At 40.6% G+C, this 136,498-nt stretch overlaps 2 protein-coding genes across 5 annotated transcripts; both read left to right on the top strand.

The window, feature by feature from the left end:
- Positions 1-17,331: 17,331 nt before the first annotated feature.
- On the top strand, positions 17,332-107,221 carry ppp1r16b (protein phosphatase 1, regulatory subunit 16B). Of its 4 annotated transcripts, none has more exons than XM_019359348.2 (12): positions 44,958-45,117; positions 45,230-45,297; positions 46,243-46,657; positions 72,195-72,265; positions 85,531-85,676; positions 87,687-87,790; positions 94,443-94,567; positions 102,016-102,141; positions 102,248-102,323; positions 102,479-102,608; positions 102,901-103,048; positions 103,663-107,221. In XM_019359348.2, exons 3-12 carry the CDS (start codon positions 46,390-46,392, stop codon positions 104,134-104,136), a joined length of 1,668 nt encoding a protein of 555 aa, XP_019214893.1. In that variant the 5' UTR covers positions 44,958-45,117; positions 45,230-45,297; positions 46,243-46,389; the 3' UTR covers positions 104,137-107,221. The 4 variants fall into 4 exon arrangements, with proteins under 4 accessions (XP_019214892.1, XP_019214893.1, XP_019214894.1 ...); XM_019359349.2 differs by having other exon boundaries at positions 45,230-45,311; XM_019359347.2 differs by lacking the exons at positions 44,958-45,117; positions 45,230-45,297 and adding an exon at positions 17,332-17,491.
- Positions 107,222-119,003: 11,782 nt separating this feature from the next.
- fam210b (family with sequence similarity 210 member B) lies at positions 119,004-132,404 on the top strand. The gene is made up of 3 exons (XM_003451821.5): positions 119,004-119,722; positions 128,398-128,591; positions 131,527-132,404. Exons 1-3 carry the CDS (start codon positions 119,525-119,527, stop codon positions 131,741-131,743), a joined length of 609 nt encoding a protein of 202 aa, XP_003451869.3. The 5' UTR covers positions 119,004-119,524; the 3' UTR covers positions 131,744-132,404.
- Positions 132,405-136,498: the final 4,094 nt, after the last annotated feature.

The raw sequence follows: 136,498 nt of genomic DNA, 5'->3' as shown, positions 1-136,498 counted from the left end.
TTCTTTACTGATTGCTCACACGTGAGGAAACTTCAAGATTTTATATTGCTTAATAGACACATAATTTGGTAAGAGCCAAAATGGTCAGTAACACTGGCAACCGTGATAATAAAACAATGGTTATTTTTGCTATTTGTTGTAATTTACAACAATGAATGTTAGATTTCAGAGCTTTTCCCATCTTTTTATTTAACTCTCTCCAAATAATGAAGCTTATCAGATAAAGAACATATATGTTTTTATCTAAAGAGAAGTTAACCTTTTGCTCTTTCATCCCCTTTATTCATGTGGATTTTTACAATAGTGTAGTGTTTCTTTGTAAAACTGTATCATATTATAAAATAAATATATTGTTTCTGTCACCTTGATTCAACTTTTAATAAGCTCTGGAGGAGAGATTCTGCTGGTATCCGCCCAAATGACCTTAGCTATTAAAAGGAATATAGGGCTTTTATAGCTAAGGCACCATTTGTCTAACCTTTTATGATGCAGAAGTACATTTGGAGAGCAGCCTAACCTCTAATAGCTTATTAGTCTCTGGGGTAAAAAGCAACCCATAAAGATGACTATACTGGCCCCGCTGACTATGAAAAGTTGTGTGACTATATGCAAACTCTGATCAGATAAAGTATATCATATTTTCAGATTTACAAGAAATCCTTTTTACTTGTCAGTGTACTATACCCACGTGGTTATAGTACTCACAAAAAATAAGTCTCATAAGGTTGTAAACAGCTGAACTTCTGCAGCTGTCACAGTGAATAGCAGCATTGAATATAAAGAGCATGAGTCTGAATGAGTAAGCAACAAAGCAATGTTGAAATAAATCTCGCAAGCATCAGCTTACTGGAATTTTCAGCCCTCTTTCCCTGTTGAAGGCCATAAGATGCAGCTAAAAATATAAGCATTTCCGGTAAGTGATACTTATGCCACTAGTTTTTTGTCAGACTGCCATTTGCGAGGTCAATAACCAACCTTCATGCTCACATTAAACAATGAATCAGCTGTGTAAAACAGCACATTCACATCCAAAGTCCCATCTGTCTAAAACTTAGACCACTTCTTCCTGAGATACATTCACAGTTGTGTGAAATATGGGTTATTTTCAGCTTCAGCTGGTCAAGACTGTAATGTCTGAACACCTGCTGCGTGAACTGAGATGAAAATTTGTACAGGCATCCATGCTGCCCACAGGATGACTGGTTTATGAGCAAGCACCCATTGGACTAATGACATTTCCATCTTTCTCACCTGGGTTTTGGGTGCTAACTGATCCACTTTTGTTTATCTCAAAGCACCACTGTGACTAAGTCTATCCTTCATTCTGCCCTCTCACCGCAATGTTATGTGAAATAAATCACGCTTCATGCACACACTAAGGCACAAGGAATGACTTACTTGCAGATATCTCATTTCAAACATACTGTAAAGCCTGGTATGACTCATTCATTCCAACCCTGCAGCAGTCTGCTCACAGCCTTTAGGTGGAAAAGATCCATCCTCCTGGACAGATAAATTCCTTGTGACATCCTGTTATTGTTTTTTCTGACCTCTCTGCTTTCCTACAGACAGTCTGGATCATTGCAAGTCTCCCTCTCTTTGTTTTTCTGCTTGTGTGTGCGTGTATTTCAGATATACCGAGGAAAAAAAGCTGGCAGAGAGCGCCCCACAGCAATAGAGGGCACGGAGGGCCAGTAGAGCTGTCCGCTCTCTTCCTGCTATTGTTTCAAGGACCCAGATGAGACTATGCAAGGTTACGCCTCCTGGACATCAGCTTGCTAACCCTCCTGTTGGCACGCTCCCCCTACGGCTGCAGTGCGTTTCCATGGAGATTGAGAATATGCCTGCAGATGACTGCATCACCTGCTGAAAGGCAAATTGCAGACAGAAATAAATAATAATCTAATCTGAAATTTAAAATCTGCCCATTAAAAACACAGGAGAAAATATCAGTGGTAACTCAAAAAAAGAAATGTAGTTCCAAGATGGTGTGTTTCATTTATGTGATTTATTTGATAATACTGAGGGTTTTTGTTTGTTTCTGTGTTTGTTTTTAGCCCTGATAATCACATGGCTCTGGTAATTGTAGTTTCTTTCCATCTCCTCCTCCTTCTCCTCCTCTGTGTCCAAACTGAAATATCTCAGCATACAAATTGCATATAACTGCATATGGATTTCCTAAAAATGCATATAGGCATCCATGGTGCCCAGAGAATGGATCCTAAATATGTTACATTTTCTCATATCCATAACATTAAATATGTTTCAGGCCAATATGTCATGTATGAACTAAGATTAAATTAGCATTTGATCCATAGCAACACTTTGGTTTTTTGACTTTTCACTATCATTAATTAAAAATATGACATTTGTCAAAAATCTTTGCTCATAAATTACACAATCTCACCAGGTTCAGTGGTGCAACACATCAGGGAGCAAGTGTTGTCAGCATGGACTCAAAAAACATTATGGCCTATTATATATTTCAATTTAATTTAATTTGTATAGAGCCAAATCACAACAACAGTCCCCTCAAGGTGTTTTGGACTGTAAGGTAAAGCCCCTACAATAATATAGAGAAACCCCAACAATAAGACAACCCCTATGAGCAAACACTTGGCCATAGGGGGAAGGAAAAACTCTCTTTTAACAGGAAGAAACCTCTGGCAGAAGCAGGCTTAGGAAGGGGCAGCCATGCACATTTATGGGTTACACCAGGGAGTCAAGCACTTTTGATTTAGATGTTTTTCTTTTCCATTTGAGATGCAAACAAATTTTCCTTCCATTTGGAAAGTGAGCTGTAAAAGTCACAGATAAAACTGTAAAACAAACCCTTTGACTTTACTGTTTCACTGACAATTGGTAAACATATATGCATTATTAATACATTAAAAAATCATACAGAAATAAAATAAGTTTTGGGCTAATTCTTTAAGCATGCTATGCTTCCATTTGCTTGAGCTGCCTAAGTAAAGCCCTGCAGATCTGCTAATACACTGCATCAGGGTTTTTGTGTGCGTTAATGTGTCCGTGTGTGAGGGAGTGAAAACTCATTTACAAGTTAGAACTCCAGAATCCCTTTCTTGCTGGGTGCATGCACCCATGACCTCATAACAAGCGAGGCCAACGAGTGAAACTCGATCTGGAGTGAGGAACTCTACCTGTGCTGACGATCAGGTTTGCATTCTTTAGCAGCCAAATTTCCTTCACTGAGCCATGCGCCATGTTCGATGTTGTTACTTGGTTTATGCTAACAAAAAAGGCTTATTGATGGGGAAATTGCTGATGCACGGGATTTTCATTAGCTTACACTGACATGTGTGCATTAAGCTGGATCGCTAAATCCCTCGGGCCTTCAGCTTTACAGTAGTAAACCTGGGAAAAGGGCCAGACATCTGCTGCCCAGCTCACGTCAAAACAGCACGTGAAGCCTGCCCTTCTTATGTGGTATACTGTATAATGGATTCTTGTGTGAATGACCTGCAAAGGCTCCTGATTCTTGGTGTGAAGGGACAATTTGTGGATTTTTATCAAGTCTATGAACTTGGTTTTCATATTGAATATTAATATGGACGTAATGAAATGATCTTTAATAACAAATTTCTCTTTGCCAAATCTAATGCAGTGTGCTTTTTTAGGAAGAAGAATAACGTTATGCCAAAACAATTTAAAGTTATTCATCAATTTCTCACTTTATTTATCACAGTCATGCTTTAATGTCATGAATGTGCTTTAATGTGCTCAGACTTTCATTTGCATAAAATTATGGACTTTTTCTGTTGTTACTTTACAAGTGAGAGATTTAGCAGGAGTGTGGAGATTACATAAATTTTCAGACAATAGAAACTATTCAAGCTGGGCTGTGCTTGCTATATTTAACCAACTCGCCTTTCATTCACATTAATATCCTGCTTTGGGATTAACCCTCACTTGAACACTTTGAACAAAGTAGCCTTGGTAAAATGTGAGCTCAGCAGCGAGTTGCAGCGTAATTTGACAGGGGAATTAAATATGTCAAAGGGGATGGGGAGAGGAAATAACAAGCAAATAAAAGTGTGTTTTTTTCTTCTGAAGTTACAGCTCAGAATGAACTCAGTGGAAAAACTCAGTGGGATGGGAAAAGTGATGACCAGTCTGTCTGTTGCTCTCCTTTTCGCACACTGACCTCATGAATAGACACATTCAAAAACATTTAGTAAAAAGCGTATATTCTCTCTTATCACTTTATTATTTTCACCGTATTAGTGTTCAGCTGGACCTTCTTTTACCTTTAGACCCATGTTATTCTTTGTGGCATGGGTTCAACAAAGTGCTGGAAACATTCCTCAGAGATGTTGTCGATACTGACATGATAGCATCATTCACTTACTGTAAATTTGTTGGCTGTAGATCTGTGATGTGATTCCAAAGATGTTTTATTAGACTTAAATCTAGTGATTATGGAGTGAACCCATTTTCATGTTCAAGACAACTTTGAAATGATTTGAGCTTCGTGACATTGGAAGGACACGGTGAGCAAGAATACTCAGACAGGCTGTGGTGTTTAACAGTGCTCAACTTGGGCGACAAAGTGTGCTGAGAAAACATCCCCCACACCATTACACCACCACCATCAGCCTGAACTGATGCTACACGGCACTCTGGCTTCATTCTTCCATGTTGTTCATGCCAAAATCCGACTCTACCGATGATGTAGCAGAAATAGATTTCAGACCAATCTTCTATTGCGACACTTTGATAAGTTGCATCATCAATAAAGGGCTGTTCTATTCTAATCTATTCTGGCTCAGCTGGAACTTCAGCAGGTCAGTTTGACAATGTCTACGTGCCTGAATGCACTGGGGCGTGTAGCATCACATGGCAGCGTTTCAGTTGCTGTCACGTGATTTACTGATTAAATAGCAGTTGCTAATAATAATGATAATGATAATAATCATAAATAACTAATAAAATTCTTTTGTAGGTTTATGCTATTCAGTCACGAGACCACAAGATCAATATTAAGTCGTCTGCTTATAACTTTAGCATCTTTTTCTCCATTTTCTTCACAAATGGAATGAGAAAGTGTTATTTATGTTCAGTTTTCAACCTTCAGTTAGTATACACGCAAATTTGAATGCATTACTGCAGCGCCATCTCATTCCTACACCAACTACTTATTCAGCAGCTTGTAAAACTATTGCTCAGTTGCTGAGATAAGTAGAAAGTGTAGGGAGGCATTGCTTCCATCAGCACCACTTTGCTGTTCGGGAAATGCAGTGCAACACCACACCAGCACCCCACTGTGTCACAATGTGGGTACTACAGTTGAATCATAAATAAAATTATCCTTCTCCGCTTAGAAGGTTCTCCGAGTGCATACAGATACACAGCGAGTGAAAGTTATATTCCATTTCTCACATATTGGTAACATAAGTATTTTTGTCCTTCTTTTAGCAGAATGACGATAATTATTGAATTAATTCTACATGTAATTTCTTGAATAAGCCACTAGAAGGAGTCCTTGCCTTTCTGTATCTCTACATAAAGCCGCAGGCAGCAGTCAAAGAGCAATTGAGGGTGAAAGGAACGCTTTCATCATTCCTTTTTACTAATTGGTGGCAGTTCCCTGAAGATTTTTAACTTGTATAGGCATGAACTGTCACTATTGAGCTGTGAATAGCAGTAACATCTGTAAAGCAAAGGAGCAGAGTATCTGTCTTGGTTGAAGAGTCAGTTGTTCAGGGAATAAGCAGGGATTCTTTCTTTTACTGCACACTCTTACTTTGTAACCTTGGTATATGATCCGGTTAACTGTGTTCACAGGTGTTCCTTCTTCAAATTTCAGTCAGAATCTCCAAAGGAAGCTTTACTACAGGGCAGACAGCAGCACGGCTCCAGCTGAGAGAAAATTACCCCTCTGCTGTTATTGCTGTTATGTGTTTTAAGATTTGGAAAGGTGCTATGTCATTTTTGTGCCTATTCAAACAGGAAGAGCAGCTTTCGTACAGTCATTGCCAGAAATGAAAGGACGTCTCTGCCAAATTCTAAACATAGATTTACATTTAAAGCTTTAACAGTTACTGGCATAGCATACAAGGAACAGCAATACAAAGCCGAGAAGAAAAAGAAGCCAGGGGAGAAATTATTTTAATTGTTGCCAATGCAGACGAGAGAATGACACAATGTTGAATCACAACATAATCTGGTTAAGTGTCAAATCTGCCAAAAGAATGCTTAGACCTTCAGATCTTTCTTCAGAGACGGGATATTGTTCCTCTCAGCATGTGCGTGATGATCACTGATTGCATTGGCAGGGTGGAGAGGAGCTCAATATTCAGTTCAAGTGCCAGAATCTGACACAGAGTGAAGATGAAGCCTGCAGCCAGTGGTGGGCAGCAAGTACTTCACTTATCTTAATTTTATGCCGCCACCTCTACTTCACTATATTAAAGGGTGAAATATCATACATTTCACCCTTACTACATTTATCTAACAATCATGGCTACTAGACATGGTTAACATCATGGTTCCACATTAAAAAGCCCCATCTTGAGCCAATAAAGTGTAAAATGTTGTTAAAGAACAATCCTGGGCCTCTCAGTCTGCAATTCCTTATAAAACACTTTTTCATTGAGGTCTGTTGTCATATTTCACTTGTCTGTGTGTTCTTAGCAGTACTACCAAAGAGACCCTTCAAAGTAACTCTTCAGGCATTAACGATCTCAATTTTTTTTTTCTCTTTTCATACATCATTAATCAGCTCACAACCCGTCTAATTTTTCACTTGCAATTCCCAGTAGATCAGCCGCTCTCAGCACTGGTCCTGCTAAGCGTCCTTTCCATACTATTCCATTCTATTGTTTTTTTTCCTTTTCTTAAGTTTTACTGCTCTTAACGTGTACTTTCTGCTGTGACCAAAAAATTTCCAACGTGTGGGACTAATAAAGGTTTGTCTTATCTCATCTTATCATACATCGCACATAGGGCACTGTTACGTTCCCCTAAAAGGGTCCAGGCGATAAGGGGAAGTAACAAAAAGTGTCTGGGTCGGAAAAAGGAGACAAGGAGGCAAAAGGGTTAAATTAAAGAGTTTTATTAAAGTTTCTATCAAATACTCAACTAAAAGAGACGGACAAGCCGCTATCACCATTTAAAGAAACAAAACAAAACTCAAGCGTTGGTCAATGAACTGAAAAGTGAGTCAAAAAAGAGCAGCTCACTAGCTGCAACCACACAAACACACAGCTCACTATCTGCAAATGCCAAACACACAGCTAACTAGCAGCAACCACTCACATGGCACTCTGGCCCAGAGCTCACCTTTCCCTGGGCTTAAATACTTTTAATTGCCAATGGGAGTCAGCTGCACAAAAGAAAAAGGTGGCACCTAAGGCAGGAGAGATGGTAGGACCCACTCAGGCAACTTCAGGAGGAGGCCCTGCTAGGGCTATAACAGGCACATTAGATACATATATCTGCAAGCCACTTTGGAACTCAACCTCAACCTCACCTCCACCTTTCATATTGTGTCTGATTAAATTAGTGTGAGGTCTGTTATCACTGATTTCACTGATACAGGGGTCTTGCTGCTCACCTCCTGAACTCATGCTTTCCACATTTGTGCATGGAAGCGTGGGGAGGTCCAGGAATGAACTATGTCTCCGAATGCAAATTACTGCAGTTTGATATGACTGTCGTCTTTTAACTATAGTGGAACTAAATGAACAAATTTTAAGCCATTCTAAATCTGTAGATGACAATAAGGTCTTACAGTAAATTACAACAACAAAACCAGACAATCTGTCCAAAACCAATGCACCACTTTCCTTGTGCTTGGAAGTCTTTGTTTTGTTTGCTTAAGTCGATGTTACACATCAGCAATATGCAAATAGCCATAGTATAAGTGCACTCAGGAAATACAGTCTTGTGTGAATTCTCTTTCCTGGGGCCATAATAATGACACTGTGTTTTCTGTACTCAGAAGAATCGCTGGTACAGCATAATTTCTGCAGAAAAAAAGTCCTGCTATTTCTAACAAAAAAAGAAAAAAGTCATGGGTGTAAGGGTTGTAATTTTTCTAGAACAAAATGTGTGTGGTGAAATGTCTGTCCAAAAATTAAAAGTCTGGATAAAGTGGTCATTTGTTTTCACACAGAGATCATTTTTGTATTTTGTTTAAGTCGTTCTAACCAGATGAGTCTGCACTTGAGAGGTAATAAAAAAGTTTGTGAAAGTAACCATAAATATAAGGTCAATTGTGTGCAGTCATTTCTCTGTTCATTAATCTCCATCCATAACTTAATTTGGTGCATTCACAGTTCATTTCACCTTTAAAAGTCTCTGCCTGCAGGAGATGTTCCCCTCCTTTGGCGCTAAGGGACAACATGTGTCATTTGCAGCTGTCACTCACACACTCTTGCTTTTGCTTTGAGACTCTATGCAGGCTGTAGAAGTCCCCTCTTAGTTTTTTTTAAGTGCTTTGCATACTGTTACTTCATCTCGATGTTTTAGCTTCAATGTGCAGAATGATGCATGTGCAGAGTTTGACACCAGACGCTGAATCTGAATTTCAAAATGTGTAAATGAGCATAATTTTGTGACATAATGACTAGTTTGGAAATCTAACTTGTCAGTGAAGAAGAAGATGTCTTGTATAAAGTATTGTTGCATATTTAAACTGTAAAAAACTATAGTATGATTTTAAAGCCTGTGACTAATAGCTTTAACAAAACACTTTATATGCTGAAGTTATTGATCAGGTAGCAGACAGAGATTAGATGACATACTTCAGCGCACCTATCATGACAGAGATGAGGGGTGGATGTTGGTTGAATCTGGGTGAGCGGTGGTTTGGGGTGATTCAATCATACTCACACAGCTCAGACACACACTACATTACAGCTGGCAGCACTCAGACACCGATTCTGGATTTGTAATTTTACTCAAGACAATACAGAAACAAGAGAACGACAAGTGCTTTTTGCACTCCACCTCTGCAGTCATGCTTTATGATGGCATATTTAGCCCTCAGCATGGGATAATTTTTACTGTCTGAAATGTTGTTTAAAAATTGTTTTAAAACCCACCTTGGCTTCACATGTCTTTCTTAATGTGTTTCCCCTCATTATTTATCAGTTTAAGATCACAAAATAAGCAAGAATCAAATGTTGATGAAAACTCTCTTTCAGCTACAAATGTATTTACAAAGAGATTACATTAGTTTGAGTTGCAAAAATAATTATCACGGTTGATACTTGGATATGGATCAAACAAAGTAACTGGGTCAAAACAAATGAAGTCTTTATGGACCTTCCTAGGTTATGTTCTTCCAAAGGTGCTTTCAAAAGTTATCTTAGTTTTATAAAGGATAATCAGGTCAATTATGACAATTATAGTTAAAAAATTACCTTCTTCCAAAGATGTAAGAAGCATAGAGATGTTCATGTGTGCAATCAAAATCTTACTTAAACAGAAGAATACAAGCATAGGGCACCAGGGTGGGGCAGTGGTGCACACTGTTACCTCACAGCAAGAAAGTCCAGGGTTCAAATCCAAACTGGGGCTTTTCTGTGTGGAGTCAGTGCGCGTTCTCTCTGAGTACTTCAGCTTCCTCTCGCAGACCAAGAGATGTACATTGGGGTAGGTTAATTGAAGATTCTGAGTTGGCTGTAGGAGTAAATGTGAGCTTGAAAGGTTGCCTGTCTCTGTGTGTTCTCCCAGAGACAGACTGACAACCTGTCCAGGGTGTAGCCTGCCTTTCACCAGCTGTGACAGCTGCGATAGGCTCCAGCACACTCTCCAACCCTGAATTGGACAAGTGAAAGAAAATGGATGGATGTCCATGGAAGAATTCGATATGCAGTACAGCAGAATGATCACCCTATGTTGTGCCAATATGTGTAATAATATTTTGTGTGGCACAGTTGTTAGCACCTTCGCCAGACAGCAGAAAGGTTCTGGATTCCTGGTCTGAGAACTTGTATGTTCTCTCCACTACTCCAGCGTCCTCCCACAGTCGAGAAACGTGCATGTTGTTAGGTTTAGTCATTCTAAATTGGCTGTAGGTGTGAGTGTAAATGGTTGGCTATCAGCCTATCCATGGTTTTCCCTGCCTCTCAGCCTATGATAGCTGGGACAGGCTCCGGTGGAGAAAAGCAGTACCTTGAGAACACTTTGAGAAATATTACATTCACTTCAATACTCATTGTAAAGCCCATTATGACACTGACAGTCCTGTTTGTTCACTCTGTTGTAAACCACACGAAGCAGCTCGATAATATATGCTGCAGCGCCCTGCAAGAAAGGACAGTATGTGACTGTATACGTTACATTATGATTAATAACGGTCTGATTCATATACAATTGATCGAAAAAAATTAAGTGTTTGATAATAAGAGCACACTCCATCCTCACTGATGTATTAATATCTTAATGGGGGAGTTAACAATATGGACTCATTGCTCGTGGCAGCTTCTTGGCGCCGATCCAGTCTTCACAACAGAGCGAGAAGACAAAGATATGGAGATGCATAAAAGAGAGGGTGGATCACTGCGGGGCAGAAAGACGTGCTGTGTACTGATTTATAATACAGTTTTAATAGCATCACACAAAGAAAAATGATCTTCCCCGAGTTGCTCTTCCAAGAAGAGTTCAGCCATAGCATTGGGTATTATCTGTCTGTCTTCTGGTTTCATTAGTCAAGCACTTTGTCTTTTTGTCCTCTGCCTGCTTTTTTAAACTATGAAACCAATGATGATGGACAGCTTCTGACTTCAAACTTACTTTCAAATCCATTGCTTAATGATCAGATTAATCATTTTTGAACACGTCACAATAAGCAGCTCCATGCTCTCCTCAACAAGGTTAAAGAAATCAGCTCCACATGACTTTCATGTCTGTCCGCTGAACTTAAAGCTGGAGCCAGAAGATGGTGAGCCTAGCTTAGCACGGACACTTAAAACAGGGGGGAACCAAACCTCTTTCTCTGCTGATACTTGTGGGCTTTGTTTTGTGGGCTATCAACAAAACAACTACCCCTTTCTGTTCCTTGGGAGAAGTGGGCCAAGTGCAAATCCATTAAATATGTAGAGTAAAGTCTTAAGCCTGCACACCATTTACAGCCACCATGGGACCTGGAAGATTGGGGTTAAGAGGCAAAAGGGGGGCACATAGGTATGAACAAATACTTAACTCCATCAGCCATTGCTGACCCAGATTCTCAGCTAACAGGGTGTGTGGTGTTAACACTTTTACAGTTTACATCTTGAAGCACAGACGCAGCAATTAAGTCTTTTGATTATCATGTTTGCTAAGATGCAGATTAATTTCATATTAAATATGTAACTGCCTGTTAGCTGTTCTTACCTTAATACTGAGATCATTTCATTTTTCATCAGATGAAACATCTGGCTGAAATAATACAACCTTTTTGACAGTACTGTCCATAGAAGCCAGTAGCAATAGTAATGGAATTATTGGATAATTAATAATTTAAAGACAGCTCAAGAGATCCAGTTTGCCTGTGGATGCTGAAGACCATTTGGTAATGGGACTGATCAGGCAGGGGGTTAAAAGCCTTCCAGTGACCATCAGATCTACACTTCTCTTTGTGTGCAATTTATGTCATCAGCTCAGGTTATCACCAGTCTATTAAAAAAGTCAGTGTATCTTCATCCGGCACGTCATTCTGTTAAAAGTATTTGAGGACTCTGTGTTTCAGCAAAATCATACTTGCTGTTGCTAATCAAATATAATTTCTTTCACCAACCTTCGTGTGTACAACACTTTATCGTGTTAATTCTACTACTCTAATTTGATAGCAAGTATTTAGATATTTAAAATGATCACCATTTTTTGAATTTTCCCTTTCAGATTGCACGGAGAAGCATGGATGAAGAATGGCTTCAAATATTTGTGGAAGGCCTCGTTTTGTGCAATGACACTCATAAAAAAAGAAACCATTTAGACTTTGCCTGGAAAAGAGTGATCGCTGCAGTTGCCCCCCTGCCACTGAGAATGAAAAAGGAGCCTCAGCAAAGCACAGGCCATGTTTCTCAGTAAATTTTAAGTACAGCTTATCCGAGTGATGCAGTTCGATGGAACTGCAATCAATTTAATGTGGCTGCATAATGATAAAAAAAATGGTTTGCCATGAATTTAGTGATGGATACTGAGCATTTCAAATGTGACATTTAAGTGTTTTCTAATTACAAGTGTGCTGGTAAGTAAATCATACAGTGTATCGTCCTGTTTGGTTTTTTCTGCGCTTTTATATACACATTTTTCCATGAAATACGTTAAAAGTTTGAAAACCCACTTCAGTCTGCGAGAGATTGTTTGAGGTGTATAACCAGAGATAGATATGAGACAGAGGAGAGAGAAAAGATATGTGCAAGAATCGAAGATACAGAAATAAAAAGAGTGACACAGGAATCACAGTGGCTCGTTTCCTTTTTCATATGCATCACATCTCTTCCAAGGTCGACATTTTGAGTAGAGAGACGAGGTGGTGAAGACAAAGTCAATTTCCTATTCAGTTTCAGACTGTTACCGACAACTCCTGAACCTTAAGAATACTGGCAATTAGTAAATGTAATGTAAAGCTTACAATAAATATTCTCTCATTGGGATAAAAGGTTTAAATCTAAGTTAAACGTAACTGGAAAAGAAACATTACTGTTATTAGAGCTACAAGGCTGATGTGTAGGGGAAAAAAGCTAGAATTAGAAACAGCTTTATTGGTCAATTATTTTGACTGCAATAAAGATAAAGACCAGTAGTGGTTTACACATTCACCTAATAAATGAAACATCCTCAGTTTAATCCCAGGAGGAAATACAAATCTCTCTGGGGTTACATGAGGAAGGGTAACGCGGCGCTGAAAAGGCTTACCTCTCTGCTGTGTTACCCCTACACTCTTATTGGGTAAAGCCGCTTCAGGCGACTGTTGTTGTGATTCGGTTTTATATAAATAGAATTGCATTCAACTGAATTGAACTGTCTGAGCTCTCAAGGCATCTGACCAGTTGCTCCTACATATACAAAAACCACAGAACGTTCTCCGTGGTTGTCCCTAAGTTGTGGAATAAATTTCGTTTAAATGTTAGACATCTGTCTAAAATGCCCATTTTTAAAACTCATCTTAAAATGCATTTATACTCTTAGGCTTTTGATCCAGAATCAGGCACTGATCTTACTTGTTTTTTTATATTGTAGTCCTTTCTATCAGTGTTGTCTTTATTTATTTTTATCATTTTCAATGTATTTATTCCCTTTCTTTGTACAGAAAAAAGGGTATTCCTGTGGCTGTTTTAAAGTGCTTTATAATTAAAGTTGTATGGTATGATACTCGCTGTAGTGACTCCTGTGAATAAGGGAGCAAAGCCACCAAAAGTAGCTTTAATGTAGTTATTTCAGGTTTACAGGCTGCAAAAGTAGTGCAAATGAGTGAACCAAAGAATATAGATAATGTAAATGGAGTGATTTAATGTCATGGAAAAGTAAATAGCCTATAAAATATATTTGCACCCAAGACCATTCTGAAATCTCTGAGGGTTTTCTCTAATCATATTTGAAAAAGCAGATGTGCAGACATCACACAGAGAAGAAATTGCAGCCATAGTGCAAAAAGATGGTGCACAGTTCTTAATGTGGGACAGCTCAGGCTGAAATCTGGGACACTCATTAGAAGCCTTTTCTAAAGGCCTAAATCAATGCATGAAATCGTGTGGTAAAAAACATCTCTGGTCTCATTAAAAAAATTAAAAGAAAAAACAAAAATCTGTTAGGCCTATGTGTGAGACGTTTGAACCAACAGGCAACCAGAGGGTGTGTCAAACAGCAGAGTGTTACATTGTTTTATGTCACATCAAATCATGAAATAATTTACAGTATGATGGACTGGCATTTGTAAAGCACTCCTATTAACCGCATCAACAAATCACATTTAACCTTTGTATTATTCACATTCATAAACACATTAATACAACACTTTATTCTTCATCTAGGTCAAAGCTACTAGCACTTTAGAATCACCGGATAAGCTAATGTGTCCAACTTTGAGCTCTGCGGGGACCATCGTGCCACCTACTATTGTGAACAGGAAGCAATATAGTTCAATTTAGTTCAGTTGGTCTGTCTGTCTGTCAGCCACCCACCAAATAAATATTCAGTATATGAAGATGAATACTATTGATTATCTGTATGTAGATATGTGTTTTGTGTCCATTTATGTGATTAAACACGTCTCCAATCTGAGAATGGCCCTTAAAGAAAGAAGTAAAAAAATAAAAGCATATTTTACATGAATTATCATAGCAGCTTGGCTTGTGAAAGATTTAGTTCCTCTGAATCCACCTTTCAACACACTTGTGTTGTGATTAAATTGTTGCCTGTCAGCATTTACATAAACGGAACTCACAACAGTCTACAGTTTCCAGCTGTTACTAACACATCCATGACGTCACGCCTGCAACTTCCTGTATGAAGACTGTCCCATTTTTATAGAACCACAAGTGTAAAGTCGAATAGTTTCATGACTAATCTTGACACCCAACAACACAGACTGTTACAAGACTCTAATTCAGTGATCTCACTTGAAAACTGTAGTCAACTGTTTTAGTGTGCGGTGGGTTTATTGAGTCTAATAATAATAATAATAATAATAATAACAATAACAACAATAATAATAATGATGATGATGATGCTTCACATGACAAGATCAGAAACAAACAATAAATGAAATGTTTAAGAGATCAAAGTGAAACAATAAATAAGGTATAGAAATCCTGGCATAACAAAAAGATAAAAGGGAGAAATGAAGATAATTAAAAATGAAAAACAGGTAATTAAAGAAAATATAAATCGTCAATAGGAGAGGACGATCAAACAAATCTGAAACATGACATAATTCAACATAGTGTCAGGACTCGGGCTCCCCAGTGGATTCTCTGTTTCTGTGTGTGTGTGTCTCTCTCTCTGTGCTGTGTGTTCAAGATTGTGTTCTTGAGTCTCCACCCAACTCACCTGTGGCTGGTTCCCCACATGTGGAAGATGAGCAATTAGGGGCTCCTACTTAAGGCGTGGGTAGACGGCCAGTCATCACTGGAACATTGATCTGGATTGTGTGGAATGGCTGCTGGCTTGGTTTGGAAGTTGGACCCTTCCCCTTCCTAGATGTCCCCCTCACCAGTCTGTGTATTTTCACTATACTGATCTACCTGTAAATAAAAACTTCAGTCTGCCTTTGTGAGCTCTGCCTTTGAGTCCACTCCCCTAGTGCCTGACATGACACGTGGAGCTTTTTTAGTGGAGGCTGAAAAAGGCTGTCCATAAAACACATTTCTTTAAGAAACAGATGATAATGAGCTCACCAGTCTATCCTCAGGGGGTCAGTGCCCTGGCAGAAAAAGCCTGATCACCCTTGGTTATTAAGGTAAGACTGTGGGACAGCCAGCAGAGCTTTAGCTCAGGACCTCAGGTTATGAACAGGGTGGCAGATGACCTGAGATATACTTTGGTGTGAGTCAAGCGGTACACTCTGTTAGTACTGGGTTGGTCCCCCTTTTACATCCAAAGCTGCCTTCATTCTTTGTGGCATAGATTCAACAAGCTCCTGGAAACATTCCTCGGAGACTTTGCTCCATATTGATATGACAGGTTTGTCAGCTCCTTATCCAAATTTCCCTCTACACCTCATCCCAAAGGTTCTGCTAGACTGAGATCTGACAACTGTGCAGGCCATTGGAGTACAGGTTTCAGTTTCCTGTTCTTAGCTGACAGGAGTGACCACTAGTGTGGTCTTCTGCTGCTGTAGCCCATCTACTTCAAGGTCTGATGATCTTCTGCATCAAACCTTGTGTGTAGCTAGGATTATTTGTTTTACGGTTCCCTTCCTTAAACTAGTCTAGCCATTCTCCTCTGACCTCTCACATCAGCGAGCCATTTTCACTCAGAGAACCACTTACTGGATATTTTGACTGCTTCGGACCATTCTCTGTAAACCATAGAGATGATTCTGTGGGAAAATCCCACTAGATGAGCAGTTTCTGAAATACTCAGACCAGCCTATCTGGCATCAACAATCACGCCAAGCTCAGTCATTTAAATCACCTTCCCCATTCTGATGCTAAGTTTGAATTTCAGCAGGTCATCTTGACCATGTCTACATGCCTAGATGCATTGAGTTCCTGAAATTTTATTGGCTGGTTAGATATTTGCCTTAATGTGCAGTTGAACAGCTGTACCTAATAAAGTGGCTGCTGAATACATGTACTATACATACAGTTGCCTGGAAAAGAGTGATATATATAGTCTCTTTTTCTCTTTTTTTGATGTATATATTTTCCCAATGATCATTCTGCTTTTCTCACTTTCAGGAGTTTTAAAAAAATCCTTCACATTTCAATTTTGCATCTGAACACTTTTATTCTACAAATTTACAAATACTTAAGGTCATGGACATTACAAACATATATATATCAGTAATTCATTAATTATAAGTTACTAATATCATGTATAGCAGCGGTCCCCAACCTCCGAGTCGTTTGGTACCAGGCTGTGAGAGTTGAGGCTCGGGTGTGAAATTTATGGTTTTCAGGGTTTTTATCAGTTTTTAGTGTTATTTTTTAATCATTTTTATCATTAACTTGATTTCCCTGTGTCTTTTCCCGTGCCTTATGAATAAATCTTCTTTTTTTGGTACCGGTACTGGTCTTATTTTGTTATATTTATCCGTGACACCTTAAAGGCCTGTCCGTAAAATATTGTTAGACATAAAACGGTCCGTGGCACAAAAAAGGTCGGGGACCGCTGATGTATAGGATCCTAAAGTTTACTTTCACGTGTATACATTTACTTTATGTACTTTAAATATATTTGAATATACAACCTGTGAACTATTAAGCTATTTAAATAGGATTATATCCTTTAAAGAAGTAAACAAATCTATTATTTATAAAACTGTTCATCACAAGGTTATGTTTAAATTCTTTTACAACTCCACTTTTCACATAATAAATCTGCTATAAGACGCTGGGCTGTGGAAGATCTTGAGAATTTGTGGTTTGTACACCAGTTATCTACACTTATCAAATATTGACTGCCCTTGCATAGTTGCACGCATGTGAAAACCCTTTAACTGTTCCTGCAGTGACATTTGGACCAAAGCGATGGAGAAAACCTGTAATGTATGTGAAAGGGTGCCTCTGCGGGCCACCACTCCGTGCACCACTGCCATCCACCGTGGCTCCATCCGTGCTTCAGTCTCCGCCTCCTTCTTAGCGCCGCCCTCAAGGAGTGACTTGGTGTTGAAGCACAGAGAGAGAGAGAGAGAGAGAGAGAGAGGGGGACTCTGCAGACTCTCACACACACACACACAAACAGAGACACACACACTGAGCTCCTCACACCAGCTGCTGTGTCTTTACTAACGGGACAACTTTAAACCTCCTGGATACCATAGTGGACCCTCTGCTTTCCCCTCTGCCCAGTGTGAACACCCCGAACTGAGGTGAGTGCAAACATCCACACATGTTGCCAGCTCTATTGTAATTTCGGGTGTGTTTGCCGTGGACCGCTTGAAACTAAACCAGAAGATGGAAGAAGGGAATTTTTTCCCCCGTGGAGGAAAAGGGGGCAGTAGACAGGCAGGAGGAGAGGCATGTCCGGCTTCTGTTGGAGCACTCCGAGCTAGCGCACTTTACCGCCTTTAGTGGGTCACCAGACGCTTTTGTGAGCTGTAATTAAACCGGTGAAAAGCGTCGTTTCCGCTGCTGGCGCCAGTAAACACAACAACACTGGTTGAGCGGCTTTAACATCTCCTCATGGATGTTGGTGTAACAGCGCTGCGGTGACACACATGGCTCTCCCCCCCTCCTTTAGTCCGGGAGTGCTGGCTGGCTGCTGCTGGGACACCGGGACTGTTTGCAGCGGGCGAAGCTGCAGATGTTTATTTTTGCATTTACTTTGTGAGTTTGTGACTCCCACAATCCAGGCTGAACGGACTGATGTTCAGGCTTTACGTGCCGACGAGCAGAGTCTTCGTCTTAACTTTTATATAGGAAATTTACGTATGTGCACTCATACAGTTTCGGCTTTATTGTGACTGTAGCATGCTCACTTATTCCTCCCCTTTATGTGATTTGAAGTGATTAATCTTATATGTAACCCATATATGTATGAGCGTAATAAAAATGTATTTAAAAAATGACCCTAAATGTTATATTATTATTATTATTATGACACCAGTAGTGTCCTAATGTGCTGCTTGCAGAGATGTGCACCAAACATCATCAGCAGTGTTCATCTCACTTTGTGCCAGGTGTACAAATTGCTAAGACAGGTGGGCTTCTTGCCTGGCTGTGTTACCTTTAAATCTTTGATGTGTGGAGACATCCTGAACGCTTTCCGCCTGCTGTTCCTCTCAGCATCTGCACCGGCTGTTGGCTCATGTTGGGGAGTGACGGTTCACTCTGCTATACTGCGTGCATGTCTGCTGTACATGCATGCGACAGCACAAGAGCGACGAAGCGTGTCTGTACACGCGAAACATCAACACCCAAATCTTGGACTCCTGCAGGTGTGCATCGCAAACAGGAGTCCGGATTGTGCTGCTGCTAAATGTACTGTGCAAGTTAGTGCTTAACTAGATAACCACTGACTACCAGAGGTCAACTGTACCAGCTGAGCTCACTCTGCGATGGGATGCAGATAGAAATATAATAAACTTCAGGGTGCAACCCTTGTGTGACAGGTAGCAGGAAGGCCCCAGGAGGGATCAGAAATAAAGAGCAGTTAGACGGCATTCCTCTGCACAGTTTCGTTGCTGGATCCGAAAGAATATCTGGATCTGGATTAGCTTGCAATATTTTCTTGAAGAATAAAGTTTGTATTTGTGAATATATGAGGCGACTCCAAAAGTTAATCACTTCTAAATTGGGGGCAAGCCGTGCCTTTAATGCAAATTTGGCCATACTGTTTTGAGTAATAATGACGACAATCAATCGAACAGATAAACTCAACCACCAGCTGTTGTTATTTCAGGTAACAGCGACTGTCATCCCATCAGCTGCTGATTAAAAGGTCACACATTAACAAGGTCAAAGGTTAAACTGGTTGAACTTTAAGCGAAGTGCTAAGATGTAAAGTCTATACTGGCGAAACATGTAACATGTGGCTGTGAACTGATTTTAGTGTAAAAGTTAAATTTAAGCTGCGAAAAACAAGCAACTGACAAATATTAGGGATAAAATAAACTGAAAAATGTATAAATCCATTTACAGTGAAACCCCCAGAAAATATTGTGGCCTTGTAAATGTACTGTAACTGCAAACTGCCTTTACGTTGGATTAGATCGAAATTGAAAACTGTGCTGATAATGAATTTCTCTCTCTGAAGTTATGCGCGGTAACTGATGCCACATTTGAGCGTAATATTGCGATGTCTTCTTGCCATTATTGTTTAGCTCACACACAAACCCACACAGGCACATTAACGTGGCACTCGTCCACATTACCAACAGCAGTTATACAGAGTAATGGCAAAATTATATTCCTGTGAGTGTCTGAGTGAGTCGTCTCTGATCTCTAAGGAGCCCCATTGCTATGCTTCACTACTCCCTCCTCACTGAAGAGCTGCCTCCATATATTCTCTGCAGCTTTGTGCCCTAACTGATGTTTAATTATTCCAACACGGTGATTTGACTGTTGCTCATAAAATATTGAAACAGAATCAGCCCTGGAGGCACGCTGAAACACTGGCCTCGCTTGATACTTAAACAGGACCTGCAGTGGAACGGGGCATCAAAGCGGGTCAGCAGAAGCGTGAAATAAAACGTGTGTTTCTTTGTATGAATTGGAAATCTGTTTCTCAGCCGCTAAACAGGTCTTATCTTTCTTACTATGGATAAGCGATTTAGTAGATCAGCGCTCTGATTACAGCTAGGAGCAGGCACTGACTGCTAATCTGTGGTCTTAATACGAAGACAGGCAAATCACAGGGCAGCTATCGAGCCTGCTTAGAGGCCCTAAAAGTCCACAGCCTTCTCCTGAGGTGTAGATTTGTTCATTTTTGTTGCTATCTTCAGGTTGACTTGAAAGTGGGCTTGAGTGTGAAGCTTTTATTTTGTGGTCAGGTCTAAATCACCAGGGAAGGAATGCTGGTCAGATAAATTTGGTTTAAGTGCACTTTCAGACCTCTAATTTATTTGTTCTGCTCTAAATGTGTAGGTGATTTTGTAAACTTGGAACTTTTCACTTTGCTACGATTTCTTTTAAGGCAGGGAAAATCAAACAAGCCGAAATATACCAATGCAAACACTATGCTCACTGGTCAGAAGAGCAGAGTAAGATGTGAAGTCCTGTGTTCACAGTGAGACCTTGGTTTATTATCTGCTTTGAGCTTACACATGACCTTTTTTGATTGATCATGCAAGAATAAAAAATGCCCGTCACAATTTTCCAAATTCTGACATAATGTAGTAAAATGTTTGGTTTCGTCCAACCAACAGGCCAGAATTCAGATTCTTAGTTTCCAATCTAAGAAAACAGGCAATCATTCAAACAGGTTGGCCTTAAAAAAAAACTGCATGATTGCTAATTAGGTTCAGTATGATTTAATAATCCTTCATCTGTCTTTCATCATCGCACATTTTCACTCGTGTGGCGTTTCTGCATGTATTCATCTAATTTATACTCTCCTCTGGACCATCTGTGAAGTGGTGGGCTTCAGCTGAGTAAATACTTAAGTGATCAGTGGGAGTAATGGCGGATCCCCTGCTGACTGATGCTAGGATATCTTAACCCCCCCCCCCCGCATGCGACCGCTCACTGAGAGGATAAAACCACAAACATCGGTGCTTTGCAGAGAAGCGCGTTAGCTTCTTTAGCACCACGCAGCCCTAATCAGTCTGCTCGGTGGGTGGAGGTTTGGCTGCAGAGCATTTAATCTACAAATGGTCACTGTCCACTTAAAAACCAGCAACTCCAAATGTGATTGGTTTTTTGGTTTTTTTTTTAAGATGCCACCTGAATTGAACCGGCTTTTTCATTCAATTTTGGTAACGGTAAAGTCGACACAGTTCGGGTCCAGAGAGCTGCGATGTGCCTCTAAGTTGCACACCGCTTAATGTCCCAGCGTGGGGACAGCGGTGTAAATGTTAAATGGATTGGTATTTATACATCACTTTTCCATCCTTACTGAGAACTCAAATGGGGACTTTACCACCACCTTCTCGCTGCATTTAGCAACTCTTTTTTTTTTTTTTTGTTCTCTCTCCCTCTCAGAAAAAGCTTCAGAGAAACATGTACTCCTTTGTACTGACATTACCTTTTTTTTTCTCAACGAGGTCTTGCTCTCCCGGCGCAGGTACAGCTCTCCCTCTGACTCTGCTCTTTCCAGCAAGTGAGCGAACAGCGAGGTTTTACCTCTGACAGAGTGCACAACTGAATGGAAGAGAAAGTATGACACATTCTTTGGTGTCTAAGTTTCTCTCTCAGTTATCATTGTACATCTGCAGCCACAGTCGTTAACTCGTTTTGTTGTGTAAGGTGATTTTGAGTCCCCGGCACTCACACGAAGCTTCAAATATCCACTACTGAAAGTCCAAAGGCCGGCAAAATGGCTTTCGGGACAGTGCTGCTCCCGCATAGTGAGCTTTTGAAAGGGCCATAATTGTGTTTCTAGTGACTGTCAAAGCTCAACCAGAGTCCCCTCACAGCGAGTCTGACAGCTTCTCATGGCTGGTTAGCTCTGACTAGCAGCTCTACGTCTCTGCCCAGGCTACATTGTATCCCCTGACCCTCCCTCTGTCACACACTAACCACAGGGCCTCATCTCCTACACTCGTTGGTCTCGCTCCTCTGCTGTATTTTCTGAATATCATGGAGGGCGACACTGCATGACTTTGAAGAGGTAGATGCCCTTAACACTCGTCATTGATGTTCTTATAGCAGAGCTAAAGGTTCTTTTTTGACTTTTCTGCTGTTGCCGTTAAAGCACAAACAACGCATCTTTATAGGTTTTCATGCTTATAGAGTGTCTGTAAGGATTTAGGGTTTTGGCTTTTTTTTTAGGACCCCGTGCTATAAATGTACACCTTTCAGCCTATTTCTCTATGCGCTTTTTTTTTTCTGCAGAGACAGACCCGCCAGAGTAGTCAGTGAAGCAAGCTAGTGAACAGGAAGTGAGCTCATAGAGTTTGAGGCTTACACTGTGCTCAGGAAGGCATTTGACTGAGGGGGGATTGTAAAGGTTTTTTCCTCACATTGTTGTGTGAAGCACACTGAGCCTCTCTGGTCTTCTTTGAGTTTAACATATGCCTCTTTGTATACACGTGACATTCTTGGATTGTTTTGTACTCTATTGACGGTATTGTATCTATAACCTATAGATACCAGGCAGTAGTAAATAGACTTTCAGGTGAAGGCTGTAAAATAGTCGCTGTTCAGAGTGTCGTGCTTTTATTCTGCTCTCCTGATGAGCAAAATGGCTCTTAGATTAGACGACCACAGCTGTTGCACTTCAAAGGGAAAATTCAGCCAACATTGAAAGTGTTGTTGAAACCGTCCTTGGGTCTGTGTGTGTGTGTGTGTGTGTGTGTGTGCATCCCTGCTTTTTGATGGCTTGTTTTTATGAATTCTCCCTGCACTGTTGGAGATGGTCCCTTTAATGTCTGCTTTGCTCTGTCTTGCTTCTCTGTCTGTGCCCTGCACCCATTGGTCTAAAATTGACCGCATGCTCTGGTGCTTGGTCGTGCCTGGTCGTGCCAAGGCTGCAGTTGCACAGTAACTGTGTGTGTGTGAGTTGTGGTTTAAACTCTTGCGTGGTTTCTTCTGCATTGAGCTTGCATGACCATAGATGCATCTCCAAGTTTGTCCTCTTTTTCTTTCTTCTTTTTTTTTTTTTTTGAGCAACTGTGCTCAAATCACACACATATATATTTTGCTTGTTAGTGTTCTTCGAGCTTAAAAATAGTGATATCTGATTCTCTGCAGCTTTGATTCCTTAACTGTAGGATCTCTTCAAAATGTTTGCGTCTGTATCTCTTTAAAAATTGATGAGTGAGCACAAGTTTATCTGAAAGCTTCCTTTTAATAAACCTCAGAAGAGACCAAATGTTTTAAAAGTGTATCAGTGTCTAGACATGATGATGATGGTGATCTACATGTCCTTGCTGATACACAACACTTGCAGCATTAATCTACAGAAAGGACAGGGAGTAGAGCAGTACCACAGTTACAGTGATGTGGTCATTTCTCTTCTGCTGTGGTTCACAGTCGCTGCAGGGCTGTAGTCCTCCAGCTATCTAATTACCTCCTCTAAGGATGTTTTTATGTTTTCCTGCCTTATCTCAAAGTTGTCTCAAAGTGTCTTTGATTTGTGTTTCTTTTAAAATGATTTTTTTGATGTTGCAAGCGTTGATTTTGTTACCATTCTTCGTTCATTCTCATCTACTTTAATGTAAAGAGTGGCATGCTTATTCCATAATTATGTGGGCCTGTGTATTTCACTATCCTTTATTTATACAGGTAAAAAGTTTCATTGAGATTAAAACAAATACAACACAAGTAAAAAACCAATTGCAGTATTCCATACAGACAAGTGAGCGTGATTAAGAAAACACAACATTTTCTAACATTAACGTGACAAATTTAGACTGCTAGTCTAAAAATTTAGACTGCTAGTCTAAATTTGTCTAGTGTCTGGTTGTTCAGCTGAATTGCTTCTGATGATCTGCCTTCCTACTTATTTGCTTTTGTTCCAGTCTTTGGTATCATTTACTCTTTCTTAAAGGTTTTACTTATCATAATGTAATAACGATTTCTATCTTTTCTTTTGTCTTGTGCTATGAATATAAGCAACTGAAATATATACCAACCCTCAGTGTTGGTTGGTTGGTATTTGGGGCAGTGATCTAAGCAGAGATGCCCAGGCCTTCCTCTCCTCCAGCCACATCCTCTGGGTCTTTTGGGGAATACCAAGGTGTTTCCAAGCCAGCCGACAGAGAGATTTAATCTCTCTAGTGTGTCCTGGCTCTACCTTGGGGTCTCCTCTTGGTAGTAATTGTGGGAAACACTTCACCTAGGAGGCATCCAGGGGACATGTTCTTGAAATGCCTGAACCCACTCAGTGGCTCCTTTCAGCATTTAGGACTAGCTCTACTCTGAGTCTCTCCTGAATGACCAAACTCCTCACCCTGTCTCTAAGGGTGAGCCCAGACACCAGTCGAGGCAAGTGTACTTCTTCCGCTTGTATTTGTGTATTCATTTGGTCATGATGAACAGCTCATGGAGAGGATCACTGTGGGAGTGAACTGCCCAGTACATTGGAAGCCTCCCTTGTGTGCTCAAGTTTCTCTTTACCACAATTACTACAGAGCAGACACTGCAGAGGTTCTGCTTCTGAAATTGTCTTTTTTCCTTTAAGGACCATTTTCATTTGTTCCTGTGAGATATTTTCTGTTTTTTTGACTCAGCTGCTGTGATTTCCTGTTGCTGCTCTAGCAACTAAATTTAATTTGACTTTACTTCAGTTTATAGTCTTTTTCCATTATTTTTTTTCTTTTTTAAAGTAATCAAAGTATCAGAGTGTAAGTGTAACACAAAGAATGGCCATAACAGGTCAGAAGCAATCACCCCTTCCACTATATCTCTACCCTCTTACCAAATACAACCTCAGCCCCTATCTCTAAGAAACACATTTAATATTCATACATTGGTATTTTTCTATTTATCAAAAGCCATATTGTTATTGCCATAAAGAATAATATTGTTATCAGTGTTACATTTTGTTGGTCAGATGTGCTATTTGCCTTCACAATTCTGCAAATCTCCAGAGTAGGGGGGCAAAGTTGGTGTGAACCATTAGGCTACAACATCCACATGAACAGGAAGTACACCGGGTGGAAATAAAGTGGAATTATCCTTTAGCAAACCCCCAAATGATCTTTCACTCACGGAGGAGCATCAAATTGCCCAGCAGGAAGAACAGATTGTGGCGCTCCTCTCTTTTTCTGCTTTTCTGAATCTAACAAATACAGACGGATATTTGCTTTGTAGAAAAGTAAAATGAGAAATCAGCACGTAATCTCTGACTCTCGCTCTGCCCGCAGTTACTGGGACGGTGCAGGCTCACTGCGTACCCATCTTGGTTTAGTAGTGGATTAGAAGTGACACTTACTGCAGGCTGGCTGACTCTAACCCTTGTTTACTCTGGCTGGGTTTTAGCCGGGGACTCAAACCGTTATTAAGCAGTGAAATGACTCGAATGTAAGGCAGAGAGGAAAGAAAGAATAGGAGGGAAAATCTAGCAGCGACAAAAACCTAAAGAACAGAAGATATTTCCTGAATTTGCCTGGAGACAGAGCATGCTGTATGACTGCAGCAGGGTGGGTTATAGACCCTCGAGGCCAGGGCGTGTCGTGGTCAAACCCTTATATAAATAAACAAAAAGATGGTTCTAAAATAAACACAAATTGCTCGTGTTAGTGTGTAGCGGATTGACGAGTAACTCCACCCAGGATCCGGAGTGGACAGCGGGCGCTAAACATGAGCTGCTGTTGTGTGGAGACGCTGCAGGTCAAGCTTTCCTTTGCTTTGGCGTGAGGCCTTTCGTGAGACGCCCCCACACTAGAAAAATGTGGTCCTACAGAAAGCACCCGTTTCAGATACGCACCCAATTCAAAACTTGAGGGAAAGAGGAGCAGTGTGATGTTTTCCAAAGGAAAGTTAAAAACCCCAGGTGTAAGCTTTGGGTCTCTCTCTCTCTTTTTTTAAAGCTCTAAACCTGCATGCTTTTATAGTGATGTAACAGAAAGCAATGGGCTCGTGTGGGCAGGTGAAATAAAAGCTGTACATTTATATTAAAGGAGCGTCTCAAAGAAGGACAAGAGCCGTCACGCATTAACGAAGATGACAAGCAAATGCAGCCTACAGATGCACATAACAACAAAGCAGAGTAAGGAGAATAATTAAAGTGTTTTTTTGGACGTGGCAGGGACATGAATCTTTACTGCAAAGTGCCCGCTGGTGAGAGGAGGTGAATTATACTCCTTCAAAGTTTGCTTAATGGACTATAAGACAGGAATACAGATGACTCACACTAGATCAGAGGACTTAAGCCTCTTATACGCAGGGAACTTGCAAAAAGTCTGTTGAATTACCTGCGAAAACCAAAGTTCACACCTGCTGTAGGTCCCCCAGTGTATATAGAAATGACAGCTGTGTTAAATATATTAAGATATTTTTGTAGGACATGCCATATGTCTTGTCTGACAATAATGACAAAGTGAAATCGCATCCTGTGAAGTTTTTGACCACTCGTAGCCCTCCTGACATTTATCTTCACTGTTTGTCTCCTGTGAATGAGGCAATGGAAATTCATGCTATTATGCTAATTGACTGCTGATGCAAATGGACCTTCAATGGCCGACCCAGTAAAAGACCCCAAGCTTGTGCACTTTGAATGTAATGAGTACAGGACAATTTTCAAAACTGGCTTTACAAATATTTTATGAGGAAGGAAATGCATTTAGACATGAAAGGCTCGCTCCATTTATTGAGTAGTGTCTTCAATTTGTGTTGATTAGCAGAAGACTCAGGAGGATTTTTGATAATTGATTAATGGTATTTTCAAGCCAAAAATATATCAAACTGTCTTTGTATGCAGCCTCTTGAATCTGGAGTTTCCTTTTCTGTGTGTTAAATAGTTCTGTGCTTTATGGTCAGTCAAACAAATTAGCTTTTTTTAGTACTAATTTCATAGACCGAATGCTTCAAGAAGAGAAGTGAAAATGATATCAGTCCAAGGTGAGCAGAAGTTTGTGTCTGTGTACATAAAATCTGACCTTCTCTATCCTATGACTGGAACCGTCACTGCTTTTGTCCTCATTAAAGCCATGGAGGAAGATTGCTGCTAATCTTAATACACCCCCAACCTTCAACCTTGTGTTCTAATGAACCCCTGCCTCTAAGTAAAGCAGATAACAAACTAAAGAACACACTACCAGATTAAAGTGGGCAAAGATGGCTTCTGGAAATGCGGGATTTCTCCTGCATGGAGGAATTTTGTGGCGTCCCTCCTTCAAAAAGTTTTAAAAATGTTCTTCTTGCTAAACATGTGCTATGCTGACACACTGGACACCTGGAATAGTCAGATCCACTTTAGTCAGATTGTATATGTTTCCCAGTGAAGTGATCAGAAGTCAGGAAGACGGACAGATCCTGGAAGCATTTCTCTGAGTGGCAGTCCAACCTCAAATGTAAACCAGTATAGCTGCTGTGCACGGCAAAAGATTGTGCATAAACCAAAACTAAACTCATTTTTGTTGTATGTATAAATACTTCAAATGAACAAAAGGTTTGACTCCATCTTTCCCCAACATGGTATCAAGCTTGCTTTATATTATGAAGAAAACAAGAAGGGCTGGATTTATGACTAAAAAACAAACAAACACATCGCACATTGTGCAATTTGGCTCATTGGTTAAACACGTCAGCATTTTTGCACAACTCTTATACTTCAACATAACTTTGCGTTGGTTATTCTTTTCATGCGTTCGTAGTACACCTGCTTTTAGTTTACCTGTTTATTTACATCATTGCCCATCTTTTATTTTGGGTAAATACACAATTTAGAGAGGAAGACAAATGAATTAGAAGTGAGAACTCATTCTTGATACCAACCACAAGAAACCCGTAAAGAGCATACAAAGTGTTTTTCTAGCTGTTCTTTCCTTCCACTTTTTATTTGCATCACAAAAAGGAAAGAAAATGAATGGTACAACTCAGCCTGGCAGACGTTTTGAGAGACTTCATGCCCATGCAGATTTTGTTGTACATTTAAGTTGTTGCTTTTTGAAGTTTAGGTGCAGTATTTGGATGCCTGTCTGAGTAATGACTGGTGACATCTGCGTGCTTCCTTAGAGAAGGCTGTCAAACCTTCACAGACCGTATGGAGTGTAACGTGTCTTGTCCTGTTTAAACTTCTTTAAATGTTGGGATGAAGTAAAGAGCATTTTCTCCCTTCACTCAAACCAAGAAAAAAACAGGAAGAAAAAAAACCATTAGACTACAAAGTGTTGTGGGAGCAACCAATGTAGAAGAAGTTTAAGGTAACATTTATTTAGTTTTTAAATATGTATAATGTTCTAAAAATCTATAAAATCTACATGCTACAAGGGGTTGGAACTCCTTTTTCCTTCAGAACTGTTGCACTGAGACTGTACACTGTCCGTACATTACATTTTAAAATGCAAAAGCAAAATTATTTATTGTTCTCCTTGAAAATGATGCGAAGTGATGTGAGGCACGTCCCAGCTGCTGAAATGCAGAATTGAAGACGCTACAACTGTGGGACTGTTGATGCAGTGTTGTGCTAGCTTTTTCAGGCAGGACCATGAATTAAATTAACAGGACTCATACCCTGCACGACTGTAGGGCCAGCAGTGTTTTGATGCAGCCATAAATATGTTGGTCAGTAGGTCCCTGCAGGATCAGCTCTGCCAGAGAAACACAGATTTACTGCAAGATTGCTGGCTCGGTACTTACAAACATAAAGTAAACGGCTTATGTTGACATAAGCTAATGTAACTGGTGTGCTTATGAGTTGAGTTGAGCTTATTGCGTCACATTTTTTTTGAAGTAGGAAATCGAATTGCTTTTGAGCACTAAAATCACAGGCACTAGAGAAGTTTTAATCTTCTTCTGGGTGCAGATGGTCAGTTGAGGCATCCTGTGGCACATCAACACCTTGCTTTTGTCGATATGCAGCGGGGTTTCTACCTCTGCCCTGGTTCATTACAACAAGGGAGACAATGACCCAGAATCAAGTTGACCTGAGTGCTTTAAATCAAGGCTTCACCAGAGGAAATAAATTCTCTCCCCAGCAGCACGCCCAGCGCCAACTAGGACAAGTAATCCAGACAGAATAAAATCGTCCTTTTAGAGGGCGCTGAGGGAGAGCGGGATGAAGGAAGACACAATAGACCAAGAATGGAAGAAAGGAAGAGAAAAAGAAGAAGGATGGAGAGGTATCACATGGGAAACCAGTCAGAGCAGTCCCACAGAAACTAAAATAAATAAAACAACCATTTGAGCTTTTTCTTCTTCAACTCTCTACAATTTGTTTTCCATATTTAGATTTCTTTATTGAATGTTAGTTTTAAGCTTCCACAGTGTGTCTTTAGTCCCCTCTCTCTCTCAGCTGGTCACGGCAGATGGCCGCCCCTCCCGGAGCCTGGTTTTGTCAGATGTTTCTTCCTGTTAAAAGGGAGTTTTTTCTTCCCACTCTCATCAAATGCTTGCTCATAGGGGTTCGTCTGATTGTAATATTACTGTAGGGTTGAAGCGACGGCTGTTGTGATTTGTCACTATATGAATACAATTGAATTTAGTTAAATTATCTAAAAGACTGACCATTAGAACGTTTGCAAGCATGTCTGATGGGATTAGCTGACTTGTTTACTTACTTTGATAGTTGTTTATTTACATCACCAGTTTTAGATGATATGTAAATAAAGAAATGTTCTTGTAGCCAAGCATGGCGTGTGAATTAATGAGCTTTAGAGGTGCTTATAGGAGCGATGGAGCAAAAATACCCACAAAATTCTATGATAGGATATTTCAAGGAAATTTACTATAATGATTTTTAGGATGAATTAGAAAAAATATTCAATGTTTTATCTGCGACTGCAGCTTCCAGACAGCAGCATTTATTGTGCAAACAAAGTGAAGGGCATTTTCTATCTGTCTTTTCCAATGAGCTACTGTCACTGATGACAGAGTGCTTAATTCTAAGTGTTAATCTGTTGCCACGAGGCGCCACCAGCAGCAGCATTAAAGTGCAATAGTAGTTACACAGCATAAGTCTAAGTATAATAGAACTGCTTAACATTTCAGTTTAACAGTCACTAAAATAACTTGTAACTTATCAGGAGGATGCACGATATTGTCACAAAAATGAATATATATATATGGTCTCTAAAGTCGCCAGTAGGATCCAGTCGCCTAGTGGTGCAGATCTGAAACTAAACAGGGTGGTAAGGCATTTTGCTGATTTGCTGTCTATTGCTTTTGATGTCAAATCCTCTCCAGCCTTAGGTTTTTTTTTTTTTTTTTTTTTAAAAAGAAGCTGAAAACAGTATTATTCACCACCTCTTTTAACACAATCAGGTAGTCGTACCATTTAGCCACATCGGCCACCGTTTGCTCTTTCTATCATATGGAGTGCAGGATGTGAGAGCTCCAGCGATGCTCCGTTGACTCATTTGTTTACTGTTGGGCCCCTCATCACCGGCTGCTGGTTATCTCCTCCTCGCGTGCCATCATATCCTGGTTGCTGATTGTGTGTTTGTGCCTCATCCAGTGAAACAAGTTTCTACTTTCCACCTTCAACAGGAACAGTTTTTCTTGAATATTTTGCAAAGTACTGCGTTGAAGTTGTTCCCTTTTTAGTTACTTGACATTTCTGGGCTTGTGCTATTGTTTTTTTTTTTGTTGTTGTTGTTGTTGTGTGTGCTAGAAGAGATATGGCACATTCTAGCTTGTGGGCAGATTTTGTTCCTTTTAGACCAGGGGTGGGGAACTCCAGGCCTCAAGGGCCGGTGTCCTGCAGGTTTTAGATCTCACCCTGTGTCAACACACCTGAATCAAAAGATGAATTCATTATCAGACCTCTGGAGAACTTCAAGACATTTTGAGGATGTAATTTAGGCTCATAAATCAGCTGTGTTTGATCAAGGACACATCTAAATCCTGCAGGACGCTGGCCCTTGAGGCCTGGAGTTCCCCCACCCCTGTTTTAGACAAACCTAGACTACCTGTTTTGGAGTCTGTGATAGGCTAAGCGACCAGCTGCTAGTTTAATGTAATATAAATGGCATCTCATCCAACTGCTGACAGCAGTTTTAAAAAAGTAAACAACACTATTAAAATTAAGGGTTTTTGATCTTTTGTACTGAAATACTTTAATATTCATCAAATTAGGGCATCAAACGAGAGACATTTTAGTAAATTATCCACATTTATGTTAAAAAAAATATGAAATTACCCAGGTCTACTTATACAAAATGTCTTTTTTTGTGTGTTTTTGTATTCATGCATTTCTCAGATAAAACTTTATCAAAGGTGTCTCAGCTTTTAGTTGTCTCTTTGTGGTGTTTCAGCTCACCACTATAACCGAGAGAGACTACCTGTTTTCAGTATTTGACTCCAAACATCCATTAACATCAGCGTCTTAAACCACACGTGTACGTGCGTGCGTGTATTTTAACGCGTGTGTGTGTATCTCACCAGTGCCTGTTCGGTTTTCTGTTTATCTGTTTACGTACAGCAGCAGCTGCTACTCCTCTGCTCTCTCTTCTGCTGCTGAGTAACAAGGTTTCCTCTTTACTCTGTTTTCAGCGAAAAAAGGAAACTGCTGCTGTTGCTACTGAGCGAGTGGAGACTGGCGCCCAGAACATAACACAACATAAAACACGGACAGATCGGTTCATTGCATCAGAGCCCATAAAAACCAAAATTTCCAAAAAGCGTTGGTCTTTGCGCCGTGTTTATTTCTACATCTGTGGGGACGTCAGCACATTATAGACATATCATATTTGTACTTGCACGGTTAATTGAAAACTGCCGTACGATACAGCGTACTGCACTGAAGGTGTGATTGTGTGCGTGTGTTCCTGGCTCTGTCTAAATGCAGACCTGCCTTTTGTCAGTTTGACCACATAGACTTTAGTTTGACACATCCAGGGGTCGTGTTTCGGTTAATGAATGTGTTTTGTCAGAAAGGTCAGGTGTCGAATCTCAGTGTTACAGTCAAAACTAACGGCTTCCTGTTTTAATTGCCGTGTGCTGTGTCATTAGACGTTTGCGCCGTGTTTCTTCAACACTGGATAAGGGCTCAGAATAATTGGTAGTGTGTGATAATGAGGCCTCTGGGGTAAAGCTTAAATCTCTTTAAAATGCTGTCAGATGAGTTAAAAAGCTGGTGTCACTGTCTTATAATTATCAGATGATGCCACCTTTTTCATTTAATAGTTTTTGGCTATTCTTTCCATCATTAATGATAACGCTGCAGCACTTAACTTGCAGAGAACAATCAAAGAAACAACACTGCTGAAGATGTTGGAAACATGAGGTATCGTGCACCTCTATAAACCTCCCTGGCTGCACGCAGGTGTCTCAGCTGCACAGCGCTAACAAACCAGCGCTGTCCAAATCAGCAATTAATGGCTGCAAGACATCACAGCTCGACTTTCTCCAGACTTTATCAGACATGGAAGTACCCAGTCAGCTATGAATTACTTATTGAAGTATTGCTGTTACAGTCTAGCAGTTTTACCTGCTTAGGAAAAAGTGACAGTATACTGTTAGAAATAGAAAGTAATTATATTAAAAAGAGAGTGTGCAGTCCAGAGACTGCTCTGTGACAGGCTTATGGAATCTTCTAGCCTCCCAGCCTTTCAAACACAACATAATGATGGAGAGCATGTGAATTCCAAAGTCTGCGAGGACCAACTTCCTGGTTTAATTTTAACTGAGTGTACTTGCTGTAATTGTGTGGCCTCACAATTTAAATAAAAGATGTTAGTTTATTTTTGGATTTACCAAAAACTGATGATGTAACAGCCAGTATAATCTTCTGTTTCCTGCCTATATACACTAAGCTCCCAGTCTCAGAAATTACTTTGTATGATTTTTAAAAAATGGTTCTTCGGACCAAGAAGTTAATAGGCCAACAGTTTGAAATTCATCACACAGCAAGTCAGCTAATGCAGTTTTAGAGTGGACCTGCACTTCTGTTGCGATCTAGGTCTGATTTATACGGCCTTTCTGTCATTTCCCCATACCGTAGATACCTCTGACATGACCTCATAGTGTCACAAATTTGCCTCTCCATGATAGGGCTGACATGCTCCGTCTTGTCACGGAGAGCGGATTGATAGCCCTTGTTCTGCTGTGTACCCTTAGTAGGCTCCATGTTGTTTTCTTTATAACTTTATCAGCCTCTCACATCACTGTGGAGGAATTTTGTCCTAGTTTTCGTTAGTTTTGCTTCAGTTCATTGAGATTTGTGGGCATTTGTTTGTGCACAGCTTTCTCAAGGTCCCGCCACAGCATTACAGTCAGATTGAGGTGTGGTTTTTTACTGGGCCATTGCAACGCTTTGATTCTTTTTCATTTTGTTACAGATTTGCTGCTGTGTGTTGGATCATAAGATAAGATAAGATAACCTTTATTAGTCCCACACGTGGGAAATTTGTCTTGTTGCATGAGATAATTTGGGGCAAGTTTTAGCTGTCGGAGACGCAGCGGCACATTTGAGTCTAGAATACTTTGGTATACAGAGGCTTTCATGGTCAACTCAATCACTGCAAAGTTCCCAGGTCCAAATCATCACTGTGATTGACAGTTGGTATAAGGGCTGCACAGTAAATTTACTTTTAATCTCAATAACAAACATGATTCAGCAATTTTGAACAGCTTTTAAAAAGAAATCTCGTAGGTTTTAGTTTATGTGAGGCACATTCTGGTTTTGTACAGGTGACCACATGCCTACATAGGCCAATCCCTGCTGTTCCTGCAGTGTGTAGCTTGAAGTGTCCTAGACTAGTCTGGATGAGTAACACTATGCTGAAACACAGAACAACAAAATTCAAATGTCGGGCACATCTGAGGGTGAAGAGCATGGCCTTCCAAGTTGATCATCCATCCATTGTTTGGTAATATTTCTCCTGGCAATCATTCCCAACAGGCCAAATTTGTTCAGTCTTTTTCTAATTGTACTCTTATGAATTTTAATATCTAATGTGCTAACTGAGTAGTGTAGAGTTTTTCTGAGCAGTGCGTGGTCTGACCTTGGGAGGAATTTGCTGGGATTTCCACTCCTGGGAAAATTGGCGACTGCTTTGAATGTTTTCCATTTGTGAATAATCGGCCTCACTGAAGAATGCCGAATTTCTAATTGTTATAAGCCTTACCGGATTGATGGACAGTAACAATAAGATCATTGCTCGACACTTGCTCATGATCAGGAAATCAAATGCATGTGATTAGCAGCACTCGTCTTTAACTTACCCTCTTAATTCTTATCAACGCAGTAATGGTGTTTTTGGTTTTTCACTCACTGATTGTAAATTTTGGGTTAATTGTTGTTAAATAAATAAACAGTTGGTGTATGTCATGTTTGTGCGTAACTAAATTTTAAGGCCTACAAGGGACCAGGCTACTTTCATTCTGATATGTAAAGCCTTATAACTGAAGGAGAGTGCTTTCTCCTTACCAGGACTATATATATCCTTATCAGTCTTCATTAGCACTTCCTTCCAGATTAATCCATTAATATATACCGCATACTTAATACCAAGTGTTCTGTTATGCAAAATGTCCGCTTTGCTCTCCTTGAGTGCAATATGTTATCTGAGGCCGTCACCTTCAGCAGCGCCAGTGAAAGGCACAGTATGCTGACAATTACTGTGCAATCCTAATGGTATGGATTTGTTTTTTTTCTCTCTCTGATGCCATCAACACTTTTGTAGGGCTTAGTAATGAACACAGAGCTGGCATTCGCTTTGTCAAAGTCTTTGCCGTTCAGCTAAACTAGGCTTTTTTTTTTTTTTTTTTTAACCCAGAAGCTACATTGCTCATTGTGGACATGAAATTGGATTGAGCTCTTACTGCGCAAATGTCCTCACAAAATAATCCCATTGTACTTTTCCAGAAGTGGCATAAAAAGTTGACATAGACTGAAAGAGGCACTGTGCAGCGCTCAATCCTCCATTTCACACCAGAACCTCAGAGAAATCCTGTAATAAATTTCCCATTTTTACTGTAATTAATAGTGAAATTGTCTCCTCTGCCTCTCAGTCCTGACAGGCTTTCTGCGGGGAGTGAAATCCTCGTATCTCTGCAGTGAATGATGGCGTGTGTCACTTGTGCGACAGCTGTAACTCCTTCTACCGTCTTGCTGAACGGTTTCGGTGGTCTTTTTAATCTGCTTGGCCTGTCGGTGGCATTAGCAGGTGATTAAATGAATTAGCCTGACCCGGAGACATTAGCACTGGGCTGGAACTCGGGGTGTGAGGGATTCAGGGAGCTGTGGTGGTGATCGGGGAGCGCGCAGGCTCTTTCTGCACACACAGTTTGTCATGACATAGAGGGGTTTGTACAACTTGCATGAATGCGTGCACGTGTATAGAAAACACACAGACGCGCGCTCTGTCAAACACAATGGAGTATTGTGTGTGTGACACTACCACTACTGTGTCTCTACGCAGTACGTCCTGACACAGCACACGCCCCCTCGCTGCTAAATGTCATGTGAAGTTACTGACATGATTAGTGTATCAAAGTGTGCCAAGTGTGTATACTCGCGGTGACAGTTACGTGCTGTAAATGCTCCAGGGTTGGAATAAATAAACAAGATAACGTGTTTGATAATCATTTGAGTCACTTTTTGATAAACACAGCTCTGTAACTTGGGTTATCTTCGGCCTCCCCTAATTTTGAATCATTGCAAACGGAGCACCTTTGTGGTTCGTTGTGCTTTATTTTTGGAAACAGTCCAAAATTCTGATGGAAACTGCTGTGCGTGAATGTTTCCGTCCTTTGATGAAATGCTTTGCTGTTGATGTTTTGCCGTCTGGTTGCACGATTTGTGTCTTTTGACCTTTTTGGCTTTACATCTGCTCGTGACAGGCAGAGACAGATCACAGCATTGCAGCACATCATGTACAGAAGGGTCCACATTGAGAGAAAGCGGACACATGCATTGAGTGAGTTGCTGATTGACAGGGTCACGGCCGTTGTGGGCGGAGCCTTCTTATTTTGGCAATGGTGCTTTCCGGCTGAGAGGGCAGCTGTGAAACTTTATACCTCTTAATTGCCATCTGTTGAAGTAAGTGCTTGTTAGGGTGATCTATTCACTACTTGAAGAAAACTCTCATTGGAGTAACAAGAAGTGTATTTGTAATGCATTATGAGGGCATTTTATGATGATATTATGGATGGAATAAGTGACTGAATGTGAAGTCATTAAAAAGATAGTGGCTTCATTTGAGATATTATTAAAGTCTTTTATAAGCTGTTAAATAGAGAGGTGTGCATACTTGGCATATAAAAAAAACGTTGTGTTTTCAGTGGGGAAAAAATGACCTCTGTGCTGTTTTTAGTCAGCACTGATTCTACTCGAACGCTGACACCGCTTTTGTAGTCAGCCAGCATCCATTTAAGCTGAACACTTATCTCTATTCATTATGTTAAAAAACTTTCTTCGTCAAAAACATTTTAATGAGGTGTTGAGTGGGACAAAAGGGTGATGTGACGGGGAAACGGCCTTTAGGTGTGGGACCACTGGGCTTCGTTTTGAACTTCAGACCTGTTAATTTATTCTATATTTTTTCTTTTTTTGTGAGCAAATGTGCATGAGGACACTAATGATGGTGCTCAGAGAAAAATATTCAAAATGAGTGACTGACTTGGAAATTCTAATAGATTAAATGCCATTTTGAAGCAACGAATAGAAAATCGTGCCTACCTTGCATTGCCTCCGTGCGTGGAGGGATTAACTTTGTGTTCATTTGTGCTGCTCTTCATAAGCCCTTTCTTACAGACTACACTGGGTGTATCTATGTGGGTGGAAGAGAAGGTCTTGCATTTTCTTACAATTAGAGGAAGTCTTCTAATTACAGATAAAATGCTCTGTCGGTTCCGGCTTGGGCTCTGTGTTCAGTGCAAGTTTGTATTATCGTAAAAATGTCTGTCCTGGTTGATCATGGTGTCCAGTGAAAACAGCAAGTAGAGTTCAAGTCTACAGTAACTGATTCCTGCGCAGATGCCTCAGCAGCTGATGCGTCAGTTCACAGCAGCCCAACAAAGCTGCCAGATTGTTTTATTATAAACATCTAAAAGCAGGGGTGGGTTACTTTGTGGAGAAATTAGAGGCGTGTGCAGCATAAAAAGTCTTTAATATTTCATAAAAGGTGTTTAACCAGTCAAACACTTTTTAATATGAAGCATTTAGCGTGCATTAGCAGTAGCATAATGCAGGCTGTGTTGCAGACAAATGCTAGTCATTAGCTGTATCAAACTGACACGATTGATTTAAAGAGCCTTTCTATCGTTACCACCGAGGAAGTTCTGTGAGTCTGTCTGTCTGTCTGTTGGGATGCCTGAAAGAGATGCACACAGATATTCCTCAGAGTTATATCAAAGGCTTCGGAGTAGATGATAAGGATCTAGTTTGGGGAATTTTTGGAATTGAATTGTTCTTTATCTTTCCACTTACATTTCACGCCATATCTTCTCAAAAACAGCTTGATGTTCTCAAGGAAAAAAAACGTCACAAACCAATCTGGATATCTTGGATATAAGAGGTTTTTGCACAGTGTGGGCTTAGCAGAGTTATGCACTCCTGCTCGCCTCTTGTTATAAAATGAGAAATGCACTGCATGTATTTGAACTACGTCTTACTACCCCCCACGGTGCCTTGTCCTTTTCTTTTGTTGGTTGAACTCACAGTTTTCAAACTTTAGATTTTACTTCTGTGTTTTCATATTCCTGCTTCCATAGAAGCTGGGTTTGAACTAACCCAGCAGCACCTGCCTGTGTAGCAGACGTAAAAACAGCACAATACAGAGTTTTAGGAGTGACATGGATAAATGCACACAACTACTTTCCACCGCTGCCTCAGTGACCTGCGCCCACAGATGGTGGCTGAATGTGTTTCCACCACATTGACAGTTTGGGTTTATGGCATACTTTCCTTTCCAGACCAGTTAAATGGTAATCTTAATTTCACAGATGGTAACAGCAATTCATTCATTTGTCTAAAATGTTCTCCATCGCTTACACGTGGTGTAATTTGATCTCAACGTACAAAAATTCTCATTCTTGTGTGACAAAAGTATAATTTTTTTAGTTTATTTAAGATTTAAATAACTTTAAGTCTCCATCTTGGATTGAATCATTTTTAGTCTATTTTGTTGCAGTCTTGAAGTTTGAGTTTGTCGTCGACCTTGAAATCAGTCGACCTTCAGTTGGATTCTCTTGCCAAATAAAGTATATTCCTCTCTGCTGCTGACGAACACGACTCAAACATTATCCGGCATTATATGGAGACAAAAATCCTGCCAGGCATTTAAGAGGTTTAGATGAAATCCTGCCAATGGAGTATTATGTGCTGTACCGTGGTGTGACACACTCTGCTGCCATTATCTACATGTCTATAACCCTTAGTGCCCATTCACCTTCATAATGATGATGGAAAGTCCTAAATGACCTCAGTTCAGCTGGTTTCTGGAGATGTTGGTGGCTCAAAGCTGATGTCAGTGCTGCTGCATATACACACACACGCGCGCGCACACACACACACACACACACACACACACACACACACACACACACACACACACACACACACACACACACACACACACACACACACACACACACACACCAGTGGATGAGGCCTTAGTCGGAAGCATTTATTCCTTGCTTAAGCATTTTAACACAATCCCAATAAATGAGCAAACTTACGAACACCCACTCTAACTGACCTGGATCATAGAGATGCGAGTGATCAGTGAAAGAAGGTACAATGTCTCTGTTTCTTTTTGTAGCTCGTCCTGCACAAACAGTAGTAAACAGCTTAAAGCAAGAAAAAAAGCCCAAACTTAATTTGTTAGGACATATTGCTTTTTGAGGCCCTGCCTTTGCCTTTCATGTTATACCTTTTCTTCTTAGACTTGAAACAAGAAAGTCAATTATGGGTTGAGACTAAAAGGTTAAATGGAAAGTTGACTTCGGAAGGATTTCCTGTCTATTGCTTTAGCGAGGAAAGAGTGTGTTCCTAAAATCCAGGCTGCCTATGTTTTGTAGTGGCCTCGCCTGCAGTTCTGTGACATTGCAATCACAGCAAAACAGGGCTTTTGTTGTAGCAGCTGCCAATTTATGAAGACAACAACCTAGCCTGAATAAATTCAGACTGTTTATTGCAAAACTGTTTGAAAAACTGTGTATAATTGCTCTGTTTTGGGAATTTGAAAAAGCAGGTCAGACACCGAACGTGAAGCAGCTGCTGCTACTAGTAAAGTGTTTGTGCTTCACGTTCAGTGTCTGTCCTGCTTTTTCCCTTAATTGTTATCAAATGTATGCTGTGTCTTTTTCACAGAATGCGTGAGCGTAGTGTAACATTGGTATCTGCAGCCAGGGAGCCGATTGAGGTCAATCTGTGATTTGCAGCCTTGGCCCCGGGCGCCAGCTGTGATATCACCAGAGGCTTTACAGTCACCAGAACACCCTGTGTTTTACATATCTTCACATGGTTTGTCTTTGCCTCCTGTGAGGCCATCGTATCAGGTACAACTGTTTGCCTTGTCTGATATTTAAGTCCTGCTGAAGCACCTAGTGGGCCAGACGGTCTCTCCTTGAGGCTGCGAATGATTTATTCTCTACTATCAGAAACTGTTTAATAAACACCAATGACTGTGCTGATGTCAATTTTACTCTTCAGCTGGTTTCATCTTACAAAAACAAGTCGGCGTATCAGCGTGTGGGCATCTTTAAGTTTTACAGACTGAGTGAAATCATCCAGTGGAAATGCCTTTATATGCTCTGTGTCACTGCTCCCAGAATATAGCATGATAAAGAGCATGCTGTCAGCAGTTTTTCAGAAGCTGTCGGCTTTAGAGATAAACTGTGCTTTTTATGGATTTTGATGTGCAAATTTCAAATGTAAAAAAAGCTGATTGGCTACCATTTTCATTTCATGTCCTGTTACATGTTACACCCTTTTCATCTGGTTATGGCCACTTTAAATGATAATATTTCACCTTTATTTGTTACAGAACAATTTAAAAATCAGAAAAAGGTCTAGAGAAGAGAGAAGACTTAATTTGAAACATTATATTGGCTGTAGCTCATGTGGCAGAGCAGGTCAGCCACTAATCAGAAGGTCGGTGGTTCGATCCCAGGCTGCCTCCTGGCTGCATGCCAAATATCCTTGGGCAAGATACTAACCCCATGTTTGCCTACTGGTGGTGGTCAGAGGGCCCGGTGGCGCCAGTGTCCGGCAGCCTCGCCTCTGTCAGTGCGCCCCAGGGCAGCTGTGGCTACAATGTAGCTTGCCATTGCCAGTGTGTGAATGTGTGTGTGAATGGGTGAATGACTGAATGTAGTGTAAAGCGCTTTGGGGTCCTTAGGGACTGAGTAAAGCCCTATACAAATGCAGGCCGTTTACCATTTATATTAGAATACACGCCCGTGTTTTTCCACAGTTCACTGAAAAACTTAGTGACCAGTGTGTTAGCATGCTAGGATGTTGTGACACGGAGGAACGTCGGTTTTGTCAGTTACCCAGAATATTATGACATCCACAAATGCTGATTTCACCGCTTGCATATCAGCCTTTGTATGTTTCCTAACCAAACTAATTTAGTTATTTAGTAATGTACGGTGCCAAAAGAGGAAATGCAAAGGTTATAGATGTCTCACTGGTGCAACTTTGATGAGTCGCAGTACTATAATCTGCATATTGTGAAAGAAAAGTAAAAAGTTGAAGTGATTTACTACTACAAGGAATTACAGAGCAGAGGTCAAAAGTTTAAATCTGACAGTTGCGTTTTACACCTCATATAGAGCCCGATCTGAAAATTACCACCCACTTATACTACTGCCATTTGTTTTTTCAAGGATCAAAATGTATTTTAGTCATTTCTGGTTCCTGCCAAGAACTTTTTGATTTACTAACATATCATGAAAACCAGAGCCAAATGACAGTTTTAAGCATCATTTTCATTTTCAGGGACCCAAAATGAGCAAAATCCAATGACATTTATTTTGGATGCACTTTGGTTGTAGACCAGTGGAACACGTGATGAACAGAGAGAGTGCTTCATCGTTAAAACACTGACTTTTACTATCTAACGAGGGAAAAATTCACTCCTTCACTCCTCACATCTCCTGCTTGTGCATGTTATTAAATAGCATAGTGTGTGTTTTGTGCTGTCTCCCTATAGTCGCCTTCTTTTTCCTCTTACCTCCAAACTGGTTGCAGTAGACGGCTATCCCAGTCATCCTCTTAGGGAGTTCTTCATTCCCTCTGTTGTCAAGTGCTGCTCATTGGTTCTTTACATTATAGTATAAAGTGTCTCGCATTGACTTTATACTGTACATGAGAGCAGGGTCACAAACACAAGCAAACAAAGCTTCTATTGCAAGTTGTTCCACTTTGACATCAAAATAGCAGCAGGCTGTACATTCTGTAGCCCAGAAACCAGTGCACAACCAGCACACTGCCATACTGGAGCCATAACTTGAGAAACGTACAGAGGAGCTGGCAGACATTTTTCACTCCTGAGTACTTTAAGAGTTCCCCCAAAAGCTCCACCATATGGCTGCCTGAGAGGCAAATTAAAAAGTTCACGTTTTGCTGCTTGTAAAGTTAATCACTGCTGATGCATAGTAACGTAAAACGACAGCCTGGTTAAGCATGTGAACATTTTGATCAACTCAAAACTTCTGTCAGGGATTTTCTCTGGGATTTTGACAGCTGCACAGTTGGATTTTAGTCAGAAACTTTGATTGTGAGCCATATGTGTGTTTATTCTGTGGCACACTCTGGACAACTGATTTAATTAAAATCAGTTCTGTTAAATCAGAGGAAGAACTAAAACTTTACAACAGATGGTGTATATACATATGTGTTAAACTACATGTGAAGTAAGACAAAGTTTAACATATCTCTCATCAACAGTTGGGTAGGTTTCTATCTTCCTGTCTTTTCTGTCACTTGGTGTGTGCGTGTGTGCGCGCGCGTGTAACATCATTACCTCTGCTCTGATTCCCCTAACTTGATCAACAGTAGCTCCTGGGTTTCATATTTCCTGCACTAATGCCATTGAGCATCAAAGACAGCTAAGGAAAACAGTGGACACTCCGTGTTTGTCACACATCCCTTCTGAAGTTAATTCACTTTGCCTGCTGCCCTGACAAATCGCAGCGAAAGAGAGAGAGCATGGGGTCAGTTGGAGACTAAATACCCACTCCCACAGAAACACTGCTGTCTGAACACCAGTCAAAGAAAGTCAATTATTAGACACTGGAAACCTGTTTGGAACTGTTAAGAAATTAAAAGTTAAAGTAGATTAGATTTTTTTTTCCTCCAGGTCCTAAAAAGAAAATAAATTGTCTACTGTAGAACATAAAAAGCAGAGACGGCTCTAAGCCAAAGACTTGCTCAGTGACCACAAACTGAAAAAGGAAGACTGTTGCCAAAAGTTGTGGAGAAGACAGACTATATGGCCAGTGATGAGGATGAGACACAGAATCACTTGCCCTCATTGATGACCTTCTTCCGCCTGTCGTGGGCTACGTGTTGAACTAGGCCTTAGTCATGTCTCTCAGCCTTGCCATTAGTGTTCGCTGCCATGTTGTTTTGGGGTGGTTTTGTTAGCATTTTTCCAGGTGGTGTCCATCTTAGAGCATTTTACCTTTTACTGTGTGTCAGTATTCTGAGCACTAAGGATATCCGGTTTGACAAAGCTGTTATAAAGTCTGACCTGTGTTCAGCAGCTGTATTGCTTTGACTTCCAGATGGGCTGGAGTGTCGCAAATGCTCTGCATGCCTTGCCAGGCCTTGCACTGCTGTCATTTTGTGCTGAATTGTTCTCGCTTACAAGGCTGTGAAGGTAGGCAAGGTGCACAACACCTTGGTTTTGGAGGTGTTGATGTTTAGAGCTGTTTGCCTGTTTCCTGGCAAAGGTTTCATTTTCCTCCTGCAGACTGCAGACAAACTGTTCTCTTTAACAGAAAAGTGTATTTCAAATTCATATTTCAAATTCACTGAATTCTTAAAGTTAAATTTACGCCTTTGAGAAGCTGACAAGATGATGCTGCTTAGCATGCACAAATATGGATTAACCTGAGTGACACATGCATTCATCAGCGCTAACAGAGCACGTGAGCCAGCTTTTTCCTGTTCCGATCCGATACAGATCTCTTTGCTCTAAATATTTGCAGATACGGAGTACTGATCCATTACCAGTTTTAAACAAGAAGCACCCTGAGAGGGCAAGTCTCCACCAAAAGAAATATATACTTATTCAGGAACATTGAACATGTATTCAAATTGCTGAATGAAATGCAAACAGGCTAATGCTACCAAAAACCTAAACTTGGTGGAGGTATTTAAGAAACTGTGTTCCTCACTCTGAAGACGGGGTCGAACTGTTCCTTCGTGTAAAAGGAACTCAGGCTCGATTTAAATATTATTTACTTTCTAGATACAAAATACAATATAGCAAATAAATCCAGGAATATGTATGATACTGCAATACTGTACTCTCAGGCTAATAAAGCCCATTTTGATCTGGACGGGCTCATTCACAGTACTTCAGAGGAAACTTTAACATTGTAAAATCCAATACGTTGCAAAGTAAAATGGCTTAATACATTTTTTATTTTTTTTTAAAGAGGTTTTAGACCCAGTTTATTAATCGACATTTCCCTCACCTGCTTCATTTGAAAACTCGCGATGTTAGAGTTAAATCCCAAATCTCACACTCCCATGATTTGTGCATTAACTGGCCATATTATTAGGTACATCTGTTCAAGTGCTTTCTAATGCAGATATTGAATCACGGTCCAGCACAGGCCAACACCTCAGTACGTTTAGAAATAGTACAGACGAGCTGTTGAAGTTCAAGCCGAGCATCGGAACGGGGAACAGAGGCGATTTAAGTGACTTTGGACGTGGCACGGTTGCAGGTGCGATATCCACTTTCGTGGATGATCAGAAATCTTTTTCCCCCTTTTGTAACCGAGCAGCAGTGTTGCGAGGGCGTGTGCATGTGTGAGTTTATTATCTCATCAGTTCGTTCGCTAAAATCAGCCCCTATAAACCAGAAACGGGCGGCTGCCTCTCTGGCTGCAGTTCAGCTGAGCAAACTTTCATTTCGCCGATAAAATAGGACAGTAAAAACTTTAATGCTCTTTGCTAAATATATAAAGTATAATATGAGCAAAACAGTCAAGTCTGCAGGTCGTTTATGCTTTCTACATATAAAAATAAAACTCCTCGCAGATGAAGTCGTGTAGGCGCGCTGCTGTGTGTGACATTGTTTATAACCCTTGTCTGTAACCTTCCACATCATCCAAGCGGTGTCCTTATTACCCAGCATGGTGCATTTCCTGTGTTAGCAGTGATAGGCCTCGGGATGAGCTTCACGGTGTGTTTCATGTCCTTACTTGAATGCATGGGCCTCCTTGAGGAGGAGCAGGAACAGATGCTTCTGACAGAACAAACAATATCACACAGTATTTATGCACCGAGTTGATACTATCACAGTACTGTGGGAGTAAGTAGTAGTCTGTCAGAGTATGCTCACAGGCAAAACATTAATAATTCTTCTAATGAAGTGTGTAGTTTTTTTTTTCAGGCATGCGTTGCATATGTGGGTAGCACTAATATATACTAATATATAACAGTATACAGACTATCTTTTAAACCAACAAGTGAAACTGAGACAGGAATTCTGCGTTCACTGTTTCCTAAACGACGTGCGGTGCAAGAACTGCCGACAGCTTCGATTTTAAATTCCTGTAGAATAATCTGAGACCCTGCAGCTAATCCTCCTGCATCGACCTTTTGAGTGATGACCCATTCTTTACTAAGCATTTGCTATCACGGCCCGTTGTCTCCATCTCGTCGGTTTTGAGAGAGAAGCTGTGAGAACCCGCTCACATCTTTGTGCTGGAAACTCTTATGCATCTAAGAGTCAACGGTGTGTAAAGGTTTACTTTCATTTGTGTGCTGTGATGACATTTTTGCACCGCTCACTTGGCTGCCACTTGAGAATGTTAACGGAAAACTTCTGTTGAGCCAAGCGGAGACAGACGCGCTGTGCTGGTAAGCTGGCGACTGAAAGTGATGCTGTAGGAAGTGATTGTGCTCCTTGCTTCCTGTCCGTGTTTTTAGCACTTTGGTGCTGCAGAGGAAATGTAGAACGAGGTTGGTGGAGGCTGAATACATAAAGCAGCATTTGCATTGTGGAGCCTTTCATCAGGGGGATGCAGCCAGACTGCACAGCTTTCACTGGTGAACAGCTGCGGGCACAGGGAAATGCTTATCAGTGGTTACGTGATAGTAAGTAACAAAAAAGAAGCCAGCATGTATCATGCATGCAGCATGCAGATGTTGACGTTTCAAGCTATTTACTTAGTGTTGTTTGTTTTTGCTGTGTGTGTTTGTGTGATAGATGATCGACGATCGCGTGATAATCCTGCCAGACCTGATGAGAAGTTTTTCTGGCTGTGGCGTTAAAATGTCCGTACATTGTTGTGAGTGCTGTTCAAAGGAAGTAGCCTGACAAAACTCAATCACTGCACTTTCCACTTACTGTTCCTGCATGTTTATTCTTTATTTACTCAGCTTAACTTTTTGCAGCTGCTGATCTTTATACAATGACAAAAGTAAATTGTCTCCTTTTTAGGTTTCACCACACAGTTAGCTGTTTTTTCTTCATGTCCACAAAAATTACGAGTGACTGAAAAATGGGCTTTTGCTGGTTCACTCATGGTGCTGCTGTCAATTGTCAGAGAGAAAAGGAGAGGTGCATTTTATTCATGTTTACATGAATGCAGCACTGACATGAAAAGTCCCCGCGTCAACTCGCTGCTCCGGTGCTTTTTTCTCTCTCATTGTGCTGGCGCTTGCTTGTAGTGCTCAGGAAGCGGTTTGCCTTGATGGAGGATGGTAGAAAAACTGTTAACAGCTCACAAAGCAAGTGGATCACCAAGACTGTGACCCATGCAGTTCAGTTAAACATTGAAACCGTGACCTCTCATTCTTGCTCTTGATTCTCTCTTAATAAGTAAAAATCTGCAAGTTGGTGAAAGAAATGAAGTGGTCATGAAAAAAAATATTGATTTCATATTTGTTCATTTGTTCACAACAGACATAAGAAAGTAGACTCTTAGCAAACGGTGGTTCGGTGCCTTGTTAAATGGTAGCTTGTTCTGGGGTCTGTTTAACTAGGACACCAGAATCTCTGTGCACTTTGCTGTGGTGTGTCAGACCAGCACTTCTTTTAAATGTCAGTGTGTCCCAATAGACTCTGCAATGTAGAGCTTTTAAAGTCCAGAGTCGGCTTGAATAACAAGCATCAAACAACTTTAACGTTTTATTTACTGGTGTATTAAAGTTCCAGAAGATAAAAAGTTTATAGCTGGCATTTTGTGGCTCAGCTTTTCCCTCCGTCTCTTCTTCCAGGTCGTTCACCACTGCTGAAAGGATGATGACGATCGTGGGAGGAGGCCACGGCCGGAGGTGCAGCCCTCGCTAGAATCCTACCTCTCTTCCAGTTCACCCCTTTACCATCGCCCAGTGTTGCTGTCCACCCCACCCCAACCCGGCACCATGGCCAACCACCTGGAGCTGATCCAAGAGCTGCAGCAGCTGGACAAGGTGCCCAGTCTGGAGAGACTGCGGGCTGCCCAGAAGCGGCGCACCCAGCAGCTGAAGAGATGGGCTGTGTATGAGAAGGAGATGCAAAACAAGAAGCGAAAGGCCGACAAGAAGGGACGCATTGCCAACAGCCTCCAGCAATCAGAGCCCAAGAAACACGTGTCGTTTGCCGCCAGCGTGGCGCTGCTGGAGGCTTCAGCCAGGAATGATCCAGATGAAGGTAAGACCAGTACAGAATATTAATGATACGTGCAGATCAGAAAATAAAAGGGTGGCTTATTTATTTCTGCTTGCCTAATTACAACTAGTTTGGATTCATTACATCAAGTCTACTAAGTATTTTGATTTAGCTGTAAAATAAAGGTATTATTTACGGATATGGGTAAGTACAGCTGGGGTTATTTCTTTGTTGCTTGCAAGATGACAGGAGGATGAACAGGCTGCACCGAGGCCAGGCATTGCCCTTTTAATTTATTTATTTCACTTTAGTGTTCCTTGCGCTCTGCGCTGTTAAAAAAATAAATAGTTCAAATAAAGTTTTGCTCAACTGAGCTCAGACTTACCCTCGACACCACGTTTGAATAATGACACTAATTTTGGCCTCACCACACTACTTCCCCTGGATACCAAAATGCCAAGGTCAGGAAAACGATTAGCTTGGCCTGCCCACTTAAACCGCCAGTGGAAGTCACTCCATTCCAATTGAATTTGTTCTGCTAGGAGACTGTTTTATCATTGAGAAATAATGGAGTTGTCACACTGAGATGAAACTCTGCCAGTCTTTTAATTAAAATTTCTACGGATGGGGCCCCCCTATTTGGAGATAATGATTGTTTTCCTCCAGTACCGGCAGCCCCGTGTTGCTGTGGCTGTGCTAACAGTGTGTCGGCGATGCAGGGATGATAACGGGCTGCTATCGCTTAGATTTTGCGTCTAATTTAACGTCACTGTAACTTGAAATTGGATTGAAGTCTGTTTTATTTATTTATTTTTTTAATCGTCACAAATGCAGCCCACAGCAGTGCTACTGTATATTCTTTGCTCGTGCAAGCTGTCTTCACAGATAGGACATCCCTCTCAAGGCTGATGTATTTTCACAATAATATTTACAAGGCTGAAGCTACACTGCAGTGTCTGTACACACACATGCACATGGACTGTTCACTGGCACGTATAAGCTCCAGCTGGAGTGTGAGACACTAGAAGTCTTGTGATGTCTACAGGGGTCTGCTGGATTTTATCACGGCGTGTAGCTGAAATTAAGCTTTGGTGTAAGCGAAAGGAAGCTACTTAATTGGGTAAAACTAAAAAAGAAAATCTTTGATGTTGTTGTTGCTGGTTTCACTGTTGTGTGTGATGTGAGAAATGGTTTGAGCATCATTTCGGGGCTTTTATTGCAAACTGCTGCGCTGTGTGTATTTCCCAGAAGGTCTGCTGAGGCGCTTAGACTGCACCAGGATGTTGGGGCTGATCGTGTGAGTCTTTAGATCGGTTTTGAGAAACCACACGAGGAAGCAAGGAACACACAATGTCTACTCATCAATATTGAAGGTTCCCTTTCGGGGATGTTTAACAACAACAAACATTTGTCCGCAGTCACACACTAACTCATGTCAGATCGAATGAGTATTTATACACCACTGATAGATTTCTTTGTTTTGACCTCTTCAGCTGTGTAGGAGCTTTTCTCAGTGTCCTCCATGTTAAGGATGCACACATACAAAATCCTTTATGATTGATTCCTGATCAATTTTTCAAGTGTAGAAAAAGGAGGTTTTTAATTTACATACAGCTAGACTGGGGATACATTATTGCTTTGACTGTACAAGGTGTCCCTTCTTCTTTTGATGCAGTTATCGATAAACTGGCTAATTAATTGAGCATTAATGCTCTTACTTACCGGAGCTGCTATAATGTGACTCCTTGTGGTTGCAAATGGATTAGGATGAAGTTGGCAAAAGTGAAAAGACTTCATGTTCTTCTGTGACACAGTTGTGTCGTGACAGTGCTATACAACGAGCTACGATTACCACCTCTAAGCACAAATTTATTATCAGAGTCTGAAGACTGTCTAGAAATAATAAAAGAGGGCTTGCATGTGTCTCAGATGTACAAAAGCTCCACCATCATGAGTCTGATGTCACTGTTTTGCACAACTGTCAGAATAACATGCCAGCAGAGAGAAAAGGAATTTTCCAAATTTAGTGTGCATGATTTTTGATGGTTCTCAGCTTTTGATTCCCTTTCCTTCTCCCTGTGTCCTGCAGTACTTCACTATAGAGACGTCTGCTATCACTGCTGTCTAATGAGAGTGACCATGAAAGAGGCAGGGAGGAAAAAAAAGGGAGACAGGATGTAGTGTTGCCCACACAGCTCCAGTGGCAGCTGGCTAGCTTAGGAGCTTGATAATCTCCTCTCTCCTTCCCTCTGGTCCCCAAATGCTTGATCAGGCGTCATGAGTCCACACACTGTGCTGCTCCAGCACACAGCACCCTTTTTACAGAAATGTTACATGACAGTATCATTTCAAAAAGGCTTACATATATATATTAAAAAAGGAAATCGAAAGTAGATGAAATGATGGGAAAAGGTTGAGAAATTTTTAAAATCGGGACTGTTGGACAGAAGTTAAACCCCCGGTCGGCCTAAACAATGACTACAAAGGCGGCGCTAGCAGCAGAGAGTTGACGATGAGGCTGGGAACAAAAGTAGCCATCATCACCTCTTTTTCATGAAGAGGACGGAAGGGAGAGAAGTAAATACAGAGAGACTAACTTTGACCCAGGAGTCGCTCTAAAGGCCTCAAGGCCACAATAAGATGAGAGACTGGGCTGACTCATGTTTTAATCCCTGATTGGTTGGAGTAGGCGAGCTGCTTCCTGTGATTCTTTGCCTGCTCTTTTTTTCTCTCTGTGGTTTGGGTCAGAGCTTCAGAGCACGTTGGCTGGAGGTGGCCTGTGATTGTGTGAGGACAAGATGACCAATATTGTGTGTGATAACTCCTATGCATGCTTTATAAATGATGGTTTTTTGGTGTATTTTCAAGCTTTACTATATTGACTGTTATTAAAATTTTTGTAGATGCAGGTGTGCAGGTTTTATGCTTGCATTTAAGTGTGTGTGTGTGTGTGTGTGTGTGTGTGTGTGTGTGTGTGTGTGTGTGTGTGTGTGTGTGTGCATCCGTGCGTATTCTTGTCATTATAACTTCCTGTCTGGTGAGCGAGGAAGCAGACTCACCAGACTGTGAGAGACACGGGACGGGTATGGTGAAGCTGCAGAGGGTATATTGTATATTTATGTTTAAAATTGTGTGTGTGTGTGCGTATGCAAAAAGTTTTTGTGTGGTTGTGACAGAGAGAGAAGGAAGAATATTTGAGCTTACGTGAATGCAAATTTTGAGTGTCTGTCTCAAGATGTGTGAAAGCAGCAGTGAGTAGGAAAGTGCTGGATGCAAAGGGATGCATCCCGAGTGAGAGTCCATTTCTTCGCCCTGTGGTTCGCACCATCCTGAACCCACTGCCCTCTCACAGTGATGAGGGCTGATGGCTGTGAAATTACTGTGAAGCACTTTGGTGTCTTTCTGCGCGCCTCTTCAGCAATTGAGATGGATGGGATTTCTCTTCTCCAGAGAACTGCCGTCCTGCAGAGGAGCAGCCAGTGGGGTCAGAAGGAACTGTCAACAAAACTCAAAGACAGTCAGCGTGGTATGACCTGACATTTCCTCCTAAAACCGCTGGGTAATCTGATGAGATGGCCCAGGAGTCAATAGTATTAATGGGAAGAGGGGAAAAAAAGTAAGAGTAGAACTGTAGAGGGGGGAAAAATGTCTGACTTAAAGCCGTTAAACACCGTCAGAAAGCAAAAATTGAGAAAACAATGGAGGCATTTGGAGAAAATCAACTATAAATAGCGAGAGTGTAAGTGGGTGAAAAGTAGCGTGAATGAACAGGACATTCAGTAACTGCTTTTCAGTATCTTGTGCTGTCTTTCTGTGTGAATGTCTGTACTGTAAGAGCTGCTTTTTTGAAACCCCCCCCCCCAAATCATTCAAACAACATGCTGTCTGACTTTGTCTGGGGTGGGGGGGTGTTTACAGTCGTTCCCAGAAGCAACAGCTGAAGGCGGGTTGAAAAGCAGCCTGTCAGACACAGGGACAGAATTGTTGCCACCGATGGTTCTAAATCAAATAGGACAAAGAAAGCTTAGGACTTCAACCCCTCCTTATCTTTTATCTGTGCTGCTGCTCAATCGCAGTACAAACTTTTAGATATTTTGGTGCAACATCTTCCTCACCAAGCAATCCTACATACCAAGAAGGAAGCTGTAAAATGGATCTAAAAAGGGGAGGAAAGTCTTGTGAATGTGTAAAATGCAAAAACATCTATGGGGAGAAATAATCAACTTGTTCTACTTCTAAATTTGTGCCTCTTCTTCGTTCTGTGGAGAGCTTCGTCGTTTCTGATCATGTGAACGGCAGCAGTGACAGAAGCAGTGGCGTTTTCTTGAACCCAGGTTGTGTTTTGCAGCTTCTTTGCCTTTCCCACCCCTGAGCTCTTTATTTATACACCCACTCACGTGGCAACACCCAGCACGCTAATTACCACTTATTCCCTACTGAAAATCATAACTTGTAACTCAGGGTTGGAAAAGCCACACTTAAAATCCACATTCCATTTTTAGCAATGCGGCTTTTGCTCTTGGTTCACAACCTTTTTTTCTTCTTCTGCCATATCATCATAAAAACAAAGAGGAGGAATAAATGTGGATTTCGGGATAGAAAAATACTCCTGCAGCGAGTAACGCCTCTTGGAAGGAGAATTCACACGTGGCTTTTCCCTTGTTTCTTTTCTCTTCGTATTTATTTGTTTGCAAATTAGGTCTCAGAGGAGCTTTTGTCTTCTTCTGCTGTCTTATTAGACTCATAAGGCCTTCCCCTCAGAGGCCTCGGCCAGGCTTAGCTGCTCCCAGGCATATGGCAGCAATAGAGTGCCATTAAAAAAAGAAGGGCAGCAGACACATAAATACTTCACATCAGATGTCACCGCTTGCCAAGAGAAGAGTGACCTTTAACAGTAATATCTGTTCAGTCTCTTTCTTTCACACTTCTCAGTTCACTGTTTCCAGCTTTTTCTCATTCTTTATTTTTTATCTATAGGAGGAACAAACTGCATACTGGTTCATCTCTACATCTGGTTTCACACGCCAACCAACTCTTTCTATCGAAGCACATAAGAAATTGAAGAGCCCAGATTTTTAAAAGAAGCTTTGTGTTGGATTTTCACATCTAGTGACCTTCTGCTTTTAGAAAATAATTCTGTTCTAAATGATTTAAGGTGGTTGAATGACTTTTGCTTGGATTCAAAATATTAGATGAACACATTGCAATGTAAAGGCATTTTAGACAGCAGGAGCAAACGGCCAGCATGGCTCTTTATTTTTTTTATTATAGGCTTTGATTTTATTTGCAATTTTTCTCTTCTAATCACTGCATTGTCTTGGAGTGAACCGTGGCTAAGCAGATTTATTGTAGTCGGATTTATCGCTGCAGAAGCCTCGAGTGTTTGTGCACAACTTATATGATACAGTTTGGGTTTTTGTAAACTCTTTTGCCATGAAAATGATTGAAGACCCTAATTAGTCACATTAAAACATTTAAGAATATTTGCCATATGACTCAGTCACACTAGAGTAAAGATAGATCTGAAAATACCTTGCTAATAGGAAAAATGGCTTGGTGCCTAGTGATTGCTGAGAGGTTAAGAGTGTAAGATCCTCAACCACTGGTTGACCACTAGCAACCCGTCTCCAAGCAGTTGCAGTCCAACTTGAACCGAGTGCAGTTGCGACCAGACAGCTGGACGAAGGTTCGTAAATGATTGCCATATATTTTTATAAACACACACAGATTCCTAAGACATTGCAATAAATCTGTATTACTCTATGCTGTGAAATTATTCAATAGACTTAACTGGTTGTATTCTGGTTATGTTCCTATATAAGCACACACACACAGGGTACCAAGCAGCTAGACTGGACCACATTCGATAGAAAACTGATAACAGACTGACTCGTCTTATTGCATTTCTGTCACCATCTTGATGCAACAAAGTTGCTTGAAGATAGTAACGGACTGCAAATGGTCACATGAATTTTAGTCTCCCGCCACTATTTACCTGCTGTCATTCTAGCATAATATAATGTTTACATAAATAACCGCACTCTTATTTTAGTTGTGAAAGCAGCTTGGTGTCTTGTGGGTTAAATGGACTGACTGTTTTGTCTTTTGTTGCCTCACTGCATGGATGCTCATGATCACACACAGTGGATGAATCTACTTCGTGTCACTCTCTTTAGACAGGGGGAGAAAAAAAACAATAAAAAAAGTTATTATAGTGCGAAGGAAGAAAACTAACCTCCAAACTAGCCAGACTAACTCTGATCTCGCTCTGTTCGTCAGATGGTGTCATTAACGTGTATTTTCGTCAAGATGAAAGAGTAATGAGCCGAGCAGATGAAGGGGAACCGCTCACAGGTCGTGCCATGAAAAAATAAATGTGCAGTGATGATGTAGGTCACTCTGTGAGATTAATGTCACTGCTCTGTGTTAGATTGCCGTGATAATGTCGGGCCAAGACAAAAGAGAATTGGTAAACTTCTGATGATTTGCTCTCACAGACATAAAAGGATGAACTTTTTTACCAGCCACTAAAAGCTGCCCGAGGCTTATTACCTATCCCTCCTTTCAAATGCTTTATAAACCACTAGGTGTGATGTAAGACCAGTGATATGACAAGCGCTTTAGGCGTCCATTAGAGGTATGTAGACTTTAATGTGTCCTGGATTTGCTTGTTCTTTTTTTTTCTGGATTTCTTTTTATTTAATAGTAATGCTCTGTGATATTTGATGTTAAACACAAACTCTACTTAAGAAAAAGAAAAATTTTGGATCTTTTGTTTTTCTACTCTGGACTAACTACTAACCCAGAACATGAGGTTGTTTACTCACATGTTCAGTTAAGCCGGGGATGACCTGTGACATCTGTGGAGTAAGCCGGTCAGCCGGTGTCGTGCATCATGTGCTGAAACACAGGTCACTAAAAGGGTGAGCGGTCTGTTAGGACACGAATGTTGCATGTATCCCTCAACAGTTACTGCTCTGTCCTGACGTCGGTTTGATATACTTGAGTTGCTTCATTGTAACCAATAATTTGAAAATCTGTGAATAAGTGTCTCTGTTGTGCAATATTTGTGTCTAATATTTGCTTATTTAGTGGACAGAAAAATAATTACTGCTAACTTCTTCTGTTTATTTTCTGTTTTATGATTTTATATTAGGTGGACTCTGATCAATTTGCTAGATTGGAAGCCTTATTATGAAACCGCCACTTTGTATTTGCTTTAAAGTTACAGTCCTAAAGGATAATAATTCATCTTGATGCAATAGAACGGTGTTGGCTGCGCTGTGAGACTTTTAATTAGTCATCACACGGTTAAATCTGTCAAGCAAAACTTCTGCATTCACTTCATCTAATCTGCATCATAAAGGTCCATATGGCACTTTTATGCTTTGTTCATTTATTCATTGACTGAGACGAGTTTTTTTCTTTTCTTTTTTTAAACTATCCCTGCATCTTTGAAAATATGCTACTTTACTCGAGGCTAAATCAAGGCTCTTTCACCATCGGCTCTTTGCATTTTTTTTCCCTTTTTGCCTCTTCATCCTCATAATCGCTGATTTTATGTGACATTGGAGTGGTTGATTACTCAAGTGGGATCTGGCATTTCATTTCCACGAGCAGAGCTGCGACAATGAGGCGTAGCCTTGCGAGGGTGGCATCTATCAAATGCTCCTGTGATTAGGAGGACTAGTTTCATTCGCCTGACTTCAGTGGATTCTAAGAAGCTGAATTTCATTTTTTTTTTTTTAACATCTGAACTGCAAGACTGTTGAAATTTTGGATGCATTTTCCTCCTCCTTTTCTTTCCTGGTTGGCCTTTTGTGGTTAGGGCGGTTTTCACGATGTCTCAGGCTACCTGCAGGTTAACAAAACTCTGATCTTTCTCTTATCGTTGTCATTATCTTTTGCTGCCCTCGTCTTTCTCTTTCCCTTGGATTTCTCTTCTTCGACTCGTCAGACGGAGCTCCTCGGGCATTTGTGTGCCAGGGAGAGCAGCAACAGTGGCACTGCTGTCTCCTCTCTGTTCATGTGCCTCAGCCTGGGCGAAGCTATTGGGCAGGGGGGGCTGAATCATCTTGGTCATGTGACATACTTTGGAAATCACAATGCTTGATACAAAAGTAGGAGCAACATTATGGTGCTGAACATCTATGAGGCTGTGCCGAGGATGAATGTCTGTGATATGGTGTCAGGAATTGGTCCAGTCAGAAGTGAAGGATGCAGTGGAGCGAGGAATTATCAGAATTTTGGCTTGTTTGGTCTCGTGTTCGGACAAAGTTTTGTCTGTGTAACTGCTGCACAACAACAAAGGGTTATTGATTGGAACTGACTACTGAGTACCTCTGCTTCATTGTGCCTGTTACTTTCACTACAGCACGCTTCTCTTCTGTTCACTTGGATTTCTTTCTCATGTGTGCACCTTTTTGCAAACTTGCATGCAAAATTAGATTATTATACATGGTATTACATATTACATCATTGTTCTTTCCTATTTTAGACACATCTTAACTGAACCGTGGTTATTAAGCGGTAGGCTGCCAATGGGCTCGCTAAGATCTCCCTCTTCTTCCCTCTTTCACATCAGTCAATTCTCCCGGGAGAGCCCCGACTCTCAAGTTAACTCTTATTTCCATGGTAACTGAGGCAGACAGAGAGGGCCACGCAGCCTTGGCCCCAAGCTACTCAGCTGCAAAGGCACAAATTTTGCATCATCACTGCTGCAGCTCCGTGGCATAGCATGCAGGAGGCCGTCGGATGTGGTTGTGGCAACTAGGTTAACTTGACCTCAAGTACATTTGGCGTGGGTGGACTAAACCGTAGACAACACATGTTTGAGATTTATTGGAAAAGGTCACAGGCCACTTTTTTAGGTACACCTTGCTAATACCTAGTTAGACCTTGTTTTTGGCTTCAGAACTGCTGTAATTCTTTCCGGCATAGATCCATCAATGTGCTGGAAAACATTCCTCAGAGATTTTGGTCCACATTGACATGATGGCATCACACAGTTGCTGTAGATTTGTCAGCTGTACATCCATCTCCTGTGCCACTTTGGCCATTTGAGTGTAGTACTTGTCATGTTCAAGAAACTACTTTGATGTGATGAGAGGGTTTTTTTTGACATAGTATGTTATGCTGCCGGATGCAGCCATCAAAAGATGTGCATACTGTGCTCATAGAGCGATGGACATGGTCAGCAACAATACTCAGCTCGACTGTGGCATTTAAACGATGCTAAGGGGCACAAGGTGTGCCAAGAAAATATCCCCCACCCCATCACACCACCAGCACCAGGCTGAACTGCTGATAGAAGACTGGATGGAGGGTTTCATGTTGTTTACATAAAATTCTGACACTATCATCTGATGTGGTCTTTTGCTGCTGTCGCCCACCTGCTTCAAGTTTTTGCTCTTCTGCCTTGTTTGTAACAACCGGTGATTTGAATTACTCTTAGCTCAAAGCGCTCTCCTCTGAACAATTCTCCTCTCGTCTGACATCAACAAAGCATTTCCACGACTGCCGCTCACTGGATATTTTCTCTTTTTTCCAGACCTTTTCTCTGTAAACACACAGATGGGTGTGTGCAAAATCCCAGTAGATCAGCAGTTTCTGAAATACTCAGACCAGCCTGTTTGGCACCAGCAATCATGCCACGTTCAAAGTCACTTAAATTACCTTTCTTTCACATTCAGATGCTCGGTTTGGTCTTCAGCAGGTCGTCTTGACCATGTCTGCAAGCCTGCAGGCATCGACTTGGCTGATTAGATATTTGTGTTAATGATCAGCTGAACTGCTGTTTCACCATAGCCACGGTGTTACAGGTTTGGAAAGTGCACACACATGATGCTGAGTGATAGTGTTGTCAGATCACAATATTTAGTCTGATATGAAAGAGTTGGAATAGCGCTGCTGGTATTGTATTTGTTGAAGCCATCTTAATGGAAATATACCAGGAAGCACAGCTGGAAGAAAAATGGGGAAAATAAACATTTTAGGGTCCTAAATGGTGAAATTGGAACCGAGCTACAAATAAATCCACCAGCAGGATTGCATCTTATCAGTGACTGTGATTGAAGCCCACCTGCCTGCACGGTGGCTCGCTGAAGGCGTTTAAGCATCAATGTGGATCGAGGTTGATCCACCGTTGCCAATCCCCCGAGTGCTTGTTCAGCATCCCGCTGTTCCCCCGCTTCTTCTGAGCCACCTCATAATATCTTCGGTTGTCTCTCCACATGCCCACCTTCACAGTGAGTGAACAGCCCCCCCACCATAAATCCTTCAATAGGATTCTGGATTATTCAACAAGGATTAGACTGCAACAAACCAAAAAGGGGCAGCCACATTAACAACACTTAGACTGATAATGTTAAATCCCTGAAACATTTTGAATAGCTTCTTAATTGCACGTGCTGAAAGTCAGAGGATGTTATCCATGTAGAAGGTAAAGCCTGATGTGTTTTTGAATGTAGACAGTATTTCACGTTTTTAAAAATTAAGCTAAATACATTTTGAAAGGTTTCAAGGAACACAGCCCACCTTCATGCCGCCTATATGAGGTATTACCAAAGCCATAAATCCAAACAGGAGAAATGGAGCTGAGCTGAGCTGCGATGAGTAAATGGCAACCACTGCAGCTGTTTACAGCCTGAGGATGTGCCAATCAATACAGAGAAGAAGCCTCAGATATCCTCAGTGGAACAATAATCGTCAAGTGCCAAGTGTAACATTGGAAGTAAAATCAACTCTTGAGAATTGACTAATTCTATTCTTGTAGTAAAAAGTTGGCATTTGAACCACTCAGTTCATTTCCAGGCTAGTTGGATGTTTGTGGGCACCACCCTTATGACTAGAGGTGGAGGAATGAGAAATTAAAAGGCTGATGATGCAAACCGATAATTAAGTCTCATCATCCATAAGGCTGGGAATTCGTTAAGTTATTGTAAACTCATCTGCATGACTGAAGTCTGTGTTAAAATGAAACCAGTAATGAGACCGTATCTCATTTTGGACAATCTTGTGTAGGCTAAGAAAATGTTTAGACGAGTGCACGAGGGAGTGAACGTCTTCGTAGGTCATCCATCCTCTCCTGCTCGAGAGAAAGTGGAGCTGGTAAGTGTCAGTTTAAGCGATGGCACATGTGAAGTGTTATGAATAAGCTTTAAACAATGTCTAGGTAAAGCACAGCAGCTATGGATAAAAAGCAGAGCGTGTGGGGAAGCGGTCACAGTTACAATTAGTGTGTGTAGATTTTTTTTCTCATGTGTGTCATAAAGTCATCAGGCCGTGGCATGTTTATCATATGAATTTGTGACCTGCACGTGTAAAATTTTTCTCAATTATGTCAGTGTGTTTGTATAAGCAGAATGGTTGAGTAGAACTGAGTAGCAGTTGCTACTCAGTTATAGGAACTATTGTGGTGGTTTAGGGCAGCTTGGCTTGAGGTTGGGGATCTATCTGGAAGAGGGGAAGAGGATCAGTTGAAATGTTTTGGAAGCTTTTTAAATGATTGTGCCTCTCTCCCATCTGTCTCTGCATGGATGTGATGTGACTCACGATGAAGCCTCGTTTGGTTGGTTTTCTCAGTACATCATATGAGCTCTCATGGAGAAAGCGATTATTATGATTATCGTAGTTTAATCCGTTCTACCTCTACTTTGGCCCACATACCTGTAGATCTGTTATAGAATAACACAGCTTCCCCTTCTCCAGCTTTTTAAAAATTTTAGGGCCTTTATTTCTGACAAGGATGGTGGAGAAAAGACAGGAAGTGTGTGATACAGAACAGCAAAACTTGACGTATACATTGACGTATACCACTGGTTTTGGCGAAACCATTAACTTGTCATTTAGTGCTTTCATTTCCAAAATGTAACTTAAAGAGCATGCTAATTCTTCAAAATAAGAAGGTGAAGATTGCAACTGTTACACTGTTTAAACGTCAGTGCTGTGATTGCCTGCTGATGTTAGCAATTTGCTAAAGTACAGTGTTAAAGGGCAACAGTGATGCCTGTAAACCTTCATTTATGTGGACAAACACACGAATGGGGCAAAAGCTTTCACTTTTATCTTTGACTGTCTTCAGGCTTAAAAGGCAGCCAGACTCTTGGCATTATCATATTAAAATGAGCAGAAAAGCCTCAGCTATTTGAAACAGTGCTTACGGACTTAAAGTTAATCTGATCACCTGTTTGTCTAGATGTGGACTTGATTTCATTATGTTTTTAGATATTTTTATAGCTCCAGCTAACATTTGCTAACCACAGGATGGGAGTGGGATTAAATTCTGGGTTCATCATGTTAGTGGACCACCTGAAGGATTTGTCTGTTAATCACATTATCGCGTGCCTGTATTTGTCCAGCTTTTGAGTGCATTCAGTGCAGTCTTTCGAAAACCAAAACTTTGAGGTCACTGGAGAATGATCTGTTTATTCTGCTCCAGCTTTAATTTGCTCACCGAGACCCTGCGAGCACCTTCTGCATCCCAATCCACAGTTTGTTTGGTCTTTCTGTTGCTTTCCCCGCGGTGCTATCTAACTACATCTGTTAAGGCAGCGTAACATACAATTAAAGTCGCTTTATAGCTCATCATGTGGAGGATAATTATAACACACAGCGGAATGCTAATTATATTAATGATCTTCTTTCCTAACGTCCTACTAAAACCAATGTCATTTAGCTGCTACTTATGGACGTGCGGAGTGGCCTACTTTTCTGCACGGCTGACAGGAAGACAGAAACGGCTACCTGGCTGCCTGAATGCCTGTGTTTAGAAAGTTGCTGTTCATTTGGTGCACTGACATCGTTTGGGGCTATTTGGTTGCGTTAAGATAAAAATATCTAATTTGTAAGAAATAATGCACTCTGTTTAGCATGTGCAATGCATCAGCCCCTTTTTCCATTCTCATTTTTAGTGCAGCAAAGAAATAATTGAAATCGGGTTGTTTCAAAAACCTAACAAAGCTTATCAGCAGATCTCTAAAATGCTCCAAAAGACACCACGTAATCGCAGCTTTTTAGCAGTTAGCTAATGTTTATCATGAACTTGAAATGTTTTCATGTTTTCTGTTAATTCAACTGAAAATGTATCATCAAGATGCACATTAACTGAGAATCCGTTAGCTGATGAATGCTCCGCTACGTTCATCTGATATTTCCTGACTTTCTGTATCTATAATTTGCTGCTTAGCTTATAAAATGGGTTCTTTGAGCCTTTTTCACTGAAATGCAGCAGCACAGCTGAGGTGAGGGAATCAAAACAGTAAATAGAAGATCTGAAAGATACTACACAACTTAGTAAGTAAAGCCCCTTTCAGGCATGATGCATGATACATACTACAAGTAACTTTATTGATCTTTTTAAATAACGCCATTCAGACCCGGGCCACAGTGACATGCACAGCCATGATATTGGTGTTTGTCTCATAATGTACTATTCAATCTCAGTTGTCTTAAAACATAGTGAAACATTTTCCAGCAGGAATGTTTTAAAATAATGACTAAACAATGTCAGATAAATGCAATGTAAGGCACGCCTGAATGTTTGTTTATTTATATTTCACCTTTTACATTTAAGTTAAAACACATTTGCAAACGAATAAAGGGCCGCAACGAATGCAGAAGTATAGAAAAAATGGTATCAAGCAAAATCCAGTATAAACATGCAGCCGCTTTTTAGAGGTGTCCACATATGTTAGTCCAGTGAGAGAAAGTTCCAAAGTTTGGAAGCTACATCCTTCAAAAGGATAATCTCCTTTTGACTTGAGCCTGGAGTGAAGAACAAAAAAACAGGCCCGACATCAGATTTTGGCCCGTGATGAAGGGCTGCAGTATTTTTTTTTTTTTTTCTTCTTCTGCTTTTTTTTTTTTTTTTCTGTCATGGCCGCTATCTAAAAAATGAAAAGCTCTCAATGTGATGATGAATTTTGAACTGCATCCTGAAACTGGTGGCAGGCCCACGTAAAGAAATGTACGTTTGTGTTACATATGAAAGTTTGGAGATTGTAAGTGATTGCAACAACGACGGGATGAAACAAACCGCTGAGATGAAAACTTAAAGCCTGGCTCGAAGATGTTTACAGAGAGTAGAGTGAAACTCAAGGCAGCTGTAACATTTCATAATTCTCTGGGTTCATCACTAGAAGTGATGTTTCGCATACAAGTAGTGAAATCATAAATTGTTTATAGTGAGTGTATTGATTCTAAGTTGTTTATATACATATGTTAAGATAACTGAAGATGGTTGTTTTGGTGGTTGGTTATTCAGATGGATGGTTGTAATTTATTTATTTAATTTGATTTATTTTGGTATGTTTTATTTAAAAGAAAATCAAGCTGGGCAATAAGTGCCTACATATTTGGTTTGGCTATGTGTTTGATTAGGATTGGTCGTCTAAATCAGTGCAGGAAGAAGCAAAAAATGTCAAAGTTAAACTTTTTTAGGAGGGGGCAGGGGATATGCTTATTTTGCACGGGGAATGTGAAGTGGAAATGGGCTCGCCTTACTGGATGCTATTTCCTTAAAAACTCTGAGAAGTTTCCCATTCATTATTTTTTTAAGGTTTTAGCAAAGTAATTTAAATACATTTTGTTCATTTTAAATTTTAGTGGAAAAATGTCGTTTTCTGTGAATGGAGCCTCAGTAAACCCCCTCATGGTATTTAATCTGAATCATTTTATAATGTTTTACAGTGCATTAAAATACCAGCCTAGCATTTTATATATTAGAACTGGCTTCCCCTCTTATCTCAGTTTTAGAGGGTTTATAAAGGGCTGTGAGATGTTGGGTATATTGGATAAAGCACTCTAATCGGTATCAGTGTGGTTTAAGAGATACTGTGGCAGCTATTATTGCAGCACAACAAATATTTGTCTCTTCAATATAAAAAGAGACACACTGGAAAGAAAATCAATTGTCCATTAGGAATCTCAGACCTGAACCTCAAGCAGCCTCTCTCATATCACAGTCTTTACTCGATCCTTACTTTACTGGTGATTCCCTCTTATCAGTGATCAATGGGCGTGAGATATAACCAGATTGACTGGATTGGTGGCAGTCAGGATCCTCAGATAAACCCTTAAAGTAAGAATATCCATTCTAATAACTGTTCTTTTGGTTTTTTGAAAGACATACAATAGAATTTAAAATAAAAGATGAGAGCATCTGTGCATCCGTTAACTTATCAGTGATCTACAGAGTTTTGTGAACTGATATAAATAGAGTCTTAAAATGAACCCAGAATGATCTACATCTGTATAGCTGCATGAAGGGAAGGCTGTTCAGTAGATTCAGCATGCAATGAAATGATCAATGAGAACTCTGTATATTTAGATGAAAGTGCACAAACCTGGTGTGTAGAGACATGTATTTAAAATTTAATCTCTAAACTTCACACAGTGTTTAGAAATGACTGCTTGTTTTTGCATGAATGTTTAAAGGTAGCCATTTATTGCTTTAACAAACACATAAAATTTCAATACAGCTGCAAATGTAAAACTGAAATATGCTGCTGTATTGGAAAAATGTACAGTTGGTGCTGTAAACTGTGCAGTTTCAAATAGGTCTGTGCTGAAAAAGAGTTTTTTTACTGGATAATTGACGAAAAAGAAGAATGAGCTGGCCATTTTTGCCAAGTATTTTATGAATTACTGAAGTGGCAAACAAAGTTTCAGAGCTCAAGTTGTCATCGAAAATCTCTTGTTTTATCTGATCAACGGTTCAAAATGTTTCCGTTTACACATTATAAATGACTAAGGGAAACCTGAGCACCAGTCTTTTTCTGATATTTGTTAAATGTTAACAGTTGTTTTTCTGTCAGTCGACTTTCTGCATTACTTTGACTATTATTCAAACTGCACCACCTGTTCACTGTGTTGCCAGATCTTTGAAAGCACCCCTTGGTAGAACCGTTGCTAAATGCTTTTATCACCTTAGTGAAATGCTCACAATAACAGTGCAAACACATTTTAGCACTTATATTTGCTAACCAGCCATAAAAAAATGCACACTCACTAGTTTTGCCTTATTTGTTCATAACGTCTTGAACCAAATTTACCACACAGTCCATGCTGTGGCACACCTGCCAGGTCTGAACGTCATGGAAATCCATCTAAGACTTCTTAAGAAAACCACAAATGTGGGTCTTGTGATAATGTTAAAGTAAAAGGTCCTTGAGACGTATTCTTTAGTGATAACCCCAATTTCACAGATATCCGCCCAAGACTCTGATCTGTGAAATATGTTCTTTGTTTGAAAAGATTATGGAAGAAGCGCCTCAAAAAGTAACTGTTTCTTGATAATAACTTAAATAACAGTATCATGTAATGTCACATACAGTATATGGACAAACATATTGGACACTATACTCTACACCTACAGGAACTGCTCATGCTACGAAGCTCCTGGTGCACAGATTTTGTGCTGATGTTAATTCCAGAGGAGGTTTTGGAATGCTGCTGTTATTGAGTCAGCAGAATGTTGGGACTTACATGCACTGTGCACCCACTCTGTGAGACCCCTCTCTGTTGCCATGGTTCTTAATTGTTTCCACATGTACAGTTTATCCAAGCTGATTTGTTGCAATGGTGGCGTTCTTTTATAGTATCGCACTCGAACTCAGCGAGCTCTTTAGAAAACAAGCTTTAGCTTTCACGAATGTTTGTAAAGCCAAAGTGCATGGTCAGGTGCTTGGCTTTATACACCTGTGGCAATGGGAATGAAAAAATAATTGAAGAGGTGTGGCCCAATATTTTTGTCTTTAAAGTAGATTTTTACCTATAAACTAAGGGTGTCTACCATGTATTTATAATAACCATGATACATTAAAAATATATAGACATTATATTATTAATTCACATATCATTACAAATAGTAGCAGTGGTAAGTAAACTGGTTACTTACCACTCCAGTGCTACACTACTGGAGCACTTTATGCTATAGTAATAGTTTGGTAATAATAGTACAACAGTTTGTTTACACCACTGTGGTACTAAAAATCAATGGAATTTGACCACATTGCTGCTATTTTCATATCATGAAAGCCCTGCTCTAAAGGAAGGAGTCTGGTTCTATGTGTGTGGCCACATTACACTTAGTGGGTGTATTGCTGTGGAAGGAAGTCGAGCATTGAGTGAGAATTTGTTTGCATGAGCAGTCCTCATATGATGGTTCGCGCTCACCCTTTGCAATGGTGTGCTCTTAATGTTGAAGTCCTGCGTGAGCCTTTATCTTCAGAAGGTGTTGGCCGGCGTTTTTGAACAGGCACTGCAGTAATATGTATGTGTATTATGCACAGTGGAGTACTTGGGGCTTTAGTTCAGGCGTAGCCGGCTCATTTATTCCATCTCCTGTAGACCAGCGAGCCTTGTGATCTTTGCTGACTTGCTGTGTATTATTATCAGTGCATTATTATCATCTCAAAATCACCTACTGGAACTACTCCCTCAAAATGTCATTTTGCTAGGTTTAGGCAGTAAAGAGGAGTTACAGCTCTAATAAGAGAAGAGTTGGAAAACTATAGAGTCCTTTTGGTCCTGTAGATATCTCATAGTTTACTTCAGAGCACGTGTCTTTGTTTGGAAATATCTTCTTATCAATAATCTGTGTTCAGGAACGTTAGGACCTAAATAACTGGTGTAGGATTTTCTTCCATCTCCAACTCACATTTGAACACACACACACACACTGTACTTGATGATAACAGGAAGGAAGGGTGGGTTTCTGTTCCTGCACCGTTATTTGTTGATGTATCTTTTATCTTTGGGGAAGCATCTCATCCAACTCCGTCTACTCCCTCAGTGGGAATTTATGGGACCCACCCAGGAAGACGTGCATGGTATTTGTGTTAGTGGATTGTGCGGTTTGCAGATAATTGCCATGGTGATTCCTGCATGTAATGGATTGCTTTTTTAAAGATTTTTCTGTTTGTGTGTTTGCTCCGTCCCACAGGGTAACTGGTACAGACTGATAGGAATCACATTCATGGGTTGTCGCCAACTCAATCTTACTTTCCGCGCTTTTCTTTCCCTCCTGTGAATCTTTTGGTACTCCAGAATCCGTCTGTATAACTTATGACTGCATTTTACCCCTTATGCCCTCACTCTACGGTTTATATGTTATATATCCTCTGAAATTCCCCTTTCCCTTTGTCATAAAACGGCTGTGCCATGGGTGAGATAAGTCCATGTGCTGCTGATCAAAAATAGAACAGTGTTCCAGTATGATATATGGTATATTCTTACATTTTTATCACTCATGCTCTTGTATGTTCAGCATTTTAAGGCCAGCTGATTGGTATATGGATATGATGATGTGGTTCTTTCTAGAAATAAGAGAAAGATCTGCCTGTGTAGTTAGATTATTGCAACTTCTTTCAGACAGAAAACGTCGATCCGAGTGTGAGATTTTTTTAATAAAAGCCAGCGTTTCCTTCATTTATCCAGGTTAAAGTCTTATTGAGATTGAGATCTTTTTTTCAGGAGAGACGTGACCAAACTGCTGAACTTTCTTTTTTCAAGCACAGTCGACTCACGTGTTTGAGTATTTGCACGAGGGTTAATCTGTCTCTGTGTTAAACCTGTGATCGACTGGTGATCTGTTCAGGGGTCACGACGGATAAGTGGTTAAGAAAATAGATTCAGTAACATTCAGTTCCTTTAAACTGCTACAATGTTTCCTGACAATTAGACACATGAGACACAAGTTAACTAAAAAGTGAACTTGGAAAGTAAGTCAGGCGGTTCAGTTAAAAATAGATCAGTTGGTTATCGCCTGTTTTTTGTTTTTGCTTTTGTTTTTTTGTTGAAGCTTACTAAAGCTGCTAATTGACTTTTTAACAGAGCTTGTAATTTTAATTATAGAGATAAAGTTATGAGGTTTTGGTGTTATTCGTTTTTCGTCCCCTGTGAAAGCTAAAATGCTCACAAAGTTATCTGTTAATTACAGTATGGTAATTAGTTTATGGTGCTAAAAGGGTGTTATTTGTTGTGGGTTTTTTGATGATGATGTTTGCTTTCTGTGGTTTTTTTATTTTAAAAGTGTTTCAGCGATCGATCTCTCAGCGGGGAGGGGGTTTCTTTTGAACTCTCTCGTTGTTGCAAATCACGTCACGGAGATTTGACCTCAGTGGAATTTTATTTGAAATGAGACGAGTCAGTCACCTCAGCATGACTAAGTCACATATACTCAAAACAATATTAATGCAAATAAAATGGAGAAAAATTGATTCATTTCTTTTAAACAACAGCTGCATGTCTGTGCTAGCTAAAGTGTGGAGACGCTTAATAATAATAATAAGAATAATAATAATAATAATAATAATAATGGATTGGATTTATATAGCGCTTTTCTAGGCACCCAGAGCGCTTTACAATTCCACTATTCATTCACTCTCACATTCACACACTGGTGGAGGCAAGCTACTGTTGTAGCCACAGCTGCCCTGGGGCAGACTGACAGAAGCGAGGCTGCCATATCGTGCCATCGGCCCCTCTGGCCAACACCAGTAGGCGGTAGGGTAAAGTGTCTTGCCCAAGGACACAACGACCAGGACAGAGAGAGCAGGGGGATCGAACCGGCAACCTTCCGGACTAGATGAGCTTCCCAATCCCCTGAGCCACGGTCGCCCCGTGAGAGAAAATAAAGTGTGCTCCTGTTTGTTGAGACATTTCTATTTGTTGTTGTGTCTGTCTCTGATTTCTGTGGTCTGTGGTCCTATACTTTATACACTCTCTGCCCTTTATATGCTTTATTGAAACTACAGTTTGCATAAATTGTAAAGAATCTGAATTTCATGAGCAATTTAATGAATTCGAACACAAATCGAGTCAGACAGGCCAGACACGACAACATAAAATACACATTAAATGATGTCTGAAATAAAATACCAATAGCAGGGTTCATAAATATTAAGTGACAACACTCCTCTAGTGGATTACATCCATTGTTGTCTGACGTTTTATTTTTCACACCTCTCTTATCATCGCACATCATAACTCCAAAGCATATTCACCCTGTCACAGACAGAGCAATTTTGCATCGATGCAGTTCATCCTAAAAACCAGCGGCACATTACGCTGTCTGGTGTGTCTGGGTGTGTCTGCGCTGTCTGCATGCGCATTTGTGCATTTTCACGTATTTATAAAATGTATAATTTCCACAGCTATCAGACTTCTGTTGCCAACAAACACTATTAGAAAACTGGCACCTTCTGATTGCTTTTCCAGACTTAGACAATGAGAAAGACACTGTGTACGTCGGCAGTATGTTAATGCAGAGGATAACCTGCAAATAAAAAAGTGAAGGAGAAATTACATGCTCACAATCATTTCTCATAGGCGTCGGTAAGGTGTAATTGTTTTTACACACCTATAGACGCAGGTATATGTCTATATATGTGGACAAATGTTTAATTAACTTATTAAAGAAATTAAAGATTAAAAAGATGTGGGGCTGCCAGGACAACTTCAGGCATGAATTCAACAAGTATCTGGTGAAGTAGTATTTACAGCAGAATGATACTGAGAGAGATTAATAGCAGGGTCAGTGAAGAGTGATAGTTATTCTACTGACATGTTGAGCAACAACATATTTGAGACTTGCCTGAGGAGGTAAATGTATCCTGGTTTCCACTAATAGGAAATGAACGGTCAGTTAATGTAGTTTGTAAAGACGGGGCTGATATATTGGCTTACACACATGCCATTAATGTGTGTGCAAACAGTGGTACCGTGGGACCTTAAGCCTGTGATCTGGTTAGTGTGTTCGTCTGTGATGCAAAGCTGCATGAGAGGCACGTGGCTCTAACAAATATTCTGTGGAATAAAACCTTTTATATGAAATGTAGTATATGAACAAAAGTATTGGGTCATACCTCTTGCCTAATCATGTAATGACCATATTCAACCAGAAAGCTGGTTATACCAAATGTGTGAATATTTCCTTGTAGAAAATGCTGATTATCTGCCAGCTGTAGTTTGGGACTAGATTGCAGCTGAACTCTAGCATCCCTGCATGTAAGAGAAGGTAAATGAATAGCTACTTTGAAAAAAAAAATCAATATTCTTTCATGACCTCCTGAAGTCCTCTCATTACAGCTTTGCACTCATCACACTCAGTCGGTAACTGGTGGGTGTAGTGAAACAGGGAAATGGACTTGTATTGTGCCTTTTTTCCCTTTTAGTCGTTCACGAAGTGCTTTACACATTTTGCCTCACACATACCCTCACATAGCACTGACAACTGAGCTTTCATGCAAGGTACTCGTTTACCATCCCGAACAACTTTGGATTCACTTTCTTGCTCAAGGGCACTTTGGCATGGAGACAGGAGGAGGTGGGGGTTGTGTAGGCAACCCTCTCTCCCTCATCCAGACAATTTAATTTGTAAAATAAGAATCAGGAAAGTGTAAATAAAGTCAGAACAGTGAATGAGGGTTCTATCCTGAATACGTTTATATCTTCATCTGTCTTTATATTCTGCTTTCTTTCGGACGTCCTGTGACCAAAATAGAGATATTAAAGTGAGTTCTTCGTAAGATTCTCAAATAATCTAATTATTTTAAATAGACAGTGTTTGTCTTTGATTGCCTTAGTGGCAATTTAAACCCAGTCTGAAAATTAGAAGAGACAGTGGGCATGTCGGCATTCAGTCGGTGCTTGATTTGTTACTTAGCAGAAATGTTTAGCTATGAGGGTGCTGTTATTCTGTGCTGTGGTCAATCACACGGAATCCTCAGGGACTCTAATATGACTAGACACATATTGAGGTACTCCATTTGTATAGTCTGACTTAGACATTTCACCTCCTTATTATAAAGAAATTACCTGGAACCGGGGCCACTTTTTAACTTTGTGTGCTTGATGGATCCAATTTATATTCAGCTATAGTCTGCACACCTAGCCAAATGAAGGACCTTATTCAGAAGGACCTTTATATTTTGAAATCCAGGAAAACAAAATCCCTCTCTCATTATAAGAAAATCACAGAGGATGCAGCTGCAAAGTGATGCTAGTCCCATAGTTCCTCTGAGGCTTCTTGTTTACAATCCGGTTGTACACTGTAACAACACAGGGCTGCAAATTACAGAGCCCCCATGGCAACATAGGTGGGAAAAGATCAATAACTCTTGGCCACAAGCTGGTAAGGTGTGGGCACATGATAACTCAATTGTGGCTACATGACACTGAATCTGTTGTTTACTGCACATTGGGCGAGCTCCATGCATGAAGCCTAGATTCGCATCATAATATCCCGCAATGTTTGTCACGCTTGTTGCCAGAGGATTGCACCATTCACCTTATCGCTAATGTGCTAATCTCCATAAAGCTTTAGTATGACACATATTTTAGCCTTTAGTGCCTAGGCACAGACTTTCAGAGTAAACAAAACTGTATTTATGAACAAAGCATTAATATTTACATTAATCATTAAGTGGAGAGAGCTTTTAATGCAATTTTTTTAAAAGCACTGATAGGAAGGGCTTCTGTTTGAGGGCAAGGAAGTAACCTGTTCAGTTTTTTATGATGTATTTCTGCTTTGGTGAAAAGCTGGCGATTCCACCTCACAACATTTTTCAAATTTATTGCTGCCCGATGTGTAAAAAAATAGGCTTATAATGTTTAGCATGGCCAGTAAATAACATATTCTACATCTCGTGGTCACCATTTACTTTTGACTTTCCTGAGCCTTATTGAAAGGCAATTGCCGGTTTTTGCTTTAACTTATCATTGTGAAGTAAATGGTATGTGTAAATAATAGCACATGTTGTTAGACTGTATAGAACCTCCAAAAAGCCTGGATTGGAGAACCAAAATGGGGAAACTGGATGATGCTTTCATTTCCCTGTGAGCTGTTGCTAGCATGGATTCGTAGATCTGCCAAGTTTTTCCAAGCGCTCACTGTCACCCCCAGAAATTGTCAATTTCCGATATATGCAAATTATTATTGTTATTGGTATTTAGTTATTTATTTTTTACAAGTGCTAAATTAAGGATGTGGAGATAAAAGCAGAAGTACTTCACTCAGCATCACCCACACAGTCTTAGCTGTATTATATTCGATAGTCATACATGTGCATCTCTTTGTCAGTTGCTACTGTAATGTCTAGTCACAACTCGCTTATCTTCTCCTAATGCATTACTAACTTGTGGCCACCCAATAAAATATTAATGCAGTGCAATTATATTTTCCCACCCATGTCACTGGGGAGGAAAATGGAAGGAAAGAGGAAAGTGTTTTTGGTGTTTATGGGATGCAGTCAGACTGATCTTGCACTGTATAACCTTGGTTCAGTTCTCTGAGCACTCATCATTATTTCCTCTTAGATTTTGCACAAGTGCATGAAGCTGCAGTGGCTCAGTTTCTTTGGTTTGGTTCAGCGTCTTTGGGTTTTAAGAGCAACTGACGTTGTAGACGTACTGTGACAAAGCCAAAAGTGTTCAAAGTAACATATGACAGTTATACTGCTGTGGTGTGGGTGAATATCAAAAGCTTAATTGAGGTCTAATCAATGCACGTTTTAGGAAGCTGTATAATAGAAATAGGTTGATTAAAGTGCAGCCATTATCATTCTATTTTATTATGGAAAAAGGACTCCCTGAGCCACATTTTACTCAGAGCACAGTGTTCTTCCATTATGACAATCTGCCATTATTTTTAAGCAGTGCTTCAATTAAACCCCCACATAGAGGAAAGAACTCAGCCAGTGTGCTTAAATACTGAAACTTCTACTTCCATTTGTATTCAGCTTCTTATCATGACCTCCCTCTGTAGCGCACCCTGCCTCCCTGCTCTTTATTAGCTGCCACAAAAAAATGCAGGTCATATCATGGGCGTTCGCCTGGGAGCTCGAGCTGTTCTTAACTTTCAGAAGATTTCTGCCAAAAGATGCCAGGCGCAGCTCCTCTCGAAGACCCTGCTTTTCATCTGCTGCTCGTTTTTCTCATGCAAAAGGTGCTTGAAAGGAGCTGAAATATACTCGTGCTCAAAACAAAGAAAAGATGGCGCAATCTAAACCGTATATTGATGTTATAACGAGCAGAGAAGTGAAAGATTGACAAAATGTCGATACTTTCATCTAGGCGGGTTTCAATTACTACTCTGTACCCCAACAATAGACTTTACAGTTTGAGATGACGGGTTTATTGATTGGTTGGTTGGTTACGTTTTTTTTTTTCTCTCCTCTCACAGAACACACAGACTGTTCTTTCTTAGTTACTTTAAGTTGAATCTAAATCAGAGGTTATATAGTAAAGATAATGGACCTGCTCAGTATTGATTGACATTTTAAGGTAAGATACTGGGTATCTCTCCCCATTAGATGACCAGACGCGGAGCAAACAATGTTACAGTTGTCAACATGGCAGATAAATGTTACCATGTGAGATGGATAATTCTGCCAATGGGTGTAATTACTTTGATGTTTAAAAGGATAATTGCATTCCTGAATATGAGTGATTGGCATCTTGTTGTGTAAAGTGCTCGAATTCATGACACATCATTTAACGCTATTGTTTAAGAGACCAGTGTTTTCCTTTTTTTTTTTTTTAAAACATCTGTGGAAATTATGTTTGTCTGAAATTTACACGTTGTTACATTTTTAGTGGCCAAGATCAGTTGTTACAGAACAAAAATGCACATCTGAGCATCTGAGAAAAAGGAAAATGTTATTTTAAAATGGTCTTTATAGAGAAAGTGAAGCCTGATTTAGCTGCATAAAGATTATTGTGAAACGGGCACATGCTGTGTGATGTCACTGTGTACGGAGCCATGATGTGATAATTACCATCTCATATCTCCCATTCCTCTCTCTCTCAGCGTTCAGCATCGTAATCTGATTCAACCACTCACGGTTCTTTTTTTGGGAAGATGGCAGCCATAAAAAAAACAAAAAAACAAAAAACAGGAGTAATTATGACACTCAGAGGAGCCCTACATGCCACTTCCTGTTCAGGCCGGCAGGTTTAGCAATCAGACAGCTGACACTTGATATTTTGTGAATTGTGGCAGTTTTATCTGTCTGGGAAGACAAACTGTGTAATCCCAGGCATTGTTACATCATCATCATCTTCCGTCACAACAATCCCTACCTCACCCTTCGCCCATTCCTCTGTATTTCCAAGGTCAGTTGAGTAACATCCTGGCTGGGCTGATAATTTGATAGATTGTCCCTGCTGAGATCCATCACGATTATACTGCAGGATTAATGGATTGTAGATTGATTGGTGATGTCACCTTAACTAAAAGGTTAAGTTGAAGTGCACCTGCACCCTCTTCAGCAATTAAGAGGAATTAAGGTATATGGGGTGTTGTCGTGCTTTTAACCTGCATCTGTTAATTTGTTTATTCTCCAGACAGCCGAATAACCATGCAACACACGTGCCTCACAAGTGGCGATAGAAACAAAAAGATCTTTCAATTCTCAGCCACAAAATGGATTTTAATTATGCGAGTGAGACATGCAGGAAAGCAAGGGGTTACATTTATAAAAGGAAGTGCAGTTTTTCAAAGCACTTGAAGACATCCTGGAAGTGTATGTGAAACGTTCACCTGTATTTATGTTCCTTTTCTTCACTTTGCCAACAGTTCGTTACCTGCTGAGGAACAATGTGAGTCCAGACCTCTGCAACGAAGACGGTCTTACAGCTCTGCATCAGGTAAGATCATCTGTCTCCACCTGTCCTTCTTTATGTCCATCTTTGACTTTTCTGATGCGTTTTAACTCTGCTTGTTTTGTTTTTTTTTCTTAAGAAGATTAAGAACTTGATGTATAATTTGAGTCTCATTTTTTTAATCCAGTTTTTTACACTGATTGTTGAATTTCCTGATTAAGACATGGAGAATGTGTCTGTATATTATGAGCATTATTTAGTCATGTACACCCCCAGCTCTAAAAAAGTTGGGATGCTGTGAAAAATAAAGCTAGATTTTATTCACAATTGAACATAATAAAATATATCAAACATTTAACCTGAGAAAATTGTCCATTTTAAGACAAATATTACCTCATATTGAATTTGATGGCGGCAATAAATCTAAAAAAAAAGTTGTAAGGGTGCTACAAAAGGCTGGAAAAGTTAAGAGAAACAGCTGGACAAACATTTTTCAACAGATAAGGTTATTTGGCAACAGATCCAACAGGTTCTATTGTGAATACAATGTGGATTTATGAGATTTGCAAGTCATTAAAGTCTGGTTATATTTACATTTATGTGACATCCAAACATTTTTGGAATTCAGTTTATATGCAGCACTTTTAAAATATGCACCTCAGTAGAGTTTTCCTGTATTTTGTGACAGTCTCTTACCTCTTTATGGTCTGCTCTCTGTGTTGTATAAGAACCAATAATCCATGAGATTGCATGCTGGGGTGGAGAAAAGAGGAACATGTCTGAGAAGGAGGAAAGACACCTCCCTTTAGAAACAGAAAGACTTGGATGTCACCGGGTTGTTGGTATGAACAAGTATTGCAAATGCAACCTTTTCAAAAAGGTTGTTAAACACGCAAACAAATCCACCACTAGTAAAAAACCTGGAAGAAAGACTCACCATAGACTGAATATAAAATATGAAAACATAGTCTAACCACTGTGGCATCACACACTGGCCTGTTAGTATTATTGTAGGGTCTTTACCTTACAATATAAAGTGCTTTGAGGCTGCTGTTGTTGTGATTTGGCACCATATAAATACATTTAAATTGAACTGAATTATAAAATCTTGTCTTAGTGCTCAGTCACATACAGTTAGAAAGCTAGAATTTCACTTGACAAAACTGGAAGGCAGCCTTCCCAACAAAGTCACAAGGTTGAGTTCAGTGACCCGAAGTTTTGGTAGTAAAATCTGGCAAAGTGATTGTGCCTTTAATACTAAAGCAACCTTTAAAGAGTTCATCTGTTTTTATAAAGGAATATTTTGGACTCAATGACTATTTAGAGGCAGCTTTAAATGTTCATTTGAGGAACTGCAATTTTATTTCAGCCCTGAATGTCACCACTGAGCTTCAAGAAGCAAAAAAAGGCACCAACTGGGGAGGTGAAAATAATAATTAGTTAGAATAAATGTTCAGAAAAATGCACCGTTCATCATTTTAATTGGGGCAGCGCTGACATTTACTATTATTAGACACATAATATGTGTAAACGTTTTTTAATTTCTTTGTTTTGATCATGTGTTTTTCATTGAACACTGTAACATCAATGCTTTTTCTACCTCCACCATCACCATCTCTTTGTTGAAATGTAATGAAATAATTTCCAGAGAAGTTTGCCTGGGTGGGAATTAATGTTTGAGGTTTTCTGACATTGAAAAAATGATTTTTAATAGTCCGGAAATGAGTTCAGTTTTGGGGAAATGAATCAATTTTTGCCGTCGGATATTCATAGAGGATGTGAGGCCTGTTTTCACTTGCTAATGAAAGCCATTACTGACATGATAATCAAAGCTTCCTCCTCAACCAAATCAATGCTGCGTGTCACTTTTCATTTTAAACTTCTCAGTAGACAAAGGATCCATGTCTCATTCGATCACAAGTCAACCTTTGAATTTAAAAAATAAACTTTTTTGTACCCCAGTTGTAGGTTTTCTGACATTGCCATTATCCAGTCCCAGTGTCCATCGCTGACCTGAAAGATTCCTGGAAACATGGGAGCAGGAGAGAACATTTTATTTTGCAGAAAGCAGGATTATTGAAGGAGCAGGATGGCCATAAACTTGCTGGTATAGCTCACTGCACCAGTTTGTTTGTCCCTCCTGAGCTGAAATGTCAATTGCTGGAGCAGCTCGTAGAGTAAACTCTAGATTTTATTTAGGTCTGGATGGCAACTTTATGGGTGAAAAAGCAGTTGTTTACAATGTGGAAGTCATCAAACTTTCTCAACCTTCCCCAAGTGGGGTCACATTTTAATGTAAAATAAAAACAAATCTGACTTCCTGAGTGATGACATTTAAACATTTGAGAAGGCCTGGTGCTTATTTATGACTTTGGTTTCCCCTCTGCTCTTTAGCTCCTCGTCCCCCGCTCTTCTCGTTTGTCTCCCTGTGCAATTTCAGTGTACCCCTGACAGTTTATGTCCTCTCTCCTTCTTTAGCTTCTCAGTCTGCTTCAGCTAGAACAGCCATCCTTTTCTCTCTCTCCTGGTTGTTCACAGCCTAATATCCAGGCTCCTGCTGAGAGGCGGTGAAATGAACAGGGGAAGAGAAAATTGAAGTCCATCAGTCACCAACAGTGTGACTGCTGTTTTTAAAAGTGGTGGGCTGCCAAGAGATCAGATTGACCTTTCAGCTTTGAATGTGTGTGTACCTGGTAATCTGCTATTTGGATGGGTCAGCCAGTGTCTTCAAGATGAGACCTTTTCGCGACTATGAATAGCAACACACATACAGACACACACACGCATGCGCACACGCTGTAAAAAATTACAGTCACAAAAAGGAAATTCACACAAATGCTCTTTTGTGTTCATTTTGTCATCTTGTTTTTCAGAAGCTAGATTAAGCAGAGACAGAAAACTAGATACTGAAATGAATGTTGGGGAAAGAAATGAGTGTGAGAACACGCACACACGCACACACGCACACACACACACACACACACACACACACACACACACACACACACACACAGACACCCGACAGAAGGTGAGATAAATGAAGGAAGATAGCAGTGATGTTTCTCTAAATGAAGTGTCATACCTGTCCTGGAGTGGTCTCACTTCACTGACTCGAGACATTAATCAGGAGACGTCCTGCAGGGGGTCACTGTATGTACAATAACACACATATAAGTCCAGTAACACAACTACACACACTGCAGTATTTACTACAGTTTTGTTTTTTTTTGATGAATGCATCCCAATTCCTTTAGCTGGGATGTGTAAAATCAGCATATATGCATTTGTCTGTTTGCATAAGCGTGAGTGGAGCGTGGACATGAAACACAGCCTCAGTCCTTCATTTTAAGGAAAACTGCTGTATTGGAAGTAGTAGGCTGCCAGTTCAGAGGGCTCACACAGAAAATGTCTGAGGGGGAAAAACAGCAGGATTGTCTGAGTTGCTTTCACTGTTTCTGTCTGTTAAGTATATGCAAATGCACAGTATTACAGTACTGCCATACAGGCAATAAAAGGTTTACCCTACAGTGATTTGCAGCATTTAAACATGTTTACTGCTCTTTTTTTTATAAGTTCTGACATCCAGAGTTCAAATTAACACCCAGCAAACTGCCAAATGTGGGTAAATGTAGCTTCCAGGGATGTAGCTTCCACTCTGGTGGGTAAATGTTCGTGCCAAAGTAATCATGTAATAAAACACAGCGGTGAGAGCCTCTAATGTGTTCTGGTGTCATTTTCAAGCACCCTGCTATAGGGGGTCAAGTGTGGCAAGTTTGATGAGGAAGCTTGTTGAGTACAATAGTAAAGCATACACTGGGGGAAAATCATTATTTGATCCCCTGCTGAATTTGTATGTTTGCTCACAAAGACATGAACAGTCTTTCTGTTTTATGGTGGTTTCATTTTAAGGGAGAGAGAATATCAACCAAAAATCCAGAAAAAACACAATTTCAACTTTTTTTTTTCTTTTCAAAGTTAAAATTTGATCCCAACCAAAACGTGGCCTAGTAGTTGGAGAAAGCCTTGTTGGCAAGTGGTAAGACATTTCTTGTCTCATCTCAGCTGGGATGTTGGCCCACTGCTCTTCTCTAAATTCTCTAAATCTTTTAGGACAGCAGTCCCCAACCCCCCGGGCCATGAGTCATTTGGTACCGGGCCGCGAGAGATGAGGCTCGGGTGTAAAATTTATGGTTTTCAGGGGTTTTATCGGTTTTTATCGTTATTTTTTTTTTCCCCTGGGTTTTTTCCCGTGTGTTATGAATAAATCTTCCTTTTTTTGGTACCGGTACTGGTTTTATTTTGTTGTATTTATCCACGACACCTTAAAGGCCTATAATTCAGTTCAATGTAGCTGCCTCTAAAAGAAAATATTGTCAGACATAAACCGGTCTGTGGTGCAAAAAAGGCTGCGTTTAATGGTTACATAATAGCTCATAGTTATTGGGATTTTTACATCAAAATCTCCCTGCTGAGCTCCGTACTCTATGTAAAGGGTTAGGGTGAGTCAAAACATTAATATCAGACACCTAGCATACTGTTGTAGGCCCTAGTTAGCTTCAAGCATAAATCCTTAGTTATTTACCTCTTGATGTTTTGTTTTCTTGCTGAGAGTTAGATAAAAGATAAAACGTCATGCCTCTGTGGTAAATATGAGCAGCGGTTTAGTTTAGCATAAAGACTGAAATCGGGGGAAACCACATTCATGGCTGTGTGTAAAATGAGCACTTTGTTTTTCTGTATGATGCAACAAATGAATCACCTCATCCAACCCTTCTGAATTTTTCTTAGCTTTTTTCAGAAACAGACACACAGTTTGTCTTCCTGACGCCCTGAGTGAACGGTGCTGCTCTATAGGAACATTATCTACATATATGTGTTATGTAGCATAAATTCTATCCGTTTCTTTTGTTAAGGTGATGTTATAGCCTTTGGAGTGCTTTACAGTATCTGAGATCTGCAGTTAATGTAGGTAAACAAGGACATTTTTGATCTGAAGCTATTCTGAGGTAGAGGAAGGCAGTGTTTTTTCTATTTTTCTTTTTTTTCCAAACACACCTGCCTTGTGTTGTCCCATATTTGGGCGAGCCACATCTGTTTTCTGGCTCTGAGTGTTTTGCTAGGTGGGGACCTCCATGTTGTTGAGTGGGCACGATGACCCCGAACAGCAACAGACTGCTGGAGTTGCATTAAAAAAACATTAGCTGTATTCAGGCAGATATTTATGCAGGGAGACAGAGACTGGTACCGAGATGACTGATGTTCGTGCCGTATAATCATTTGCAGGGTTTGATCAGGCTGAGCTGTAAAATTGTGAGTCGGCATTCCTGTGTGGTTCCACACTTTTCATTAGTCATTCAGCTCTTCATTACTTCAGCCTTGGAGGACTCAGACATGCCAGCCGTTCGACATCATCTTCTTATACTCTGCTTCCAAAATTCAGTAATAACCTGCTTTCTTTCTTATTAATATACTTTATTTGATATACTATACTTTTATATGCATTTTTTCTTTGGAGATGCAGTATGATGCCTGTGAGATGGAGACGGGGGAAAAAACCCCAGAGGAAATGAGACATGGGAGGGGTTTAAATTGTGTTGCTCTCCTGAAATCTCCTTTTCAGGCTGTATATGGTGATCCATTGATGCCCCACTTCTTAATCCATTTCATTTAATTCTCTCCAGTTCATCAGCAAGGTGTCTCTATTTTTTATTCATTCATATTAATGTACTCTTTATTATTTGCATTAGTTCCTCTTGCTATAGTAAAATTTAAACCCCCTTCAGCCTCTAGTCTCCTGCTATATCAGCTGTACTCTCAGCAGCCTGGCCCTGCTCTTGCTCACTTAACCCCTCGGTATTTTGGTTTAAGTACTAGGCCCGTCACTGCCCCTGTTCAAATTCTTGGTCTTATTTCCTCATCGTTTCGCTCCTCGACCCGAGCTGTGGTCCTCTCAGCCCACAGTAAGACTGTTGCCGTTGTTTTCCAGGCACACAGAAATAATCTGGGCCTTTGTTTGAGCCATACTCCCATTCTCAATGCTTTGCATGAATGGCACATTATTTTCCTGTTTGCTTCATTGTCTTTAGTTTAGTGCTTTCCTAGCTTGTGGGTGAAAGTGTGTGTTTTTTGTTTGTCACAGGAAATGAGATTAGCCAAGCAGTTAGCTAGCAGGTGGGCTTAAGCATGTGGGTGTATTCAGAAGGCAGGAGAGATTAGCCTAGATGTTAGCTGCTGTGTGTAGGTTGCAGCCTGTTCTTCTGATTCTGATGACATCTGTCAGGACGTTGCCGCCGGCTGGAATAAGCCAACACATCAGTGTACTGAAGGTCTTTGACAAGCTTGTGTTCATTTTTTTTGAATTATCTCTTGCAGCTTGCCAATTACCAGACTCGGATAGAAAATGAAACCCATAAGTTGTTCACTGAATTACCAGTTTATCAATTTATCACCCTCATATATGCTCACACATGCATCAACCGACACACGCACGTTTAAAAAAAGGAGATGTGTGACTCATGCACTTCTGTCCTTTCCTTTGAATTTGGTTTCTTTGCTAACATTAACACTGGAAGTCATTGACATACATAGAGCAGCCTTCACAGAATACCACTTCTGCTTTTGGCAGCTTCAGAAGGAGGTCATAAAGATACTTTGTTCCTTCCTGCTAATTTTGTCTGACGCCTCGCTATTTGCATCATCGATAGTAAAGGCCTCATAGAGCTGCTCACACGTAATGTACACGCACATATAAAGAAGTCTCTCACTGTTGAAGATTTCTTTAGAAAAAATTTGCATCATAAGAAAAAGAGAAACGTCTGAGCACACCACCTCCGGCGCTCTGTGACTGGGTCCTGGATCTCCAGACTGTAGCCTTTATTTATATATATATATATATATATATATATATATATATATATATATATATATATATATATATATATATATATATATATATATATATGTGTGTGTGTGTGTGTGTGTGTGTGTGTGTATACATACATACATACTTCCTACTGCTGGCAATAGATCTCTCAATAATTTTTAAATTCAGAGCAGACGATCATGGTTTTATTTAAAAGTAATGACTCAGGAGACATGTTGGGTTCTCAATATCCAGATTTCCAAGGCCAATAATAAGTTTGGATTGTTTCACTTCGTATTTAGTCCAACATTGACTTACCAGACTTCTTGTTTCACTTCCCTGTTAAAACCACTGATATTTTTATTTTGGGGTAGCAGCACAAGAATCATACATTTACTAAGTTTGCTAACTTTACCATCAGAAGAAACCCTGTTGCTTTAAACTTATATTTGGTTCTTTCAAACCACATCTCTGTCTTAATTGTTGATTATGTTTTTATGTTGATGAGTTTCAATCCATCCAAAATGATCATTAACTAAACAGACAAGCCTGTAAGGTTTTCTGCAGATCAGGTGCAAAACTTCATTTCGTAACTTCTCATCGAATAATCTTCACAATGAAAATCTTCCCCTGCACTAAAATGTTTCTGAAAGGATGTGTTTGTCAGTTCGACATGTTTCCAGTCAGCATTCTTTTTTTTCTTCTTTGCATCCATTTTACCTCTTATCTGTCTTCCTGCTGTCTGTCCTCGGCATCTGTGCAGTAATTTCATTTCCTCTCTTGTGCTGTATATTAATTCACGTACTCCCCCACCATCGCACGCTCATGTCAGATGTGCCTTATCTGAGCAGCCTTGTAAGTCAACACTACAAAACTCCAAAGAATGTACACAAATCAGTTTCTCTTACGTCAGTGGGGTTTTAAGAGTCTTTTTTTTTTTATTGTTGTTCAAGCATTAAGATTAAAGTTTTATCAGAGAGCTGGAGGGCAGCGTCAGAGAAGGAGTGCAAGTAATGGAAAGAATGGAGATTGAGGGTTTGTTTTAGAGCCAGAGGGGATGTACTGTATGTGGTACAGAAGGTAACAGTCTGAACTGTCACGTCATCTCACAGACACAGCTGAGCTATAGTCGGTTGCATGACATAGATAAATGATCCTAAAGGGATTTTTTTTATCGTCAAATGTAACACAAGTTTCTGCTCTCTGAGTTTGAGTAGAGTCGGCTGCTAAGTTTTCTAAAATTACTTGAAAGCAGGGACTCTATGTAAATGATGCTGAAGAATCTGCAGTTGTTGTTTACATATCCCAAAGTGACTTTCTTCTGTCTTCTAATCTGCCCCTCCTGCTTCTTCTTCTTGGCATTTCTATCCAGTTGGCTTATAGTTATGTTTTTGCCTCGCTCTGTATTATTGCCTTCCCTTCTTTCACTCCTACTCTGAGATACTAGAAATCTCTAGAGATTGCACTTTAGCTCATCTTTTATGCAAATCCATGAAAAGAAAAATCTCTCTGCACCTCGACCTCCCAACGTTTATACGATGATTATGTATAGTGTGGTGGAAATTCAAAGACGAGGGGGAAATTTGAGAAGTCCTGACGTTCATTCTAACCGCTGCTAAAAGACGATGCAGAGTGTAAAAAGGGAGCCACTGGCATTACTGGGTATAGTTATTAAGTGGAAAAAGTGAAAACTGATTCGCGGGTGTAACAGAGACATTAGAGAGAGATGGTTAACGGTTGTCAACAGGAGAAAAACATTTTACTAACTTCTTTACACCGCTGACATTAAAACTTTTGTACTAAATTTGACATTTTAGCTTAATTACATAAGACCTTAAGAAGGATCTCTGTCACCACTGTTGTACGGGTGCTTTTAGCTGCTTCCAGCTGCTCCCTTATTTCCCAAGGGGCCACCACAGCTGGGTTTAGGTCTCCTCCTGGGCTCCAGCTGGGGATCTTTCATGCATTAAAACAACTGTGTTAACCACTACACCACAGAGCCACTGTCAACTAGGGGGCCAAGTCCTGTTGCTTCTCTCTCGCTCCTTTTATAACTGACATTATTTACTTGTCCCAAATCTTGTGCTTTTTTTCCTCTACCTCTTAAAACAGCTTTGATAAGTTCAACTCTTAAGAAGACCCTCTCAACCAAAATAATTACCATACATTACTCTTCTTTGCAGAGTTATTCATACCCTACTAACAATCATCTCAACAATTTCAGTCTGGTTTTCGGCTAGTTCACAGTACAGAGGCACCCCTGGTCAAGATCAGAAATGATCTTCTGATGGTAGCCGACTCTGGGTTGTTAACCATACTTGTGCTTCTTGATCTGAGTTCTGCCTTTGATACAATCATGATATTCTTTTAAAGAGATTAAAGTCTGTAAAGCATGTACAGTGAAAAAATTTCAATTCACAACCTTGCCCAGTTGTTAGTGGTGTTCCCCAGGGTTCTGCCTCAGGCGTCTTTCTATTTATTATTTACCTTTAATTTTAGGTTATATTATTAGGAAATTTGGTATTCATTTTCATTCATATGCTGATGACACTCACCTCTATCTGTGCACAAAGCCTAGTTCCACTCTTCCACCTGATTGTGATTGTCTGCTAATTTTCTTAAATTAAATAGTGACAAACTGAGGTTCTTCTGGTAGAACTAAAACTTTTTTGAACAAATGTGCTAAGCTCGTTCCTCCCTCCCAGATCAAGAGCTTAGTGTTGTTTTCCATAATGCCTTAAATTTTGAAACGCACATCAATAATATCACTCAGCCTGCATATTTCTACCAACGTGATATTGGTCGGCTACATACATCCTGTACAGCAGTATTGCTTTTCTTGGACGTGCTCTGGTTATATATCATATTTATTAAAGTAATGCCTTCAAAATTCTTAATACCCTCTCTGGCTTCCCACACAAACTTCTCCATAGGGTTCAGCTGGTCATAGCCAGAACTCCTTCCATAGAACGTATTACTTATTTCCTTCAGCAGCTGCATTAATTTTAAGATTTCGCTTCTTGCTTTCAAGTCTCTCCACAATCTCGCACCTCCATTTTTCTCTCACCTTCTGCACATCGCCATTCCTTCCTGTACTCTCCTCTGTTACTCTTATTATTCCAGCTGCCTGGCTGTCCACCTTGGGCTTTTGAGCTTTCTACCAAAAAGCTTTCCGCCTTCTTTGGAGCTTTCTCCTGCACCACATTTGCAACATTGATCCTGTCACTATCTTTAAAGCCAGCCTGAAAACATATCTGAAAACATGTCTATGCTGTTTGATTTTGGTATGTAGTTAATTTTAATTCTATGCTGTCTTGCAGCTGTTATTTTATCCATACTCTGGTTTTGTTAATTGCTTGTAAGTTGTCCTTGACCATCTTGAAAGGTACCAAATGTAATATTAGAGGTGAAAATTTAACAGAATATTTCAATAAAATTTGCGTATTTCTGACAGTTCAGGAAAAAAATACTGAACATCAGTGACTGCAGCTTTCAGACAGTAGCATTTATTAGTGCAAACAAAATGAACGTCATTTTCCATCCTTCTGTTCTCCAGTGAGCTCATGGATCATAGACTCCCTGATTCAAAATTTGAATCTGTTGCCACAAGGTGCCAGCAGCAGTAATATAGTGCAATATTAGAGATACAGGTATACATACAAAGCATAAGCACAAAAGTATCCCAGCTAGTCTTTTCCCCTGAAATGCTCAACACTTCAACAGTAACAATAACTCAAGTAATTTAACCTTGTAACTCTTCAAGACTGCACTATGCTTGCACATAATAAAATTGAAATGGAAAATCCCTAACCTTTAACCTTTAACCTCTAACCCTAACCCATCAAACATTTCCTCTTTTTGTTGGAGGTTGTTAAAGTTCACTATTTACCAAATCATCATTGGAGGCTGACGCGCTGCTCTTGTTGTTGGGCATGCCTGGGCTTTAAACACTGTTCTGCACTGTGCCATTGATATTATGATATGACAATTGTATGTCACAGAAGAATTTACTCTGGTATTATTCCTACCATCACTGTTGTTATACTACGCCATTATGCTTCTGATTAAACCATAGATGGCAAATTTCAGTTGTGATTGATAAGTTGTCAGTTAATGAGTGAGTGGTTTCATAGGGATTACATTTGACCCTCGTAGTCACATCTAGTTCTTTAAAACCAAGATGGCAAAAGTACAGTTGCTTCAAAACGAGCCTCCAGAAACCCATGGATGATGTTACAGTACTTAGCTTCTATATTGTCTGCAGATTAAACATCAAATCCACCTTAAATGCCATATTAAGCAGGTAATGAATAAATTATTACCAACAGTCCATTCTCTTATTCCAGACTGAATAATTACCTGTACAGACAGATGCCAGAAACTATCATTTCTTATTAAGAATGAGAAATTATGTTGTCTTTTTTTTGTTTTTGTTTTTTTGTTTGTTTCAGAACCTTCACAGTGGCATGTGGAGTAGACGGTGTTCAAAAGTCATGGGTTCTGTTTAGAAGCCAGGGGATTGGAAGCCAATATGAAGAAAAATGGCTTAAAGGGAGGTTGGCCTTTAAGGAAAGGGAGCTTTGTATACGAGAGCTGACGGGCTGTACTAAGGAAAAGTAATATGGAGCACAGCAGGTTCACTCTAATTAAACTGCTTATATACAAGTGAAATGACCTATAGCTGCTTAAAAACAAGCATATGGGGTTTAATAGAAAATGTCTATTTTTTCTGCTTAGACTTGAAGTGATTCCCATCATATAACGTGTGCATAGGTTTAACCTGTGCGTGCAACAAAATGTTTCCTTGTAGATTATTTTCTCAAGTAAACAATTCGCAGTCAGGTGAAATAAAGAAGAGCCACAAACCCTCACATCTGAGAAGACTGTGCAAAGAAATTTCTCTTTAGAAAGTGTTAAACTGCAGAAAAGTATATCAATAATCTGAAGACATGGGATGGTGAGCTAACAGAAAATTATAGTTCACAAACTTTGACTAATTTTTACCCAAATTGCAGAATTGAAGTCAGAATATAATCACATAGGAGTTGAACAGAGGAGTTGGTGATTTGATGGATTGCAATCAGGGATTTAGAAAGTGGAAACAATTTGAGACTTGTGTGTTAACATTGTGATTCCCAATACATGCTGAGATGGCTGCTGCTCGCCAAAGCCCTCACAGTATAAGCGGATTACTGAGTTGATGTATTTTTTTTCTTTCTTTTGTTGCTTGTTATCTTTATTTTTTTCTATTTGCTGCCAGTCCTCTTTCTTTTATTTTCTTTTTCCCCCTTTTTCTTTCTTCATTGAAGCACTTTTGGGGTTTTTAATGGAATTGTCAGCAATCAATTTGCCAAAGGTGATTTTGCATTTGTTTTTCTTTGTGTGACGGATGTCTCATTTCCTTTGATATATAAGTGTCCAAGGGTTCTTTGGTATAAAATGAACAAACAAAATAAAACAGAAAAATAAAAATTGGTTTGGAAGGTTTGATTAAAAATGTCATGGACCAGATTCACCAGCGCAAACAATAACAGAGGCATTAGCTGACGTGCCCTTTTCAGACTTTGGAAACAAACTGTTCGCCCTGAACGTCTTGGTTTTCTGATCATATCTGACCCCTCCCACTGTGACAAAGTAATTCCATCCTTCACTTCAGCACTTTCCTGCCTCTTTCTCTCTTGGTTTTTGTTATCTGTCCTATCAGTCATCGTGGTCTTTGTTCAACAACAAGTTACTGCCACACTCACCAATTAGCTCTGATGGAGCAAACTGCAGCTGCTGACAGCCGTCTGATTTTCATGGAAAATTCTCCTTCCTCTCCACCCTGTAATCACACCCAGTTTTACAAGCAAAATACTCTCTGACCCTCTGCCTTTGTCCAGGAAACAAACCCACACAATGGCTGAGAAGTCAGGATGAATGTGTATAAAGTTGCTTAGTTTTGTAGCCTAATAAAAATACTATATAGATTTCACAAATGAGTACTTACTTATTTATGGTTTTGTTGTCATTCTTCAATGATTAAGATGCTGAAATGTACACCTTCAGTGCACCACAGCTTTTTTCCTCCTCACTTTTTTATTTTACAAACCATCTTATTTCCTTTGTATTTTTCTTACTACTTTTTCCCCAAGGTTTTAGATCAGGCCTTTAAAGTCATATTTCAAAATTGGGGGTTAACTGTTTTCCACAAGGGTGACCACTTGTTTGGGTTAGGAGGGGATAGTGGTGAGCTGCACATCTTTTTTTGTTCTGTTGTTGTGTCTTCCATCGGTCCATCCATTCATTCTCTTCCTCTATGTGCAGTACCCACAATCCCACACTGAAATTCAAATCCTGAAAATACTGGGCTATTAAATATTTCGTATAAAACCTGAACCAAATCTAATCTTGTCCTCCTCCTGCTTTCCTTCCCTCCCTTTTCCTCTGTCTCTCTCTCTCCATACAGTGTTGCATAGACAACTATGAGGAGATGGTGAAGCTCTTGTTGGACCGAGGAGCCAGTGTTAACGCTCAGGACAACGAACTGTGGACGCCGCTGCATGCTGCTGCTACCTGTGGCCACGCGGGACTTGTTAAGATACTCATCGCACAGTAAGTCATAAAGATATGATACATCATGATTTCCTGCAGCACAGCCCTTATCTTGTCTGAGATAAAGACCAGCACCACGAAAGTCTAAATATGTTCTTATGAAATCTAATATTTAACTCATTATGCTTCAGGAAAGTTGAGTAATGGCACTGCCTTAGGCTGTAAAAGGTCATGTATGCAGTGAGGAATAGTAGCTCTGTAACAATATGACATCAGATTTTTGTTGGATTCAGCTCAACGGGTCAGTTCTGGGTAAATATTGAGATCAGCACATCACAGCATTAAGACAACAAAAATAAACAACTAGAACAGTTGCAGTTGGAGACTGAATGCACCAAAATGTGGTTAATTTGTTAACTATTAGTCATAAAGTTTAAAAGACGTGTTTCATTTCTACTAAACTTTACTTGCATTATTGCAGTTCGTGAGAAGAGGCTTACAGTTATGATATAGTGACAAGATATAAAGATTTCTGTGAACATCAGATGTATGAATAGCTCTACAGGCCACAGAATAAACAAAACAATTTGATTTTGGGGTGGGTCTGTTATGGTTTCCCATATTATTGTTCATTTTGTTGTGATAGTGGGCTCATACTAAGGGACAGATTTTTCCTGAGGAGGCTTGAAACGCCGTGTTTCTAACTTTTTTTTTTGGTGCTCCTGGATCTGTATGATGTTATAAAGAGAGGATTTTAATATGGAAGCCCCTCCCACCTGCTTTTCAGCTCTTCTATTTGTAAAGGACAGCCAATCAGAAGACCTAGCTTAAAGACACAGGAGCCATTCATTATAATGAATTATAATGAATGGCTGTCATGGTTTTCCAGGCAAAAACATGTGCTTACACAATAGTCTAAACTTAATAGCATGGCATATTGTTGCCATGCTGTCGAATATACAGGTATAACTGCAGCTGCTGTCCCCAGTGAGCCACAGAGGGAGTTTGGAGGAACCTGAATTTTTCTTGTCCAGACAGATTAGGTTTTTCTGTTCCAAAATCAACAGAAGCTGAATTAATGCTAATGCACCTATTAGCTGTGACAAATTATACAAAAAAAGAGTGAAAAACATCGTGGAAATGACACTATCCTCTACTAAAAATCGGTGTTACAATGATATTTGAAGATAAAGCAAACCCACTGAAGGTCAGTAAAGGATAATACTGAATTATTTCCAGCCGTAGGATGTGTAGCGGTTTAATAATGACACAGATTGAATTATTACCCAACTCTGATATGCAAATGTTGTTAATAATTCAGTAACACTGACCCAAATTCCCATAGGCAAAAATGTCCTTGTTACTGTCTTTGACTGGATGCAAATACGTGTAAGAAGTATAGATGACTCATGAGTTCACACACTGTGGACATGTTTAATTAGGATTTAATTAGACTGAGTTTATTAGGCTTTAATTGCATCCTAATGAAGCAATAACAGCGAAACACATGTACACACAAAGAGACAAAACAGGCAAATTAACATACTGCACGTGTACACATTGGTATTGTTTCTCCTTGTTAACATGACGGGTTGAACTGCAGCCTGTATGCAGAGACTAGAAACACACAAACACACTGCTGCCATCTGTTGACGTGCAGGACTCGTCAAAGCGACCGTGCTGTCACATGGATGAAGTTAAAAACTGCTGAATGACGCAGTGTCATTTGTTCTGGGCTGAAAGATGATAATTAGCTTCTTCAGTTAGTGCTGTGTAATGTACATTTGTTTTGTCATCCCCGTCCAAGACTTTGAGTTATAGATTGTCAGTTTTCAGCATCTTTGTGTGTTACAGTAGGCCGGGACATGAAAACAGGCCGGTGTTACCCTGATGACTAAAGTTGTTTTGGTTATTTTTAAACTTTTGAGGACTTTTCACAGATGGTGCCGTGAAATATAATATATTGAACACTTTTTCTCATTGAGTCGTTAGCCCTGCATATTGTACATTCAGAGCATTTATTAACTCTGATTGGATTTGTTGAAATATTCATCCGCTCATTTCCCACAGTGGCGCAGATCTGCTGGCAGTCAACTCCGATGGGAACATGCCCTACGACCTGTGTGAAGATGATCCGACGCTGGACATCATTGAGACGGCCATGGCCAACAGAGGTAGAGAATAAATGCTTGAAGGGGCAGTTACTGACAGGAAGGTTAGACAGATGATAAAATCTTTTAGTAAGTTTGGAATCAGATTCAGTCTGCAAACTGTCAGACTGATAATTGAGAGAAGATTACGTAGGTATGTGCAGGCGTAATGATGTTACACAAAGTACATTCTTTAACTTTACCAGCACAGGGAGGTTTTTAACCATCATTGTTTTTGTAAAACATTTCCTTTTTCTTTTTAGAATCACAGTGAACAAGACCTTTCCAGGAAAAACAACATTCACTTAGTTCAACCCCTTCATTTCCTTCCCTGATTACATCTGTTCATTCCTAGTCAACAACTGTGTATTTTGCCAAAACGCCAGGAGACTTACCAGAAGAGGCTAGCTTGCTAACTCAGTCTTAGCTTCTTAGACTTACTGAAAACACAGGCTACCGCTACCTTACTTTAAAGCTTATGTTAGAAATGTTAAAGTTAAAAGTTGTATCCAGTCTAAAAGTCATTGTCTGGACAGCAAAGTTCATGTATTGCTGTATAGATCTGCTGTTTTAGTCTGAATAAAACTGTGATAGGTGATGTGTGGACTTTAAAGCAGGCAGACACAGTTTAATCAGCTTCCTTGTACTTTAACACTTGGACTGTGTTGTTACTTTTTGTTACTTTTTTAAGTGTGAGCGCTATAATAAGCAGTCGTTTAAGAGTCCAGGTCTATCAAAAATTAGAGATGAGACGGAAGGAAGATGCAAATCTTATTTTAACCTTTGCGGCTTACAGCTTTTGGCAGTCTTAACGGTCTGCTTGTCACAAGAACAGATTGCTGAAGAAGATGGCATCGGAGTTGTGACCTGATATCGCACGTAGTGTGAGGCACAGTTTTATGATTGACACTGTGAGGAGCTGAAAGTATTCACAGTTCTCTCTCTCTGTGCCAGCGGGGTGCAGATTAGGATACTGTATATTCATGCTGTGTCACTGTAAACAGCTGCAGACGCCACAGTTTGTCTCTGCGACATGAGTGAAAGAGAGTTCAAGGAGATCGGCACTGACATAACTGCACATCAGTGATGAAGGAGGGGGAAACTCGTGCTGTTTGCATTTTTGTCTGTGTGTGCGGTGTGAAGAAAGACGCGTACAAAAGCTGTCGAAGCAACAGACAAATTTATTTACACTGGAGTAAAATCAAGCCTCTTAACACGAGCTGCTCTCAGTGTTTTGTTGTTGTTTTCTGGTAAATGGTTACATCCTCAAGCTGGCATGTGTTCTCACGGCTGGGAACGAAACAACAAATCGAGCAGCAGGGGGTTTTCACTGTACTGTTGTAAGAACTGGCTGCTAAACTGTGGCTCATTTAAAGTATCATTTTGCAAAATGCGATTAAAAAGATTGCAAAAAATGTAATTAATTGCTTTCTGATTACAAGATAGTTTAATAGTGTTGCCTTTGGGGCATAGACTAAAACAAAGACGTCACACAGACCTCTAGTTGTAGTAGTAGTAGTTATTAACCAGGACACGGGGTACAGTTGGGTTTTCGGCTAAGTCTAGTTGTGGCTTTCCATCTTGGTTAGTGTTACTAAGTCCTAACCACTTATGTCTGGTTAGCAAAGCTGCTATGCCAGTATTATACACTTTCAAGGCCAGTCTACATCCCCTGGCAACCCCTGGTTTCCTGGGAAAAATGTGGCAAGTGGTTGTGGCAGTTTGGTGGATACATGTTGTCATACCAAAAAGCTCCTGTTGCTTATTACAAGGTTTGCATAGAAGAGTTTCACTTGTCTGCAAACAAGTGTGATGCAAACCAAAACGGAGACTGTTTGCCTTCAAAGTAAAAGTGCTACTTTACCTTTGCATCCAAAACATGTTTCGAAAAGTCCTACTTTTACTTTGAAGGTGAACAGTCCCCAGTTTAAGTTTGCGTTGCACTTTTCACAGTTTCACTGTCACTTGTCTTCCATGTAAACTACAGGCCACCATGGCAATGTCTTGGTGACCAGAGCAATTAGTGCAGCTTACCTATTTCCAAGCAATTTCACGTAGCAACTGCTTGTCATGGCCAGTCACTGACTTAGTCAGACCCTAGGTATGTGTGACTAGTCCTAACTAACTATGGTTAGTGAAAAATGTGTTGAAACCAAACTCAGCCAATGAAAAGACTGAACTGTGATTCTTGGGGCCAGCCTGACACGGCTGTTCACTGAACTGCAGTTTTTTTTTCTGCTTACTCATTGACTTTGTTTTTATGGAAGATGCTGCTTGCTTTGGACACAACAAGCTTTCTGTTTTTCCTGTACAGAAGCAGTTTAACAGGCTGTAGCTTCATACTTACTTTATTAAAATGAGTGAGTGTGCAGCACAGTTTCCTTCTAAGTTTTAAAGTGTATTCTTTGCCTCCTGGATCGTACACACACATTAATCTTTGTAACGTCTCGTTAACACTGCTAACTTCAGCTCCACTTTAGAGATTCAACAAACATCTTTAAAAAAGACAAACCTCAGTAGCACATGAATCATATCTAATCCTTCTCTTCGAGTCTCATACAGAGTAAACAGAAATTATTTCCACATTCGACGTGTTTCAGGGCAGCGTGCTGCCTCACAAAAGTCATTGCTTATTCATGTGCTCACACCTGCTTGTTTACCTGTATGAGGCTGTTGGTTGGTGTACTTCACAAGTGGTATCAAAAACAAAAAAGTAAAGAAAAGGTGAAACTTTCCTAAGTTGGTTAAGGTGCCCTTCAGCACACTGCTAAATGCCAAATGCGTGTGTGGAGCTGGTGGGAGTAAGCAGGAGGAGACTGTAGATGCAGGAGAGCATCAGGGGTGCTCAGTCATATTTCCCTGGTTAACTAAAGCTCGAGAAGCCCGGTTATTGCACTCGTAAACAAGTATGCAGTTAATAATTTTGATATTTTTGACAGTACAAACAGGACACATGAAGCTACAGTGTGTGGATGTGAGGCGTTATTGAAAATGCACAGAGACGGAGAGCAGGGGCTCTCAGAGGGAAAACAGACACTCGAAAATGAGGTTCTCAGTTTACAATAGGATCTCTCGAGCTGCAGAAAGCAGATAGCGGTACAGTAGGTGAGAAGAATGATTATTAAGCTGATCAAAAGGAGCGCGGTGCTGCTAATTGCTCCTGTAATGTTCTCAGCACTGTACTGCTGGATAAGACTTCTCTCCCCTGAGACACTGCAGGGATGGGCACACACAGTCAGCCTCTCTCTACACACACACACGCACGCACGCGCAGCACTTGATATGCAGCATCGACGGATTCAGTGCTTCCTTGATCCTTCCCCGTAGAGCCCAGTTCATCTGTGATGAGCTGCAGAGATAAGGAGGGGATCTGTGTATCTAGGTAAAATAGAGTGGGGAATGACACCGTAATGCATTTTTTTTTAATGCCCAGTCAAATCCACACATGCAATAAAGAAGGGAAGATGGCACTTTGAGCATATTTTGAACATCGTTGGCCTGTTCTGCATCGCTATTTGAAAGGAAACAGCCTCACAATTCCAGTGCAGCAGCAGTCATAGTTCCTCAGGTGTGTAGACAGCAAAATTATAGCTTCTTACCTTTTTCTCTCTTCTACAGTGGCACATGATGAAATCTCTCTGCTGCGCAGTAGTTTCACTCTAAGAGCCAAAAATGAACATGCTTCCAGTAAAACAATACAATAAATCTTAATGGCTTAAGGTTGTGGAATATTGATGAACATGGATGTTGTGTGTTGATGCTGAAATCAGTTCACTTCCCCTGTAAAAAAAACACAAAAATACCACATAATAGTAGAGCTAGACTATCCGTGGACAATCCCCTGCTCTCTGTTTCTTCTGTTCAGGCGTTAAATTGGGCTCAAATGATCCGGAAAAGTGTTCCAACACCTTCAGTTATTGAGTAATGAAATCTGATTGGCAGGTTAATGCATACTACTGTTCAATGTGCTGAAGCCTGGCACTGCTTCCGGTGAGGGCCTGGAGGTACCTGCTCAGTAATAAGAAAATAATGACATCCCATAGCCTGCTTACACCTTCCAGACATCCCTTTTCCCTTCTCATCCCTGTGATGCGTTCATGGTGCATACGTGAAGGTGCAGTCGCAGTATGTAACAGAGAAAAGTTCCAGACCATTTCAAATACAACTTTTCAAACAGCTGAAAAAGTAACACCAACCATACAAACTGTTCACAAAATATATCTGAGCTAAATGTAAAGTCAACTGGTTAGTTTGCATGTCTTTTATCCTGTCTTCCTTCTCTCACCCCAACCTATTGTGGCAGATGGCCCCGCCCCTTCCTGAGCCTGGTTCTGCGGGAGGTTTACAATGTAGAGCACCTTGAGGCGACTGATGTTGTGATTTGGCGCTGTATAAATAAAACTGAATTGAATTGAATTATGCAATATTGGGATAAAAATTTATGGTGATGGATTATGCTGGAGTGGTCATATATAGGGTACTGTTACAGGGTTACATCAAAGCTAGCAGGAATTTATATTTATGATAATGATGCTGATTAGACTTACTCACTGAATTTTACATTTTATACTAGTTTTACAGTTTCTAGGGGTTGGAAATCAGCCATGTAGCATGCATAACATCTGCTTATATCATGTGGAATTCATGTGGCCAAATCCACAAAGAGCAGTGAATAAGGAAAAAGACTGGAGCTCAAAAAAATCGTTATTATGTGACTTATTTCCAAAACCTATTTCTAAGTAATTAATTCTTCACAAGATTAAGAATAAGTACATTTTCACAATGTAAATAAAAACAGATACAAGTGGCCTTAAGTGCAGTGTAGACAGCTTTAGCCAGCTGTGCAGCCATCACAGCTGTCACTGTCTTTATTACTGTAATATTGCAGGTAACTGCTATAGGATTGCCATACCAGACATCTGCCATGGTAGCATGGTTACCCTTTACTAGGAATTGTAGACATTTCAGTTTAAGAAAGGCTCCTTTCTGCTTAACACTGCAGTCAGGAGCTGTTTAAACAAGTAGCCTCTAAGACAGAAAGGACACTCTGTTGCCTTATGTGCAAAAATATAACTGCTTGTGTATACTTGAATGACATCATGTCCTCATGTAGTGTATGTTTATACAAGCCTGCTGCATCCACACACATAAACAAACAATGAACAACTGGTCAATGGTTCTTGGTGAATATTTGACCAGATCTTTTGTCCAACCTGTATGAACTGTTTGGTTAGGTTTTTCACTTCCCCCGATGTTCTTGTCTGTTCTCATTTATATTGTTTACTTAGTTAAATACAACTTTATAACTCAACAAGGTATTTGAAGCACCTGAAACTAATGTAGTCACATTTACTGCCAGTGATGTACGTTTCCTGAAAAGTCTAAAAACAGGGGGAACAATCCTTTGTTTGATGATGATGAATATTTTCTAGATTTTACATCCTCTAATCCTTGTGGGAGTTTTTTTTTTTCAGGCGGTGGCGCATCACTGCAGCAAAATCAAAATATGAAAGAATTTGTGACACGAGTATCTGAGAGACTGTTGTTTTCTGACAGAAACAACAGAAAACACAGAAGAAAACATTTGCTGGAGGCATGAATTAAATCGACTAAAAGGGGCTGTCATTTCCTTGATCCGTGAGCCTTTAAAACCCCTCCAGGTGACTGTGATTGCAAATTCAATTCACCCTTTTAACTCCCTTCATCACAACTGTTAACCTTCACATGCGTGGACACCTGCTAAAAACAAAAGAGCGACATTGCAGTAGGAGTTGTGGATGACTGACTGCCATTGCCTTTAGCTTTACGTGCCAAATTTATTACTGAGAAAGGTCACGGGGCTGAAATCCTAACAAAGGAAAATGCACAGTGAAATGTGACCTGACTGCTTCTACAATTTATTTCAAGTTAGAATGATCAGATCCAGGGGAGTGTCCTCCGTAAACAGCATTTTAAGGATGAATGAGAATTCAATTACCCAGTTTTTTTGTTAAATTAGAGCAGGGTGTTTACTTTGGTTGTGTCACAAAAATGGGCGGATCTTGTGTAGATATTTTGACCTTGTGCGCCAGATCTCTTCTAAAGGTTAACTCACATATTTTGATAGTTACACTGCAAGAATACAAGAGACAGTCTTGACTGACACCTCTTTCAATTAACGCTGAATGTTACTGAGCCGAAGGAGGATAACTTCTTTGCTGAAGTGTGGCGGTCTGAGCATTGAGTCCTACCTGGCAGCAGGAAGATGGATTAAAGGAGGAATGTAGAGGGGAAGTGACATCCAGAAACACCTGGGCCAAACCGTCTTTGCAAACAAACCTCTTTGCCAGGACATAGAAGGACAGCCAGCATGAGAATAAACTACTCTACCTGCAGAAAATGGTCACTTTATACTTTCAGATGGTCAAGTTTGCAGCTCTGCATTGATTTTGCAGTAAATAAATGCATTTTAAGTTGTCAAATATTTAAAAACATTTATGTGAAGAATAAATTCACCTTCAGTGCTAACATTTATTTTCAGGTACGTGTCTCAGGGGTATCATACCCAAGTGGGTTTCGCCTCAGATCAAAAACTGTCCATTTCACCAGCCCAGGCTGCAGTTATATATTAAAAGTGTCAGGACCAAACTCCCCTGTGGTTAACTCTGGCTGCTCTGCCTGCATGTTTGACTGACAGGCATCACCCAGGAGATGATCAACGAGACGCGAGCGTCGACAGAGAGGAAGATGATAGGAGACATTCAGGAACTGCTGAGTCATGGAGAAAAGGTCAACCAGCAGGACTCTCAGGGAGCTACTCTGGTAAGTTCATCGGCTTTGATTTTCTTCTAAAAATCTCAACTAAACTCAATTTAAAACAGCATCCCTGAAGTTCTTGCTGCTTTAATATTGTAAATATTTAATTCTGTTTCTGTGGAACGGATGTGCTCGCTTAAAATGATCAAATGTGATGCATATACTGCATAAATACACTTAGATTAATGTAAAATGTGATGTAAAGTGGCAGATTTATGTGCTCAGGTTACTCAGTGATGGTGCACTGATTTGGCAAAGCAAAGCTCTGTGTGTGGTGTTAATAGGCAGCTAATGCAGCTGCCTTTCTGTAGCTGCTCCACAATACATTGTCTGAGATATAATTGACTGTGGCTTTAAATTAGCTATAAGTGTTTTGTTACTGCGGGTAGCTTCTGTTAGAGTAGTCTGCCTCAGATGAGGGTAGAAATTGTCTCGAGAGGTTAAAATCTTCACTGCGATATCGTCTGGACCGCAGCTGCTGCTCTTGCTCTTCAGACATAATGTTTTTGTATTATTAAAAAAGGGAAAGCAGATATTAAGATTGCTACATTCAAAGATTAGGAAAGACTGGCAGGGTGGACACACACATGCATAGCAGCCATGCAGTTAGTGTGTTGCCATATCACTGCTTTAATTGTCTGTACGCTCTGGAGGCTTCCTCCATTGGTGAATCACCCAGAGGTTTCTAATATTGGGGTTTAAGCCTTTCTTGCTATTTTTGTTGGGTTATCTAAGCAAACAAATCTTGGTGCAATAAAGAGGAAATGATTTTAATATTATTTTCTGGGCTGAAGCCATTTTTTCATGTAAGCTTGTTAAAGTGGTCCTATTGTGCTCATTTCTGGCTCCATATTTCTACCCTTGGATTCTGCAAGAGTAGTTTTGGATGAGACACATTTATAAAATTCATCTGATTCATCTTACACTGGTGCGGCGCCTCAGTTTATCCACTGTCTGAGGAAAGAAAAACGATGTTGTAGCACACTTTAAAGCAACTTTCTTCTGTTCAGATGTTTGCTCCCCTCTCATCTTCCCCTCCTTTCTTCTGTTTCTCATATAAACAGAAGATCTGCATAGCAGATGAGCAGATGAATAGACTGCGAAGCAAGTTCAACGTGCCAAGCTTTCTTTGTGTTAGCTGGCTTGACAAAACCCAAACCCCCAGTCGGGATCAACTTTCTCTGTTAACCTGAGCTGCCTCCTCCTTCAGGCTCACGTAAAAGTTGGTGTTTAACTCATCATTTTACTCTTCGGAGCTAAATGGATCAAGGGAGCATCATCTACTCCGATCAGAAGTTTTATCAGATGAACAGAAGATGGAGAGCTATAAAGAACATAAAAAATATATCAGTAAAATGCTGCAGACGAGAGCAATGCCGCAGAAAATTATATACATAATGTATTTTAATGCTCGGTCCGGTGTTGATACTGCTGTTTGTTTCTTAAATTAACTGTAAGGGAAACCTTTTACACGTTTAAATACTGAAAATTATTCATTGTGTTCAGGTCTGAGATTCTCCCTTAGCATAATATAGGAGACATGGAAATCATTTTAGTTTAGTCAGCGATGAAATTATTTTTATTGACTGAATGAGTATTCAGTATGTAATTAATGGATTTTTTTTGTTTTACATTTTTCTTGTAGCTGTAATTCCAGCAGCTATAAAAGAGGCTCAGCAGCAGCAGATTAGCACCAAGAACATAAACACATTTTCTGCATCGCAAACTGAAAGTAGTCAAATTGCAGCAGTGCTTCTTTCATGCTTTAGTGAGGTGTGGCTCAACAGTTTGTATGTATAAAATATTAGCAGAGACAGAGAGAGCAGAGCCACCATCATGACACTGGAAAACTCTTGACTTTAAGCTCAGCACAGCTTGCTGTCCCCCCGTAGTACACCCTTCAGGGCATCTTGGCTCACATATAGACCTGTGTGGCGGAGATGACCATGTTGGGGATATGCATTTTTATTATCATCACAGCCAGGACTAGAAAAAAGCTGTCTGAATTGGTTCATTTAAAGCAGTCTGCATGAAGCCTTAGCTGCTGGCTCATAGGGATTATTTGGATATATGCTGACCTCATTACTGGAAACTTTGATCTTGTTTAATATGAACACTCACCACATTAACATTATGTATGATAGGAAATGAAGAAAAAGCATTTAAAAAGGAGGCAGTTAGAAATAAAACAAGACAGAGAGCTAAAAATTAAATGAACCCTCCTACCCGCTGGGTTCCAGGTGACGTGCTGCAGAGAGACAAACCTCTCACGTTAATATCAGGCGTCACAGGTCTGAACAAAGAGGGAAAAAAAGCAAATGTTGTGTAAATATTCAGTGGACCGTCTTTATTACAGATTCACCTTTTAAAGATTATGTGCTCTGCAACACTGTCTCGCGAGGCCGTAAAACCTTCAAAGCTAATCAGGCATTTAGAGCCTCATTATAATTTTTTTAAAGGCAAATCAGCTGTATGATTTTAAATGGTCTGAGTGCTCCAGTTATGAATGCTCAGTATACCTGCAGTCATTATTTAAACAAATGTTAGATTACAGTAAACCTGTAGTGATGATAAAATTGCATTTAAGAGGAGTGGGAATAGATGATGAGAATCATAAAAGCAGCATTTCATCAAAGAAAACATGGTCAGATTGGATATTTGGTTTTCAGTAGCATGTGTGCTCCTGTTGGCCTTTTGTGTGCGTTTTATGCCAACCCCTAAAGTTTATAAGCTTGATGCAGAAGTGTGATTAGAGAGATGAAGTAGATGAGAGAATGAAAACTAGGAAAGGCCCTCATGTCTTTACGCTTTGCTGCATTGTGCAAAGGTACGTGAGGATTGTGTGTACCTAATAAATAAGTCCCTAAATTTGTTTTGTTTAGCACTTCAGTACAGTGATGCAATAAAAGTCAAGCAAGGTACAAAAAAAATCATTAGCACATAATTTACTGAGTAGAGCGTATAATGTCAGATGCCTTAATGAAGTCTTTATTATGTATTAGGGATTTAGCTACACAGGGGAAACACAGTGACGGATCACTGGATGGAAGTAGTTAGGGGATGGTAGTATCCCAAAATAACCCCGTTAAGCTTTAAAGTCTTACTACAGATTGTGTGATTGAGCTGCTTGTCCCTTTGCTTTCTACATCCTGTTAATCTTCATTCGAGCATGATGAAGCAAACTAGAGCATGCCTTATTAAAATCCCTGGCACAGATGAGAGGAAGAGACCCTGAACTGACAGGAAGTTATGTAAGGTTAATCTTTTGTTTTCCAGTGAAATGCATTTTTATGATCCTGTTTTGATGTGCAGGCACAATGATTTGTATGCTTTGTGACTTTAGACAGATGGAGAAGAGAAATATTTTTCATTTTTGTTGGAAGTTTGTTTACACTTTTTTTTTTTGCATAAAGTAAGGAAAGGTAACAAGTGTCACATGTTGTTCTCTGACACATAAACACAAAGTTTATATATAAAAATACACTCGCTGGACACTTTGTTAGGTACAGTACGCTTTGCTGGTGGCTAGGCAGGACCTCCCTATATCTTTAGAAGTGACTTAATTCTTTGTTGTGTAGATTTAGCAATGTGTTGGAAATGTTTCTCTGTGGTTTGGATTTGGATGGATTGATGTCTGGTGACTGTGCAGGCCATTTGAAGGCAGTGAGCTCATTGTTATGCTTAAGAAACCAGTTTGAGATGGTTTGAGCTTTGTATCCTGCTGGAAGAAGCCATCAGAAGATGGGTATGCTGTGGTCATAAAGAGATGGATATGGTCAGCAGCAATACTCAGGCAGGCTGTTGCATATAAATGATGCTTAATTGGCAGTAATGGGTGGCCTAAAGTGTTCCAAAAAATATCCCCCATATCATTACATCACCACCACCAGCCTGAACTGTATACTATAATACTGTACCACTATATAATAGAAGCCAGGATGGATCCGTGCTTTCATGTTGCTTAAATTCTGGCCCTAACATCCAAATGTTGCAGCAGAAATCGAGACTCATCAGACCAGTGAATGTTTTTCCCAATTTGCTTTTGTCCAGTTTTGGTGTGCAAACTGGACCAGAATGTTCAGAGATGATCTTCTGCATACCTTGGTTGTAATGAGTGCTTATTTGAGTCATTCTTGCCTTCATCACCTCGAAGGAATCTAGCCATTCTCTTCTGACCTCTCACATCAATGAGTCATTTTCACCCAGAGAACTCAGTTTTCACTTTTACAGATCATTCTCTGTAAACCCCAGTGACGGTTGTGAGGGAAAATCCCAGTAGATGAGCAGTTTCTTAAGTACATACTAAGTGCACTGAGTTGTTGCCTGCCTCCTAACTTATGGGTCTATTATTGCAGTCCTCTCTTCTCAATTACTGTCATCTCAGGTTTTGTTTATTTTTTAGAAAACTATATTTTTAGTGTTGTGAAGGAGAATGAGTGAGGCGAGTTAAGTTTCACATGTACACAAAGCATTTCATACTGGAAATAACAAGTGAAACGCATTGTTAAGTTAAGATACGGCGATGGAGGTTATTTCAGTCCTTTAATCACACATTTAGCTGCATGTCGTTAGATTGTGGGTGAAAACGGAAGACAAGAGAGTGCTTGTCCCGGCATGCGTTTGACCAGTGGAAGGGTAAATCAGGACATGTTGCTGGTGGCACTGTGGGAGGAACTGGAGTGCTCACAGTATGCTGACATTATGAAACTTTTGGCACGGTGACACGGGCAGTGTTGTCCAATGTCGGTCCACCGGTTTGGTTCGGAATGAAAATCTCAGCAAAGACTCCGATGGTCCCCTGGCTTAACCTGAACTGTCAGCATGAGGTTGACATTTCTGGTTTTGAGTGAAACGTCTCAGTAAGTGGGACAGACTGTTATTAGATCGGGTTTAGATGTTTTCAGCGGCTTTTTGTCCAGTCCCGCCAAAAGGTCAGATTTGTCATTTGACTAATGCTAACGATCTTTTCATTTGCCTCGGGTTTGTCCTATTATTACTTGTCGTCCTCAGCCTCATCTGACACTGACTTAAATGAGAAGGTTTAAAAATTTTGTCCTTAAGTAAGGAGGCCGTCTTTTAGTTTTGATCAATGTAACCACTCTTTGATGGGATGCACCGGTACATTGGTTTACAATTACAGTGATGTTTTCTGTTAAACTCATATGTTCCTTAGTTGTATTTTTATGGCATGTTAGACAACTTTAGCTTATTTCCTTCAGCTAATTCTGTGTGTCTCACAGCCTTTAGATGCCTATAAAGGAACGCTGGGATTCGATATTCAGTCTTCTGGAATGCTGATGGCATTTTCCAAAAGATAGACTGGTGAATATATGGTGCTTTTTTAAAAGCTCTGTTCTGTTTTCCCAAACATAACCTACTTCTGCGGTCTCCCCAAAAGAGCCAAACAACACTAAGTACAGTTCCTGTAAGTGACACTTTCATGAATGTCACACCACTTGCCAACTTCCCTGATGCAATAAACATATTTTATACCTGTTTGTTATTGTTCAACCTCTCAGCCACAGTTTGTGTGGGGCCTTAGAAATTGGCGGAATGAAAGGGCAAGTGCTGCTGTCATATTATATTTTTGTTTTTCAGGCATTCAGTAATTTGAAGGCCAGGATAAGAAAATATTCAAAGGAGGTTCCAACAAAAACTGAAAATAACAATTTTCAGTTTGGTGATTTTAAAAAAGCAAAATGAAAAAATGAAAAAAGATATATACTTTTTGTTTCCTCCTAAAACAACATTTTGAGGTTGGTGAAAGCATCTTCTACTCTCTGTGAGCCACTCAAATATTCTGCTGCTTCTCTTTTAAATGTATAAAGTTGAGCTGAATTAGGTCATTAGTTAGTTAGTTGCTATTTCTAATAAGCAAAATGCTGAAAAAGACTTGGTGTAAACACTTGATGATTCTGTCAGAGTAATTATACTTTACATTTTTTCATTATTTCTCTTTTCTCATCTGCTCTCTGGCTCTTCGTTAGATTGGTTTTCTTCCTATGTATCTGACCGTCTCTGTTAGGGCAAACGAGTTCTACTCTGACATCGCCTCCTTAACCTGTGGAGTTCCACAAGGTTCAGTTCTGGGTCCCTTATTATTTTTCTGTCTATGTTGTTTCTTCATCTGCCATCATTCATCATTTTCTGACATTTATCATTTCTATGCCAGTGACATTACGTTGCATATGTATTTTAAGCCTCACCAGCTGGATAGGTTGTCAACCCTGGACCACTGTTTAACCCAGATTAATGGCCGTCTAGCCATTACCTTCTTCTAAACATTAACTGAGAGCACAATTATAACTCCTCCTGAATCTTTTGCTTCTTTAGGTTCAGAGTTTGGGATGTCTGATTATAGTCTGGGCTTTGATTCACCTGTAAAATCTATTTCTTGTTCCTGTTACCTTTTATTTAAAGAAGATTTAAATTACAATATATGGTCTCCTTTGCTGAAGTGGAGAAAATTGTTGATGCTTGTGTGTTATCGTCTTTGATTGCTGTAAAGCCCTTTTATATTAGATAGATCATCTGTTTTATACCTCTAAGCAATAAAAAAGTTATCTTTTTTTTTTTCAAATGTCGCTATTAAAATATTCTAGTTAGTGAGCTCACATTACTTTTTATCGTTTACACAGGTCCCAGTAAATAACCAGGCTTCAAATTATTTATCCCAGCTTCACACTAATCACACTGAGGCTCACAATCTTCGATGACAGGCTCTGAATTTGTTAGTTGTTCCTCGCAAGTTTAAAGACTTCTGGGACAGAGCCCTTCAGTCTGTTGAGACTTTTATTGATTAGAACTTTTTAAACATTGTTTTTATTATTGGGGAGCACCGTTGGCTCAGTGGAGTTTGACTCCACCAACTTTCAGTGAGGAGTTTGCATATTGTCCCTGTGTTTGCGTGGGTTACTTTAATATTTTTAATGTTTGTTTTCAGTTTAGTTTCAGGTTTAGGTTTCATTGTCTGAAAATGTTAAATTAGTTTCAGTTAGTTTTTTTTCTTTACAGTATGTTGGATAGGTCTCTCGGGCAAGATTACAAATTTCCTCTGAGTGATGACATGTTCCAGGCTAGAGTTTTATGAGGCTAGGACAAGAATTAATATCATAACATTAACAGATTAGGTTGTTTCATGGAGGCAGGCTCAGCCTTATCTGATCAAGACTTGAACTGACCACAGTAATCTACATCTAATTTAACATAATATTAGAAGATGCACAGTAATAAACTGACATCTTTAAACTTAGAAGCAAATAAATACTTGATTTGTAGATTTTTGCAGGTGAAATGTCTCACATAGTAAGCAACTGTAAGTCACCACTATATAACATTCTTTGGCACGTATATTGCCACTTTGCATGCAAAAAAATAATGTGAAATTCATACTAAACAGTAAATCCTGAGCACTGGGGGGAAAAACATCTCTATTCCCTTCTCTATTGTTGCAGCTACACATCACAGCAGCAAATGGCTACGTGCAGGCTGCAGAGCTGCTGCTGGAGGGGGGGGCTCGTGTGGACCTCAGAGATTCAGATGGATGGCAGCCTCTTCATGCTGCAGCGTGCTGGGGTCAGGTAAGGAAAACACAACAGGAAAGAGATAAGAGGCTCAGGCGCACACAAAGGTTTCTGGAACCATTAATACAATTTGCTTCCACTGTTGTTGTTGTTGCTGCTTCAGATGCATGTGGCGGAGCTGCTGGTGTCTCACGGAGCCAGTCTCAATGCCAAGACCTTTCTGGAGGAGACTCCAATTGGTATGTTTACAGTATACTGTAGCACTCACTTGTCAGTCCACCTGGTAGTGAGTTCAGGAAAAAAAACGTATCGTCTCAGCAGGGTCATATTTCCAGCTTGTTCAGTTTTATATTAACATTACTAACAGTGTCCCTTTTACCCTTGTTGCTTTAAGATCTGTGTGAGGATGAGGAGTTCAGAGCCATCCTGCTGGACCTGAAACACAAACACGACATTATCATGAAGTCACAGCTCAAGCACAAGACCTCGCTGTGCAGGCGAACGTCCAGTGCAGGCAGTCGTGGGTATGTGCTGACATCTGTTGGTGGTAGTATGGCTACTACAGGCTTTGTTATTTGGAGAAATGAGAAAACAGACAAAACATCTGTTCTACATCTTACAGCTGTATTTACATTTAATAGGAGAATGGTTGATAGAAGTCTCCACTGACGTAGTGTCTGACATAATGAAGCTGTCAGTTTAGCGTGTGTATAAGTTCTTCTGCTCTTTAAGTTTCAAGTGTAAAAGTACCATATATGGTAAGCTGTTATTTTTCTAGCTGCTTTTTCTTACTGGGAACTCCACTTGTGTTCACAGAAAAGTGGTGCGGCGAGCCAGTTTGTCGGACAGACACAACCTGTGTCGTAAAGAGTACGAGACCGAGGCCATCGTGTGGAGGAAAGAAAAGGAAGACGAGGACGAGAAAGAAAAGGAGTCTGATCAGGAGAATAGCCAAGTAGTTAATGTAAGACTATTTTTAAGGTTTACATAAATAGCTCTATACAGTTCTAACTTTGGTTTTTTGGGTGGGTGGGGGGTGGCTTGGTGGAATTTACCACCCCCTCACACACACGCTGTAAGATGATGATGTGTGTGTGAGATATTTTAAGCACAGGTAGAAGGGGTTTGAAAAGCAGAAAGATGATTCTTCCCACTCAGAAGCCGAAATGTCACATTTAGATGAATCACACAGAGGACTTCCTCCAATACCCAGGAGCAAGTACACAAAAGGAAACCCACAACAGAAAAAAAACTGAAATACTGTCTTCCATTATCAGTAGACTCTGTTGCCGGTGCTGCTTATTGTAACCTCAACTTTTTACACACATTATCTGCAGATTATCAAAAGACATTCAGAGAAATGTTGCTCTGGCACAAAATAACTCTGAACACTTGGGATTTTCTCTTTAATGAAGCAAATAAATTGGCTTTACATCTTATTTCATTTGAACTTGGTAAGCCTCGGCAGCAGATCAAAGTTTGCCGATCTGCCCTGCACAGTCAGGCCTTTGTGTATTTAATGATCTAAAAGAGGTTTAAATACAGAGGATTAAAGTAATCCTTATTGATGTCTTGCAGGTCAAGCCTGTTGTCGCTGTGGAGCTGCCCGACAAGTCCAACCTACCCACCATCCTCAAAGAGCCCAACAACAAGCAGAACGGCCTCATCTCCACAACAACATCCATGCCACCTCAGCCTCCCTCCAATGGCAGCACACCGACGTCCAGTAAGGGTGGGGTCGTCACCACCCAGCCGTCCCAGGAGGAAGCCTGGGCAAAAGAGCGCCCTCAGACTCTGTCAGAGCTGAAAAAGCAGCGAGCTGCCGCCAAGCTCTTGAACCACCCCTTGTTCAACGGTCACCTTGGTAACGGCTCCACAGACTCCTTCACTGATGCCAAAACCACCTCTGAGGATCCTCGCATGCCGCTGGTCTCCTCCAATGGCAACGCTGTGTATTATACCCCGGCTAGCGGCGACCCACCCCTGCTCAAATTCAAGCAGCCTATGGAGGAGGAGCAGCCAAAGGTGCGGACCTGCTGCTGCGTGTCATAGTTGGTGTGTGGTCATGTGACTGTTACCAGAACAGGAAATGTTTGCACTGAGAGGAGGGAAGCAAGGAAGGCTCTGTAGAAGGGAGGAGAGGAAAGAAGGAAAGTCTTTGAACATCCTTCACCACTCCCAGTTCAAAAATGTCTTCAAGACGGGCGGCCCGATTAAAGTATGAAAACATTTCCTTTCACCTCCCAGTCTCGTAACTCCTTCTTTAAAGTGCAACTGAGAAGTGGAGAAAATTCCTTTCATACATGGAGTCTCTTTACAGGAGAAATGTAAAGACACAAGAAGCGGTATCAGTGGCTCCGCTCTCCCTGTTAAGAATCAAAGAGGATGGGGAGTGTTTGACAGAAATTTAGAATTAGGAGGGAAGATCGCAAGGTACTGAATCCTCTACTTTCACACATGGAAGAAACTTTGTCTGTTCCCCCACAAACAGATTGGTATCATTTCATTAGAGCAGCATTTCTTCCAGGATAAACTAATCTTGTTATCAAACCACATTTGGCACATTCTTGTCATGTTCAAACAAGCAGGACAGTCATGCTGGAAGGGTCCTGATATATTGTAATACATATTGTTGTAGTACAACACATGAGAAAATGCAAAACATGGCAAAAGGAGATCTGTGACATCTCGTTCCGTGTTGACATGCTGCCTGAAAAAGTAAGGGAAAGGAATGCCATAAAACAGTGTTAAAATAGTCATGAAGTGTACTTCTACAGTGAGAGCTAACCGGAAGGAGTAAAAGTACTGCACTAGTGTTTGAAACGGTCACTATATTCCGTCAACTATGCGTCACCTCACCGTCCTCTCACGTGGAACCTAAACTGACAGGTCGTGCTTTGTTTTATGCATTATTCACTTTGTGCTCACCCGTATAGATAATTTAAGCAAACATGGTTGAAAATGACTGTACATGTTTTATTTATGAAATGTAAAGTGTAAAGAAAAAAAAACAAAGAAAAAACATGGTTTCTAAAGTCGAGTGTATTTATTATTTGGATGGTGTGTGGAGAGTGTGTGAGAGCTGGTGGGGGGAGGCGAATCTCCCCAGCTGAGCACCTTCTGACATGGAAGAATGGTTCAAATGAAATGAGGGTTACTGTCTGCGTTATGTACATGTAATTAAAAAAAACCAAGCCATCATACTGGATGGATTCATGAATATGTCACTACAAATAACAGTGTTATTTGTTTATGTTTTGTTTTTGTTTTTTTCCTGGTGGCCATTGTGTGGCTTTACTTCCCCCGAGTCATTGTATTTGTCTTCTAAAGTGAAACTGTATGTTATGTAATGATTACTGTAAATGAAGAATGAGTTTTCAGAAGATACTAAATGAATGCTTGAGGCCTCAGTATCTTTGGTATGTAGCGAGCCCAGGCTGTTATATCAGGTAATGTGTCATGCCCCCCCCCCAAAAAAAACCAGTACTACATGTAGTGGTTTGTCTGCTGAATTAAAGGAGTATTTCAGCATTTTAGAAACAGTTGATGAGAGGAGCTAGAGCCAGCAGTCAGCATATTAACACCCAGACTCTGAAGACAGAGATTTTTGCTATCAGTGGTTGTTGTAGTCTGAGAAATATTGAGCAGTCTGCACCTCAGCAAGCAAAGGGTCTGAGAGCAAAAGAGGAATGCACTGACGTGAATGCAGTGGCAAAACAATGAGCTATTGTTTGAAGACTTTTTTTTAATCTCTCTGCAGGATTGTCAGATTGTAAATGACAGACTTGCGTAACAGGAAATCTCGACTCTGATATCAGTTGTCTGGATTTTTACTAGCTACGCTGAAAGTCTTCAAAAACTGGTCATTGCCACGTCATTAGATGATAGCTGGTGTGCTCACAGTGACACTTGTCTTAGTTTAAAACAAGCACATGCAGAACCACTAACCACAGGGTGTCATGAGCAGGCTTACCTAAATGCAATAAAGCCATCAACACTGCAGGCGTCCTTTTCCTGCCTTGACATGTCAAAAGCGAAAAACATTATTTAGGCCTTGTTTTCTTCACAGAGCAAGATGTTTCTCTTTGTTTCGAGTCTTCATGGTAAGTTAAGGCAAGTAGTTTCTATTTGTCAAGACTAAGAAGTTTAGTATCAACCTTGTCATCAAACCTGCAGCAAGGAAGCCAGTCAGACTACACCCGGGAATGCTAAACTATTCCTTAAATTTAACAGCTCCTTTAATTGTGTTTGTGCCAAAGAGTCTTCCATGAGTTGAAAATAATTTAGTTTGGCGGAAAGCTTTCTGATGCCGGTGTTCGCTTCTGATGGCCGACTTCTTTGAAAATGTGATTACTTATAATGCCACGCCATCACACTTCTTCCTCACCACATCAACTGTACAGCGTTCGAGTATTTGTACAGACAGGTTTGTAAATATGTTTGTATCAGTACTCCTCTTATGTTCCCATGTTTTTGCATTTACATGTCTGTGTTGTTACTGTTGATGAACATATAGGAAATACAGTTAACCATATGGATGAATAGTGTTAGCAGACTTTTGGTTGCACAAAGGGGGGGGACTGTGCGATTAAGTAGACCCCCCCCCAAGTAGTCCCAGCGGTCCAAAATGTCTGCAGAGTCGAGCGCATACCCAGATATCGCCGAGTGTTAAGACACCAGTGTCTGTGGTGCATTTAAAACTGAATGATGGAACTTTTGTGCATGATTTTTCTGCAATGGTCAGTTTGTTTTTCACCTCAACTTGAGGAAGTAAAAATGAAGTCAAACAGTTTGCCATTTCCCTTATTTTAGGTACAGTGACGTCATCTTGTTATAAGTCAGCTTAGGTCGGGTAGCTGCAAACAAGTTGATAAAAAATTTCAACCCTGTTTCCTTATTAATTAAATTCGATCAAACTGAACAGGAATTTGTTCAGGAAAAGTACCGACTGCTCAGTATGAGGCAGAAAGGGACAGTAGCCTGTTTCAAAAGTTACTTGTGATCTCATGACATACACAGATCCAGGCTTGTGTTTAAGGATCAAATTATGAAAACAAAACTACTGATTTTGTAATTACTGGAATATATTGATGGTTACATTAACATATTTTGAATAAAATGTATATTTTGAGAACTTTACATGGTGAATCTGAATCTGTTAAGCTTTTATACTGTTACAGTTTGAGTTCAGATTTCCTGCAGGCCGTGGACATGAGAAGATACATTTTTCGTTTTCTGTTTTTAATCACTGTAAATCACAACCATTGAAAATGGGTAAATAGGTTTTGGATAGATGTCAAAAAAGAGAGCTATAATAAATAGTTCATGTAGAGATGTATAATGTACAGTTGAACTGGTCACGAAACACCAAAAGCTCCATTATTTTCTTTAAAATCTGATTCCTACAGTCGGCTCTGGATGTCTGCTGTATTTTGACATCTGCAGCGACTTTCTGTTCTGAGACGAGCAGAGACTGTGCCGTCCTTCATCTCACAGCTGTCAGGGTCTTGGCCTGAGTTCAGCTCCCTCCTTCAAGGATTTTCTTTCCCTTGTTTTTGCACTTCCTCTCATTCACTGGCTTTAGGTTCACCAGAGGTCAATATTTCTGCAGTCTGCCCACAGCAGTGGAAAGTAAAGAAGGCATTTCAGAAAAAGCTCTGGTCTAGCAATAGTTTATTTAGAACAGCAGTTATAACAGAAAGCATCTAGGCTAGGTAACGAGTACACCAACCAGCCACTTTATTATGTACACATTGCCATTATAGCACATATCTAATCAGCCACTCATATAGTAACAACTCAACTTTAGTCATGTAGACATGGTCAAGATGACCTGCTGAAGTTTAAACCAAGTATCAGAATGGGGAAGTACACAAGTCACTTTGAAAGTGACTTGGTTTTTGTTGCCAGACAGGCTGATCTGACTAATTTCAGAAACTGCTGATCTACTGGGATTTTCGCACGCAACCATCTCAAGGCTTTTCAGTGAATGATATGAAAAAGAAAAAATATCCAGTGAGCAATAGGTTTCAGGGTGAAAATGCCGTGTTGATGTCAAAGTTCAGAGGGGAATGCAACAGTGATTGAATTACAGATGGATCCATCCTGCCTTGTATCAGCAGTTCAGGCTGCTGATGGTGGTGTGATGCGTCTGGTCCCCCTAGTATCGAATGAGTATCTTTCAAATGCCACAGTCTGAATATTATTGTTGACCATGTCCATCCCTTTATGACCATAGCACATCCATCATCTGGTGACTGCATCCAGCAAGATGGAACGCCATGTCACAAAGCTCTCGTCATCTCAAACTAGTTTCTTGAACATGATGCTGTCACCAGATCTCAATCCAGTAGAGCACTTTGAGATGTGATGGAACATGAGTCGCATCATTAATGTGCAGCCGACAAATCTGCAGCAACTGTGTGAAGAGGTTCCAACCAGGTACTAGCACAGTGTAACTAATAAAGTGGCTGGTGAGTGTATAGACTATTACATTAACATATATACATGCTCCTAAACTAGGCAAATTATGTAGTGTTTGTACTAATAGTTTGGCCTTCTCAGCGGCTCACGGAGTGAAAAACAAGCAGTGCAAACATTTAAGTCATCTTACAGTCCTTTAAGTGTGCTAACCAAATGTTTGCAGAAATCACTCTTAGATTTGGGCACAGTCACCATGTCTAAGCCATATAGACAGAGGCGAGGAAAATGGTGCTGGAAAACACATGATTTGGACAACATTAGCCTCCTCTGTGTTGCCTGGCTTTGCTATTGTGCCCTGGCTGTACTAACTGGAGGCCAGCTGGCTGTGGTCCAGGTCCTTCAGTCCTCTTCACTGTGGAGGGCAAAGTGGATCGGTTCCAGAAAGAGCATACAGACACATACTGACCACTCGGCTGGCCACATAAATAGAGGATGCTGATAAAAAGCACTGGGAACCAAGCAGGAATGTGGTCCATAAAGCAAGAAAATGAACCAGTGGCAGGAGCTGAATAGTCCATGGGATCAATGAATAGGTTTTTGCACTAAAAGGGGAAAAAGTATGCAAAGGAAGGGTGGATGACAGCTTTAAAATGGGCCTCCACTGGGAGCACGCCACAGCTACTGAGCGTCCAGCCAAGACTGATAGAAGAGCTGCACAAAAAGAATGGATGGATGGAGAGACGGCTTACTGGGTCAGAACGTCTTCTTATTCCCAGGGTCCGTTGGACCTAACAGGGCTTCAGTGGGTTATTGGACCTGAATTTAAAATGTCTAAATCAATAAGTGGATGCCATTCTGTCTCAGCAATGTTAATAGATACCAGGCCGAGATATTTACACACAGTCCGATCGAAGGCAGCAACTCATTTTCAAGCATGACGCAGCATTTCAGTACTGAAGTATCACTTTAATGATCATATAAAGCGATTCTGAGTGATGAGACTGGGCCCTACATAAGACCTTATTGATTACTTAGATGCTTGACCACATGTGAAATGGACTGCCTTGAAATGATCAAGTGATATTCAAGGAATCCAGATGACTTTTCTTCAGGCACACCAAGGATGCTGGCATGTGCTGACATGCAAACCTTGGGATGAGCTGCCATGAAATCTTACACTTTCATTTTACCGATCTATGAGGGCATCTGACTGTAACGAAATCTCCGTTTGTTTGTTTTGACAGCAAATTCCTCCTCCATGATCAGAGTTCACCAAACTAAACAAGCTTGGCACACAGTTACATCTTAGGCCCTGAAGTTATCAAATACCATCAGGTTGTCTTTATGCACTTAAAACATTATGAAAGCAACAAACCACAAATTATACTGTAGCTGTACTTCATTAGTTTTTATTATTTCTCTGGTGCTTTGGCTTATAAGAACAAAATTGAACGTGAAAGAATTTTAATGCTAATATTTAAGATAGTTTACCTGAAATTTCATGAGTGGGATCCCTCCTCGATACATGCCCCTTCCAGTTCTTTCCTATATATAACCCCCCCGCCCAACTACAAGCTGTTTTTCCTCGTTGTCATGCCCCACCTTCCCTCCCTTTTGCAATTCATTCACTTCTCATTAGTAGATGGGATCTGGCCGGTCTGGGAGCTGCCATGTCTGAGGCCTTCCACAAACCGCAGCCTCAATTCACGCTCAAGCCGTCTGCCATTATCTACTAGAAACACTGTCAAACCTAAATGAGGATGCGGTCCCAACTTTTGAATTAGCATTTAGCTCAATCTTCATGTCAACACACACAAATTCACCAAGTCCGTGAACGAATAAATCCCTGAATATCACTTTGTGTCACTCAAAACTTTCCTTTTCTTGCATAGGCAACAAAGACAATAAACAATGGGTTTGAGATTGACTTTTGTCTTATGCAACCTCTGTTTTGCTTTTTTACACAGACTTTATATGCATGCTAATCTGACTACTTCGTAAAGCACACACTAGAAATGGAAACCAGAAAGTTTCAGGTACCAAATTTTTTATCCCCTGCCTACAGATACTGCAGTTTCACATGCAGATATCTATTTATGCTGATTATGCTGAAAACCTTTGAAGCCTCTTTATTTTGGCGTGAGGTATCATTAACGGATTTAATAAAGAATCAAACAAGCAGAATCAATAATGGCATTTTACCAATAAAATCCTATCAATATTGATTCCATGTCACGAAACACACCAACAACAGAGAAGGCATCATATAATTTAAACATTACCTTGAGGAAATGCTGCAGTGTCCAAAACCTTACGCTTTGTTTCAATAAACCTCACTTGCTGGTTTCCAAAGTCTTTCAACGTGCAGCAACATTTCCTTCCTTTAACAGGAAGCATCTGCCTACAGAGAGCCAATGACCGAGTGCTGGACAGGGGTAGGTGGATATGTCAAACCTTTGATGTTGGACTCAGCCTCAGTCCTGTTGCCCAGAATTTACAGAACATGCAACACTTTCATCTGCAGTTAAATGAACGACTCAAATTCAAAGTAATTTGAAACAGTGGAAAGCAATCTATGTAATGAGGAGTAAAGGTACGTGTTTGCTACCGCTTCAGTTGGCTCGGTCATGAAAGCAGTCAGATCCGCCTGCAGATAAGTGATTATGAAATTCTAGAGAGTTTTTGGTAACATACAGATAGTATAAAAGCAGAAGCCACACCAACCTAGAAGCTATGACTAAACCACAGCTCTTTTTTTAACTTACTGGAAAAGGGAACACTACTAAAAAAAGCAAAACAGTGAATATATGCAATACTCAATGTAAATATACACCCTACAAATACTAGTGTTGTTTATCCTGTGCAAGCAGCATGCAAGTACAGCTCAAAGCGTGTTTTGTATTGGAATCGAGGTCACACATTGTGACCTTAAACAAGATGAATAACCTAGAAAGTTGAACAAACCACTCACTTTCAGAGTCGGAAAACCACCAACTTAAAAAGCAGCTAAATTTATTTAAAAGTGAAAGTCAGGTGCAACAGTTACCAGCATTTTCACTTTTCAGGTTACTCCAAATAGTAAACCTGTGCACATGCATACATATTATAGACATATATATATATATATGTCTATAATATGTATGCATGTGCACAGGTTTACTATTTGGAGTAACCTGAAAAGTGAAAATGCTGGTAACTGTTGCACCTGATATATATATATCATATATCATGATATATATATATATATATATATATATATATATATATATATATATATATATATATATATATATATATAATATGTATGCATGTGCACAGGTTTACTATTTGGAGTAACCTGAAAAGTGAAAATGCTGGTAACTGTTGCACCTGATATATATATATCATATATCATGATTGATATATATATATATATATATATATATCGTAGTGGTTAGACTACACGCCTTTGGAGCAGAGGATCGCAAGTTCGATTCCTGCCTGGGGCGTCTGTATCCAGTAAGGGTCCTAAGGCTAGACCCCCTATGCTAAGCGAGCCTACCGCAGACATGAGCGAGACAGATAAATATGAAGGCATGCCGGCTCGGACGTCGCCCGGATCAACAAGGTCCGCGTCAGGTGTTGAGGAACCAGGGCACCCTGACGACAAGTGGGCTACTGGAACAAGAAGGCATCGGTGGGCAAGAGATGAAAACAGGGCGTTGTTGGAATGCTACTACGCAAGTAACCCTGGCGGAAGGGGTTACATGAATAGGATGAGGGGCCTATGGATTCTTCGATACCCAACATCCACAATGATGGCGAAACAACTAGTAGCTCAGTGTTCCAACATTCGAAAGAAGGGACTGCTATCACAGCTAGAGATTGACGAGGTACAACATAAATGCTACGGCAAGGAGGAGTCAGGACGCCAGGTCAGGGGGGAGATATCATCACCCCCACCCGAGATTGGGTACATAGCCCCAAGTGCGATAGGAGAAGGATCGTTGAGTGCGAGAGGAACTGACCTGAAAGATAGAGTCATGGCAAAGCTTGAAACCTGGATCCCCCGATTACGTGAAGTACCCTCAGAAGGTCTGCTAGATGATGTTAATGCAGCACTACGGATGATACCTACAACCACGATTACCGACACTAACAAGCTGACCTACACTACGGCAGCAGTGATCAGTGAGATGCTTGGCTACAAGTTGAACAGCCACAAGGGGCAGTACCCTCCATGGAGAAGGAGGCTAGAGGGCAAGATCAAGCCGCTTGAGGAGGTACACCAGAGAGATAGAAGGCAGGAGAATAAACCAGCTGTTCTCCACAGAACCAGCAAAGGTGTACTCTCAGTGGCAAGGGAACAATAAGAGAACAGCACCACCAAGGCTGGAGACGGAGTAATACTGGAAGAGCATATGGGAGAAGGATGCAACCCATAACGGCAATGCTCAGTGGCTAGTGGATCGCAGACCACAGCAACCTCCCTGAACAGGGTCCAGTAACCATCACAGTGGCAGATATCCAAGAAAGGGTCTCCAGTATGAAGAGTTGGACAGCACCAGGGCCCGACATGGTTCACGCCTACTGGCTGAAGAAGCTGACTGCACTCCACGAGCGTCTGGCAGCACAAATGAACCAGCTGCTAGTTAACGAGAGACACCCGGAATGGCTAACTGAAGGTCAAGGACCCCAAGAAGGGACCGGTCCCATCCAACTACCGACCAATAACCTGCCTCAGTACTACATGGAAGCTCCTGTCAGGCATCATATCGGCTAAGATGAACGGGCACATGGGTCAATACATGAGCGGGGCACAGAAAGGGATTGGCAAGAATACCAGAGGCGCAAAACACCAGCTACTGGTAGACAGAACAGTCAGCCGAGACTGCAAGACCAGACTGACCAACCTGTGCACAGCCTGGATTGATTACAAGAAGGCCTATGACTCAATGCCCCACAGCTGGATACTGGAATGCCTAGAATTGTACAAGATCAACAGGACCCTAAGAGCCTTCATCAGGAACTCAATGGGGATGTGGCGCACAACACTAGAGGCCAACTCCAAGCCCATAGCACAAGTCACCATCAAGTGCGGGATCTACCAAGGAGATGCTCTGTCCCCACTGCTGTTCTGCATAGGCCTGAACCCCCTCAGTGAGATCATTAACAAGACTGGCTAGGGATACCGACTACGAAACGGAGTGGTTGTCAGCCACCTCCTGTACATGGATGACATCAAGCTGTATGCCAAGAGTGAACGAGACATCGATTCACTGATCCACACTACCAGGCTATACAGCAATGACATCGGGATGTCATTCGGGCTGGAGAAGTGTAGTCGGATGGTAACAAAGAGAGGAAAGGTAGTCAGAACTGAGGGGATCGAACTACCAGAAGGCAACATTGCAGACATAGAGGACAGTTACAAGTACCTGGGGATCCCGCAGGCGAATGGGAACCATGAAGAGGCCGCTAGAAAAGCTGCAACCACCAAGTACCTGCAGAGGGTCAGGCAAGTCCTGAGGAGTCAGCTGAACGGTAAGAACAAGATCCGGGCCATCAACACCTACGCCCTGCCCATGATCAGGTACCCTGCTGGGGTAATAGGCTGGCCAAAGGAGGAGATAGAAGCCACTGACATAAAGACAAGAAAGCTCCTTACCATGCATGGAGGGTTTCACCCCAAGTCCAGCACCCTGAGGCTGTACGCTAAGCGGAAGGAAGGGGGCCGAGGACTGGTGAGTGTCAGCACCACAGTCCAGGATGAGACAACGAACATCCAAGAATACATTGGGAAGATGACCCCAACTGACCGAGTGCTCAGTGAATACCTCAGGCAGCAGAAACCCAAGAAAGAGGAGGGAGACGAGGAACCATCATGGAAGGACAGGCCCCTGCACGGTATGTACCACCGGCAGATAGAGGAGGTGGCTGATATACAGAAATCCTACCAGTGGCTGGACAAAGCTGGACTGAAAGACAGCACAGAGGCACTAATCATGGCAGCACAAGAACAAGCTCTGAGTACAAGATCCATAGAGACTGGGGTCTATCACACCAGGCAAGACCCCAGGTGCAGGCTGTGTAAAGATGCCCCTGAGACAATCCAGCACATAACAGCAGGGTGCAAGATGCTAGCAGGCAAGGCATACATGGAACGCCATAACCAAGTGGCCGGCGTAGTGTACAGGAACATCTGTGCCGAGTATAACCTGGAAGTCCCGAGGTCAAAATGGGAGATGCCCCCAAGGGTGATGGAGAATGACCGAGCTAAGATCCTGTGGGACTTCCAGATGCAGACGGACAAAATGGTGGTGGCTAACCAACCGGACATAGTGGTGGTAGACAAACAGGAGAAGACGGCCGTAGTGATCGATGTAGCGGTTCCGAATGACAGCAATATCAGGAAGAAGGAACACGAGAAGCTGGAGAAATACCAAGGGCTCAGAGAAGAGCTCGAGAGGATGTGGAGGATGAAGGTAACGGTGGTCCCCGTGGTAATCGGAGCACTAGGTGCGGTGACTCCCAAGCTAGGCGAGTGGCTCCAGCAGATCCCGGGAACAACATCGGAGATCTCTGTCCAGAAGAGCGCAGTCCTGGGAACAGCTAAGATACTGCGCAGGACCCTCAAGCTCCCAGGCCTCTGGTAGAGGACCCGAGCTTGAAGGATAAACCGCCCGCACGGGCGTGCTGGGTGTTATATATATATATATATATATATACACACATACATATATACATATACATACATACATACATACATACACACACACATATATGGATTACCCTTATGCTTTATATTCTGGATTAATCCGCCATGAACAGTTTACCCAAAAACTAAGTTATCCTTCTTAGGTTTTTTGAGATATTTTAGGCCATTTTATCCAAGATTCAGCCAAATAAATCTTCCACTTCATTCTTCCAATTAGAATGAAGAATTTCAAATCTGCCACTTGTACCACAAACAGTAGATAGTAGCTAAATACTAGTGTTCACAAAGATTCTGTTAAATTTAGGCTTAAACAACATTTATCAGGTTTCAGGTTGTATAGACCATGTTCTGTTTAATGTGTGATGCACATCATTTAAAGCTAATGTTTTTAATTAGCTACACAGTTAGACCCTGCACTAAATTAGTATAAATATTTAGTTCCAACTAATCTGTATGTAAGGACCAGTTAGATCTTAAAACGACCATTTAAAATGTGCTCATGCATTAAACTTGAATGTCTTCTGACCTAAAACTACAAAGCAAAATTTTCATGTCAACTTGAGCTCCGTGGATGTAAAAATAGATAAATTCATGTATTAATAGAGGATGTTAGTAAAGCTGACATCCATCATGAACAACCCACATCACCCACTGCATGAGTATGTGAGTGGGCTGAGCAGCTCCTTTAGTCAGAGACTGAAACACCCTCAGTGCAGGAAGGAGCGCTTTCGCAGATCATTCATTCCAACAGCAGTTATACTCTATAACTCCTCAATCACAATGTCATAAGTCACTGGACACTGAACATCCACGGTCACCACTTCATGCATAATGGACCTTCCATCTGTATGGACATGTGCAGGTATATATGTATGTATATGTATACATATGTATATTTAGTGTGTACATGTGTGTGTGTACATGTCTATAAATAGGAATAGTAAATGGTAAATGGTAAATGGCCTGTATTTATATAGCGCTTTTCTAGTCCCTAAGGACCCCAAAGCGCTTTACATATCCAGTCATTCACCCATTCACACACTGGTGATGGCAAGCTACGTTGTAGCCACAGCCACCCTGGGGCGCACTGACAGAGGCAAGGCTGCCGGACACTGGCGCCACCGGGCCCTCTGACCACCACCAGTAGGCAACGGGTGAAGTGTCTTGCCCAAGGACACAACGACCGAGACTGTCCGAGCCGGGGCTCGAACCTGCAACCTTCCGATTACAAGACGAACTCCCAACTCTTAAGCCACGATCGCCCCCCAGTAGTGGTACAATAGCTATATCAAGCGATATAGTTTATGTCTTCCATATTTCCAACCATATCCATAATCACATACTGTGTGTGCTACCATTGTATATAGTGTATTATACTGTGTGTGCTACCATTGTATATAGTGTATTATCTTACTTTTTTCATTGATTGTACTTATTTGTATTTTTTTTGTATTTCCTTCTGATATCTGTACCTGAGCTGAGGTGACGCAAAAATTTCCCCGTCGTGGGATCAATAAAGTCTTATCTTATCTTAATAGTTTTTTTTCCATTTAACTAGAGGAAACTTGAGTTAATGCTGTCTGTGGGAGACAAATATTCAGCACTGTCTTATTTATTCTTAGGTGCTAAAAGGATATAGGACCAAAAACACAACCGTGACTTTGATTTTAAAGTTAATTGCCATTTTAAACTCAGCCCACGTGTCGAGTTTGTGGTTGTGCTTAGAAAAGGTCAGAGCCGTCACAGCTTCATTGTCATTTTTTTCAGGATTTCCTGCCAGCATCCCACCCTCTTTATCTTTCCTCCCACTCTCTCTCACGTGTCTATATCTGCCGTTCACTGTGTGAAGGTGTAATAACGCAGTTTGCTTCTTTTAGAAAATGGTGCAAATGTCAGCAGAATACATTACCATCATTACCATCCGAGAGTATTCAGCACATGACTAAATACTGAGTGCATACATCAGCATTCTCTGATAACACTGGAATATTTAAGGAAGTATGATTTACATTTTAAAACTAAAGCGGCTTTAGTTTCTGATCTGGTCGTTTTCGCCACTTCCTTCTTCAGGTTATACTTATATTAACGTCTGTTTTTGCACTGTTGTTGAAATTTACTTGCAATTTTAAAGCAGAGAAGAAAATAAAAAAAACACATTTTTTTATAAGTGTGTTTTATAATGTAAGTATGTAATCCTTTCAGCATATTATAATTCAAGTGGTTTAAGAGGAAAGTAGACTAATACATGTCATTAGAACATTAGAACTGAACAGTGACAAGAGATCTTGGTCTTTGCAGAGCAGATGAGGTGAGCAGTGTACAATGAAGACTGATACAAACAGGAAAGGTACGAGATGCTGCAGTGCAATGGATTAAACATGACTTTGAACAAGGAGAGATGAAGGTGACTCTCATGGGAAGAAAGAAGCCCGCTCACTGTTGGCAATTTTGGTCATGTCCACCTTGGGTTTTGGAGCAGACATCATAAGTGAGGGGTGGACCTGACTATTACCAAGTGTCCATTTGGTGGTGATACCAGTTAATGTTATTAATGTTCACAATCTTAATGTATCCACACTTTAAAAACTAAAAAAAAGACTTTAAACTAACTATTGGGAGCCTAGACTCATCAGGAAAATGTTTACTGAGGTTGTAAATCAAGTGAGAAGTCAGGTAATTTTCTCAGTCGTCTGTAGAGTCTAACTTCTTTTTGCAACTAGAGGATTCACCCCCTGCTGGCATTCATAAGAATGAAGCTCTAAGTAACTAAACGACTATTTTATATACAGTATATGTGCAGAGGTGGAGAAGGACAGTCCATTTTCAAATTTAGGCTTTGTTTTCTAGATTTCTACCTGCTGTAGCTTTAACATTTACATTTCCTGTCATCTCTTTATTCTGCTGCCCTTTGGCTACAGCCTTATCTCTCGCTAACATGACACCACTGATCTCAGATAAGTTTAAACAATAATAACGAGTGCAGTTTGTGCTAGAGCTGGGTTATCTGACAGAGCACACTGAGAGGGTTACAGCTGAATTGTAATCCAACTGTTCTGCCACTATAGCTGCTGTTATTAGGACATAAAACATGATAGTTTTATGTTTTAGCACAGAGGTCTTTCTAGTACACAATTTAGTGAACACTTTCATAAGTAAGGACTTCCAAGAAAAACTCGAGTGTAAAAGTGTGTAAGCTTATAAAGGAAGACTTTATGGTTTTAATATGAGATTACATTAGATTGTAATTTAAAAACAAACAAACAATATATTTCTTCCTGGTTATTTTATTTCTGAATGTTTCAAATAAATTTTCAGAAATAATTTTGTCTCCATATGTACACAAAATTGTATTTAAATCACCTGGAGCTGATCTTATCGGATGGATTCCATTAAAATGTGGAACATTTTTTATTGATCTCTCTCAATTTCCACTTGATTTTATACGAGAACAGTGGTTTTATATGGGAGTATGTAAATCCTATTCCTGTTATTAACTATGTGTTTATGTTGGTCCAGAGAACTAAATAATAGACCTCTTTTTTTTTAAAATTCTTTTTATACTTGTATATATTCTTTTATTTAGCCCATGTATTTAAAACTGTTTCAGGACTCGCACAAAAAAACTCAACTAAATTCTATAAATAATTAAAAGTTTCAGTTTCAGTAACCTGAATTTAAAACACACACACACGTCAGCCTTTGAAGTCTTACGACTCAATTACATGAATCAGCACGGTTATACCTTTAAGTACCCCCTCCCTTCACTTCAGGCTTTACTATCTGCGGTTGCGCGTAAGCCCTCATTGGCTGTTGCTGATAATCGGTCAACAAGAGGACCGGAGGGATACAGGAGGGCACAGGGCAGCATGTTTACAGCTGCTTATGCCCGTAATTAGTTGCCCGGCACAACCGAGTCGCTTTATGAGATTATTTAAAAAATTATTATTTAGTTGGGTTTTTTTTTTTGCTGCTTTTGTTTTTTGGAGACGCTGAGCTCTTGTGAGTGCCGTCGATAATGCTTTTGTATCGCTCAGCAGCGGCTCTGGATCTGGCTTTCAAGTCACCGGGTTCGTCTCTACTGCGAGCCAAAGCAAGCAGGCTGAAGGATGTTACTTTGACGCTGCGCACGGACCACTCGTTTCAGCGACACCGGTTTTTCTGCGCATCCGTCAGGCGGGTCTATCTGCCCTCCGTGCACCTGGGTAAACAGCACCCGGAACTCATCCAGAACTGGGACGCGTCGTCTACGTTTGTAACCAACACGGACTGGGCGCATTTGGACCGGGTCGCCGCTGTAGCTGTGCGCCGTGAAGGCGCTGAATGTACAATCCTCAGGCAGCCGCTGGTTTTCACACACGGGCGCCAAAACAGCAGGGGGACCCGGCGGGTAATGTTTTGTTTACGGGTAACTGGGACGTTTCCAGTCGCCGCTGCTCCACCAGGACCATGCAGATCAGATCCTCATCCACACAGGCTGCTACGAAGAAGAGCGAGGAGCAGACTGACGACGACAAAGAGGTAATTTCAACCTTTAACACGAGCACACCACGTTTTAGAGATCAACCGGTGAGCACACCGTCCGGGCCTCTATCTCCCACGAGCAACCGACTGAAAACATGTTTATGAATTATGCAAAACAGCAGACGAGCTGGTTTTCTTTTTTCTTTTTGCATAACAGCCCTCATGTGAGCGAGCCTGCTTGTTATACAACACTACACGACGCGCACAGTTATGTGGGCCGCCTGCCTTTGCAGTGAATCCACGGTGGTGTATGTATAATTGACATGACTTCGACAAACCTGTACTCGAAGCAGCACAGGTGTCATTTTCATAACTGTGCAGTGTCAACAGCGAGCGTGCTCCCACGGTGTGTGAGTGGCGCTGAGTCACTCTCACCAAACATCTGAGCACTTTTAAACTTCGGCTTGCACGTGCTCTCGGTGGGCGGTTGTGTGAGTCAGCATCTGTGATGCTAAAAGAGCTGAAGGTGTGTGGGCACAGGTGAGGTTATTACCGCGCGCTGTGTAACAGGTCACACTGGATTACATTGCCATCATTTTTAAGTGACTCAGCAGCACATGGACACGCCTACAGTGGTACAGTGAGCATGCCAAGATCACGAAGAACATGCTGCTTTGCTTTTTACCTTGTTCACCATCTCACTAGTTTATTAGAAGAGCAGCAAACAAAACGCAGGCAAGGATCTGTCCTGATAAAGAATCATTTATCAGGTTCTCATATATGAGAATTTGTTTTTGGACAGATTCAAAATATGTTTTTTCTTCACTTTGACTTTTTAGTTTAAAAACTTAAAGAGTTAGTTGAGGCCGACAAATAGATAAGAGAAATAACCAAGTTGCAACGTTACCCTTACATGGGATGGGAATGGCATTCAGTTTGATCTGAAATTTTGAGACGAGGACAGAATTTCAGATCCTGGTATATGTCATGTCCACTTGTCATATGGTGTAGATCTTTGTTCACTTACAGGTCATCTTCTGATTGGTATGCACTTACATTCTCGTAAAACTCGATAAAATATGAACCCTTTATTAGCAAGAAGTTAATACAAGTAAATCACCACACTGTTTTATTTTGTGAAGCAGAAGAATTGGATTCAGGTTGAGAGAAAGGGATTAGATTTGATGCAGCGTTTAATACTGCTTTCCCTTTAACTCAGAAAATAGGCTCTCAGAGCCTGACGTTTCTTAAAATCCGATGCCTATATTACCCACAATGCAACTCAACAGTAAACAGGCTTTCATAGGCTTTTATAGCAGACTAATAGAAATGGTCTACAGGGGTTTGGGAACCCTGCACTGATGATAATTTTTCATTTTCAAGTCATTTCACATTTAAAGCAACGCTCCCTAAGACATGTAAACAGCTGTATAAAATGGAGTTCCCTTAATGAAACCATAAATTAAACAGGGATGGTCAGGGAAACGCACACCCACAGGAAACTGCTTGAGTGCAACTCCTAGCAGGCACTTTCTGGGTTCTACTTCAGTCTCTAATGAGAGGGAGTCCCTGTTTTACTGTTTCTCTCCTGCTGTATGTATGGTTTTAGTGATGTTGTTTTAAAGTGTGAAATCCAAAAGATGAAATAAGGTTATTATGTTGATAATGTCCACGTTAATATCATAATCGTGTTATCAGTCTTTTGTAGGCTTTTGCATGAGTAGTGAGTCATTCTGTGACTCCCAATCCAATTTTGTCAGGGCTAATTAATTTAGTACTAAAGATAATTAGTACTAATGATACTACTTCTAGTAGAAGATAGTATTGTGATACAGTGATTATGCAATACAATACTTGATACATTGCATTGTTAAAATCTATGATATTGAACAATATCTGTGGAACTGAGAGAGGAAAAATAACCCTAAAAAGGCAGAAAGAATTCTTCCAGAAGTGCATTTGTGAAGCAACTTTTATTGTGATTTGGGGCTATACAAATAAAACTGAATAAAATTTGAAAAAGAAAAAAGTGAGTCAGTCAGACACTGATGCTGGTAGTCCTGGCTCGCAGTCTCTGCTCTAATTCACCCCAAAGGTGTTCTGTCGGGTTAAGACCAGTCAAGTTCTTCCACAGCAAACCCGTTCAGCCATGTCTTTACGGACCTTGCTTTATGCACTGGTGTGCAGTCATGTTGGAACATGGGGGAGTGGGAGGGGGTCATCCCCAAACTGTTCACACAAAGTTGGGAGCATGAAATTGTCCAAAAAGTCTTGCTATGCTGAAGCATTAAGAGTTCCTTTCACTGGAGCTAAGGGGCCGAGCCCAGCTCCTGAAAAACAAGCCCACTCCATAATCCCCCCTCCACCAAACTTTACACTTGGCACAGTGCAGTCAGACAAGTACTGGTCTCCTGGCAACCATCAAACCCAGACTCGTCCATTGGATTGCCAGACGGAGAGGTGTGTTTCGTCACCTCCAGAAAACATGGTGATGGTGTGTTTTACACTACTTTATCCAATGCTTTGCATTATGCTTGGTGGTGTAAGGCTTGGATGCAGCTGGTCGACCATGGAAACCCATTCCATGAAGCTCTCTACACTCTGTTCTTGAGCTAATCTGAAGGCCAAATGAAGTCTGGAAGTCTGTAGCGATCGACTCTCAAGAAAGTTGGCGATCTCTGTGCACTGTGCACTTTAGCACCTGCTGACCCTGCTCTGTGATTTTACTACGTTGTAGCCGAGTTGCTAATGTTCCCAACATTCCCTGTCATTTCCCCTCTGTTATAATACCACTAACAGTTCACTGTGGAATATTTAATAGCAAGGAAATCGCACAACTGGACTTGTTGCACAGGTGGCATGCTATCACGGTACCATGGCACAACATCACCAGATCGTGAGATCCTTACACAAATGTTTGTACAAGCAGTCTGCATGAGTAGGTGCTGAGTCTTCTACACCTGGGGCTAAGGACGTGATTGGAACATCTGGATTCAATGATTTGGATGGGTGTGAATATTTTTGGCAATACAGTGTATAATGCCAGCTCACTGATTTGCTTTTCCACTTTGTCTTAGAGTTTTAAGATAGATAAGATAAAATTTTATTAATCCCTCGGGTGGGTTCCTCTGGGAAATTCGGTTTCCAATAGCACAGCACCGACAGAAGTTACAGAACGTGAGCAGAATATTATATATACACATATATAAATACAGAGACATATATAAATAAAATATACAAAAGGGATAAATAGAATAAATAGGAATAAGAATACAAGGGAATTGCACATTTCAAGTATTGAAGTCTATTGCACTCTCCTTGACTGTGATTTACGTGGCTTCCTTTCTCTTTAACCCTCCATTTATTTCGTAAGCACCAAAAATGAGTCACAAAACAGGGAGGGAACCCCTTTAGAGTGTCTGTGTGTTGTAATAAAATAGCCTATCAATTACCTAAAGGAACCAATGTGATATATTGATTGACTGTTTTGACCCAGCCAAACTTCTGCACAGTTATGGTCACAGATGCACTTAATTTGCTAATGTGAGACGAGATGTATTAAAAGCTAAAGAGATTTCACTGATGGCATTCCCAGTATGTATTAAAACATTTCCATAGAAACTGTGACAGTGTAGTATTCGTCAGTTTTTATGGCCACAATAATCGTGTCGTGAGAATCTGACAGCGTGACAGCCCTGTGCATTGCATGTGAGTGTGTCTTTGTCCTTGCTTGCATGTCACTGTGACTTTGCATGTGTTTTCATGCCTCTGAAAAGCTGTTATCAGACACAGCAGTCCCACTGTTCCCCTCCTATACACCCTCCCTGGCACAACTCCCTTTAGCTGCTCGCTCACATGACCCTCCCACAGCGTTGCTTTCCTTTACTTTTAGCTTGGCCTTTTTCGCCTCTGAAAAGCAAAGGCCTGCTCCCTCACCCACCCCGGACTCTGCCATTGTCCATTGTTGGCAGCCCGGTGAATGTATTGCCAAGAGTGTGGCTTCATCCAGGAGCTCGGGCCAAAATTTAGCAAGACAAATTGTAGCCAAGAGAAAAGATAAGCCTGTTTTTCCCCTTATCTTCCCTTCTTCACCATTGCTACTGCCTTCTTGATTAAGTGGCTGACTAAAACCCACAAAAAGAGTCTGCAAGCGTAGTCTCAATGCAGCGTAAAAAGCAGAAAGGGACATGAATGGAAGTTACTGTATGTAAAGGCTAAATGTCGCACATAGCAATGAATGGCCTTCCGTTGCCCCTAACGGTCCTAATTTTTAAAAACAACCAAACATGTCACATTTGCAGATGTCTCAAAGACCATTCAAACTTCATATAAAAGCACACACATCCACGTCCCTGCAGGATTTACTTTAGATTATTGCTTAGCCTCTAACTGAACAGCTAGCTACATAAACACGTCAAGCTTAGTGACACAATAAGCAGTCTTTTTTTGAACTTGGTGAAAAAATAGCTGAATGCACCCGGGAGGTATTTCCTGTGTGTGTGTGCGCGTGTTCCTCCAGAGGAAGATCAAGTTTCCTCTTCAGCAGAGAGATATTTGAGTAACCACTGGTCACAATAGCCCCAAGTCATCTAATACTAAGCTGCTCCATTTAATCTCCCATTTAGTCCAGTATAAATGGGGAGAAAATACTTTAAATTAAAAGATATTTTTTTTTATAATGTATGCATTATGATAACAGGGTGCGCAACAGTCATAATAGTTTCTTAGACAGCTTTTGGCTTCAGGGTGTGCCGTTTAAAAACGTTAAAGCTGTGAAAGTCGGCTGTTCTTTATTATTCCAACAGTCCCAGCCTTCATGCAACTCTGCAGTGCTGTCATTCAAATACATTCAGATGATTGATAATTTTAGTATTCTACTTGAACTTACAGTATAGTATTCTGCATAATGTATAGGGCTCATAGTAACACAGTAAGTAATTCTAAAGACCAAGATGCTTTTACATGGAATTATTTGTAGCTGTTACAGCAAACAAAACACTTTTTTTATTTTAGTTTTTTACTCAAATCCGTTCTATCAATGTGTTATTAAAGCCTCATGAGTTTTCTGTGTGGAGAGAAAAGTAGGTTGACACAGATTCTCCTTGTAAACACACCTGTATCATTACATGTCTGAACAAAGAGTCGAAAGTGAAAAAAGCGTGCCAAGCTCAGAGGATTATGTTTTTATGTTTCTGATTAAATGGACAACTTGGTCCTTGATTTCTAATTTCATGCAGGTTTCAGTTTTGAGTCCTGATGTTTCGAAATGACGACGGCTGTAAATTAAACAAACCAGTACTGTAATATATGCATATATAAGATGTTTAATACAAGGTATGGCTTCCTCTAGAACAGTGTTTCCCAACCACTGTGCCGTGGCACATAGGTGTGCCATGGAAGGTTATCTGGTTCCACCTGATTAGTACTCTAAGCCAGCGGTCCCCAACCTTTTTTGCGCTACGGATCATTTTATGTCAGACGGACCAGCCTTGTGTCGCAGATAAATACAACAAAATAAAACCAGTACCAGTACCAAAAAAAAAAAGCTTTTTGTGACATTTTTGTTTGGTGGTGTGCTGTGTGATTTTTCTAATGTGAAATAAGTGCCGTGGCTCTCAAAGGTTGGGAAACACTGCTATAGTAAACTATCTCACATGGACTGCACCAGTGCCTGTATCTGTTGTGGAGGAGTTACACTCCAATGCTGAAAGAGTGCAGTGGTCATGGTTTGTGACTGCATCTGATGAACGTGTCATCACAGCATGTCTGGGACTAAATGCTGGTCAGGGAAGTGTCTGGATATGCTCCTGATCCAGAAAGGCCCGGGTCACTCTTGCAGTGTGGGCTCGGGCATAGTCCTCAAACGACTGCAGGTTGGGGCGCTGCCACAAGAATGGCACAAATACAGTTTAAGGCATTGTCAGGATTTCTGTTCCATCAGATATCCACCAAGAACACTGTCTCTCATGGATATGCAGAGCTGCAGCAACAGCTCAGAGATGCTCGCACACACCCGGGCCTCGCTGGTAGCACTGGTGACAGTGTTGTGCATATTCTGGGCTTTTGTGCTTTGATGCCACTGGCTTAAGATTTCAGTAAACTGAACCATTTCTAAGGTGTGTGAGTTCATTTGTGTTCAGTAAACACATTCACACAATCCATTTACTAAAAGCTGAAAACAACTCAGATTTTATTTATTTATATATATATCTTTTAAAAGAAAGCTTTTTTCTATAGATTCAAATGATGTACTTAAAAATTGATTCACAACACGAAACTTGTTTCTTTTCGACCATCTGTTGAAGCTCTTACCGATATAAAACCATTACGGCCTTAGCCATAAGGCCAGATGGAGGGTTGTGTTTATTTACATACTGTTTCCAACTGCAGGCGTTCTCAAGTGTCCGCCGTCGCTGCTCTGCTGCAGTCTGCCGTCCGCTGTGGCCTGAATGTCGTTATTGTGTGTTGCAGTTTACTAATCTGCTTCACACACACTGAGTGACCTGCCTGCTCCCTGTTACGTGTCGGGCAGCTGGGCTGTGTCTGGTGCTTGTTCATCTTGGAGTGGTGCGTGTCTGGGCTCACAAACGCAGACCGACGTGTGTGAGAGGCTCTTTGTGTGTAGCACAAAGTGACTGACATTAAGTGTGTGAGTGGGAGAGTGATAATGTGATTCACTTAAACAACGCAGACGCAGCAGCCTGTGTTTAATCAGCTGACTCGGCTGCTCCTTGAATAGGAGGGTCATAAAAATTGTCTTTGTTTGACCAGCTTTCTCCACATTATAATAGTACTTTCGTTTCTAGATCTGTCCTAACAAAACAAATATGGCATTTCAACATCATTTCCAAGATACGACTGTTTGTGCAGAGTTCAGGCTCACTAAGGAAAGTTATTTTCATGTATTTACAGTAACTTTTTACCTGGATGCGTTGAACGTTGCAATGAGACCAGCATGTTAAAACCAGGCACTACAACTACAGCTCCCGGTAGCTAACCAGCTAAGCAACATTACTCTGTAACCAGAAAGCAAAAATTTCGGAAGAAATTTTAAGTGTGCCTATGCTGCTGCTAATCAGTGTAGTTTGCCATTCATACGGCTACTTGGGGCAAAACCCAGCAGAGCAGCCATTCTCCACCATGAACTATGGTAAAAACGAACACCACTCACGCTTCACAGATGACAGCTTACAGTTCTGTGTAAAGATGAGGTGACTTCGTACAACCCCGATTACACAGACTTTATTGCAGATGCCGCTCAGGTGGGTCCACCTCCCCTGCAGCGGCACTGCAGACCACGTCCCGCCACACACATCAAACACGTAAAATAAATATTTATGCACGTTTGCATTCACTTTTTGTTATTTTTACACAGTGTTCTGAATGATGAACAATGGTCTACAGCCAGTCTTGTGTATTATTATACAAACTTTGGTTGTAAGATTCAGATAACTATTTAATAAAAGCTAAATATTTTATATGAGAGTAAGAAAGAAAAGTATTTCTTTGTGCCCCCCTTTCTCTGTTAATGCCCTACCTGGCCCCCTGGCAAAAGCTTTGCTAGATCCGCCCCTGCACAGTTACCAGCTGTCAGCTACACAAAAAAGGAGCTTGGTGTTTATTTGTCTGTCAGAAACAGTTCATAACTTCCCTTCAACTCATTCATGTCACCTAAAGGGTAAACCTGTTTCTCCATCACCAGTTCAGCTCTGATGATTCAGTAAGGACATCTCCTGGTTTGGAACAGCCGTTTTTACAGCTGTGGCTGCAGCAAACATCAGCTGATACTAGAAATTAAAAGCAAATGAATTCTAACAACAGCTGATCAAGCTTAAACGTGCTGCTGTTGTTTAGCGTGATAAACAAACAAGAGAGAAAAGCCGATCATTGATCAGTTTCATGACTGAAGTTTCAACAGGCGAGAGAATGACAGGGGAGGCTGTCATAAAGTTCAACATCAGTAACTTAGCGCGCACACAGCTGTATAGAAACTCCGTCATGCTAGCTAGCACGCAGTACGAGTTATTGTAAGTGATTGTAAAAAGTCAGCACAACGAAAATAAACTACACCTAAACTCAGTTTATATCTGACCCAAATAGAGTGCAGGTCATAACTTCTTACCTGAAATTCAGTTCACCTCATGCTCCGACCGGCAGCCGCCTGCTTCTGCTGAAAAAGATGAAAAATTTGCAGAAAATAGGTGAATCAGCAGAATTTCTGCTGAAATGAGCAGAAGCTGCTGCGAATTGTGCTTATAAGAGGTGAAAAGGCTGAAAATTCTGCAGAAAAGAGGTGAATCAGCAGAATTTCTGCTGAAAAGAGGTAAAGAAGAAGAAAATTCTGCAGAAAAGAGGTGACTCAGCAGATGATTCTGCAGAAAAGAGGTGAATCAGCAGATGATTCTGCAGAAAAGAGGTGAATCAGCAGAATTTCCGCTGAAAAGAGTTTCTGCTGAAAACTGCTGAAAAGAGTTAAAAAAAGTTTAACTGTGAACTGAAAAAATTGTTGCCATAAGCGGGATTTGAACCCGGGCCTCCCAGTCTGAGAACGGCTGCTCATCCCACTGAGTTGTATTTGATGGGAAAATGAAATAATCTCATTTTAATTCATGGCAAGCATCTTCTCTTTTTTGCCTCTAGTCACAGTCTTTGTTGTTGCTTCCTATAGCAACAGAGACGGTATCCGAGTCCTTCCTCCCGTCTCATTTTGTGCGTCTCATGTTTTTGTCCAGGATGTTCAGACTTTGAAGGAGGCTTCTACTACGTCATCGGAAAAGAGCCTGGAGGACAGAGAGCCAGAGGGAGGGAAACCCAACAAAACCCAGCAGCTTAAGAAAGTCTTCAAGGAATATGGAGCAGTGGGAGTTTCCTTTCACATCGGGATCTCTCTCATGTCTCTGGGAATGTTCTACCTGCTAGTATCCAGGTAACAAAACGTCCGGTCACTGGACGAGGCATTGGTGTTTACATTTCTTAAGATTTAGAGAGATGAGGTCAAAGAATGATAAAATTGAAGTGATAAAGTTTAAGTCACCTCATATACTTAAAACAGTTTTACACCTTTGAGAAAATCTACAAAGAATACATTAACACATTTAAAGTGAGCTACTAAAGCTACTATGTTTGAATCTATGATGTAAGTATCCCATTACAGCCACACTGGCATCTTCAGATTGCTTCTGAATTAGAGTCTAAAAGATATTTACTATTCTAAAGAAAAGGCAGAGACAGTTTTGACATTTCTCCAAAAACCAATTCCCAACAATTAATCACAAAAAGTCAACAATGTCATGTATTAGTGACACTAAAATCTGATGTGGGGCAAACAAAATGACCATCTTGTCTCATTGCTCGACAGTAATGGGTCCTCAAAGAATAGTCTTTGTAGATGCACCAAACACTAATCAGATTTATGTAGAAGTCTTCATACTAGAGGATTCTCTGCTGTCTATTGACTGTGAAACAACAGTTCACAGTGATCCACAGCTGAATACCACATTTTCTGAAATCCTCTCGCAGCCATTTGGGACAATGTAGGAAATCATTAACTGAAGTGAAAACAGATGAAGCACTAAGGGAAAGGGGAAAAAGTAAAATGTAAAACTTCTCTCGCTGATGTTATCCAGTCGTGTAAAAGCTTTTGAGTGTAAAATTTCCCTTTTAAGCCGAAGATGTGCTCGGGAAATGGATGATTTTTTTTTTTTTTTGACGTGACTTTACAATGAGGAACGTAGATTGGCAGTAAATGGGACCTATTCACGAGACAATAGCAAAGTATAGACAGTCAGCCTTATTGGCTCTGGATGCAGACAATAAATTCATGCTCAAGTTTAATTTACTCATCTTTCAAGGATTTGTTGTTGTGTGACACATGCAAAATATAAAGTCCTTGCATTCAGTCTGTTGATGGTCATAAACGGTTAAAAGTCAAACAGCACAACACACCCATACTTTATCAGCTCAAACAATTTTCTGTCTGGCCAGATGCCAGAGGCACAAATACCAGAGAGGCCTGACAGATATAAACTGAGAGCTTGGAGATTTCCTTCTGTAGCTGATAATGACCCTTGAACTGAAAAATGACTCTGCAACTGCTGTGCACTATCACTGTGCAGCCACAGCGCTCAGGCATGTGGTGTGCTGAGCAAACGGCAGCCAGAGCGCTATATATAGCTGACTCAAACTTTCAAAGTTTAACAGGGTGGTGACTGTGTCCTGTAATGACTAACTCATGTTGCCACATTCTTTACATATTTGCTTCCCAAAGTAGGTCAGGTCAAAATTGCAAAACTATATAAGAACTTTTCTCATGAAGACAGTGGTGTGTGTAGCCTTTTAAAGGCAGATCAGAAGTCATGTGCTAATAGCTTCAAGTTAAGAAGAGGTGAAGTTAAAAAAAACAAAAACAATAAATTCTCTATTGTAAACACCCCCCTCTAGTGGAGATCAAGATGAATTACAACTTTATGCAACAGGCAATGAGGAAACAAGTTTTAAAAAGATGTTACATCATATTGTTTCTGGTCTATGCTCATTCATTACTAATGCTGCAGTATAAATTCTTAATATAGTTTTTATTTATGTATTTACATTGATAAATCAATAATTCACGCCATTCTTTCTTTATTTAAAGGATTATGACAATATGGCCCAATATATTGGTGTGTGTGTGTAAAATCTGTAATGTATACTTTATTGATCCCCGTGGGGAAATTACTCTCTGCATTTAACCCATTCACTCAGTGAAGCAGTAGGCAGCTGCAAATCAGGTGCCCGGGGAGCAGAGACGGTACCTCAGGGTAGCCGTTCGGTGGCTTCGAACCCCCGACCTTCTGATCATGGGGCGACCACGCTACCTACTGAGCTATCCCTGCCCCCAGTAGTGGACTATTTTCACTCATGTGATTAAGAAGTTATGTATTTGGACAAAGACACATTTCTCTGTATTTTTGCCAAATCAAACAGTCAAGATGTGATTGAAGTACAAACCCTCAGCTTTAATTGTAGGGGTGCTTCTTATTTTGAAATGGTCAAAAGTAATCGGACAGTTTGCTGACGAGCAGTTTCATAGCGAGCTTGTTCCTCCATTGTCCATGGTGTACTATTCGATAGCAATCAACTAATATAAAGCCTATTAATTTCAATACTGTTAAATTGCATTTGGTAGCTGATGAGTTCATTTGTGATCAAAATCTAAGTAAACCTCTCAGACAGAGCAAAAATATTAGATTGGTCAAATCAAATCAGCAATCATGTGCATTCTTAAATAGAAACAATGCAACACTGAAATTCCTGCAACCATAAAAGACAACTGAAGTGGATGATTTTGGAATTAAAGGTTATTCAATTTTAAAGTAGTTTTTGAACCCCCCAAAATGTGGGACTGTGTATAAAAATAGCTGTAATACTTAAACAGTTAATGCAATATTTTTGTAAAATTCACAATTAAAGCTTAAAGTCTAATTGGTTCAATCAATTTGAGTTTTATTTATATAGAAAATAAAATTATATTTATATTTTATTTATCAAGGCGCTTTATATTGTAAGGGAAAGACAGAAACAAAACAAAAACACAGAGAAAAAAAAACATACAAAAAAAACAACCCCTACAAGCAAGCTCTTGGTGACAGTGGGAAGGAAAAACTCCCTTTTAACAAGAAGAAACCTCTGGCAGGCTCAGGGAGAAGCAGCCATCTGCTGCGACACAGTGAGAAGGGAGGGAGGCGGGACTGATTTAAAATCCACTTGTAGTGATTTGCAGAGGCTCAGATACAAAGATTACTGTGGACCTAACTCTATATACACACACACAAACACCTTCTGGTCCTAACTTACAGATTTCCTGTCATTTGTGTTCCCAGTGGGATCGACATGACTGCCATATTGTGCAAACTGGGCTTCAGCGAGGCGGTCGTTCAGTCCAAGATGGCTGCTGGAACCAGCACATTCGTCCTGGCCTACGCCATTCACAAGCTCTTCGCTCCTGTTCGCATCAGCATCACTCTGGTGTCTGTGCCTCTAATTGTGCGCTACTTCAGAAAGACTGGACTCTTCAAACCTCCCACACCTGCACCCTGATGGCCCCTCCTCTGCTGCCTCATTGAGTAACAAACATCTTTAATGGCCTAATGCCTGTAAATCTTTACTCATCTGGCTTCAAACTGAAAGACCCTTTACATTTGTGAATTCGGGTTCCTTCATCATTTATCGCTATAACAGATTGGAAGTGATCAAATGCTTTACTGTGGTTTGAAGTCTTTGGCTCATCAAACATAAGAACTTAAATGTATCAAATATTTATTTGAAATCAAAAGAATGAACAGGGATTGTGGTTTTTTTTTTTTTTTTTTTTAGGGCTGCCAGTAGGATTAAGCTAATCTCTCCTGCACCTTTCTCCAGCAGCTGACTCGGCCATGTCCTGGTGTTTTGCTTGCAACCCTCTCTGCTCATCTTTACCTTTCTTCTCACTTTACTTTTTTTGTCCTCCTCTTACGTTTTGCCGTTTGCCTTCCATCTCTCTTGGCATCCATTTCCGATCATTTCCCTCTTTCTGCAGGCTTTGTTCTTTTTTCCTTTCTTACAGTTTCCCCTAAATACAAGAACAGAAGCAGTAACTGCAACGTCACTAATACGTGTGAAGCTGACTGCATTTCATTGAAAACTTTGGATGAAGAATGTTGAATCATTTGTTTTTCCTGATTTGAGTATTTAATTAAAGAGAATTTCTCTTTTATATTTATTTTGTTTTTTGTTGTTGTTGTTGAACAATACCACATCACCTTCACACATATCATCTTACCATATCATCTGGCAGCTCTGTTCATATTTAAACAGAACAATGAGCAGAGAGAACTGGGACGTTCACAGTAGCTGTGGTGCTACTGAGTGCAGTTTGATTATATAGCCTCTAATTTACAGTTGCTTTCTTATTTAGAGCCCTAATGTGAAATTTCCAGCACTGAAAGTTTTTTTCTTCCCGTGCCATGGCATGGTTGGCTGGTGACAAGAATGCCATGAGGGACGCTGGACTGGATTGACTGACAGGAAGCAATGCAAAAACCAGAGTACCAATTTTAAAAAGTAATAATAATAACACAGTTTGAGCTCAACCTGCTAAATGAACAGAGACAGCTCCTTGTACACCACCTTTACCCTCGGATGAGTCTCGCATGTCTCACTGGCTTTGCTGATGTTCAAATCTAATCCCTTTGTAATTATGAACACTTTTGATTAATTAATTTTATTAGAGCTGTTTTGTAATTTGGAAATCAAGATCCCAGAGTCCCAGAATTCAAGGTGTTTTAAGTCCAGTGTCTCCATCTGTCCAAGTGTCTCCAGTCTGTGATGGTCTGGGCTTCCACGTCTTCTGATGGTGATGGTCTTCAAAATAGTTTGCTGATCATCTATTGCTGTGTCTGATCGGCCAGCCAACTCACCTGACCTGAACCTTACAGAGACTCTTGGGAGTATTGTCAAAAGGAAGATGAGAAACCCAAACAAAGGAAAACAAACTGAAGCTGAAGGGCCCTGTGAAGAAACTTGGGCTTCAAAAACCCCTCAGCAGTGCCACCAGCTGATCGCCTCCTTGCCACACCACAGTGACGCAGTAATTCATGGTTAAAGAGCCCAAACTAAGCACTGAGAATGTAAATCATGATCTTCAGAATTGGGTCCTTTCTTTATTGTGAAAATTAAACCAAAAGCTTGGGATATTTCCCTTTGTATATAATTGATACAGAATATTTTAAAGTGTAACTTTTTGAATTAAATTACAGACTATAGACAGACTCAAATGTATTCTGTAACTTGCACATATATATGTAACTAGTCTCTAAGCATTACACCCATTTCTAAAACAAATCCCAGTTCTGACACCACAGGCAGAGATGAGGTGCAGATCATCCATTATTCACCATTGAAGAGCACAAAAAAACCAAAACAATGATGTCCACAGGTGAGACATAGTTCCAGCTGCAGCGTTTATACACTGCTACTAAGTGTCTCAAGAGTACTTAGGCAACACACCAAAGTCAGAATCTTCAAAATTCAGTGGTGCTCTATGGAAGGAGAGAAAGAGGCAGGCCAATGAATAGAGGGTGAAGAGACACTGAGAAGTAAAAGTACAAACTGACCGCTGTGCCATACCATTGTATTGGGTTAAATACTGAACTAAACTAGTAAAGTTAGCACACAGCTTGCCTAATAATCTTTAACATTAAATACTACAGAAAAAGCAAGGACTTTAAAATAAATATCTCCTCACATGGTCGACAATCTATAACACAAAATGATGCTCTTATTCCAAAACATCCTCATTTACACTTGGAACCTTTAAAAGATGGTCAGCATGCCCGGGGGCTCAGCCTTAGGGAGACAACACACAGGTAAGAAACACAATCTTGCACTTTTAATGTTTCTAAACATTTCCCCAGGTAAAAGCTAAAAGTATTGTATTCTGTTGGCCTAACCAAACTTTCCATACTAATCTTTATGTGTGTTCCTAAAGCAGACCTTCTGCAGTACCAGCTATGAAGGTACTTACAAGGAAACGCCTACAGAAAACTTCAGTCAGTAAAACATGACAAACCTCTTTGCATGAGTGTGTGAAGCCTGATCATCTAATGAATGAAGAGGAGCGTCATTACATATTTGTTGTATTACCAATGATTGTTTTGAGACCATATTCTTGAATGCAATCCCTCTTTCGCTCTCCCGTTTATCTGCCATCCAGCACGAGCTTGCTCAAGCATGACTGGACTACTGCAGGACTTCAAACAGAAACCAGGAAATTACCTGCACAAAAAGTCTGTTTATTTTTAAAGATTTAGAGACTTTATAGAGATTATTGAAGGTTCCAGTAGAAGCAAAGCACTTCATGATTACAAATTTCATAATGATAAAGTTTCTAAAAGGAAACATTTAAAACAAATTATAAGGTATGCTGCAGAAAATAGATGAGTGCAGAAAATATAAAGAAGCATTTTCATATTTACCTGTTAATTCTTATTTAACTGCATTTGTTTTTAAAGCTAAGAGAAAGAGAAAATGTTGCATTTTTTGTTTGCACTTCTTGTTTCAACCACACTGGGGAGCTCCTGAACTACAAATACAGTGCTACACCCGACTGTTCTCAGTTTGCACTCTCTTTAACAGTTTCCAGCACTATATCACCATGAAAGCAGCGTCGCTCTCATGCTGATCGCAGATAAGATGTCACAAAATGCTGCACATTGGTGTCTAAAGACAGTGAGAAAAAGGTCAAAATTGGTTTCATAACTGCAACATCTTTGAATGCAGCAGTGTCTTTACGGTGTGCTACGCGTTTCTTCAATCACACACTGACCAATTTTTCTCCTGATAAGAACTCGTTATTCCCGGCTCTGTTTTATCACAGCGGGTCTGGACCCATCTCCCTCTACTCGCCTTCCTTGAAGGTTTGATGGGTCAGCCAGCACAGCAAGCAAGCCTCAGCTGGTGCGGTGTCCCTGAAGAGCAGCAATGTATTGAATGGTAGCTGCCTTGAACAAGACCTCATCTTTTCCGTGTGTGTGTGTGTGTGTGTGTGTGTGTTTCTTGGCCCGGTAAATAATTCAGCCAGGAGAGCTGTATAAGGAGAACTAAGCGTGCACAGTGGTCTGTGCCAGATATCAACCTCGGTTTTTCAGGAATAGGAGCTTTGGCAGCACTCTGACACAAACTTCTACAAACTGATCTCACACACACAGATACACACAGAGGAAGAAGGAGAAGTCGAGGCCTCATTAGCCATGATGAGGACAGGGAGCTGCCATCGCCTCTCCATCCCCTGCATGTCCCCCATGGCTAGGAACAAATTGGTGACAGCGCTTCCAGCCACTCTGTCTGGCTACCTGTGAGGCACTGGGCTCCGTCAGCCTCCTCTTCTTCCTCACTCCTGTGCATTTGTATATATGTGTGTGTGTGTGTGTGTGTGTGTGTGGACACAAGACATGTATGAGAGAAAGAGGAGCTGGAAGATCAGGTCCTTGGTTACGCTCCGTGTCACCTTTTGCTCAGCCCAGAACTGAGTCGTGATACGAGCGAACACTTCATCTGTGCTTGGCCTCGGCTTTGATGAAGGGCCCCCCTCCCCCTGCAGGGGAGGTTCAAGGGGGTTCGTATCCCTGCCTCGGCTCTTGACTTGTGCCCACTGCACCTTTTATTAAAGTCAGATTCACCGTCAGTGCCACTGCTGTCACAGCAGCACAAAGAGTGAATCCATTACGTTTGTGTACCCGAGCTGCTCTTCGACAACAGTTGGAAGGCGTGCCTGCATGTGTGCGTGCGTGCGTGCATTTGTGTAGTAGCTGCAAAGTGCTGATGCATACAGTCATATATAAACATATGGCAAAGTGCATATTCTGTCTCTCATGAATGCGCACACACACACTCAAGCTCACTTCCTGACAAGCTGCCTTTTCTTCCCTTTTGCATCTTTTATTTAATTTCTTCATTCTTATTTTTATTTCACAGTTTCCTCTCCATCATTTTCTTCACTTGCTCATTATCTCTCCTTATTACCTTCCCTCCACCGTCTCCCCAACTCCTGACCTGTTCAGTATACTCGTTACCCCTTCACAGTGTTGGCGTCTAGACGGAGAGGCACCTGCTCTGTCAGATTCACAGGTTCAAAGGCATCCTATGAATTTCTTTACAGAGAGGGCTGGCATGAGGTTTCAAGGAGCACGCAATCATACACACACACTGCGTACACAAACACACTTATTCTTTTCCCCTCGCCTACTCACTGCTCTTCTTCTCCCTCCTTTAACCACCTTTTTTTTGGCCACTCCTCTTTCTTCCCCACTCCTCATG

This window comes from Oreochromis niloticus, linkage group LG5, assembly GCF_001858045.2.
Source record: "Oreochromis niloticus isolate F11D_XX linkage group LG5, O_niloticus_UMD_NMBU, whole genome shotgun sequence".
Classification (NCBI taxonomy): Eukaryota; Metazoa; Chordata; class Actinopteri; order Cichliformes; family Cichlidae; genus Oreochromis; species Oreochromis niloticus.
This window is presented reverse-complemented; position numbering and strand designations above follow the sequence as displayed.

What these genes read in the sequence shown, in the direction of transcription:
- ppp1r16b (XM_019359347.2), top strand. Translation starts at nt 46,390, where the DNA reads ATGGCCAACCACCTGGAGCTGATCCAAGAGCTGCAGCAGCTGGACAAG. An exon ending in GTTAAGATACTCATCGCACA is followed by an intron (nt 85,677 to 87,686) that starts GTAAGTCATAAA and finishes CATTTCCCACAG; the next exon opens with TGGCGCAGATCTGCTGGCAG. An exon ending in TCCAGTGCAGGCAGTCGTGG is followed by an intron (nt 102,609 to 102,900) that starts GTATGTGCTGAC and finishes TTGTGTTCACAG; the next exon opens with AAAAGTGGTGCGGCGAGCCA.
- fam210b (XM_003451821.5), top strand. Translation starts at nt 119,525, where the DNA reads ATGTACAATCCTCAGGCAGCCGCTGGTTTTCACACACGGGCGCCAAAA. An exon ending in AGACTGACGACGACAAAGAG is followed by an intron (nt 119,723 to 128,397) that starts GTAATTTCAACC and finishes GTTTTTGTCCAG; the next exon opens with GATGTTCAGACTTTGAAGGA. An exon ending in TTCTACCTGCTAGTATCCAG is followed by an intron (nt 128,592 to 131,526) that starts GTAACAAAACGT and finishes TTGTGTTCCCAG; the next exon opens with TGGGATCGACATGACTGCCA.